Source organism: Camelus dromedarius, chromosome 18, assembly GCF_036321535.1.
Source record: "Camelus dromedarius isolate mCamDro1 chromosome 18, mCamDro1.pat, whole genome shotgun sequence".
Taxonomy (NCBI): domain Eukaryota; kingdom Metazoa; phylum Chordata; class Mammalia; order Artiodactyla; family Camelidae; genus Camelus; species Camelus dromedarius.
In genome coordinates, this window is record NC_087453.1 from 39,044,200 (window position 1) to 39,181,333 (window position 137,134).

A 137,134-nucleotide genomic window follows, 5' to 3' on the forward strand; every position below is an offset into this window, starting at 1 on the left:
AGCAGATGGTGGGCTGTGTGCATGGGGCTGTGTGCGTGGCCTGGGCTCAGCCCAGGTGGGTGCAGGGTACTTGTTCATTCACACCAGGCCAGAGGGAAGAGGGACGGGAGCTTTTAAAGCATGAAATCTAGGAAGCCAAGGCTGGAGAGCAAAGTAGGAAGGTGCACTGGCCAGGCCACAATGGATCCCGCCGCGACGATGGTCCCTTGCATCAGGGGAGACTGGCAGTTGACTGGCCAATGAGACATCCCCTTCTGTGGTATAGTTTACAGGCAATTGAAGGGATTTTCACAGGTAATTTTAATCCAATAATTGTCACTTTCTCTGAGGGAGATCAGGTCCAAAGTCATGGTGAATCTGGCAGGGATCCTGCCTGAACTCCAGCCTGGGACAGTGGAGGAACCACCCAGGAATCATCATCTTAGCTCTCACCGAAAGGCACTGTAATAGAGAAGAACAAATCTGACTCCATATTGGATCTGTTCATTTTCCTTTAACCCTCTGCTGTGTTTTCTAGGCTTAGTCTTGCTAGCTCTGCACCTTTTGTAAAACAATGTTGCCTTTAGCCTGAAATAAACAGGAGAGCCTATTCTTAAAACTCTGACCTTTAAGGATATTAACACTTTTGCACTCCTATAAAGGTAACAAGTTGCAGAATACAAAAATTTTGTTTTGTTGCAGGTTTTACAGGAACACCATGACCTGACCCACGTGGACAGCTGCAAAGGATTCCACGAACAAAGATATTCTACACCAAGAAGTCTGCAACAACCAACCACAGCCCCTCCCCTTTTTAGTAGAAAAGGAGCCTGAAGTCTGACTTGGGGAAGATGGTTCTCCAAGATATTTGTCTGCCATTATCTTGGTCTGCATCTGTCTACGTAGACCAGGTCATAGTGCCTCTGTAAAACCTCTAACAAAACAAAAGTTATTTTCTATTCTGCAACTTGTTGTCTTTATATAAGTGCAAAAGTGGTAATATCCTTAAAGATCAGAGCCTTGAAAATAGGCTGTCCTGTATATTTCAGGCTAAAGGCAACATTGTTTTACAAAAGGTGCCGAGCTAGTAAGTTTAAGCCTAGAAAAGAGGGCACAGGGCTAAAGCCAAAAGGACAGATCTTCTATGGAGTCAGTTTTTTTCTTTTCTATTATAGTATATTCTATTTTTGTTTTAAGTTTATAAGAATAAAGTTTAGCCTTTTCCCATTTTAAAGTGTGCAATTTTAAGGAGCATTAAGTGCATTCACAATGCTGTGAGACCAACACCACTGGTTTCAGACTATTTCCTTCCTCAGAGTAAAAGCTTGTATACAAAGCACACCCCACATCCTACCTCCCCCAGCCCATGACAATCCTTAATCCCCTTTCTCTCTCTATGTCTTTACCTATCCTGGAGGTCCCTTATTAGTGAAATCATAAAAAAGGTGGCTTTTTGTTTGTTTGTCTGCCCACAAATCTTAAGTAGGGACGGGTGAATTTTTTGTTTGTTTGTTTTCACGTGAATTAGCATTTTTGTATTTTGAGAGGAAAATCCAGATGGATTAAAGTTGAGACGTACCAAATGAAGCCCTTTTAGTAACTGTGCATAATCTCGTGGTAGGCACTGCTGTTCTAAGTGTGAAACCAGAGCCAGAAGGGAGATGCTTAGCTCTTCTTGTGGCAAAATAAAACCAAACAAAAGCAGGAAACAAAGGCCAAGAAAGACAGATGGAAAGACAAACCACAGCCTGGAAAAAGCTTTCCTCATGACCCAAGGTCGGAGAAAAGCTTCACACCCCTGTGTTCCAAAAACCTCTTGAAGCCCAGTGTTCTGAAAAGAAACAAAACACACACAGGCAGTTCCAAAGAGAGGCAGTGCAGGTGGCCAGTGTCTGCTAGAGATGCTCGACCTCTCAGGTGAGGACACAGGCAGACGGACAGACTGCAGAGACAGCATTGGCCACCATCACACTGGCAGGTCTTTAGCCCGGTGACAACCAGCCCTGGTGACAACGTGAGCAGACAGAGGCCCCAGGAGGTCCCCTAGAGGGAAGAGCAAACGGACGCTCCTCTCTGGCAGAACAAGCTGCAGGATACATCAAAGTGCTGCAGGTGCATCCCTTCCCTAGCAGTGCTGATCCTTAGAGCAGATCCCACCAAAATTCTTGCACAATTTTCAAAGATAACTTTTCTTCAGTAACATGAATTCAAAATAATCAATATATCATCAAGGGATTTTCAGAAGTGACCTGCCCTGGGCCCGAACAATACACACACATAAATACACACATATACACATAAATATATACACACATACATACAGGAAAAGAGACAGACAGACTGAAACACAAAGAAGCGGGGGGAGACAGAGAAACAGAGAGAGAGACAAGACAGAGAGGCACTGAGAGACAGAGACAGAGAGAAGGAACACTGGAGATGGGAAGGAGTGGAACTCACGCACATTTTCACAAGTCAGTCTACATGTCAGAACCTGGTCCCAAAGTCCATCCACCCTCCAGGGGAGGGTGTGGGGATCCCACAAGGGCGTGGGAACAGAAGGCAAAAAATAGGAAGCCATTGTGGGACAGCCCACCACAGAGGCTGAGATGGGACACTGGGCCTGTATGTCAACATGACAGAATGACCTAGGAGGTTGTATGCCAGAGCGGAAGATGTCAGAGTTGTATTTAATTTCAGTCTCACGACTGGGAGCTGGGAATCAAGCAGCATGGAAAGTGACTTTCTCCAGACCCCAGGGCAGACCCCGGCCTGTGTGGCATGTGCTCTGCGCTCCGCCAGCCCTCTGTGGTGTCCTTCCTTTGCTGAGTCTGTGCATGAGCTCCCTGTGATGCCAGCCCGTGGGGGTGACAGATGCAGTAGGTGTCTCTAGGTCTAGAGACAGGATGGCTTCTCTAGGAAGCAGGAGCCAGAATGATCCCCACTGTGCCGATGGGGGATTGGGGAGACCCTGAGAGGCACGTGGCTTGTCCAGGGTGATAGCACTGCTGAGTGGGGGGAGCCAGGTCTGAACCCAGTTGTGTCCTCAGAGCTCCGGCGCTGGCTGCATCCAGGCCTCCCCAGGGCTATGGGGGTGGCTGAGATGGTGTCACTGTGTTTGGACATAGCAAGGAGTGAGAAATGAGAGATTGGAAGCCCAGAAAGGCCCTTGGGGAGCTTTGTGTCAGGAGGAAGCTTCAGTAAGTGGACCCCAGGAATTGACCTCACTTCCCTGGCAAGAGAGCCCAACAGAATTTGGAACCGAAGTCACCAGGCACCCACTCTGTAGAGAAGTCCCTACTCAGCTCACCTAGTTGGAGACAGAGGCATGTTCTGCTGCATCCCATTATCCCGAGGCCGCAGCCCCTGGAAAGCCCGCAGCAAGGGGCTGTACCAACGCTGCCGGGGCTGCATCAGGTCTCACCCAAGGCGCCTCTGGCCTTTTGGCCAGAGAGACCCCAAGGTAACACAGGGAGGCCCAGGGCAGGCCCGCCCAGGCTGGGCCACCACTCAGATCCCACCCAGGCAGCCCCATGGCCCCTTCCTGGCTGGTGGAGTTGGAGCAGTCATGTTGGGGATGGGTTTCTGCCTCAAGCAAGAGCAGGTCAGAGGCCTGGGGGCCCGGTCACATCCACAGCCCAGGTCAAAGCTGGCTGGCTGGGATGCACAGAGAATTGGCAGGGTCCTGCTGTCCGAGGTGGAGCCCATGCTCTCTGGGTATGTCTTTCCCTCCCGGGTGTCTGAGCTGAACAAGGTCCCGGTCTGATCTGGCAGCAGAGGGTCGAGTGGACAGAATCAGGATTGTTCCCGGCTGGGCAGGGCTCTGAGACTTCCAGGCCGAGTCAGCTGCTGGTCACTGTCATTGCAGAGCCAGATACCACATATTGAACAGAAGCTAATAAACAAGAACACCCATGCCCCTCCACAAGTGAAGGGCTGGTGTGTCACTCTTCTGACGGACAGCGCAGGCTCCAGGTGGGTCTGGATATGGAGGGGTCCCAACCACCAAGCCCCAGAAATCAGTGGGGCAGGCCTCTGACCAAGACATCACACAGGGCTCTCCCCAGGGACCTGCCCGGGGCTGACGGGTAGCTCAGCACACCCGGCACTGACCTGGAGCACCATGCCCACCTCGCTGCAAGTCAGGTGGAGGACCAGGAGCCCCCGAAGCAGAGCCCGAAGGTCAGAAAGTCAGGGCTGTTGCAGGTGTGTAGGTGAGGGAGGGGCGAGGGCTGGGCCACACAGGGAGGGGTCCCCAGAGGCTACTGTTGGGGCCAGAGCAAAGAATGGCCTCAGACCACCTGTCTGGAAAAATTCAGTCACAGAACACATCCTGTGGGCACTTTCTGGGTGGGAGCTGTCTGGAAAGCTCTGGGAAGTTTTCTGTCCTTGAATAGGCACATGGAAAGGGAGGCAGGGGGGTAAATTTTTCCTCTCACACAGCATGAGCTCTTCCACAAGACTTAAAACTCTCTCCACATCCAATAGTTACAGAGGAGGCAGGGGCATGGGAAGATGTCAGAGACCAAAAAATGGACGATCTGGATCCAGCAGAAGGCTCCAAGCTCCCTCCCGCCTCTCCTGCAGCTCCTCCTGAACCTGCATCTGCACCTGGATTGCTGGGCAACAGAGAAGCAGTTCAGGTATCACCCTCCCCTGGGGCAGAGCCCCCACTGCACCCACACACACCTTCTTCTCCAAAATATTCTCCAAAATCCCACAGTCAGTCTCCTCCCTCTCCCCCCCAAACCTGCCGTCCCTTCCGCTGGAGATGTTTTTGTTTGGTTTTCTTTAGTTTCCTTTGTTTGTTTCACATCATTTATGGCATCCTTTATTTTTCTTTTTAGAGTTTCATTAATAAAATATAGACTTTTCCCCTTTTAAATGGTGCAACTCAGGAGCACTAGGGACATTCACAAAGTTGTGCGACCATCACCACCATCTAGTTTCACACTATTTCTTTCCTCAAAGTGAAACCATGGATCCAGAGCACGCACTCCCCTCCCTCCTCACCCAGCCCCTGACAACCACAAGTCCTCTTTCTCTCTGCGTGTCTTTACCTCTCCTGGGTGTTCCCTGTCAATGAAACTTTAAAAAAGTTGGTTTTTTTTTCCATGCCCACATGTTTTAAGCTGAGGCTGGTGATTTTTTTTGTTTGTTTGTTTTAACTTGAAACAGCATTTTTATTATTTTGAGGGGATATCCAGGGGGATTAAATATGTGATATACAAAGTGAAGCCCTTTTAGTAACTCTGTGCATAATCTCAGTGTAGACACTGCTGTTCCCCCTGTGACACCACAGCCAGAAGACAGAAGGGAGATGCTTCGCTCTTCCTGTGGCAAAAACAAAACCAAACAAATCAAAAAAATTAGCAAAAGCCCAGAAAAACTGCTTGAAAGGCAAACCACAACCTGGAAAAAGCATTCCTCATAACCCAAGGTTGGAGAAAGGTTTCCCATCCCTGTAGTCCAAAATCCTTTCAAAATGCAGTGTTCTAAACAGAAACAGAACAGACATGGGCAGTTCCAATGAGAGGCCATGCAGGTGGCCAGTGTGTGTTAGAGATGCTTGACCTCTCAGATGAGAACACAGGCAGATGGAAACACTGCAGAGAGTGCACCGGTCACCATCACACTGGCGGGTCTTTAGTCAGGTGACAACCAGCCCTGGTGACAATGTAAGCAGGCAGACGCTCCAGCAGATCCCCTGGAGGGAAGAGTGAAGGGACGCTCCTCTTCAGGAGAACAGGGTGCAGGATGCATCAAAGGGCCACAGACGGATCTCTTCCCCAGAAGTTCTGATCCTTACAGTTCATCCCACTAAAGTCCTTACACACCTATTCAAAGATGCCTTTTCAAGGGTGATCATCACAGCACTGGTTGAAACGGTCGGAATTAAAGCAACACTGATGTTGATGGAGAGGGGATGGGGTCCACTCGTTCTGGTTCTTGTGGATGAATGAATGCTGTGCAGTTGTAAAAGTGGGTGTCTGGTCTCAACCCAATGTCAAGGGAGGCCTCAGGGTGGAAGTATGCAGACCCACTGTCTGCACCCAGGGTCCCATCTGCATTACCACATATGTGTGAAATCAGTATAGATGTAAATTGATCTGATTGTGAGTGTGTGAGAGACAGAGATGGAGACAGACATACTGAGAGACACAGACTGAGACATAAGCACCAAATCATTCATGACAGTCACCTCTGTGGGTGGGAATTACAAATCTCTTCTCTTTTAGGCAATATTTCAATTTTTTGTACTGTGTCTGTATTACTCTACTAATTCTAAAAGGATTAAAATCCTATCTTAATGTGACCCATTCATTACTCATCCATGGAGTAATTAAAGTACATTAATCCTATTTTTAAAAGAATTTAAAGCCTTCTCAGGACTCAGTTCCATGTCAGCTCTGTGGCAGCAGAGGTTCTCTAGGAGGTCGTGTCAGTTCTGAATCAGCATCCAATAGAGGTGAGGAAAAAGTCCCAGACTTGGACACTGAAGACTACAATAGATGAGAGATTCTGTTGAGAGAAATTAAGATCTACATTCACAGAGAATAATCCCATATTCATGGAGTAGAAGGCTTCATTCTACTAAGATGACAATAGTCCATGAATAGATCTAGGGATTCAAAGAATGCCTACCGAAATTCCAGGAGGTGTTTTGCAGGAATTGACAATCAATCTAAAATTCACGTGGAAAATCCAGGGGCTCAGAATCCATGAGTGAATCTTGAAAAAGAAGAACAAAGTTCGAGGAATGGAAAGTCAGATGGAACCCATGGTTAATACAAAAGCACTTTAAGCTAAAGATACCTGAGATTCAATACATGTAGAAGAAAACCTGTCATGGAAGCCAATTCTCTCCTCTCCCTTTGCCCTAATAAATTAGGTTGATAAAAATGCCTTTAACTTTCACCATTTAACATGCTAGTTGCTTTTCTGGGTGGCTCCTGCGTGTGTATAAATGAACCGTTTCTCTCGTTCATCTCCTCTTTACTTCTGTGGGCTCTTTGGGAGAGACTCTGGATGATGGGGACCTGCTCTTTTCTCACCTTCTTTAGTGACATCTTTTGTCCATGGTGAAGTGCTTAAAAAAAAATGCTCATTGGTTTTGGGTCAGATTTGGAACATGTATACCTTTGGAGACCCCCTGGAGGAACAAGGGGGTTCAATACTGCTGGGAGAATTTACTGGTTGTCTTGTCCAAATGCCTAACAAGACGCTATTTGCAAGGATTTATTTATTTTTTTTAGATTCTTACCCTAAAACAAATACCCTATCTAAACCACTTGGATGATCAAATACAAAGTAAAAATGAGAATCATGTCTGGCCTAAGAACACTTCGTTAACAAAATGGAAGAACAGAATCAGATTCAAAGCAAAAATTAAAATCCATTTATACCATCAACCCTCCCCCTCTTTTATACACTGTCCTTAGGTAATCTGCCAGATGTCACCCTGGAGAAGGCCCTTTGCCCTGAACTTGTGCTCATTTTCAGAGCTCGGCCAAGTGGGAGGTTGGTCCCTATGGCCGGAGAGGGGCTATTTGTGAAATCTTCTCTGCTGAGACTCACCGGACTGAAGGGAACTGTGTGCTCTGAGGGAGAGACAGCACACCGAGCCTCTGTGGAGGCATCTCTGAGATCATCCCAAAGGCACACAGCTCTAACTCTGGACACGGGAAATTTTGATTGGCATCTTAGTTGGAAATCTCCTCCTGGATAGAAAGAAGCAGATTCAAGATGTTGCAATTGAATGGGCAGGTCGGCCTATCGAATTTGTCGATGAGGAGGACACGCAATTCTCTGCAGAAGTAGGAACACCCATCCCTGCTCTGCTGACTTCATCTACAGAGAAACAGAGACGCGGCTCTAGGGGGAATTAAACACCCACCAACCCTTCTTACCGACGTCAACGTCCCCACTTTTTTCTCCTGTCAGATCTCTGCACAAAAACTGTGGCTCAGCCCCAAATATCACACACCCATCACCCTGAACCACTCTGTGTCTGTGTCCAACTCGAGCATTAAGGCCTGTGACCGTTACTGTCAAATCGTGTCCCCCTTTCAGCCCATCTCCCGCCATCATCCCAGCCCAACCTCGGTGTCTCTCTCCAGGTCAGCAGCACTCTTCCCTCTGGCTTCCCTTCAGCTTACCTTGCCCTGCTTCCATTGCTTACTCCCCATATGTTACCAACAACGGTCTTATTAAACTATGAATCAGATCAAGTTGTTCCGCTTTGCAAAATACTCTTGTGATTTTCCATTGTATTCAGAAGGATATCCAGAGTCCCTACCAAGGCCCTGTGTGTTCCCGTCACTCACCCGTCTCTGCAGCCTCAGCTCTCACTGTTCTGCTCCAGCCCATCTTCACCGCCCAGATGTTCCCCACCAGGACAGCTGTGATTGTAACTCCAAGTCTCGTACTTATACCTCTCCCGGCCTGGGAGTCTTTTCTTGTCTGTTACCTACGTGGCTTATTCTTTTGCTTCATTCAGGACTTTGTTCAAATTATTTTACCCTGAGAGAGGACTTATCTGACCACATTTTTTAAAATAGCATGCACATATGTCCTATTCAATCATTTTCTCTCCTAAAATGCTTTATGTTTCTTTGTGGCAATTATTAGTACCTGGCAGTACATCATATATTTATTTTCTCACTTGTTTATTGTCTGTCTTTCTTACTAGACCTATATTCATGCAACCACAAATAACTGTTTTAAGCAGTAGCTTTCAAACCACCTTTAAATGAATTCTTTTATAAGATGAGAATTTCAGAGGCTTCCAAGTGTTGCTTAGGGGAAAAAAGAGAAAGGATTCAGGTTGAACTAGGTTATTAAGGACCTGGGAGTTGGTTATTTATTTTATACATTGTAGTGTGTATCTGTTAATCCCAAACTCCTAATCTAGCAAAGACCGAGCTGACTACTAGTTTTAAAAGCCTTTTCTTTCTTTTTAAACTTGGGTTGTTTGAGATCTCTTTTCTTCTTTGTTCTTTTTCTTTTTTTTTTTTAAAGAATTTTTCTTATTGTTTTTTTACATTGAGGTACTGGAAATTGAACCCAGCCCGTAATCTACCCCTTGAACTATACCATCCCCTCCAAAGACAATTATTTTTATACTTTGACAATACCATATTGAATTAAGATTTTTTGTTCCATTTTCCCTTCATAGAGTTTATAACTGAGGGAGAGAGGGAGAGGAAGCCCTGGGCCGTCCCTTCCTTCTCAGCTGGTCACTACACAGCAGAGGAGCTTGGCTGTCGCCAGGCCCAGCTCACCTTTCTGCTCTGAGGGCCAACTCAGGCCACTTCTCTAAACAGAGGCGTGTTAGAAGTAGCAGAAAGCCAACTAGCGGGCAACAATGACAAAACTGACCCACCTGCAGTTGGACATCATCTGCTCTGAAACGAACCTCTTAAACCTCTTCTTCCTATTAGTGGATGGTTTTCAAAAATATTCCCAAGGAGATGAATCTCACTCCATTTTTCTGGATTTCTTGGGCCTTCAATGACTTTAACTGCAGCCTTGATTTTCTGCAGAACGTCTGCAGGGAAGCCAGGCAGAACACGTGAACAGACCCTGCAGGCCACGGCTGAGGCCTCCGGTCAAAACATCCTTGTTGTGCAAAGCCTACGTTCATAGGACCATTTTCATGACTGCTGTAATTAGTTCTCATCCAAGTGTCCCGCTGAAAATGTTTCTAGATAGAAGGTGGCCTGACACAGATGAGCAGTGGGGATGTGGGATGCAGATGGCAGACAGACTGGAAGGAGAGAAGGGAAATGTTTCCTCAGGCTTCAGTTTGGAAGATTTCTGATTTTCACATGAATATTAAACTGGGTCAGGCTGAAGCGTCGTTTGCTCTAAGACGGGGTGATGTACACGTATCCCTACAACTTCTAAAAATTATGTTGAATCTAGACGTGACAGTCTAAGGGACCGACAGCTTAGAGTGACGCCTACGTTCCAGGATACCTATGATCTCGGGCTCACAAAGAGGAAAAGAATACACATATTTTTTCCTGTGTAGTTCTATGTGAAATTATTTTGACCCTTGCCGGATGGTGTAAGATAGAAATCATGTAGTCTTTCTTACATGGCAAAGACGACAATTCTTCTTGATGAGTCAGCAGACTGTTTCCGATGGCCGGGGGTCTGTGCCAGACATTAGCTGTCTAGACAAATACCACACAGCCACCCATACCTCAAGGAGGTCACAGTGTGTCGTGGAAGAGACAAATTTAAATAGGTTTTCAAAACAATGTGGTAAGAGTCACTTGGCATCATGTATACTGTATGTTCAGAGGGGCTCTTGCACTACCTGGGGCAGGGTTCTAGAAGGTAGGGAAGGTGTCAGAGAGGAAATGCTTTCTGCACTGACATCTGAAGGATTCCAGCAAATCTGTAGACCAGGAGAGTGCGTGCTGGGCACGGGATTCTCGGCAGCTTGCGTGTCTCGTGCAGAGGTCTGGTCGTGTCTAAGAGCACTTTGCACTTAGGGAAGGAAGGTCAGTGAGGCTAGAGGCTGTGGGGAACTAATGGAAGCTGAGGCTGAAAAAAAGCAACAACTAGGTGATGAGAAGGTGTAACGTTAAATCAGGGACCATGGACTTCCTCACATACGCAGCGGGGAAATCTTTGGAGTTTTAAGGAGGAGAGTGACACAGATTAGTCATTAAAAGTGAGCAAAGTGGATTGTTCACTTTAAAGAACAGCACTGGGGAGACTAGTAAGGGGTGGGAATTAATGCAGTGGGGAGTGAGGGGCGGGGACTTAGTTGGGGGACATTAAGGAATAGAACTGTAGTACTGACAGGGGATGAGGGAGGGGAAAAGTGAAGGAAAATTCCTAGATGTATGGCACGGAATACAGATGGGATAGTGATGTCATTGTTTGAAGAAGTAAACCTAGTTCTGAGCGAGTGTAAATCCAAACATACAGAGCTTGAGATTTTTATGGGCTAATCAAGTGGGAATGTCTACTTGTCAATTAGAAGTATATTTCTGGGACTGAACTGAGATGTCCATGCTGGAAAAGATTTGACTGTTAATCAGTGGACAGAGAGCAGTTGAAGCCACGGGAATAAATGCCACCCACTGACAGTTTATCAAAGAAAAGGGAAGAAGGGCACTTCTAGTTCAGAAAATATAGCAGACCGGAAAGTTGAAGACCCACTCACTGAAGACACATAAAAACGTAGGACACAATGCCGCCCATCTTTTCTTTTTTACAGGCACCTTTATTGTGGTATGATTCCTGTACAGCAAGTTACACATATTTCACATGTACTATTTGATGAATTTGATAGATGTCTACACCCAGAAAACCATCACCACAATCAAGATAGCTAACATTTCCATCACTCCCCAAGAGGGGCACTTTATGAATTCCCATATTTATCCCTTCTCATCCCCTTCTCTCCTGGTAACCATAAGTTTGTTTCCCTATGTCTGCGGGTCTGTTTCTCTTTTGTAGATAAGTTCATTTGTGGGGTTTTTTTTGTTTGTTTTTTTCTTAGATTCCACGTGTAAGTGATATTGTATGGCATTTTTCTCTTTTTCTGGCTTACTTCACTTAGAATGACTACCTCCAAGTCCATCCCTGTTGCTGAAAATTGCATTTTGTTCTTTTAATGCCTGAGTAGTATTCCAGTGTATAAATATACCACTACTTCTTTATCCAGTCACCTGTCCATGGACATTTGTGTTGTTGCCATGTCCTGGCTATTATAAATAGGGCTGCTGTGAACATTGATGTGCATGTGACTTTTCAAATTAGACTTTTCACCTGACACATGCCCAGGAGTGGGAAGGCTGGATCATAAGTTAAGTCTATTTTTAGTTTTTTAGGAACCTCCACACTTCTCTAGTGACAATGCAGCCCGCTTTATTAAAGCAGACCCATGTTCAGAAAGTAACGGGTATTTCTAGGGGCCAGACATGAAATGCAATGAGTGTGGCCTGTTCAAGAATCAGAGGGCAGTCTGGCAGGGCTGGAGGAGAGTGACCAGGGGAGTGTGGCACAGGCAGAATTCAGACCATGTGGGGACCTGCCAGGCTGGGATAAGGAGCCTGGACTTCCAGTCCCTCAGTAACCATGGGGCACTGGTTCCAGGACTCCCCCCAGATGACAACGTCCACGGATGCTGATGTCTCTTGTATAAAGTGGCAGAGGACTTGCATGGAACTTACGTGCATCCTCCCGTATCCTTCAAATCACCTCTAGATTACTCACGGTATATGATGCAAAGTGAATGCTATGTAAGTAGTTGCTGGTGTGTGGCAAATTCAAGTGTTGCTTTGTGGAACTTCCTGCTTTTTCCCAAATACTTTCAATCCACAGTTGGTTGAATCTGCTGGGTAGGGAGCCCCTAGGTATGGACAGCGGACTGTATTCTCAGTTGAATCTAAAACAGACTACACAAAGAAAAGCAAACCAAGCCCAAATCAGATGTTTTAATTAGCAGAATTTAGAGCACTGGTTCAGTGACATGAGGCTAAGAGCTGGCTGTTAAAGCTAACAGCGTTCATCTAGAGGAACACATTCTGGAGCAATCATTCCCCTCAGGTCTGAGATTCTCAGTTTCTTCATTTGCTTCCTTAAGCTGAACTGCATCGTTACCCAGAAGCTCCTGATTTTCAGCACACTGCTGTAATTTTTTCTTCAGGTGACTCATTTCATGTTTTTCTTCTAAAAGTTTTATTTTATGTAATTTTTCACCTATAAGATAAAGTAACTCAATAACCCAAAATTTTCAAAACATAGAAATAACTAAATTAAAATATTTCACATAAAAACCAATGCCTATCTAATGAAAGCATTATGAAAAAATAAGAGGCAAAAAACCCAAAACAAAACAATGGAAGTAGCAAGGTTGTGTCCAGTCTAGTGTGCTACTAAAAGAAGGCTGTGTTCACAGTCCCAATTCTCAAAGTATGTATGATTTTATTTAACACAAATAACACATGATAGGAGCAATGATTCTTATTCTATTTTACAGACAAGGAAAGTACATTTCTTACAAACAGGTTAGTGGATTTTATTTGTACGTATCTTACACGGAAGATCATAAAATCACAGAGAAAAGATACTTCCTTTGGCAAACAAGGGCTCCACCGATCGATCTTTCCGGCCCTGTGCCCTGTCCACCTGTGGCCCAGGGCAGGTGCGCTCAGTGACACGCCCATGAGACACAGCTGCGCGGCCTCCCTCCTCCCCTCCCGAGGCCCTCCACCTGCCAGGACCCAGCTCAAATGCTTCTTCTCCCTGAGACCCTTACTAGCACCCTCCTGTTTATTTCTAATTTTTTAATATTAAACTTTTCTGCATTCTTATCTAACTCCTCCTTTGTTTTCCCCAGTGGGGAATGCCATATTCACCTTCGTGTCTTCTACAAACACAGCACGGCGTTGTCTGTTCATTTGTCAAACACTTGAGAGCTTACGTTTCAGGCCCAGGCATAAAAAGGGAGACCAGGCCCTGGAAGGTCGGCATCTGGCTGGGAGGACTGCAAACAACTGTGCACACAGTGCCACGAATTCAAAATAATCTTTGAGTTTCTTCAATCTTGCAATTATTGCTACAGAAACCAATCAAACGCAAATACCTCTTAAGAACTCATTTTTAAAAGTTTCTAAAATTACAATATACTTCTAGGAATAGCATTTTGCTTTTATCATCCAATTGCTATTGCTTACACTCAAGTTCAGAACAGTTATGAGCATAAAGTAACCATCCCAGCTTGGCGTGCTCCCTGTGGTGCACGCACCTGCTCTCTGGCTTGGTCTCTGTCTTCATTTTTCCCAAGTCTGCTTCAAGAGCTTGCTTGTCTTGCTTCAGTCTTTTGAGGTCTTTCAATAAACCTGTTTTCTCTTTCTTGATATTCCTAGAAATACAAAAGCCAATTATTCCTAACCACGACAGATTGTGGTACAGGCTCCCTTTCACCCAACCCATCCTAAGATATGCTGCTGATTATCTTTCCTAAATTTCAGCTCTGATCTTACCCCGCCCCCTCCAAAGGATGACGGGCTTCCCAGAGCTTCCCAGAGCCTGCCGGATCCAGCTCTGAGCATGTACCCAACACAGCCACAGGGACCTCCCGGCCGCCGCTCTCACTGCTCCTGGATGACGACGACCCCCTAACTAGCCCGCCTCTCCCCTCCCAGCACCTGCGGTCTGTCCTCCACACAGGAAGAGGTGAATTATTTTGAAGAGTCCATTAATATCACTCTTCCACCTGAAACACTCTGGTGGCTCCCCTCTCTCTTAGGGTAAAACCTTCAGTGTCGCACAACCCAGTGTTGCCCACTCCTCTGACGCATGTTCCACAAATCTTCCCCCTCCTGCTCCACTCCGGCCGCAAAGACCCCCTGGCTGTCCTGGGAACACGCCCAGCACACTCCTACCCCAGAGTGCTTGCACTGACTGTTTCCCCTGCCTGCAGCTCTGCCCCCCAGAGCCGGGTGTCTCGCTCCCACACTGGCTCAGGACTTCTGCTCAGGCGCGGCCCCAGGAAGGCCTTCCCCGATCCCTCTTTCTAAAATGGCAACCAGGTGTGCTGCTTTATTTTCTTCCCTAAACACTCATCGGCACCTGACACAGTATATATTTACTAGAAAGCAGAACTTGACTTTGCTCACCCTTGTGTGACAAATGCAGAAAAAAAAAAATGCTTGGCCCAACATTCCACACAATTCTCAATACCCTCATTCCTCTGCTTCACAGAGTCACACTTATCCTTCAAGACTGAGTTCAAGTGCGGCTCTTCCTGATAACCCTTCCCCACATCCCCATGAACTTCCCATGTCCCTCCAGCACAGCGCTCAGGGATTTGTTTCCCATGACCCTGACCTGTGTGCAGGTCTTTTCTCTTTAACAAGCTGTAAGCTCTGTGGGGACCAACACTGACATCACCACCTGAATACCTGATGGCACTAAGCGGAGGGCAGGTGCTCAGTAAATGAACATGGGACTCAACTCAGAACTGCTGAAGGAATTCTTGGATTCATGGCAGGACACTTGGTACAGTTCAGTTTCAAAATAAAAACTGTAAGAAGTTTTGTATCACACTACCTTAAAACCCAGACATACCAAGAAAATAAATCCATCCATAAAGCCCTGTATTATCATGGGTTTTGGCTGCATCATGTCATTGTATCTTCTGTGTGACCTTCTGTGGATGTCATTTCAGGAGAGTTACTGAGGTTCTTAAAGATTTTACTGTGGATACACACTCAAGGGCCTCTGGCCGCCTCTCTGACCTTATCGTCCACCACTCTGGTCCTTATTCCCTTCAATAGAAAATATTCAGTTCTTAAAAATTAAAAACTAATGCACAGTGGAACTCTGTGTCACTGAAGATAAAAAGTTTATTTTCTCTAAAGAGTAAAATACTAAATGAGGTGTATACTTTAAGGGAAATGTTTACGTGGAATCTAAAAGAACAGAAACCCTAAGAGTATTGGTTTATTAGGAATATAAAAATACTTCCTGCCAATTCTCAGAGAAAAAAACAAATCAATGTCCCAGAAAGACTTGTTGCATTTTCCTGTGGGGTCTGTGCCCCCTGTCATGTCATTCTAGACTCCCTTCTGAGAAACACATTGCCAGTCATACACCCGGAAACTAATCAACCAACCAAATACAGTCTACTACCTGAACCTTAGAGTCAATTCTTCTGTTCTCCAGAGACATTATAAAAGGAGTTTAGGACTCCATATATGATCATCTAACCCCAATGTACTAAAGAAATCATTTATTTCATTGTGAAAATTATTTAGAGCTCCAGTTTTGGACCCTGGAATAGATCTTCTCTTTAAAAAACCAGGCAATATAAGATTTGAAATTTGAAACACTTTACTGAAGCATTTGGAGAGAAAGCAGATGAAAATCTTCATGCATCAGAACTGGGCAGATCATTAGCCTTGGCCTGGGGAAAGGAGATTTCCCCTCTCCTAATTTATACAAAACAGCCCTCACTTGCCAACCTGTGTACTTTCTAGCTTTGTCTATACAATGTTTGTCTTTTTGTTTTGCATGAAAGATCAGTGTGAGCTACCAGCAGCACTGCCTCTTATGCCCTAAGTTATCTTACAAAAAAATGGAAGAAGCATGTGAATATGTGTAACATACATGACATTCACAGCCAAAGAAGTTTCTTCTGACAGCAGTCCTATTTGAATGTCTAAAAATGATCAGTCACTTCCTAAAAGAAGACAGGACCCTAGCTTCCCATGGTTGTTGGTCCAGTTCCTTCACTTAACATGTTAAAGTTGGGTGTAGTAACATCCAGAGCCCTTACACTGTGGAACATGATTCCTAAGTAGGTTCTGGTGCTCCACCAGCCCGCCACAGTGAGTGCTGGTTCTCACCACTCACAGGCTCCCCTTCTCTGGAGAAACACCCTTGACAAATGGCAGCCCCTGGCCCTGGCCCAGATGATACCCCAACCCACTTCCTGGGGTGCACTTCAGCCAGGGACTGACTGGCTGAGGGGTGCAAATGGCTTTCCCCCACTTGCCTTAGTTGGGGACCAACTCTGGGGTGCATTCTGTTCTCCTGAGTTTCCTGGTGAGAGAAGAATGACACCAGGCTCTGGCTGGGACCATGGTCTCACTCGCCCTCCCTCCCCCTGCCCACCCCCACCTTGTTTCTCTCACTCCCCTTCTCCTGAGAGTTACCCCCCAGGAAACCACCTCCACAAGGACCCCCAGCTCAGGCTCTACTTGTTCAGAACCTGACCTAAGACTGTAAATGATACTGTATATTTATTTTACTATTATTACTAACAGTATCATTATTGAGATGCATTACATAAGTGTCCCAGGCTTAATGATTGATCAAGAGAGCTGTTCAACTTCCTAAAACTGATGTCAAGTTCAAATATGAATATGCTGAAAATACTGAAGTGTGTACTAATCATCTAACGCCAAAAGAAAATCCATTGAAAACTAAAAATATGAAAGTTACAAAACTGAAAATCAGTGTATAATTTTTTAAATTTCTAGGTATAACTAAACCTATTATTAATATAACAATAGAATGCTTAGAAAGAATCTATTTGATTTGAAGAATTTAAAAAGGACTTACTTTAAGGAAACTAATTTGCTGAATAAGCTCTGGTTTTCCGTGAACATTCACTCCTCATTTTTGTTTTGTTCTTGGAGATCTTTCACTTGATTATACAATTTTTCATTTTCCTTTTTATAAATAGAAAGTTACATTTTAGTTAAGTTACATTGTAGTTAAGTCAGCAGGACCTATATAACATTAGCATATGTGCTCATGAAAGATACATCCTTTATTTTTAGTCTTTAAATATCTTCAGTTTTTGAGAAAGCTTTAAAATTTTTCAAACTGTTTCAATTTTCTCGAAGACAATTTGCTAGCTGAAAACAATTCTTTCCAAAATGCTCAAAACACTTAGTAAACAAAAAAGTTGCAGAACTTCCCAAAGCCAACGAACCTGTCAGTATATTGTACCGCGTTTCACAGGGTAAGTGGGTGAGTGACTGCAGGAAAAACCACGTCCTGATTTTGCATACCAGGGATGGAAAGGCCAGGGGGGCTCTCTGTGTGATAGAAAAGAAAAAACCCGACTCCATATTAGATCTGTTCCTTTGGCTTTAAACCTGTGCTCTGTTTTCTAGGCTCAGTCTTGCCAACTCTGCACCTTTTGTGAAATAATGTTGACAATAGCCTGAAATGTACAGGAAAGCCTATTCTCAAGGCTCTGACTTTTAAGGATATTAATACATATCCATTCATATAAAGATAACAAGTTCCAGAATATAAAATAACATTTATTTTGCTGGAGGTTTACAGGGGCACCATGATCTGACCTACATGCACAGCTGCAAGAACACAGGATTCCAAGAACAAAGAATTCTTACCCCAAAAAGTTTGCAACAACCAAGCAAGTAGGAAAAGAGCCTGAATTCTGACTTGGGGAAGATGGTTCTCCAGGACCTTAGTCTGTTATCTTCTTGGTCTGCTGGCTTTCTGAATGGCTTTCTAAATGGCTTTCTAAATAAAGTAGCTACTCTTTGCCCCAAGAAACTGTCTCCTAATTTACTGGCCTGTTATGCAGAGAGCAGAGTGAGTTTGGACTTGGTGACATTTGCATCTTCTTTTTTTCTGTTTTTGGCCCATCTTTCTGTGGTGAGGAAACTGGATGGAGCCACAGTGGGTATCCAGGCTTGTTTCTGGAATTCCCTGTAAGCAAGGAGGTAGAGACTAGGTGTTTCTGGAAGATCAGGATGAGGCAAAGCAAAGCCTAGACCCAGCTCAACACTTGGCTTGAGCTAAAGAGGGATTCAAATAGTGAGATCAGTGACAATCTGTGCTTAGATGCTCTGGCTTATTAACCTCTTTAAAATTAAGAATCTGATGAAAACCAAGGACCTTTGAAAATCTAATGAAACTCTGAACTGTCTCACCACGCCTGGCCTAATCCCTGGCAGATAGTCTGTGCTTAATTATCTGCAGAATTCTTGAAACCCAGAAAACTATGTACATAAGTTAACATACAAGTCTTGCATTCTGTGTGTGTGTGAGGGGGGGGGCTGGCATACTTACGGGTCTGTTCCTTAAAGCGCACGCTCCGTGCAGCAAATGCAGAATGGCAGGCAGAGGGTTTGGATGGCTTTCACTAACTCTAGGGCTGCGTGTCCTGCAAAATCAGTGCCATCTCATTTGCAGTAAATGCTGTCATCTCTGATGCTGTAACACCTACTCTGGATGTCCCTGAAGTGAAAAAGCTTCTTATTGGCATGCTCAAGGCTTAGGCTACTACTGTCAAAGGAGAAAATGGTAGTGAGATGGAAAGGGGAGGGAATTAAAAAAGAGGGGGGAGTGGTGGGGAGGAAATGAAGGTGAGGTCTCTTGCTGGAGATCACCAAACCTGTCTTGCCTGCCTGTCAGGTCAGCGTCAACAAGATGTCATCACACAGAACAAATGTCTGACTTCTACAGGACACATACATGTTTTCTCCCACTTTTAAGTCAAATTGTTTTCAAACTCAGGGCACTGCTAATTGATTTCAGATTCATATTTCCGAATATAATATCAAAGCTAGCCAATATTAAGAACTGAAAAACATTACAGAAAATGAAAGAAAAATAGGATAGTTTCTAAGGAAACATGGCTATAAAATTAGTAACAGGCAACACACATTAACTGGTTACTGTGTGGAGGGCACTCAGGTTGGTCTGCACTGTCTTTTTTTTTATGATTTAAATATATATACTTCCTAATGTGGCTTTAATGTCACACAAGTGGCTTTTAAGTGTAAAGCAAGAGAAAACAGGGGTAGCCAAGAAAAGCCCGCCCAGGCCTCTGTTCTCCGAGCCTGTGGAAGGCCCAGCCAGGCCAGCTGATCCCTGACCAGTGGGTATAGCAGCAGCTGTGAAAAAAGCCCCATGACCCTCAGGGAGATCCAGGTCGTAGGCTCTGCACCCTCAGAAACCTGGTTTCCCACGGGGGAGTGGGCCCCTCTGGGCCCCTGGCTCACTACACCAGTGAAAACCCCCTTAATCTGCATTCTTTCAACTCTGACTAGGGAAGGGCGGCTCCCTTGGCAGGCAGGCCAGGGGCAGAATCAGCCCGCCTTTGCTGCAGGGCTCTGAGAGACAGGCACTGTCTTATCTTAATTTCACAACCATTCTTATGAGACAGTAACTGTCAGTCTCATTCCCATTTCAAGGAGGGGAAAACTGGCTCAGAGGGGGGATGTGATTTGACTAAGGCTGCACAGCAGGTAGTGAAGCAAAGTCTAAAGCCAGATTTTTTGAATCCAGAACCCACCCTCTTAACCACTTTAATTCTGCCCATGACAAAAGTGCAGACCAGTCAACTGATGACTTCCTCATACTGCCAGAATTCCCATGACCTGTTAAATGAACACAAGTATTTTTAAATGCCTTATTTTTAAAACCAAAGGATCTCATAGCAAACTCATTATGTGCTGAAGAACCATACGTGACATCCCTGGACAAGTGTCTCTTCCTATTTCTTTTTGGATTTACTTCAATTTTTCTTCAGTGACAGGAGCCAATGTTTCCTCAAAATGCAACCACCTTTGATTTTTGTTTGATTCTTCAAAGCTTCTTCATTGAGAAAATGCAGAAACTGTTTCATTAGGAAAAGGAAATGATGAAGTGAGCAAGAATAAAAGAAAACACAAGGTGCAGAGACCTAAACCGGTCTTACAACAGAGACAGGAAGGGGGCAGGGCACAGCCATTCAAGGAAGGCCACAGCAATTAACATCAAAATGGTGAAAGATTCAACCCCCAGTAGGCCTTGAGGCTCAGGATGATGAGATTTAAATTCTAGTAGACCTTGAGCTTCTTTATATGGCCATTGTAATAGTAACAAGGTGAATGACATGCCCACAGGCACCATGGCAGTCCCAAGGCTAGCCACAAAAGGTCAAAGGGTGGAAAATGGCCAACTTCCTAGGAATCCCAGCCCCTTCCCCTTAGACTGGTCCTTCCACTTATTAGCATATAAAGCCACAAAACCCATAAAATCCAGCAACACAGTGCCTCACAGCCACTCTCTCTCTCCCGCTTCTGAGACAACCCACATTCTGTCTATGGAATGTGTACCTACTATTAATCTGAGCACCAAACCCCCACACCTTGTGGTCTTTCTCTTGCCTTTCAGTGTATTTCTCTGAATAAATCTACCTTCACTCAACTGTGGCTTGCTCTTGATTTATTTCCTGCATGAAGCCAAGGACCCACTCCTGGCCTGGTTGGGTACATCCCAGGGGATCAACTGAAGCCTGGGACACAGCTCTGCTCATGCCCCACATCTATTTTCCTTCATCACAACCACACTGGAATTAGCTTAACACCAGTGACAGTTAATTCATTACAGGATGTTTTGTGCTGATGGTTCTGACAATGAAATTAACTCAGAAATGCTACACAGTGTCATTCTCTGAACTTAGCCCTTCTATACCAATCTTTCTGAAACTCTGTCTTCCTTGAAGGTCAACGTGAACTAAGGGATTTATTTTCAAAAAGACTGCTAACAAGAGAATGATCAAAATGAGCCAATTTAAATTCTGATTTTTCCCCCAGGGGTTTGATTGAGGCTCTTCAGTTAGGAGGCACTCTGGGGAACCAAGTTCATGTTTGCTGTGACAAATGCATCAAGCCAAAGAGCCACAGGGACAGTGAGATTTAGCGGGGTGCACAAGTTCATTTTTCATAAATAAAAGGAAAAACAGGACAATGTGTCTAGTACATTGGCTCAAAGAACATAATTGTCTTGACTCAGTTTGAAGACTTCCTTTTCCTGCTGTCTTTGTAGTTCCTCCGTCTCATCTTCCAGCTCCTTTTTCTGAGAATGTGACTTTAATCCGCTCCCCAAGGGCCTATGCCCCTCTGCTTTTTCCTTCTGCTTCCTGAACTCTTTCAAACATAGTCAGTTCTGCTTCCTTGTTCCCACCACCGTATCCTGAAGAATCCTTTAAGGAAAAGCATTACTTCAGTAAGTAGCATTATATATTAGATTTGAACCCAGGGGGTTAGGGAAGAAAACCACAAAGAATGAAAATGACATGGTTAATAATGTTCTACTACACAAGAAAAATCAATAAATGTTCAATAAAAGTGAGAGTGCAGTATCACTCAGTGCAAAAGAAATTTCACATATTTCATTATTTATAATTTAATTTCAACATATAATTATAGACCATACAACCATCATGAATATTACTGTGAAATTCAACTCGTACATTTGGAACCTGAACACAGGCATCAGTTTCTGTGGGGTCCTCAGACTTCTTGGGTAGCCATGCAGATTTCCCTGTGGGAAGATGGAGCTGCAGGCTTGGTGAGTCCTGCTCCAGATATTCCTAAATGTTATAAACAATGGATAAAAGCACCACAAATACAAACTGCATTGAATGTGTATTTGGCAATTATACAACAAGAAGCACTAATACTACAGGAGCACTAAGACAAGTAAGGATCTCACAACAGGCTGGTGCATAGCAAACGCCCTCACACAGCCGTCCCCCTGCATGCAGGACCCCGCACACAGGACCCCTGCCCTGAACTGGCATCTACTCCATCTGCCGCGGAGGCTGACTGACACAAGGCTCATGTCCAATGACACATGGAGCTAAATAAATGTGAGGAGAATGTGGATCGGGATAATTTCAAGTTCTATTACTTTAAATAAATTATTCTTTTAAATGTTCACAGCAATAACTAAAAGTATCTAAAAGAGGAATCAAAGAGCAGCTGATAACTTTATGAAGCATTTTAGTTCAGATTAAGTGGGCTTTAAAGCACATTTTTCTATATAAAGCATATCAAGGTATAGAATCACTGGAATAATATAAATTGCATTGAAACTATAACTACTAGTTTAAGTTTGATTAAAAAAAATGATAATCCTGCTCTAATACTGTGGCATCATACATTACATTAGGAAAAATGTTATACATGTATATTTTGGTCAATTTTTTGGCTTTTAAGATACCTCATATATCCCCAAACAGCAGAAATAGTTCTAAGGCCAATAATCTTTCAGTCAATAATACAAAAACAAAGTTTCAGGGAACTCCCTAGAAGAGATCCGGAGGCCCGTACTCAAACCCTGCAGGTCCTGAACTGACCACCAGCAAACGTTTCCCTGACTGCCTTCGAAGTAAGTGAAGAATTAAAATTTTATATTTTTAATATAATTTCTTTAGGATGTTAACTTTTTAAATGCAAAGTTTACTTTTATCATTAAAAGTGAAATAAATGAGTCTTAAACTTTTGGAAACTACAGAAAAGTCAAAAGAAGAAACAAGTCCCCAAAAGTACCTCACCCCAAGATTTCCTTTGAACCTTTTCCAGGTTTTCCTTATAGAGTAGTAATCATATTTAATTGGGCAGTTTGATGTAGAAGGTTTTCTGTAGAAACCTCTTAAAGCATTCATAAAGGATCTGTTTGAGTCATTGAAAAATCAGGCCATTAATTCCTCCAAGTCACTGGAGGCCCATTAACGTGGCCTGTGAAGGGGTCAGACCTGCCAGCACTGTGATTCTCCCCAGGATGGGGTACCTGGGAGTGTGGCAGTTGGTTCTTGCTCCAGCTGCAGCCAGCCAGTGTTTTTACACCACAATTCTCCCTTCCTGAGTTCTTCATTTTGACCTAAGTTGTTATTTTCAGTAATAGTACATGGACAGTATCTTTTCCTTTTATACAGGAAAGAAAAGTTGCTTAGATATAAAATTCAAACATGAAAACACTGCAGAACTTGGGACTTCTGAGCCCTTCTTAAAAAAAAAACAATGGATTCAAAAATTCAGTCAAATTATAAGGCAATCAAAATAATTCCAGAATGGTGGAGCAATGGCTAATGGACTGGTGAAAAGCATTCTGGCTCTGTAACAACCAGAACCAAGATCCATTTTCAAATGCTTAAGGGAATTATAGCTGCTGGAGAGAATATAATAAATATATTGATTATAAATAATATAGTCATATATAAATATATATAATATGGTATGTAACACATGTATTATATATAGTATATAATAAAAATTTATAAAAAATACACTTATTAAAAATAAAACCAACAAAAATGGTAGGAGTCACGCGAGTAGGGGATACAAGAGGTTTACTACGTATTTAATAGAAAGGAAAACTGATAGTGTATACAATTAGAAAATGCAGTTTAAAATAATGCAGCTTTGGCAGTCTTTCAGGGGTTTTCATAATCCATGTTCTTGAAGGGACCTTTTGGGATGTAACATTTCTCAGGATGAAGTTTCTTTTCCTTCTTAGAGATTTAAGTAAAATGAAATCTAATGTTTAATTTAAAAGAACTGACAAAGTGTGATCTGTTCTTATAAAATGCTTCATCCATTTTTATTTGTCTACGTGTCTGCCCTTCTCCTTCCTTCCAGCTCTCATCCCCACTTCCTTCCATCTGCAGAAGGACACACACATAAGAGGCATGGAATGAGGCTCACCCACTGTGACACCAGCTGTTTCTGGCTAGATTATTGCTTCCTTTTTACTTTTCTGTATTTTTGAATTTAAATAATGAGCAACTATTCCTTTTGTGACAATAAACATACTAATCTAAAAATAAAAACACAAGTGTCGAGAGTCAAAGAAAATTAATTTAGAATAAAAAGCAAAATCACCACATGGTAGACACTGCTAGCTGACAACCTCCTCTTCCTCCCCAATAAAATTTTGCCCCAGACAGCAATGTGCCAGTTAAAAACACCCCTCTTCCTGGACTCCATGCACCTGGAGTGGAGCAGGGGGCAGGGGCACAGGATCAAAGTTCTGACCAGTAAGATGAAAGCAAAAATTTCCAACACGGGGCTTCCAGGACAGTGACTACTTCTCTGATTAAGCTGCTGAGTTAACGGGTGCGCACCTTTTACCTTTCACCTCTCCTCCTCCTGACAGTGCTGGAGGTTGTGCAGCCATCTTGTGACAAGGAAGACTAAAGCCACAGACTAGGGGTTTTGCAGCAGGAAAGAAGGGGGGGATCTGGTTCCTGGAACAGGTGCACCAGCTCTGAATTAATTGGCCCAAGCTTCCTGGTTACATGAAAAAGAGAAGTCTTCGAACTGCGTCAGCCCCAGTCACAAGGGGCTGCTCCCTCGGAACCAGTGCTGACACCAAGCACAGTCTCTAGAATTTCTGTACACGTGCCTCCAGTTCAGAGGCTGCTTCTCCGACACCCAGCCTGTCACAAGTAACAACCACCCCAAGGAATTCCAGTTCTTTGGAATAAAGCTAAAATCACTCTGGGCAATTTTCCAACAAAAAGACAGAGATTGTTTAAAAAAAAAATCCTACTTAACAGAGACTCTAATGAGAAAAAGTAGATCAGTACAAAAACAAAACCATAGCATACACACACACACCCCTCCTGCCTGCCTGGTCCCAGCTCACATGCACGATCACCAACCTGGAGCAGACTTCTTGCTGCTGGGAGCCCAGCCCTCCAGGAGAGCTCCCCACACCTGCTCCCCTCCAGCACCCTGGCCCCATCCTCGCTACCGCCTCATCACAGCACCTTTTACTTCTCAGAGGAAGTGGAGGCAACCAGAGGAAATCACCCCCATCTTTCACCATTTCTGCCCCTACCAGTACCCACACCCACCTCTCCCCTCCTCCTTTCTGCTTTTCCACAGGTGAACTGTCCATGTTCCCACCTGAAGCCAACCCTCCCACTGTGCCCTGGACCCCATTACAGCCCCTCCACTCGAGGACTCTGCTCTACGACTCCCCTCATCATGCACTTCTTCCTGGCTACCGCATCTTTCCAAAAAGTGCAAACATTCTATTGTTCATTCGCACCACGATTTCTCTCATTAAATTCAAAACAAGGCAAAACAAAAGGTTTCCCCTGACTCCACCCTCCTGCCAGATACTGCCCCTCCACCTTTTACACCCTTTTCTCCAGGGGGGTCTATACCTTGAAGTAGCCAATTCCACTTCTCCTTTTCCCAGTCTACCTTTCCCAGCCACCTGCCCACGGAAACTGCTTGCCCAGTGCCTACGGCCTCCTTCCTGCTAAACTCCAAGGTCAGCTGTCAGTCCTCATTCTCTCTCTGTCTTAGCAGCAGTGGCCACAGCAGATCAACTCTTCTCTGTATACTCTCCTCACATGGCTTCAGGAGTGCACATGCTCAGGTTGCCTCAACCTTGCTCTGTCCTTGCAGGTTAGCCCTCTCCCTCCTGAACTCTTTAGGTCTGCACGCCCCAGGCTCAGGCCTTGGTTTGCCTTTTCTCTCCAGATATGCTCCCTTGATAACCTTTGTCAAGTCTAGAATATTATGTGTAATGAAGTAAGTCAGATGGAGAAAGACAAAAACTATATATCACTTACATGGGGAATCTCAAAAATAATACAAATGAACATATATGAAAACAGAAAGACTCACAGACAGAAAAGAAACTTGTGGTTAACAAGGGGAGGTGGAGGAAAGGAGAAATCAAGGGTGTGTGATTAACGGACACAAACTACTATACATAAAATAGTTCAGCGACAAGGATTTATTGTACAGCACAGGGAACTCTACCCAATGACTTGTAATAACCTGTAATAGAATATAATCTGCAAAAAAACTGATTCACTTTGCTGTACTCCTGAAACTAACACAATACTGTAAATCCATTATACTTCAATTAAAAAAAACCCCATGGCTTCAAAAATATTCATTTTTAACAAAACTTGATACCTACAGTCCACATCTCCCTCTCAACTTCAGACTCCTCCATCTAACTGCCTCCTTGCCATCTCCACTTGCACACAGAACAGGCATCTCAAAATTAGCATCTCAGCAGCTCAACTCCTGGTCCTCTCTCCACCCTCAAGCCCACTCTGCCTCCCCCTCCATCCCAGCTGGAGGGGAACTGCATTCTTCCAGCTGCTCAAGCCACAAACCCTGCCATCATCCATGATGCCTCTCTCACAACCCCAAATTTTTTAGACTTTCGGCTCTATCTCCTAAATACATCCCCATCCAACTGCTTCTCATTACCACCACTGCCACCACCCTGGATTGAGCCCCATCACTCCCAGGCTGGATTCCTCAAATCCCCTTCTAACTGATCTCTGTGCTTTTTCCTGTGCCCCTATGGTGTGGGTCTATATTTGAATGCATTCAGTCAACGGCATCAGCCCGAGGAATCTGTCTAAAGGATGCATCAGGTGAAGTCACTCCCATGCTCACAACTTCCCAGGCGCTCACCTTTCCACACTGAATGAAAGCCCAAGGCTGCTTAGTGCCCTAGAAAAGCCGACCCTGCCTGTCCCTGTGATGCCCGATCTCACCTCCCCCTCCCCTCTCTGCCCACTCTGCCCCAGCCATATGGGTTTCTATGTTGACCCCCCCAAATGCCAGGCATTCCTCCTTCTTTGGGACTTTTGCACTGTTTCATTTTCTGGAATATGCTTCCCCACACACCCACACAGCCAATTCCAATTCCTCCTACAAGTCTTTGTTCAAAGATGTCGCTCACCAAGGCCAACTCTATCTTCCTTTCCTCCCGCCAAAATGGATGACTCCACCAGGAAATAACTCAGAGAGTCACTGGGATGTACAAACACACACAAGTGATTAATAAAACATCCAGACTCCCCAACACTAGACCAAACTCATATTCAGATATTTCTCTCTGTATCCACCTTCATTTGTACATTGCCTTTTGCATTCTGCATTTATAGCTCTTTTCTGGCAAACATTTTGGATATTACAAAGCCAACCAGCTGAGGAGGGGTTTGACTCTCCTGTCTTATATTCACCTCCCAAACTTTCTGGGTCTCATTCAGGAAAACCTAGAATTAATGATGACAAACCCCCTGAACTGAAGTGAACTGAATCTGTCTTTCAGAGATGGAATGTAGCACCTTAAGATTAATTTTTTTCTATAAATAAGGAAAGTTCTTAGGAGAGAAGGAAACAGGGAAAGTAGAGAATAAGGAAAATGTACTGAATTTTATTATGAAAAGTGTGTACAATTACCTTTTTTTCCTGGCTTGATTTGAGGCAGAGATGGATCTCAAGTTTTTGCTTTTCATAATCTCTGGAGTTTTCAAGAGTAGAAAATTTCTTGAATGGCAAACTGGGTTTACCTTAGCCTGAGCTCCTAACTGATGCATATAATCCACTCTGGGGTTTTCTCTAAATAAAGGATGGGTGCTTCTGGCCTTCCTGTGTGGTAGCTGTGTACCAGCCCCAGCTCCTGCTTCTCCGGAACTCAGCTGAGATCTAAAAGTCTGTGCACAAGTACAAATTCTTCAGTACTTAAACAAACATCAGTGACAGTTGTAAATACGACTTAACAGATCGCAAAACCATAGTGCTTACTGAAGAACACAGTTTGTAGAAGGTGAGCCACGACATTCAAGTTCTCCAAGCCTAATTCATCGGAATTTTAGTATTCTGAAGCACATCTTCAAAGTCAGGAACAAAAATAGCAAAATAATAAAACAAAACAGGCTTGCCAGAAAGGAAAACATGTAATTACAAGAATGAACATGGAGGAGAGTGGGGAAGAACACAGTTGAAATGACTTAAAATCTTATCTTTTTTCCTCCAGATTTCTCAAGGTAAAAACTGCTTAGTACCCTGCCTTATTCCACAAGGAACTGGAGATAGTTTATAGCTAGTTTATGGTAAACATATAAATAAAAATCATAAAATAAAAATGGAATACTGTGGTCATGAGTCTATAAAACAGAATAAATCAAGAACACAGAAACAAGGAACAGAGATGTATAAGTTTCTCAACAGTCGCTAACACCATTTATATGAAATGCCAACTTACCTCCTTTTGCACAGCACAGACTACGGATAAGATTGAATAAAAAGCACCAGAATAAACTTAATTTTCTTATGCTACTCAAATTCTGGACTATGTTTAAAAAAATTTAAAATGTAAAAAATGGCTTCTAAAAGAAAGCTAATGTTACAGTGGCATTTTAAAATCTGGGGATGACAGGGTGTTGTAAAAGATAACTGCTCACAGATATCTAAGATCCACGTGGAGGTTACTCTGTAATCAGTCCCACTGGCTCACGAAGTACATACCTGTCAGCAGTATTTATGTAATTTCATTGATCACTGTGTCCAATCAATATAAACTATAAACACTTACCTTATGTATTTTGTCATCCTGGGGTAATAATCAAGGACCAACAGATACTGTTTTCTTCAGAATATCAAGGTATATTTTATCTATTTGTTCTTCCACAGTATTTACTCTTGGACAGTTATTTTCTGTACCTTCATTTGTTGATTTTTGTAAAACTATATGCTCATTTTTGTCCAAAAATTGGTTCACATTTTGTTTCTTGAGACATAAGATTTGGATTCATCTTAAGGGGTAAAGGGTTAACAAATTCAGTTTCTTTATTCTTAGCCAGTTTCTTATAGCTATAAAACAAAACAGGACACAGAGAATGAACCCTATATGACTCCTCAAATATTAATTTTATAAATATATATGTATACACATGATATACATGGAAACATTTATATTATTAACATATAATACTATTAAATATATTTAATACCTTTAACTCTCAAATTAGGTCATTAATGTTAAATATATTACAATTCTGGTTAACAGAGTATACTCACATGGTGTCACATAATTGTTTTGAATTTCAGATAATAATTTTAATACAGTATAATATAAGGGATTTCATGGTTTACTCAAAGAACTACTTCATAGGAAAGCCAAACCAAACAAGACTGAGATTGCTTTTGTTGAAGAAAAATAAAAAATGAATTTCTAAATGGCTCTTTTGTAATATATCCTTTGTCCATATTATAACATCAACATACATTTGAGGCAGGAAAAACATTTCATACCTTTCCAGTAGAAACTAAAGAAGCAACCATAATTTACATCAATAAAGCATAGAATATAAATATTAAAATGCATGAATTTCATCATGGTATAGGAAAGCTTAAAATCACTAGGATTTTTAAATGAAACCATTTCCGTGGCTTAAAACACTTAAATGCAATGTAACATTTCAGAACATTTCATTTTTAAAATATGAGAAATATCCTTTAAGGAGATGTTATAAATATGGGTGAACATCAGCATATTATGGGAGCTCCAAAAACATGGATATTGCCATTTTCAAATTACCTTAATCATGGTCAGTTAGTTCACTTAATTTTGTAATTTATAAAATAAGATTAAAGAAAAGTTTAAGAGGCTACCAATTCATATGAGGTAGATTGGCTTCTCAATAATTGCTAGAAATAACTATGAGAAGTAGCTGGAATCATCAGAAAACCTAAGAGCTCTTCTTCGTGGCAGCAGGACCCAGCCGACCGCTCACTAACACTGCTCCCCGTGTGTGCCGCACACCAGCTGAACCGCACTCCGCTCTGCCTCCAGACTAGATGGGACATCACCAGTTCCAGCCTTTAGAATGTCAGGCAATGGTGACCAGAAGCTAAAATACGTGTCATGGGCTTAGTGGTTCAGTTCTGGGTGACAAGGAAACTGATACTAGAGGCTGGAGAGGGAGCAAACTCACATTTTGTGAAAAGTGACAAAACATTTGCTAAGCTGTCACCTACAGTAGTTTATAAGGCTGACCACTGGCTCCTGAGCCTGGGGCCCTCAGCAGAGTCTGAGAACGGTAGGAGAGGACAGGAAGTGTTGAAATGCCAGCTACTACTGGATACTGCTGACAAGATACTATGGGAAAAAGATGAGCTCAAGACAGAATGGGCTGGTCTTTAAAGAAGGAATCCAAGGGAACAGTCTAGAAACTCAGGGCCTCTTAGGATCACTCTCTGCATCTGGACTCAAACAGTAAGATTCAGCACTGAAAACTGCTGTGAAAAAGCAAGATTTCATGAGAATTCTTTGTTGAAGAGTGACTCAGTTCCTTGGCAAACATCACATTAGAGGTGTCATCTTCAAACTTAAGATTATTGCTCCTCATAATAACCAGGCAGCTGCAATTAAACTGAGAAAAAACACAAACTGGTTTTCTTTAAATGTAATTACTAGCACATGGGACTGACTGGAACCAAACTGATCAGAAGCCTAAAAAACTTTCTGAAGCAGCTGTAATGACAAAGATGACAAAGAAATCACAACTCTACTTTAAAAAAATAAAAAAAGCTAGAGACTTGTCTGGTAGCCTTAGAACCACCTACCTGCAGGCAGAAAGGGGGTGGAGAAAGAGTGCCTTCTCAAAGATGGGCGCCCCCTCCTCCCGTTACCCACTTCAGTTGAAGCCAGTGGTGAAGAAACACAAGACCACTGGAACCAGGAGATACACGGAACAATATATTTATGAAGTAGTTCTTCCTTAAAAGCAGAATAATGGCCTAATTAAGAAAAATGCCCAACTTGAAGGTAGGGGGTCTTCAAAGGCCTTTCAGTGGATCTCAAAGCTGCACTACTGATTGCTGTAGCTTCCTCACTCCTCCTTTCTGATTAGGAGTAATCTTAGTCTCACCACCATATTGGGATGGGGAAGGAAGGACGAAACTTGTCTTTTAATTCGCTGATTAGTAGACAATGAGGAGCTACACTGAAACCTGACAAAGAGAACCATGCTTCTCCTGGAAATCCTGGCATTTCAGATGGATACGTTTCTGAATGGGACTCTGGGCTGTTTGCTTTGGGGAGGGGCTGAGTAGGTCTTCATTCAAGGAAGAGTGGAATGGATATTTGGCTGTTAGAAGGGAAGTTTCTGGTGGAGACAGGCTAGATGCCTACCAAATGCATTTACATTTCTTTCTGGCCATATGAGCAAACCACACTTCCTAGCCCTCTTGGACCTAGTTTAGTTAGATGTGCTGGTTCTTACCAACACAATGTGGGCTGAAGAGAGGTAACACTCCAGTGATTAGGCAGTTAAAAGGAAGCATGCTAACCATCTATTTCCTTTTTTTATTGACTGATGAGGCCAGGAGGACCTCAAAACCATGTGTTGACAACAGAAAGCCGCCTGGGTCCCTAAATGACTATGTGGAGCAGAGTCCCACCCCCAACTCCACTGAGACACTTGGAATTATGATGTGAGCAAGACATAAGTAATTGATGATGTTAAACTGCTAAAATTTTAAGGATTATTTGTTACAGCAGCTAGGATTACTTATCCTATGGTTTACTAAAGAGGTTTTGGATATGTATATTCAACTTTCTACTACTGACATTCCTATAATTATTGTTATGCCTTTAATGTAAGTATATTTGTTTTCAGCTTCTAAACACAAATATAAACATCTCTATTTAGAATTCACATTATTAAAATTGTGTCAGTTATGCCAACAAAGACACAAGATGTGTAGAAAAATCCCTTCAGTGACCCAAGTGTAGCCCCAAACAGCAGTGATAAGGGAGCCCAATCAGCCCCGTAAAAACACTAACTAGCACTGCAGACCAGGGGAGAACGCTAGACTTAGCAGTAAGTAGACAGGGTTTAGGGTAAGCTACAGCACATCACTTTCTCTCAACTAGCACACTCAATACAAAGAAGGCCAGGAAATCACTGCACATGGATTTCATGATGAGCCTGGGGTTCAAGGAGGGGCTCAAAAACTTGTCTGTTGAAAACACAAATGAACAAATAATACAAGAATGGATGATAGGCTTTTCACAGAAATATTTCACAGAGATCAAAGACCTGACAATCCAAGTGCATTGCTGGGTAAAGGCCATGTGATCTTGAACAATTTATTTAACCTCTTTAAGCCTAGGTTTCTCATCTATGAAATGGGAGTGATAATGGAATATATACACCTCATGGGGCTGCTGTAAGATTAAATGAAATCTAATACATAAAGAACCTAGCACAGTATCAGGCCCACAGTGAGTGGTAAAAATGTTAGGTGTCATCATCTGGTTCTTGTGAGAGCCCCACTGCTAAGTTGGTTCACCTCAGTTTCATCACTTGAATGATGGGGATAAAGATGCCTGACCCACTTATTGTGTGGATCTCATGAGATAATGGATGTGACACTTGTCTTATGACAAGGTTACTGTGACATGGTACCCTGTGCTGGTGAATGACAGCAAGGTCCCACAAGCTTCCATTAAAAGCTACTGGAGCTGGAACGTTTTCACAAAGCCTGTTTATCTTGTGACCAAAGAACTCACCCTAGGAGATGATGGCTGGTCTGTGACTAAGTGCAAAACTAACTGGTTTAAAAAGAAGCAAATGGATGACTCATATACAGAATAAAATCCATGTTCTCTCTTACCATTTGAATCAACTGTCCCTGAGCTATTAAAGCTGATGAGACTTTATTTTTCCAGTGAAAAGCTTTAAGATTACCTACCCAATGGTACTAACATTTTTAGTAGCATCTATTTAAGAGAAAATTAGCACTAGAAGAATTTTGATAAACTAGTTGATAGAGACTAATATTAAGGGAAGAGAGGAGTGTCTCACAGGTAGACTCATACTAGCTACCCATTAATCATTCACTAGGGATGGCAACACAGAACAAATGATGCCAAAAGTTTCCAGTGACAAAACAATAAAGAAATAAACACCCTGCACAATCCATTCCAAAAAACTCTTACCTGACAGGTTGTAAATCAAAACCATCAACTCCAAAGGAATCTATTCTGATAGGCTTCATCAGCTCCTCTACCATGGGCAGATCTAAGAGGGGAGAAAAGTTAAAACAGCAACCAAAAATGTTATGTAAACTGCTTAATTTAAGGTCTACTACCACCAAAATTACACTGTCTCTGATTGACACATTAATAAAATGGCACATATAATAATCCCAGTTTCCCACCGTAAACTCCTTGTACAAGAAAATCTTCTTAGGTATTTATATTTGAATTATATATCTATATATTTTCTCTCCCTCCCCCCTACACACATCAAATATATGAATATGGGTGTATATACACACACACACACACACACACACACACACAATATGTATTTAGTTGATCCCAAATACTGCTCTCTATTTAAAAAATAACTGTAGCATAAGTTCATGGAAAAGCATAAATAATGTGAAAATACTTAAGAGATTTCTTAATTTTGGGAGACATACTATAGGAGGAACTGAAATTTTACCCTATGTTCAGCTCTAACTTTATAGTTAAACCAATGATTCCTAGATTCCATTTAAACAAACCCTATAAATTCACAGATTGAGAAACACTACAGTAAATTGAATTTAAATTACACCACACTGGAAACTGTTCAGAGAGGGTCTCAAAGGAAGCAGCTTTTACCACATTCCGTGGTAGAGATGCTTTTGAGGACCCTTCATCTTCTTGAGGATGCTCTTTCACTGAGCTCTCGGTATTTCCCCCTGCATCACTCTCAGTTCCTTTCTCATCTGCATCTTCCCAAGAAACGGCTACATGACAATACATCTGATGCAGAGCTTCAATGTCACAGCTGCTCTGTCCGTAAGAAACATCAGTTGAAATACATGTAATCTCTAGCATGACCACACAAATACATGAAAACATAAAACACTGTTATCCCTTAATCTACCAGAAATGGTGAACAAGGCTGTGGGACAGTATGTGATAAAGACAGGGTGAAATATAAACTTGCTAGTATGTGGCACAGCCCATCATCATGAAATCACAGCGGGCTCAGTAACCCCTGTCAGCAAGCAGAGATGTGTCCTGATGTGGTCATTGTAAGATCTCACTCTGCTAGTTACTGTCTCTTACTACCATCAGTAACCAACATCTGCACTGGATAAAACTACTCCTAAATTTCTCAAACTGACAAAATTTTGTAAGGACCACTCTCTCCTCTGACTCTCTTTCTCTCTTTACCTCCCAATGCCACCAGGCATCTCGTCTTCTGTGTTTCTTCCTTTGAAATTCAATCCTCTAACTTTGCCATCCAATATGTGTTCCAATATCCTGTGTTAAAGCTGCTGTAACAAAAAAAGTAATTCCCTAGGGGCCAAATCCAGCCTTTAAATTTCTTCAACTGTTTTAATTTTCTTCACCCTGTGAGACATCTGAAATGGCCCTTTCCCTGGGAACTGTTTCTTCCATACAGTGCCTTCCTCTCCCCACCACTCTGATGGATACTTCTCTATCTTTTATGGTATATTGCTCATCTCAGGACTCCATCTTTAACCCTCTTTTTTAAAAGCTCTCTTTGTAGGGAGGAGGGCTGGATAATTTCATTAAGACTCTTCACTTAATTATCACCCATATGCATGTGACTTACAAATCTATGTCTTTTGTCCTTAATTCTTTTCTGAATATTAAATTTCCAAATAGACATTCAGACTGTTCTATAAGTAAATCACATCTAACACAACCTCAAATGAATTAATTATATTCCCCAACAAAACCAGTTCTACTCCCAGGATCTGCTGTTTTAGCCATGGCATGATTACTCACCCAGTCATCCACAAGAGAAAACCTGATATCACTGTTCACTCTTCCATCCCTATTAAACTCCTCCCCTTCCCACTGAGAAACAAACTCTGGAAAAAAGAACTCAAAGGACCTAATGACAATAATGATCTAAGATTTTGATGTCTTTTCTTAACTCATTTTGTACCTTTCATTAATAACAGTGGAATTCTCAAAGTCAGAGAAAAGAATAAAAGAGTCGTAGAAGAATGGGAAAAAAGAAGAGCAGGGTGACCAGTCTCCTTTTCTCCTGGTATCCATGACTAAGTAATTAATACCTAAAAATGAAACAGTATATACAGCCACCTCTTCCTCTACATAATCTGTGAGTTGCATAGTATAAAATTCTGAGGGACTATTTTCAACTCTATACTTAAGATGTAGCCAAGTCCTACATGTGACTGTGTAAGAATGCCTTACAACAGGCTATCTTTCTACCTAATGCTTGAGGTTGTAATAGAGAACAAATCTGACACCACATTGGATCTGTTCTGAGTTTTAACCACTGTGCCCTGTTTTCTAGGCTTAGTCTTCCCAGCTCTGCAACTTTTGTGAAACAATGTTGCCTTTAGCCTGAAATCTACAGGAGAGCCTATTCTTGGGGCTCTGACCTTTAAGGATGTTAGCACTTCTGCACTTATGTAGAGATGGCAAGTTGCAAAATAGAGAATAACCTTTGTTTTGTTGGAGGTTTACAGGGACACACATGGATGGCTGCAAGAACAAAGAATTCCTGCATCAAGAAGTTTGCAACAATGAACCACACCCCCTCCCCTGTGGTTTTTGTTGTTGTTGTTGTTGTTTGTATCAAAGGAGTCTGTATTCTGACTGGAGAAGGATGGCTCTCCAAGATATTAGTTGGCCATCCTCTTGGTCTGCCGCCTTTCTGAATAAAATCACTTTTCCTTGCCCCAACACGTTGTCTCCAGATTTACTGGCCTGTTTTGCAGTGAGCAGAATGAGTTTGGACTCAGTAACAAGGTCACCACTGCTATTTGAAGCATGCCCAAAAAGGAATAGAGTTGCTTAAATAAATTAAAAACAAAAAAGTAGGGTATATCATCAGAGCAGAATCACTAATTAAGTGGCAGGGATATTCAGTAGGACTTTAGGGAAAAGATCTTGCCTGCCCCCTAAACCATTGATCAGACTCACAGTAGCCTGACTGAAGGACAGAATTGATTTTATGAACAAAAGAAAAAGGCACAATGTGTTTTCTCCTCTACAGAAATACCAGGGGGTGTAAGTATCACTTAGTCTGGATAAAATAAATGATCCCAATGGTAACTAGCAGAGCAGTACTGAACACTCAACCTAATTTAACAGGTGAGAGGTATCAGAAAGAAGGGGTTCTGGCATAAAGCAACAGCAGAGCAAACACGCAGAAAAGCAAATGACCTAAAAGTCAGAAATTAGAAATGGAAGACAGAGAGACATCAGGGGCTGCAACACAGCAGGAGAAAGGTATATTTCTCTTAATTTGAGTCATTAACCCAATGGATATTAAAAATAATCCCAGGGTCATGTATGTTAACTCTATTCATGTATTTTAGAGAGAGAAAAGTAAAGGGCTGACTTCTTGCCTTTTACATTAGAAAGAGAAAATACTGTGTCATTATTTTGTGTATTATTACAGGTCAAAAGCTTCCTATTTTTTTCCCACTTACAAGTTGAGAAGTGTCAAATTCTATTGTGCAATGGCAAGGGTCCCAATGTGTAGAATACTGTCACATCCAGTGACTGTGCCAGTCACACAGCCACAGCACAAAACAGCACCTGCCCATGAGACAGATGAAAACAAGCAAAAGGCTAGATCTGGCCCTCATTTTATAGTCATCAACTTTTTAAAGACAATAAAGCACAAGGAATTTCATGAGTCATATTAATAAAAAAGATAATCTTTGACAACATATCACCTAAACCAAGCCTGCTTAATCCCAGAAGACAAATGGTAAACAAACAAACAAACAAACAAAAAAACAAACCACTGATCTTTTCAATTTTTAAACTAAGTTCATATACTGATTGAATATTTTTCAAGTGTATTTTTCAAATACTAGGTAAATTTAACAGGTTACAGCCAATAGGAATTTATATGCATGCCTTCAGGTTCTTTCACATAATCTGTACTATTAATAGAGGTTGATGCACATAATGAGAACCACACAGCTGGCACTGTTTGTTGAATCTCAGTAATATACTAGTCAATATATGTTATCGCAGCTGATCATCCCACGGTCTCATTTTAGAGAAGAGGAAACAGGCTTAGAGGCATTAATTTTCCAATGTCACCCAGCTGCTAACTGGCAAGGCTGGGAATACAAATCCAAGGCCACAAAACAATAAACTCATACTGTACACTCTTCTAGTAAGTGACTCATCAAATTATTTTGGAATCAAGAACATTTAAGAAATAAGGTTAAAAAAATTAGCATTATACAACTGCCCAGATCATCTTAATAGAATTTTTCTTTCAGTAATACATTTTTTGACTTTTTAAAAAATTGAAGTATAGCCATTTTACAATGTTGTGTCAATTTCTGGTCTACAGCTTATTTCAGTCATACACATACATACATATATTCATTTTCATATTCTCTTTCATTATAGGTTACTACAAGATACTGAATATTGTCCCCTGTGCTATACAGTAGAAACTTGTTGTTTATCTATTTTGTACATAGTAGTTAGTATCTGCAAATCTTGAACTTCCAAATTAAGTAATAGCATTTTTACTTCTGAGTTTTTCTTATAATCTATAGCAGTGGTTTTCATATTGAGTTTAACAAAATGATAGTTTTCAGAGAAAATCATGGGGTCCACAGATGTTTGATTGGAATTTCATTTTAAAACATAAAAACTGTAATAGAAATTAATCTGCACACTCAGATGTGCCTTTTATGTAATTAATATTTTGAAGACCACCAGCATGGTAACTTGGTCTCCAGCTTTGTTTTCACGCACATCACAGAATCAAGTTCCTCTGGCCATCCTGTGCGTACATGAACCTCCCATAATGGTCACTGACTAGAAAAGCTGTAGCTCTGTTGGTCTTTTACAAGAACTCATATTTGCTCACTGAGAACAGTGTAAGCAGACTGACTATCACAGCACATACGTGACATGTACTTAATCAGTGGTGAGACAGAGGAGAACTTGCCCAGCACACGTTTTCATCATGGCAGAATATTCAATTGGGTGGTAACAAGTAAATGAGTGACGTGTCTTGATGGAAAATTTCTTCTGTAATTTATTAACTTTTATATTTACATTTTAAAATGGAAGTGGATAAAACTAGATGGTGATTCTTGGAATGGCAGTGATTAGAAATAAGAGATCTGAGTGGACTTTGTGCTTTTGATCATGTTTTGTTTTTTATGATCTGGTTGCTGGTTACATGGCTGTGTTCAGTATTTAAAATTCATCATCTGCACTATGATGATACATGAATTCTTCTACAAGCATATTACAGTTTGATTAAAAAATTTAAAAAACAAAATAAAATAAAAATAAAATGCAAGCAGATGTTCAGAGTTGGCTAGTGATTTATCACTTCTATTGATCTTTTTTTCAAGAGTCTGGATTGGTTTAGTTGACCAAACTAGTCAACTGGGACTTGCAAAGAAAGCTGAAAAGTTCCCATTTGCACCTATTTAAGGGATCAACCAAGAATATTTTTATATTATGCAACAAAAACAAAATATATAAACATACTGGAAGTCTGATGATATAAGAATATAACAAATATCTGTAACTCCCAATTTTAACAGTAGTGGTCTGTTTTAATTGCTGTCACTAATTTTTAAAGTAAATGTCATGAATGTAAACATTTATATTTATACTGATAAAATATCATTTTTATCTGTAAAGAGAGTACTATCTAAGATTCCATTTGGAGATAAGGGTTCCACTGCTTTTTAAAAAAGTCTGAAAAGGCATTGTCTTAAAGACCTTTACAACCTTTGGTGAAGTCTGGATGGTCCTAGACATTTCAGAATTTGGGGATGTGAGCTTTTTCCTATACAGAGAGAACTATGGAAAAGCCCAAAAGTCTCAATTCTTCTACACATGGCAAATTTAACTGAATACTCTAGGGGCACAGAAAATTAGTTAATATTCATCTACAGTACTATACTTTGTACCAACAGCATTCATTCATTTTTTTAAAAAGTATTTATTTAAAAACACACTTCACTGAGACTGCTAGCATTAAGTGTCACCATTAGCAAGTTCAGATTATTTACACAGAAAGAGGGAGAAAATGTGAAATGTAAAGTTTTATTGTTGACAGTTATTATGTATATTATGTATTATATGTATTTCCCTAGAAATGAAGTCAACTAGTCACAGACTCTGACATACTTAGAGAACAGCTAGTTTCTCACTTTCATCCATCCCTGTCATTTCATTATCAGTCACACCCGGCGGGGCCTTTGGCTTAGCTGTTGCTTTGTCCTGCTCATCAAGGCTGACCTCTGCAACAGAGTCTAATGAGCCAAGCAGAACTACTGGAATAACACAGAAGAAAAAAATATTAGGAATATAGAGAAGTCTGTATGGTTACATTAATAAAATATTTACATCATATGTAATCTGTATGAAAGAAAGATAAATATTTACATATAAAGACTACATAACCATATATCTAAGACAAGCATGATTTTCTTCTTATGCACAAGAGTAGGCTTACCTCAACATATATCTATGCTTATATACTGTTCTAATGTACATTTATATGGGAAAGGCAAAGGGCCTGAAAAAATTAACAAAATAGAAACATTCCCTCCCTTATTGATGTGTAAGTAGCCAATGAAAAACTACGTATTTAAGATGCATAACTTGTTGTTATGCATTCTTATTGCTGTATAGTTTCTACTGTGTAAAAATACCAATGGTGAGAATAGCTTTTACAAGCTTTACCTCAAAGGGCATTTGTATAAGAAGGTCAAGTATAATAATTGCTGTTACGTTATTTGGAAAAATCTGTACTCTTGATATGCTTGACAAATTTTTATTTCACCAATTTAAAAAAATTTAAATTATAGCTGGGTCTTAATTATCATCAACAGCTTTTAGGGTTTTGGCTTTCAAATATGGTCCTAATAGCTAAACTAGTGAATGCTGGAATAATACACCATTACTAATTTTCCTAAGTGAACTGTATTGTAGCACTAAGGATTCAAATAGCAAATAAGGGAAAGCATCTCTTTATAAACTTATTTCTGTTAGTAAATGAAAAAGAAATGAGAGAATTCAAAGACTAATAACACTTTTCAACCTCCAATAAATTGATGGAGGCATCAAATATCAATAGCTGCTAACATCATAAAAAGGAGACGAGACACTAGGTGACTATGAAATAACACACCACACTCTCACAGAGGATCAAATCAAGGCTAATCATGCCTCTGGATCCAGCTGCCAGTTTGAGGAAGTAAAAAGGATGGATGAATGTGCTAAATTGTACCATGTGTATGCAATCAGTCAAATCCAGACTATGAAAAACAGATCAAACAGGTGTATTTCAAGAAAGATATAAAAAAAAAATTTGTAGACCAAAACAGACTTACAAGGAACTCTTTTTGTAAATGGTCAGAATTAAACACTAGTACGTAGGGAGACATACTTGGGTAAGAGAATCATAAACAAAAGGAAGTGATTCCTGTAACAGTAACTTAAAGGAAAAGACTTATTTAAAGGAAGGGAAGGGGCTATGATTGAGTCAGAGCACATGGATGAGCTTCTGGGAGAGCTGGCAAATTTCTGTGTATTGGGCTTTGTGGTAGTTATAAGAATGTATTATCAATCAATATAAAAAAACTGATTAAAAAATGGGCAAAAGATCTGAATAGATGTTTTTCCAAAGAAGATAAACAGATGGCTAACAGGTTCCTAAAAAGACATTCAACTTTGCTAATCATCAGAAAAATACACATCATAACCACAATGAGATATTTTGTCACACCTGTCAGAATGGCCATCATCAAAATATCTACAAATAACAAATGCTGGCAAGGATACAGAGAAAAGGAACCCTAGTACACTGTTGATGGGAATGTAAACTGGTACAGCCACTACAGAAAACAGTATGGAAGTTATTTAAAAAAACTAAAAATAGAACTATCACAGACCCAGCAATGGAGGAGGAAGCTAGTGTGTCTATCTACCTATATATGTGTCTAGCTAATGGAACAGGAGGCTAGTGTGTCTTTGTCTGTCTGTGTGTCTATCTAATGGAGGAGGAGGAGGAGGCTAGTGTGTGTCAGTCAGTCTGCCTGCCTGTCTATCTAATGGAGGAGGAGGTGGCTAGTCTGTCTGTCTGTCTATCTATCTGTATGTCTATCAATCTAACAGAGGCAGAGAAAGCTAGTGTCTATGTGTCTTTCAGTCTATCTATGCATCTGTTTAGCTATCTAATAGAGGAAGAGGCTAGTGTGTCTATTTATCTACCTAACTGAGGAGGAGGAAGAGGCTACTGTGTCTGTCTTTATATCTATCTAATACAGGAAGAGAAGGAGGCTAGTATGTCTGTCTATCTACTTGAGGAGGAGAAGGAGGCTAGTGTGTGTGTGTGTGTGTGTGTGTGTGTGTGTCTATCTGAGGAGGAGGAGGAGGCTCTTGTTTCTGTCTGTATGTGTGTCTGTCTGTCTGTCTGTCTGTCTGTATCTATCTATCTATCTATCTATCTATCTATCTATCTATCTATCTATTTATCTATCTATCCTTCTATCTATCTGTCTACCTAATTGAGTAGGAGGAGGAGGCTAGTATGTCTGTCTGTCTGTCTGTGTCTGTCTTTATAACTAACATAGGAAGAGGAAGAGGTTAGTCTGTCTGTCTAGCTATCTATCTAATGGAGAAGAAGGCTAGTGTGCTTTTCTGCCTGTCTTTCTGTGTATCTATTTATCTAATAGAGGAGGAGGTTGGTGTGACTATCTATCTATATATGTCCCTATCTAATGGAGGAGGGTAGTGTGTCTCTCTGTCTATGTGTCTATGTATCTAATCGAGGAGGAGGCTAGTGTGTCTAGCTGTCTATCTATCTACATATGTGTCTATTTCCTAAGTCACCAGTTGGAGTTAGTAGAAGAACTAAAACTAAAAATTTGTGTCTTACAACATAAATCTCTAAACAGACTATATAATGCCAAGAAAAACTTAATCACTCTCAGAATATGTAACATCAGAAGCATGATTTTGTTACACTACTAATTATGATGCATTTGTATTTAATAACATTCTACTATTTCTAAGGCTTTGTTATTTCTTGAGACATAAGATGTCATTTAGAAATCTGATAAACATCTTAAAATCCTGTTTTCCTAATTCCTCTTAAAAGAAGCTACAAAAAAGGAGAAAAAGAAGGGATATGATATATCTCTCCCTGCAAAACATTTTCTATCTCTAATATCCAACTATTTGATTCTATTTTCTAACAGTCATGAATTGGCTACAAGCATTTTATGAATGTAAAATGAATAATAACAAATTCATATTTTAATTTGGTTATGTTAATGTTTAATGTCTAAAACTTGAAATATTATATTGGGAAGAATTCCAGGTACACTATTCATTTATGTGTGCAATTTTGGAAAAGTTCATTAACTTCTATGATTTTCTGTTACTTCATCTAATGTATAAAAGATCACATTACAGTTTTTAATAAATAAGTTCATTGAGATAAATGAAAATGCATAACTCATTATAAGTGCTCAATAGTATTTTCTTCTCTCTTTCATGAGGTTGGATTGTAAATTTCCTTAGTAATTGTTAATGATGGTAGGCCAGTTTGTACTATTACATTAAAAGATTTTAATTTCACATGATGGTGACTTATTTCACAAAACACTCAGCATGATATTAGTGCCTGCAACCTTTTCTGGCATGTAAACTATGCTCAATTATCTGTAGACTTCAGTCAATGATACATGAACCTAAAGATGTTAGCACATATCCTGACTTTTCTTTTTCTTTTTTTTTTAATTGCTGAAATCATTCCCAAGGTCTGCATTAAAAAAGGTGGGATATCAGAATACTGTATTATATGCTGTGAAAGTAGAATCAAAATAGTCAACTGACCCAATCACAATAGCCTTTACTATGTTTCTGTCTTCAGTTACGCCAGGTGTTGGGCTTAGAAGATTAAAAAATATCATAGTGAGGAATAAAGGAGGCTTCATCCATGATTAACCTGTCAGGCCTACATTTCCATAAATCACTAGTAATATATAATTTTATATAACATATAATGCACATATCATTATATAATAATTTGTATAGCTATTACTTACTAAATGCCTGCTGTTAACTTAGGCTGTGTGTTAAGCACTTTATTTTCACTGTTTCATACCTCTAAACTACTCATGCATAAGTACTACCATCCCATTTACAAATGACAAAACTGATGTACACAAAATAAAATTTTTCCCCAAATTTACATGAATAGTTACTGACAAATCCTGGATGTGAAGAGAATCTATAACACTAGCTTAGAGCAGCCATCATAACAAACTAGCAGCCAATCGTCCCCATCATAGGCAGGGACAGAACTACCACCATTCACAGTGTATCATCTAACCAGAAAGTAAGTCAGAGAAGGAAACCAAACATCTTTATAAAACTTTCTTGGAAGCCAAAGAGAGATGCTCTTCATTCACCACCCACTCTATTGGGACCTATCAATAGTCTCTAATTCAGTAAAGTATGTTTAAATATCTTAAGAAAGGAGACACTTACTGAAGTCATACAGCCACTGCTTGTGCATCAAGGGGGCCTTGATGGAAAAAAATAGTGAAATCTCTGAGAGAATCACCACATATCCTGAACTGAACCCTGAACTGCTGCTGCCCAAATCATTGGTGAGGAGGGGAAACAGTGCTGAGAAGTGTCTGGCTCTTTAGAATGCCATGGTCCAACACTGGAAACAAGATCTAAGTCCTTCATACATGGAAATACAAAGTTTGGTGTGATAAATATGTTAAAAATGTGAAAAGGATGCAAGGAACTATATTCAATATCTTGTAGTAACCTATAATGACAAAGAATATGAAAGGAAATACATGAGTGTATATGTATGACTGAAACATTATGCTGTGCACCAGAGGTTGATGCAACACTGTAAACTGACTATGCACCAAAAAAAAAGACAAAAGGTGAAAAGAAATATCTTATTTTTATATCCTTAGAGGAGATTAATAAAAATTGATTCAATATTTTATAACAGCTCAATTTGCAGTGATTTATGGTTAGTAAGAAAGACTAGTTCAAAAGCAGGGTCTACTAAAATTAAACTACGTATGTGAATAAAACTTACAGAAAACAGTCATTTTTGTTAGCCTTTTGATCAAATGAAAGAATCTCCAAATCTATGAAATATGAAGTAGGAAAATATGAATTTTAGAATGCCTTCTGATTTCATATAAACAAGTCTGGCTCCTTATTTTTATTCAAATGGAGATCAATAACCTTACTACTCATGAGTAATTACCACAGTGACACCATGACCAAGTTAAAAGGGCATGCAAAAGTAGATTACATTTTCCTTTCTAAATGTCTTTTTCTTCATGACTGCATCAGAAACTTCACATTTCACAGATCAACTGATATCCTTGTGTCTAGTGTGTATAAATGTGTTTCATCTCTTTTAATTTCATTTTCCAGAGAATGAAAATTCCTGACCTCTAACCAGAAATAATAGCATATTATTTATTAGAGGCAGTGAGAAGACCCCACCAATATGCATGAATGCTATGAAACCAAATGGCTGAGAATTTGTTTTTAATCACAAAGAATTAGTAGTTATTTTTAAGCCTCATGGTAATTGAGGGCCAGGTTTAAATGCACTTACTATCATATCATTATAATAAAATAAAATTTAGAATAAATACCCTAAAGTACAGAAGGGAAAGCATATGAAGCGTTTTATAAATTCCTGCAAGTTTGTACACTTTTTGATGTACATATTCCCATTACATTTGATTTTTTAACCCCATTAACTCAAATATTGGTAGAAAAACATATACATATTTATGAATTATAATCTCATCCAGAATGTCAACACTGCTTTGCAATCACCTATCTCTACTGTCTCTCTTTCTGGTATGCAAGAGAAGACAGATCTGTACAGAATTCTTCCTTTGGGTTCAACATCATCATTTCTTTATGCTCTTTCCCTTGATTTTTTTTTTTTCAGTCTCTCTCATTGGATCTATATGCAGAGTTTTCAATGTTTATGTTTCTTAGGATTCTGGAACTGGAACTCTTTCCTATTCCATGCTCTTTGGGAGCATGCTATTCCCAAAGACCTCCAAGTGGCTTCACTTAACTTCAAAATCTATTCAGGCACACTGGTTTCTCTACTGCATTCCATTTACATTTTTAAATATCAGTCTCCATGTAGATGTCCAATAGAAACCTACATTTAGCTTTAAATCTATATACCTGTTCCTACACATGTATTTTCTAGCTCAGTTACCTCATGATTCAGTTGACCAAGTTATAAGTCTCACAGTTATCTTTGGCTCCAAAACCCCCAATAATCCAATCACAGACTTGATTTTGAATCCAAAATATCTTTGGAGTATGTCTTTATTGCTCCCAAATAGGGCAAACCTTTTCTATATGTAATCTAGTCTCTTTCTCACTGGTCCTCTTACCACTTCTCATTCACTATTTTATTCTTCTGATTTGATGATAAATTTTATTTTTGAAATTCAAATCTAAGCATGTGACTCATTAAGGATCTTAGAAATAAAGTTACATTATATATGAATTCAGTAATTTTCCAAAGAAAGAACCCTGGGACATTTGGTCTTTCCTGGAACATAGAAATGCATATTTTTAACTCTAAGTCAGGTTGCAGATTGAACTATAAACAAAGAGAAGTGACTTTAATGCATATAGATCATAAAATATATGAGGTGAGCACCTGAATGATAACATCAATCAAATTTATAATGCTGATAAGTGAGTCTAAGATAAGCTCTGGAGCTAAAGTCAGGTTTGTGATTCAGGTGAGGCTTTTCAGTGTAAGAGTTCATGCTTGTATTCATTTCCTATTGCCACTGTAACAAATTACTACAAACTTATTGGTATTAATAAATCATAAATTCATTATCTCATAGTTCTGGAGGTCTGAAGTCGGAAATCATCAGATACACGAGCTGACATCAAATTATCAGCAAGAATGCTTCCTTGTGAAGGCTGAGAGGAAAATCCAATCACCTTGCCTTTTTCAGCTTCCAATGGCCTGTATTCCTTGGCTTCTGCTCTTTCTCCATCTTTAAGACACATCTTCCAGTTTCTACTTTCCTCATCACATCACCTTTTCCCCTTTGGTAGTCAAATCTCCCTCTGCCTCCCCTTTATCAGGACACTGTGATCACAGGTAGGCTCATGAGGGTGTTCCAGGGTACCTTCTCCCATCTCAGGATCTTTAATTTAATCTCATCTGCAGAGTCCTGTTTGCTCTATAAGGTATCATTCACAGGTTCCAGGATCCAGGACCTGGATATCTTGGGAGGTCGTTCCAGCCCCCAACATAACTTTACACATACACACAGTAATTTTACATACACACACACACACACACACACACACACACACACACGTTTCAATTGTATATGGCTTTGCCAAATTCCTACTCAACCTCAAAACCAGTTTGGTTTCTAGGGTGAGTAGGAATTTGGTATGGCATTACCTCTTCTATAAGGCTTCTTCTAATATCCTTCACTGTCTTCAAGATCATCCCTCTGAACTTCGTACATATTTTTGTGAGGTGATTCACTTGGTTGCAACTCTTGTTATATTTGAGATTCTTGTATATTTTTATTTTTACAACCCTAGTGATTAGCACAATAACAACCCAAGGTATAATGATACAGTAACACATAAGAAAGCATTGCATTGTGCACTACATAAAAATGTTTACTGATTTCTAGAATTCCTTGGGTAGTCACTTGGCACATAATGTTTACTCTAATTGATAATATGTAATCAACTGAGTAATTAGTATTTATCATGTGCTTACTATGTGTAGGTATTGTGAAATTTTTTACTTCAAGTATCAGTTTATTTGAAGACAAGTGAATACAAGTGAAGACAGTAAGTTGTGAAGAAGTAAAATAACTCTCAGATAAATTAAGATAAAATACTTCTTAGTTTAAAAAAGTTTTTTTCTCTATATTATGTATACATTCTACTTTAATCAAAAGAAAAGAATAAGAGGTAGCAGAAAATTATTTCAAACAATCAGATTAAACTTTTATTTTATATGTGTTTATGTGGATCACAGTTAATTTCTATTCCCTTCATGTAAAAACTATGCACATGCTAGATACTTTTATTTAAAATATTCAAACTTTGGTGACTTAATGCTCCAGTGTTAAAATAAGTCTACAGTCAAGCTTCTGCATTAAAAATATGTAGATTACATTTTGGATAATACAGTTTGTAAAAAAAAATACAGTAAATTTGATATTAGTAGTTACAATAAGGCAGAGTTTATAATATTTTAATCTCAACGCTGCCAATAATTAGTTGTGTAACTTCAGGCAAATAACTTAATCTTTCAAAATATCCATTTCCTCATCTCTAAAATGGGTAAACACTGGCATTTATTTACCTGATAAATTAGCTTATTGTAAGAAGTAAACAATGCAGTGCCTATAAGGCATTTAGGTCAATGTCTACCTTCAATAAATTGTAGCTATGAAATTTCTTCTAAATTGTGCCACAGGGCTGTGGCTAAATCATAGCTTTTCCAATAGCTAAACAACTTAATTTTATTTTAGGCCAGAATTAGGATACACTTGACATTAATGAGATTCCAAACCTAATATATTGAAAATATGGGTCACAATAGAAAGAGCTGGGGGTTATATGTCTCCGTAGGTATCTCAATAAATGAGATGAAGTAAGAAGGATTTAAGGGTTGTCTTAGAGAGACATGAATTCTAGTTAACTTAGAGCAAGGCAGAAGGTAGTTTGTTGTCTCTGAAGGTTGCTTCCTCACATAATGAAAATAAACTTAGTTTAGATCTTAGCAACTTTTCTGAAGGAGCAAAGCATCTTCATGGTGTCACCAGTTTGCCCCCAGTTTAATTAATTGTCTCAAGTTCTTCCAACTTAAATAAAGTCTGTATAATATAAAGTCTGAGGACCTAGTGTATAATTTGGGGACTATAACTGATAACACTGTATTTAATTGAAATTTTCTAGAAGAGTAGAACTTAAAAGGTTCTCATTTTTTAAAAAGATAAGATGTGAGGTGGTGGTATTTTTAATTAACTATGGATTCCTTTCACAATATATAATAAGTATATAAAATCATCATGTTGCACATTTTAAATAATACAATTTGATTTGTCAATTGTACCTCAGTAAAGCTGGAAAAAATAAATTCTCACTGAGAAAAAAAAAGTTTGCATGTTATTTTCTCAAGACATGTTTTACAATTCTATACTATGAAGGAAAAGGAATATCAAAAGTAGTCAAAAAGTTTTACTTTCTAAAAGCCTTAATTACAAATTAGTCACTTTTTCAATTCCCATTTTACTAGTGTTTGAAGTATATTACTAAAGCATTTATAAAAACATTCTCTCTTAGGGCCACTGTAATTTTATTTACTCCATTTTTCACCATCATTCAAAAATCTGCAATGTTGCATATTGAGCCAAAAGAGTTGATGTACTAACAAGGAGGGATATTAATGAAAGAATGATTCTAACTCTATACAAAAGTCTCCCTAATCTTTGGTTTGTAGCATTACAGATTGTCTATTCACTGTATCATTTGTCAACATGCTATTATTATGAAAAGACTGAGTAATATACCATAATTTCAAATTATGTCAGAGTTTTAAAGCAAAACAAAAAACTTTGGCTGTTTTCCACCAATATTTACCATCTCTTTCCATTTATGAATATTTTCTTTATGAATAATGTTTGGATATAAAGAAGCTGTATAACCACAGAGATTTACATTTTACTTGCATATAATAATTGGTAAGAATAATGTAATGCCTTGGTGAAGTACATAAAAACTGCACTTACTTGTTCACTAGCCATGTTGAACACTGCCAGGAGCCCTATTTCTAACACATCTGTGTAACTAATAAACTGCCTTCAGGCTAAAGCAGCTAGTACACAATGTCTTTGTCACTGAGAAGTGGCAAAACTCTCTTGACTTAATGATTAAAAATGCTTTCTCACTTCTTCCTTGTAGGAAAACTCTAGATCCTCTTGAAATGTTTGGTCACTTCATTTGGAAAGCAGATGAAATGAACACCTAGATGCTACTGTTTCATTGCTGTTGTTTAAGTTGCTGTATAAACTGTTAGGGAATAAAAGCTGTTAGGGAATAATAATCCAAAACAATAACAACAAAACCTAAGATATAGTCCGTAGATTTCTATTTTAAAATACACTCTATCAACACTTAAAAGGGAACCAACACAGATTACACAGTGAAAAAAATAAATTAATGGGAGAAAATATTTTTTCAAATATTAATTGCTTCTAACTTTTATCTCAGTTGGAAAGAATGAAGTATTAATGAGCTTTTAATCTCCATAAGGGTAAATTAAATTTACACAGAGTAATCTCTGATCCCTAGTCACAGCTTACACTTTGTAATCTCAGCTGGTTGTCCAGCAGTCTTGGTGTGGGAGGTTGGATGCTTATTGTAAATTCATTACTAATAATGTAAAAATAACTTGAAGCTTTTCTACTCATAGTGGGTAAATCATACCATTTTCATATACAAAAGAATAGGTTAAAAAAATGTTTGGCAAAATACAGCAATCAAGGTAACTGAAACTTTGCTTCTTGGTAAGCACAATAAAAGCAGTTACAACTTCAGATTAGTAGCCTGTTCAAAGCTATTTTACCCATAAAAGTAAATTTATTTTAACTTTGAAAAAAGATCAAATTAGTTGCAGTATAAATACTGAGTGACTATTATGAACCTAACTGGGCAGTTTATAGCTCTGCATGTGCAAACAAAATAGTTACTTTTTAAATGCCATTTACAACATTGATACATAATGATCCATGCTGATAACATGGACTTTCTTCATTGAATATAAGTAAAATTTCAAATGTATGTGGAAAAAAAGTGAAAAGCAAGCAGATAATATGGGACAAATTAATGAACATCTTACTAATTTCAATATTCTCTTCTAACCTTAAAATAAGCAGATACCTTGGGTTATCTATTGGCATTGCACTAAATTTTCATTTTAAATTATGAGTCTTATTTTTCATATAATAATCTATGTTCTTTTTCAGCATATAAAGGTTTTCATCTCAACTGAACAGCTTCTTTTATTTACTCTGTAAGAATGTACTCACAAACTAAATTAGGAAGCTTTATGGCTTCTAACTTTTACCCATACTGGATAAAGTCAAAGTCGTGATAAGCAAATATGGGACTGTAATTTGGTCCTTTGATATTCACACTTAGAAACATACTGAAAGTTACACTGCTTACCCCAGAATATTCAGCTATGTGGAGGCAAAATTCAATCCAACATCTGATCACAGTGAAAACTTGCCCTCTTTCCCAGAAACCTCTCTGCCTCTTGTGTTTTTAATAGGATATCCCTGTCCCTGTAACTCCAGGAGTGTAGCAGTTGTCAGTGTTCTTTCTGAGATAAAAAGACCTCAATAGGATCCCAGCTGTACCATTTATCTGCTGCATTACTCTACAGAACTTATTTCCCTCAGTTTCCTCATTAGTAAAACAGTAATAATGACTGCCTCTCAGATTGTTGGGAAGATTAAAATTACATAGTGCCTGTATTCAGCACAATGGCTATCACATGTTATAAACACAATAATGCTAGAGTAACTATCATCATTTATGTGTCTTTGGCAAATCATTTTACCTCACTCTAGACTTTGATGTCCTCATTAATAAACTAAATTAGTGAAATGTTCTCTTCCATAAGTCTTTTATTTTTCTATAAAAATAATGGCAATAATGCTACTATAATCAAGTAAATTAAAATTTGTTAAGTTTTTATTAAACTGTATTCAGTGCAAAACAATCTGTCTTATATATAGGACAGAATCTTACATTACAAACTGAACTTGGACTTTGAACAGAACACTGGAACAGAAATTGGCTTAGCTATTTTTGTAAGTATTATATAATACATTCCATAAGAGAAATAATCAGACCCTAATATGTAATTTTGTTATCTGAAGTTAATGTGTAGTTAATAGAGATGACAGGTATCAGAGACATGGAGGCCCTATTCAAAACCTAAAGACATAAAACATTTGATGGAAAAAAAAACACAACATAGAATACTATAACTATCATTAGATGGTGTACTAATTACTTGGCATAAAAAGGCTCTGTCTTGTGATCCTTGCTCCAGCCAGATTGTAAAGATGCTTTTCTGGAAGGTACTGGACAAGCTCCTACCTTAAAATCTTTGCACATGCAGTTCTCTGCCTAAACATATCTTGCTCCCTCATTTCCTTTATGTCTTTGATGAAAATAAAGCTCTGAAGGTCCTTCTCTGCTCATTTTATTTATAATGTAAACTCCTTCCCCAGCTGAGGCAATCTTTATTCCCTTTCCTCTTTCAACACCTTCACCTCATTTAAAACCCTTTTAAAAACTGATAGCATTTATCACTACTTAATACAGCACATGTTTTTATTATTTATTTTGTTTATTCTCTATTTCCTTCCATTAGAATGTAATTTTTAAAGAAAATTTTAATTGCTTTTTATTTCCACTTTTGTAAAGTAGTACTTAAAACAATGCCTAGCATATAATAGACATTCAATAAACATGTTGAAAGAGTAAATTAAGTACCTCCAAAATTTTACAAAACAAGAAAATTGATAGAAATACAATCTCTAAGCAGTAGTACTAGCAGCTATCATTCAGCCAGGGAAGAGAAATATACTTTCCACTTTATATATTCTTTTTATAACTTTTGAATGAACACATTAATTGTATGCATTCACATTTAAATATAAATATTCTAGATAGAAAGGATGTTTCTTAGAGACTCTAAATATTGAATATGATGGAGAGAAGTGAGTTGGCTGACCACAGATTACACAGACTACAATCTCCCATCTGCTTCTTTAAATGACCACTAGATTTTTCTGAATGTTTACTATAAGATAAATTTATTTCATTTATTTTTATGATTTCTATCTTTGGTAAGTGGCTGTTACTCAAACAGTAAGCATAAAGAAAACTATTTACTCTTTTGGGTCATTAAAAAAATCACTTTCTGTGCAATTTCATCTACATGGTTTCGCAGATTTTTTTTTTGATATAAACAAGTTCAGTTGTTATTCCACAAGTGAGTTGGGAAAATGTGCTTCTGCTCACAACTAAATTTTTTAACCTAAAGTAAGTTCTCACTCATACTAAGAAAACATCTCTTTCAATTAGATCCAGGCCACCAGATACAAGAAATATCAAGTTCATGTCAAATGTATCAAAAGTATTGCAGTGGGAACTCAGTCTTTTCCTGAATCCCTCTGAAGTGTCTCTTCAGTACAGTTGCTACTAGTCACATGTAGATTTTTAAATTAAAATAAAATATTCAAGTCTTAGTTGCACTAGCCACATTCCAAGTTCTCAGCAGCCACATGTAGCTAATGACCTCCATTGGGGACAGCACAGATAAAGAATATTTTAATATTTTCACCACTTATGGCACTGCAAAAATGGATTTGTCCTGCCCTACCTAAGGCTTAGGCAAAAAAGGACTGCATAAATCTAGAGATTATAAGTACATCAAACATATATGATAATGGATTTTTCATGCTAAGATATATTCCTTTAAGCATCCCTTGACCATTTTTTGGTCAAATAGAGGACAACAGCATCCAGGAATGTGTTTGTACATATTATACTTACTAGGTTTTCAATAAGCATACATTGAAAAAGTAGCTAATCATTACTTCATGGCTGCTTATCATGTGCAAAACACTATTTGAGACCTTTGCAAGAATATTATTACATATATCATTATACATAGTCTACTATTATATATATGTGCATAAGTAAATTCTACCAGAAATTGATATTATATAGCAGTCATTTCTGTTCTCTGTTTTTAAGCCATCACTTGAGAAAACTATTGAATCAGAATTATATGGCTCAATATTATTGCATAACTATTTAAAATGAAAGAATTCTGTATGTAGATTATAATTCAGTGCACACAAATGTTAGTAAACTAGAAGTTTTCTGGTCATACCAGATCCTTTGACTTCTTCATATGTAAGAGCCTTCTTTAAAGGCTCCAGTACTACTCCCTCTCAGATTTTTCACTCCTATTCCTCCTTTAGAGTTTATATCAACTGTCATCCTCTCATAAAGCAAACACTTCCCCTCCTTGTAGGCTCAACAAGGCCCCATGTAACATTCTTTTATAGTACTGTTGACGCAGCCTCATATTTAAGTTTGTACTCAAATATTTAATTTCCTTACTTGATTAAAAGCTGATCCTTTCCACTAGAGAATGAGCTTTATCAAAGCTGGGACTATTTTATTCACCTGTATCTCTGACACTTGTACATGGTGTATGACCAGTTAATTTAAAAAATAAATTAATGCTACCCATGCTTCTTCATGAGTCATCTCCTTCCAAACTTCTGGCTTACTGAAATTCACTTAAATGTGATAATAGTTTAAGTGGGTGGGAGGGAAAAGAGACCACTTCTTTTGGATCACTGCCTTAAATGCTTCTCTTCCTCACAGATTTCAATCTCCTTCTGTTTAAAGATTAACACCACAGTGTCAACATGGTATACTGGAAAGTATAAAAACATAGGCGTGAGAAAACTTCTGTTCTCCCTTATGTTACTTACCCACTGCATGACCCCAGGAACTGAGCTTGTTTCCTAATCTGTGAAATGGGAATAGAACCACCTGTCTCAGTTTACTCAGGTGTATCCAGTTTTGTGAGGGTCATATGATACAATATGTGTAAGGACATTTTTTGAAATCCAAATTATTATGCAAAACTTGGGAAGGCACTTAAGCTTTTGAGTGGTATGGTTCTTGTTTTCCTCACTGCCAAATTTAATTTTTTCCACTTTAACTAGATTTCTTTTCTTCTGTCTGCAAACACTGAGAGTGTTTCCCTCTCCTTTCCTGCTGTATTTGATTCTCCATCTGTCTTCCATCCCATTTTTGTTTTCCCTTTTACTGCCAATCCACCACATTTTTTTTTCTTATCAGATAACTTACTTGTAAAGCCCTGCAGTCTGGCCTCTTTCTCTACCACTTTACAAAACTGTTCTCAAATGGATGCCTCCATGCCATAGCCTATGGCCATTTCACCATGTTGGTTCTACCTAAACCCTAACTTATGCTTTCAGCAGTTTCTTCCAATAGCTACACACTCAAAAATGGTGGTTATATACAGTTAGTCTACATTCCTATTTCAGTATTACTTTGGAAGAGTTTCTAAGTTCCTATTTAAAATCCACATAAAAATAACTGGACAGTTCTCTCCTGTATAAAATGAAATATACATTTGTTTGACAACAAATTATCAAGTAAATAACCAGTTCAGTTAAGATATCTTTTGAGTCACAAGAATGATGTAAGTAAATCGCTGGTTTTGTTTGCTAGGAAAAAGGTCACTATCATCACCACTAGCAACAACAAAAACTGACCAAGTTGTAATTCTTAAAAATCAAGATAAAATCAGCATCAATTAGTCCTTCCCAGAGCAAACTTCCTCTCCTATAGATGTGGTTCAAATGTAAAGTGATGCATACTCAACTGAGAAATGGGTACATGCAAAATATATAAATACTTTTCCCCTAGAAGTGGAATGTGTGCAGGTGTGTGTGCATGAGGGTGTAACTGTACCTCTATCTTGTGGTCTTTAAGTAGGTCAGTCACTGGTTAAAAAAATACTTACTGGCCTTCTACTCCACATCAGTCACTATTCAAAATGTTTATATCTGCTACTGAACTAAAATGTATGAAGTCACCTCTGTAGAGCTTATGTGTTTGGATAGACAATAAATAAATAAATATATAGAATTTAAACCCAAATATTTACATAAAAATTATCATAATTGCTATGAGCAGATGTAATGATAGAAAACATCATGGGATAGGGACTTAAGAGTCACATGAGCAGGAAACCAATGATGAGGCTGTTTGAGTAGACCAGCTGCAAGGTGGTGATGGTATGGCATAGCATGATGGCAGAAAAGATGGAGACTGACTGACCTATTTGCAATATAGTTTGGAAGCAGAAACAATGGATATCCAGAAGGACTAAAATATGGGGTAGAGGAAAAATAAGAATTAAGGATGATTTGTGGTTTCTGATTTGAATTTCTGTGTGGCAGGGGCCCCAAATATTAAGATGAACAGGCACAGATATGGATTGGAGATGAATAAAATTTATCTTTTAAATATTTTAAGATGACTAAAATAATCAATTGAAAAATCTCACAGATTAGTTAAATGCATGACTTTAGAGCAGGGGTTGGCAAACTTTTTCTATAAAGGGATAGCTAGTAGATAATTCTGGCTCTCTACTGAAACTGCTCAACACTGATCTTGCAGCAAAAAAAGGAGCCATAGAAAATACCTAAGCAAATGAACATGTCTGGATTCCAATAAAATTTTATCTTTGGACACTTGTCGACTTAAAGAAAAATGTACAACCTGAGAGGAATGAGTTTAAGTTTTATTCAGGGATCTTATTAAGTAAGGACTATAGCTCAGGAGACAGCTGCTCAGTAGCTCTGAGGAAACTGCTCTAAAGAGGTGGGGAGAAGCCAATTTATATATGATTTTTGGCTAGGAAATACAGTCAAGCATACATTCTTGGTAAAAGATTACTGCTACTCACAAAGAACAGGTATCTCAGGTTAATGACTTTAGCACTTTTCTATGTATGAGGAGATGCAAGAATGTGGGGTCATTAAAATTCTTTCTGAAATATACATCTATCTAAGGGACCTGCTGATTCAAAGCACAGGTTCCTCACCCTGTTTTTCATCCTGAATTCCTCTCAGGTTGGGTGGGCAACTAGAGTGGCTGATGACTTAATCTTTGTAGAACTGGGTGGTGAGAAACACTGCTTCTTTTTTGTTTATGTACTGTAACTTGAATTTTATATAATTTTATGTCATGAAATATTACTCATATTTAGATTTTTTCTAACCATTTAAACCTATAAAACCACCTCACATCTGGGCAAAAACAGACTTTGAGTTGTATTTGACCTATGGGTTATAGTTTTACAACCCATCTTTTAGGCAGAGAATAGTTCCAGTCTGAAGAAAGCAGATAGTAATTAAAATCATAAAAATAAATGAAACTACATAAGTGTAGGATAATATAAAATATGATTCAGATATAAGGCCTGGGAAACTCTAAGAGTTAAAGATTATATAGAAGAAGACAGTGTGAGGAAGAATGCAAAGAAGCAAGTTAAGCAGCAGAAAGAAACCAAACAGAATATGATGCCATGATCTTGAGAAAAAGGCAATGCTGACAGCCATCAGATGGAAGCTAGCCTGGCACAGAGCTAGGCCATGGTGTTTTCCAGTTGAATGTGAACAATTTCAACACCAGCTTGGGACAAGGTCACTATGTAACCACAATGCCATGAAACAAAAAACAAGAGGACTCTTTGACTGCAGACAAATACAAGAACACCATGAAAACTACAAATATTTCCAACTAATAAAGAGTAACATCTGCTTCTTCACAATTAAAGCTTTAGTCTCATCCTGTTCTTTCTACCTATAAAATAAAAATTAAGATGCACAGCCATGTATCCAGTTGCTTCCTCAAAGCACTCAGTCTAGAACAGATTTCATTCCTTGAACCTTCCTCCAAATCATATAATACAAGCCCAAAACCTATAACAAGAATTTCTTGGCACACTCTAATTAAGATGCCTCACAGTTTCCTATGGAATATAGTCTCCCTCCTGCACCAGGTATCCAGAAGTCCAATTTGTTCAACTACAAGTGGTCTTTGACTGGTGGATCTCAGCAAAGAGAATGTCTCAAAAAAGGACTTTTAACTATATCAAATGCTAATGAGAAGTCAAATAAGATGGGAACTGAAAAGTGATTTGCGGATTTGTTTACATGAAAATAGCTAGTGTGTTTAACAACAACAAAAACAGTCCATTTGAGTGATTGAAGCAAATGTCAGACTGTAAAGGGACCTTGTATAAATGCTGCATACAAAAATAAAAACAGCATTCACAGACAAGTCTGCAAGTATGTGAATTTGATGTGAAGAGCAAAAATGGATTCACTTCACCAGTGACTATTCTTGTATGTTCTAATTATAGTCTCTTAGTTAATTTCTATTCCTAAAATTCTTTATAGGTGCTGCTTAGCATGCACTGAATTAAAGATCTGTAGTAAAATCTCTTTTGATGATAAGATTTCAAGTATTTCTATCCTAAGAATGGCACAAAGTAACTAGAATGATTTTAGGTGGGAAATAATTCAGCAATTATACATTTCACAGGGAAATATTTCTGCAACATCAAAAGATTTTCATGGGGAAAAATAAATATAGATAATTATTTTTCAATTAGTCTAAAATATTTTCATGGGAAAAACAATACATGGGTAAAATAATTCATTTATCTGGAAGTCCTGGATAACAATCACAACAGTGTAATATATATTATTCACATAATCAAAATATCAACATAGTTGTTTTTCATGTAAAAAGTAAATTCTAGTCTTAGGAATCTGAATTTATTAAAAATAATTTTGTTTCTTTTGGTTTTTCTTTGATGTTCAATACTAGAGAATGCGATTCTGCCTTGCAATCTCTTTTCCAGTAACCAGGGTAGAATATCATGGCTTATTTAAAAAAAAAAAAAAAAAAAGGAGTAAATCGTTTTAAGATTCAAACTGAGCTCTCACTTTCTCTAGTATATATTTACAATTCTTTCTGTTATAATTCAGCCTACTTCTTTTTTGTCTAACATAGATAAAATACCATTGCCAGTCATCACACCTATGGCTACAGGCTTAGGCAGGAATGCTTCTGCTGTATTTCACATCTTCAAAGCAGGGCCTCGGTCTCTTTTGAGATGCATATTAATTAGATAGGATCAACTGAAGTACTTTAAAGAGCTCTAAGAATTTTTATCCTCAATATTAGACTTCTTCACCACCTCTTCCATGCTGCTTCTATTCCAAAGAATAAAACTTATGACCTATTCCACCATAAAATGAAGCATAGGATTGACGCACTCCACAGAAGGGACTTCTAGAATGCAGCAGCTCCACCTCTGTTGGTGAGCCCTCCTCACAAGTCAGCTGCTCTGGAACAGATGAGACCTGGAAATGCTTCTCAACCACACCTAACGGTGGTGTCAATCCTTCTGTTCTACAAAATGAAGGAAATCTATTCCTTAGCATCTTGGTAGACTCTACATTTATTTCTTTTTTTTTTTTTTTTTTTTTACTGTTTCTTATTCTTTCTCATATTTTCCTGTATTCTCCTTTAAGTTTCATATCCAGACTATAACATGCCCAGTTAAGTCAGAATCTCTAGGGGTGAAATGTAAACATTAGCATTTAAGAATCCTTTTTGGAAGTTCCCTAAGTTATTCAAATATGCAGCAAAGACTGGGAACCTCTGGTTAAGGTCATTGCTGATTACTGTAATCTCCTTAAATACTATTTATTGAATCCCTACTCCTATGTACCATTTACAAAGTGTATCTTCACAACATCCCTGGAAGACAATGTTTTATTAAACACATTTTATTGGTAAAGAAATGAAACTCCAAAGTTAAGTACTTGCAAAGACCATCAAGAGTGGCTGGACAGAGCCAGGATACAATCCAGTGCTCTCTCCACCTACCCAGCTGCTTTATGGAAGGAATATAAAACTTTTTGTATGTTCTCTTATCTTTTTGCTTTGCTTTTGTTTTAGTAAGATATAACTGACATGTAACATATTAGTTTCAGGTGAACAACAAAATGATTTGATATTCACATACACTGCGAAATGATCACAGTGTCTAGTTACCATCTGTCACCATATAAAGTTACAAAATTTTTTTCTAGTGATGAGAACTTTGAAGATTTACTCTCTTAGCAACTTTTAAATATGCAACACAATTTTATTGACATCAGTGGTCATGATGTATATTACATTCCCAGGACTTCTTTATTTTGTAACTGGAAGTTTGTAACTCTTAACTCCCATCTCCAAATCCATCTACCTCTCAACACCCTTGCCCTCTGGCAACTACCAATCTAGCCTCTGTATCTGTTAGTTTGGTTTTGTTTGTTCATGTTTTGTTTTATAGATTACACATTTAAGTTAAATCATATCTTTCTCTATCTGACTTATTTAACTTAGCATAATACCCTGAAGATCTATTCATGCTGTCACAAATGGCAAGGTTTTATTCTTCTTTATGATCTAGTAGTATCCCATCATAAATATAGCTTGGCTACTGTAAATAATGCTGCAGTGAACATAAGGGCACATACACCTTTCTGAGTTAAAATTTTCCTATTTTTCAAATAAATGTCCAGTAGTGGAATTGCTGGATCTTTTGGTAGTTCTACTTTTAGTTTTTTGAGGAATTTCCATACTGCATTCCATAGACACTGTAACAATTTACATGCCCACCAACAACGTACAAGGGTTTCCTTTTTTTCCATGTTTTCTCCAACACTTGTTATTTCTTGTCCTTTTGATAATAACCGTTCTGCCATGTGTGAAATGACATCTCATTGTGGTTTTGATTTGCATTTCCCTGATGATTAACGATAATATCTTTTCATGTTCTTGTTAGCCATCTGCATTGTCTTCTTTGGAAAAATGTCTATTCAGATCCTCTGCCAATTTTTAAATTGGACTGTTTGTTCTTTTTGTTATCAAGCTGTATGCATTCTTTATATATTTTGGATATTAACTTCTTATCAGTTATATGATTTGCAAATATCTTCTCCCATTCAGTAGATTGCCTTTTCATTTTATTGATGACTTCCTTTGCTGTGCAGAAGCTTTTTAATTTGATGTGATCTCAATTGCTTATTTCTGCCTCTGTTGCCCTACCTTTGGAATCAGAACCAAAAAGTAAGTCACCAAAACCAATGTCAATGAGTTTACCTGCTATGTTGTTTTCTTCTAGGAGTTGTATGGTTTCTGGTCTTACATTCAAGTCTTTAATCTATTTTGAGTAAATTTTTGTTCATGGTGAAAGAGAACACAGTCTGATTTCATTCTGTTCCATGTGGCTGTCTATTTTTCCCAAAACCATGTATTGAAGAGACTGTCATTTTTCCATTGTATATTATTGCCTTGTTTGCACCCTTTAATTAGTCATATATATGTGGCTTTCTTTTTGGGCTTTCTATTCTATTCCATTGATCTATGTGTCTGTTTTTATGCCACTACCATACTGTTTAGACTACTACATCTTTGAAATATAGTGTGAAATCAGGGACTGTGATACCGCCAGCTTTGCTATTCTTTCTCAAGATGGCTTTGGCTATTCCAGATCTTTAGTGGTTCCATAAAAATTTTAGGATTGTTTGTCCTGTATCTGTGAAAAATGACATTGGAATTTTTACAGGGATTACACTGAATGTGTAGATTGTTTTGGGTAAAACAGACTTTTTAACCATATTAATCACTCCAATTCTTGAGCACAGTATCTTTCCATTTATTTGTGTAATCTTCAATTTACTTCAACAACATCTTACAGTTTTCAGTGCACAGGACTTCACCTCCTTGGTTAAATTTATTCATAGGTATTATTCTTTTTGATATAATTGTGAATAGGGTTGTTTTCTTAGTTATTTTTCCCAATAGTTTGTTGTTATATAAAAACACAACAGATAGTTATATATTGATTTTGTACCCTGCAACTTTACTGAATTTGTTTATTAGCTTTGACAGTTCTTTTGGTGAGGTTTTTAGGGTTTTCTATATACAAAATCCTGTTGTCTGCAAATAGTGATGGTTTTACTTTGTCATTTCCAACTTAGCTGCCTTTTCTTTTTCTTGCCTAACTGTTCTGGACAGCATTTCCAATACTACATTGAGTAAATGTGGCAAGAGCAGGAATCCTTGTCCTGTTCCTGATCTTAGAGGGAAAGCTTTCAACTTCCCACTGTTGAGTATGATGGTAGCTATGGGCTTGTCACATATGATCTTTATTATGTTGATGCATGTTCTGTCTATGACCACTTTATTGAGAGGTTTTTTTTTTTTTTTTTATCATGAATAGGTGCTGAATTTTGTCAATTGCTTTTCCACATCTATTCAGGTGATAATATGACTTAACCTTCATTTGTTTTTCTTTTTTGTTTTTTTTTTAACTTTTTTTTATTGAGTTATAATCATTTTACAATGTTGTGTCAAATTCCAGTGCAGAGCACAATTTTTCAGTTATACATGAACATATATATATATTCTTTGTCACATTTTTTCCTCTGTGAGCTACCATAAGATCTTGTATATATTTCCCTGTGCTATACAGTATAATCTTGTTTATCTATTCTACATTTTGAAATCCCAGTCCGTCCCTTCCCAACCCCCTTAACCTTCATTGGTTAATGTGGTGTATCACACTTAATTACTTGCAAATGTTGAACCATCCTTGTGTCCCTGAGTACATCCCACTTGATCATGGTGTATGATCCATTTAATGTACTGTTGAATTTGGTTTGTTAATATTCTGTTGCAGATTTCTGCACTTATGCTTATTAGAGATATGGGCCTATAATTATTTTGTGTGAAGTGTAATTGTCTCATTTTGGTATCAGGGAAATGCTGGTCTTTTAAAATTAATTGGAAGCATTCTTTTCTCTTCAGTTTTCTGGAAGATTTTGAGAAGGATAACACTAAATCACCCTTGAATCTTTCACAGGATTTACCAGTAAAGCTGTCTGGTCCTGGATTTTTTATTGTTAGGAGGTTTCTGACTACTAATTTAATCTACTTAGTAGTAAATTGGTCTACTCAAAGTTTCTATATATTCATGGTTCAGTTTTGAAAGACTGTGTTTTCTAGAAATTTATCTATTTCTTAAAGATTGTCCAATTTATTGGTGTATAATTGTTCACAGTAGTATCTTATAATCTTTTGTATTTCTTTGGTATCAGTTGTAAATTCTCCTCTTTCAATTCCGAGTTTTACTAATTTGAAGTGAGTCTATCTAAAGGTTTGCCAATCTTGTTTATCTTTCAAAGAATCAGTTCTTAGTTTCATTGGTCTTTTCTATTGTTTTACTGGCATCTTGTTTTATTTATTTCCACTCTGGTCTTTTTTAATTTCCTCTTTCTACTAACTTTGGGCTTTGTTCTTTTTCTCCCCCAGTCTTTAGGTGTGAAGTTAGATTCTTTATCTGAGATTTTCCTTGTTTTTTAATGTATGCATCCATCACTGTGAACTTTCCCCTTAGAACTGCTTTTGTTGCATCTCATATATTTTGTTATGTTGTATTTCCATTTTCACTTTTCTCAAGGTTTTTTTTTTATTTTTCCATTGATTTCTTTGTTCATCCATTGGTTGTTTAGTAGCTTGTTGTTTAATCTCCACATATTTGTGAGTTTTCCTGTTTTCTTCTTGTAGCTGATTTCTAGTTTCATACTACTGTAGTCAGTAAAGATGTCAGATATAATTTGAATCTTCTTAAAATTACTGAGACTTGTTTTGTAACCTAACATATGATCTGTTCTAGAGTTCCATGTCCTCTTATCTTTAAGGTTCAGGTTTTCTTATATTTCCATGTCTTGTTCACCTTACATCCCCACATTCCATCAAAGCCTTCCACTCATTTACTCTTCAGAATGCAACTCCACATCACCAAGCTCAAAATCTTCCTTTTACTTCTTAGAGAAAAGTGCACTTGTGTAACAACTCATACTTAATTTATACTTATCATTTTAAGCTATGAAAATCTGACTGATTTCTCTGTCTACCTCAACTACCTATGTGTTTTTAAGGCTGTAAATGGGTAGCAGTTGTCTCTGAATCTCCAAAGACTAACAATCAATAAATATTTGTCAAATATACATCAGTTTGGCAAAACCACTATATCATATTTAAAGGTAGAAACATTCTAAAAGCTTTGATTTCTTAAGCATTATTCTGCTATGAATCCACATATTTTTCAATTATCTAACTATATGAGAGTTAAAAATGTGAGTATTTGTATATATACATATAAACAATTGCAAGTGTGTGTAGTTATTTATTGTTTAGCATTTTCTTAACTTCCAAAAACATGTTTGAATCACTAGATTTTGTTAGATTTTTAAGTGGAAAACAGTCTTGACTCTATGAGTTAGATTCCTGCTATAAAGGACTGCAGAACTGGGCCACTGAGAGAGATTTGTAAACTATTTTGAAGTAGGCAGCAAATTCAGGGTCCCTCCAATCTAATAACAGTCATTCTTCCAGTGTAGGTATCTACTCACCACACTTGGTAATTCTATAGAGCTTTGTTTATGATTATGTCACTAAGTACATTTCCCTAAAGATTTGCTCCTAATGCATCAGGCAATTGCATACAAGCAGGCTCCATGAATGTTTGGCTAATGTACATCAACTTATAAACATTCCTTCTTCTGTCCACTTTTGTCTTAGCCTTTTGTGAGGCTGATACTAGCAACCTACTTCAAATAGCGTCAGCTTGCATGGTGACTCTGCAATGCACAAATAAGTTTGCACACTGAGACCCACACATCTCTTTTCCCTTCTAGTTTCATGTTCTACTATTGGAACCCAAGTCTCTAGAGATGAGGTATATTCTATTTTCCCTTCTCTTTTGATTAGGGTGATAGGCAATATGTAAGATTCAGATCCTCACTTGCCATTGCAGCTTCTAAAATGCTTCCCACATTAAATTACTAAGTAAAACAAATAGCTTTCTACCCTCAATAAGTAAATATATGAGCCTTAACTTGTAGTTTGCAGGCCACTCCAAGTCATTACATAGTGGATTTTACTCGAACAAAATTGCTTCCAAACTCAAGCTGCTAGTTAGAAGATACAATACTTAGCATCCCTCAAGAATATGCTTTAAACAAACAATCTTAAAAGTGAGCAAAGTAAATAAAGATACATTTTATCACAGGGTGGCTTCAAAATGAATGGAGCCATTTTCACGGTGCAGTTCATGAAACTGATGCCTTAAATACTGATTTCCTAATCACTGTCATTGGAAAGCATTCTGGCTTTTTTTTCTGTTATAAATTCAACTTACAGCAGATTAAGAAGGTTTTAGCAAGAAAATTTTACACCTGTTTATGTCTGAAATTAAAACCACAAGAATTGAAAGGAAGAAATCATAACCAAGGGGGTTTTCAAAAATTTAAAACTCCATCATGCATAAATGGAGCTCATCAAAGAAAGTAATTTCCCTGCAGAAATCACTCCATCTTTTGTCTTATGTAAATTATCAACATGAATATTTTATTCTCAATGAAACTGCCTTTTCCCATTTGTGTTTCATAGTTTTCATTTGGTGTCTCAAGTAAATAAACTTCCTTCCTTCCATCCCACTCCATTATTCAGGCCAGTTGCAATTAAATGTACCTTTTGCCTGGTGTAAATGGTAATTATAGATCAAGCTTTACTAGTTCTATGTTATTCATTCTTAGCTCATTTGTATTTTGAAATCTAGAAACACTAACCTCTGGAATTAATCCACAATAAACACAAAATCATATTTTTCAAGGTGGAGTATAATATCTTAGGTATCTATGACATTAGAATATTTATCTCAGCTTAGATTCAGTCTTGATCCAAATGATGGAATAAAGTTTCCATGGAATGACAACTTTAGTAAGTTCAATTTACTATACCCAGTCCACTCAGAATAACTGGTTGTAGTATATTAGACACTTTCTATCCACATTAATCCCAAAGGTTATAATCATTGGATCTGTTTATACTAATTTTTCACCTGTTTGCACTGCCTCTGTACCTAATAGTTTAAATAATCAAGTCACTTACTAAATCTTTTTGCTCTTCCTATACCTTGAATAATTATTCTGTGATGTATGGAATATCAAAGAAGTATAATTTGTAGATATATAAAAATAATGCATTATTGTTTTTTACAAATTACTGATGAATACTTGTTTGAAAACTAAAAGAAATACAGTTATTACTCTTACTTTTCATGATTCTAAGAAACTGAACTCAGAATTTTTAATGTAGACTACAAATATATTCATACTCTTAAGCTTTTGAACAGTAACATATAATCTCACTTACTATGTTTCCAGATGCTTGGTAAAATAAGAAGTTGTCAATTAGACTTTGCTTCCTTTGGTTCAATTGAGAAATAATTTAGTAAAAGTTTCAATCTCTCAAGTCCTTAAAATTTATAAGCAGGAATGTTTTTCACATTGGTGATAATTACCTTATATACTAGACCAGAGCATTCAAATCCTCACACAACTATTTAACATCTCACTTGCATAGCTGAAGAGAGTGTTCATAATTCATTTGATATTTTAAAAATTACTCTGATTATAGTGGGTGCTGATAGGACCCAAGCTGAATATTTAGAAAATAATTCTCTTCAAATGAACATATTGAAAATGAAAAGTACTATGCATTCTTTAACTTCATATTTCTTGATTCTTATAACCATCTTAAAATCAAAAGATGAAACATTAGAAAATAAATGGGAAAACATCAATCATATTTGATCTTGCTAGATTAGCTTACTTTTAAATACAGTCCTATAAATAGGACAAGTAGTCACTGATCATAAACCATGTCAAGGCTCAGTTTTTGACAAATATGATTTTTAGCTTCCTTCAGTCTCTGGTTTCAGCATAGCATTGCCCTTTAAAAATGTAACAATAAATCAGCAAAATTTCCTGCACTGTAATGCAAAAAATGACAAAAACTACAGCATAACTCACATAAAAAGAATGTTATATTAACATTCAAATCCTTCACTCAAAGCAATAGAATTTAATTTTGAAGCAAGGCAGTTATTCATCCTTTCCATTAAGCACATTTCAAAAAATAAATAAAGTGATTAAACTGCATTGTCCCTATTTTATCCTGATGACCTGCTATTATAAATATTTCTCACCACCTCTTAGCTGAATCATTCAAAATATAAACATAGGAGAAGCTAATGTGAAGAAGTAATTTTCATATGTAACTGAATTCTTCCTGTTATTTATAGACCAATTCAATAAATTATGACTATGAAACCCACCTTTATTCAATCTTCAAATGATAGTTGTACACTGGAGACACTTCAATTTTTTTCTCAGCAACATCTCATATCATGTGGTTTCCTTCAAGGATAAGAACAGTAATTTATTAAAATGTTTAAAGTAGAATAATAAGTCATTTAAAAACTTTATAAAATTTTTTGGATCACCAAAGTCACTTCAAATTAACTATAAAATTTATCATGTATAACAAGTTTTACTAAAACAAAATGGTTTTGAATACTAAGATGTTCTCACCAAAAAATTTAAACATCTTAAAACCTATGAGATTAATGGTATTTCTTAAGACTCGTATTTCACTAGGATAATTTAAATTTCATTTTCAAATTTCAAGTACATTTTCAGTGATACCATTTGATCAGACATAAAGGATTATAAAATCATCTAACACAATTAGCTTGATTCTTAGTTGGCCTACTAATAAGATATTTATGCAAACCTTTCTACTAATAAGGTACTCAAATATAATTAGTCAATCTAACTACATGTAGGTAAAATATTTTTATTTGAAATGTTTCATAGCTGTCTTTAGACATTTATGTTCACTAGGTTCCAAATCTATTCTATGCATGCCTCATAAAAGAAAACAAACAAAAAACCTATACATAAATATTTGTTTTATCCCATTATCAAGTGTTTCTCAATAGATTTTAGTTTGGGAAATTTAAAATTATATTCAGATGCAGAAATGAACTTACTCTCATTATTTGCTATATAGATATAGCTGTTCACTCTGATATGTATATAGTTTTAAATTTATCATCCTTCATACATGAATATTATTATATTAATGTAGTCACACATATTTAATGGTTTTTTTTTCCGATGTATGCTATTTCACAAAATATAAATACTTATCTTAGGGAAGTTCAAGTGCACTCTCAAATTCTGAACTATATTTGTTCACACACAACAGTATAACAAATGAAGATTTAAAGCAACTGCTAAAATAATTAAGTCCAAAACACACACTCACATACACAATTTCATCAAAACTATTTAGATAAAAGCAGCATAAGATTTGAAATTTTTGAAAAACTGGTTATATATTTATAAATTTACATATTTAGTTGTATATTTTGTAAAGTTCTATGTGGAAAGCACAAAAATTACTCTGAAGTAACTAAAATAATGTCACAAGCACTCATAAAAACATAGCAAATAAAATTCGTAAGTCCAATACACAATGGATAGTTATAATTGATAACATACAATAGGGTAAACTTACTATATTATTTATTACAAATAAAAGGTTTTTGTCCTCCTATTAAAAATGTACATTCTATGAGAAAGTAGTATCACAAAAAGTAAGTCCAAGAATAAATGATGAGCCAAATAAGTGATGACCCAACTAAGTATATATACCACTTTACTTTGAGGAAACTATTCAGAAATATTCCTCATATCTCTCAATACTAGTCACCAAATCTTCCTTTTCAACTGGAACAAAATTCATAATTGTTGTAATTGCAAGTATCCCTTTGACAGAGCCAAAAAACTAGATGTCATTTGATCATCTGCACAGTCAGCATAAAAAAGCAAATGCCATTTATCTCATGGGAGAAATAAAGTAGATGATTTGGTACCTCCTGACCATCTAATGGGTTATCAGATTACTGTTACTTCTGAAACATGTAAAGCAAACCAGAATAGAAAGCAGATAAGGAAAAAGATGGTTCCAAGAGGATATGAGGGCACAGATCAGAAAAAGGAGGGTCTTTCACAGCAAAAAACTCTTTAATCCTTAAAATGGTGTCAAGTCTAAGGGAGGGTATTGTCCTTTTAATGATGGTAACAAGGGCTAATGTTTTAACACAGTTTTTTAAACAATTGTCTCAGGGACTGCTGCCATCACATGCATAGACACTGTTGTCAAATAAACTAATTTTTACATGTATGTAACCAAGATTTGAACAGATATATACTTCAGTAATTAACCATATATTGAGCCAAGAAAACTAAGTCAAAATACAGTATTTCATAGTAGGATTCTTATATGACTTCAGTTCTCAAATATGATTTATAACCAAGAATATCTGGAGCAATTCTTGATGATAAAATTATTTCAAGAAAAATTCCCAAATATTTGCTCTTTTTGACCTTCCTTCTATGAAAACAGGAAGAGGGCATGTAAGATTCTCTGCAGCTTGAGACTCTAGTGCTACACAACTACAGGGAGGAAAAAAAGGGAATCAGTGCAGGAAAGAAAGATAAAGTCAGGGAAAGGCATCAAAAAAGAAGCGAAGTTCTGGGGGCATAACCACTAAGGGAAAAGGTCAAGGCCAGTTTCATGAGTTCATAACATGTTTGGTGCACAGGGCTGCATGCTTAGAAGGGCTCCACACACTTGGCTTAATTTTCTACTGCCACCTTTGTGAAATTATTAATAATTTCTAATAAAGGGCTTATATTTGATTTTCCACGGGTCCCATTCCCAGAAGAGGCTGACAAAAAATGCATTTCCTTTGGAAGAGGAACAGGTAAGTTGGAAAAGGGGAGTCTGAAGACCACCCTAGTAAGAGGTCTGGAAGCAAAAGCAGGAAGCTTTCTGGAAAAGGGAGGAGGCTGCTTAGATACTAGGAAACAAAAGTAATGAGGGTGGATTGACTAGTAGGATTTTCTGAAAACAACTATTATAAAAATTATAATTAGATAAGTACTAGGGTTATGAATGGGTGATCAGATAGTTACTGATTTCCCCCCCAAAATGAAAGAGAGTCATATAAAATATGTCATTTCAAAAAAAAAAAGACAGATCTAATACTTTGCAGAAGCTACAAAGTAGTACTTATTATTAGAAACACCATCAAAATCAGCAAGTAATATTTTGTCAAGTGTAAAATATATATATAGTTAGTTGATCAGTTTTTGGCACTTAAAATCCTGAGTAAAGCTCCAAAAAGGTAAAGTCTAATTCAAAATTTTAATGGAGTCATGAGGCAGAGCCTTTAGTTTTGTTTTGACTTTACGTAAACAAAACATGACTGTAAAATTTCACTCAATTCTTTGCACAAAGAATTCCTATATACACTCTACATTTATATTTGCTTTTTGTTCCTACTAAGCTCCCATGCAATCCTATAAAGCATCATCCCATAAAACAACAGCAGTTGCATTATCTACCATGTCCATAAAATTATTTCTACATAAATCTTAAAATCATCTACTTTGAGTACTACTCCTATTAACTTGGATTTATGGAGAACAAAAAGTAGATTAATACAGAGCAAAATTATGTATATGAACCATGTTTTTTCTTAAAATGACTCACTGCTTTAGTTTAAAAGAACCCTTTGCAACCTTAACAATTTTAAGAAGATAGAAATTATCTCAAGCATCTTTACTGACCACAATGCCATGAAACTAGAAATCAACAACAGGGAAACAAAGGAGAAAAAAAGGAAAGCATGGAGATTAAACAATATACTATTAAAAAACCAATGGGACAATGAGGAAATCAAAGTTGAAATTAAAAAATACCTTGAGACAAATGAAAATAAAAGCACAACCACAAAAAATTTATAGGACACAGCAAAGGCAGTGCTAAGAGGCAAGTTTATAGTGATACTGAGCTTCCTCAAAACAGAACAATCTCAAATAAACAATCTAACCCACTAGCTAAATGAATTAGAAAAAGAAGAACAAAAAACCCCAAAGGGCAGCAGAAGGAAGGAAATTATAAAGATCAGGTAGGAGATAAACAATATAGAGATTAAAAAAAAACCATAGGAAAAAATCAATCAAACCAAAAGATGGTTTTTTGAAAAAGAAAATAAAATTGAGAAACCTCTGGCCAAGCTCACAAAGAAGAAAAAAGAGAGAGCACAAATAACCAAAATAAGGAAGGAAAATGGAGAAATTACAACAAATAAAATAGAAATACAGAATATCATACGAGAATATTATGAACAACTATATGGAACCAAACTGGATAACCCAGAGGAGATGGACAAGTTTCTGGAAACATACTGTCCACCAAGACTGAGTCAAGAAGAAACTCACTACTTGAACAAACATCACTAGAAATGAAATTGATATACCAATAAAAAACCTCCCTACAAATAAAAGTCCAGGACTGTACAGCTTCACCCTGGAATTCTACCAAACATACAAAGAAGAACTGATACCAGTCCTTCTCAAATTCTTCCAGAAGATTGAAAAGGAGGGAATACTTCCAAACTCATTCTATGAAGCCACCATCACCCTGATACCAAAACCAGGCAAAGACACTACTAAAAAAGAGAATTATAGGCCAATATCACTGATGAACATAGATGCAAAAATCCTCAACAAAATATTAGCAAATACAATCCAGCAACACATAAAAAAGATTATACATCATGACCAATTGGGGTTCACCCCAGGGACACAAGTGTGTTTCAACATATGCAAATCAATCAATGTAATACATCACATCAACAAGAGAAAGGACAAAAACCACATGATCATCTCAATCGATGCAGAAAAAGCATTTGATAAAATTCAACACCCATTTATGATAAAAACTCTCACCAAAGTGGGTAGAGAGGGAACATATCTCCACATACTAAAAGCTATATATGACAAACCTACAGCCAACATAGTACTCAATGGTGAAAAACTCAAAAGCTTCCCACTAAAATCTGGGACAAGACAAGGATGAACACTCTCACCATTCCTATTCAACATAGTCTTGGAAGTCCTACCCACAGCAATCAGGCAAGAGAGAGAAATAAAAGGGATCCAAATTAGAAAAGAGGTAAAAGTGTCACTATATGCCAATGGCATGTTACTTTATATAGAAAACCCTAAAGGTCCACAAAGAAACTACTAGAGCTGATTGAAGAATTCAGCAAGGTAGCAGGTTACAAGATTAACATTCAAAAATCAGTTGCATTTCTTTACACTAACGATGAATCAACAGAAAAAGAAAGTAAAGAAACAATCCCCTTTAAAATAGCACCCAAAGTAATAAAATATCTGGGAATAAATCTAACCAAGGAGGTGAAAGAATTACACACAGAAAACTATAAACCATTGATGAAGGAAATTAAAGAAGACTTTAAAAAATGGAAAGATATCCCATGCTCTTGGATTGCAAGAAACAATATTTTTAAAATGGTCACACTGCCCAAGGCAATCTACAGATTTCATGCAATCCCTATCCAATTACCCAGGACATAGTTCACAGAACTAGAACAAATCATAATAAAATTTATATGGAACCATCAAAGACCTAGAATTGCCAAAGCATTAATGAAGAGAAAGAGGCTGGAGGAATAACTCTCCCAGAGTTCAGACAATTCTGTAGAGCTACAGTCATCAAGACAGTATGGTATTCGTACAAAAACATTTAAACCAATGGAACAGAGTAGAGAGCCCAGAAATGAACCCAAAGACTTTTGGTCAACTAATCTTTGACAAAGGAGACAAGAATATACATTGGAATAAAGACAGTCTCTTCAGCAAATGGTGTTGGGAAAACTGGACAGCAGCATGTAAAACAATGAAGCTAGAACATTCCCTTACACCATACACAAAAATAAACTCAAAATGGATCAAAGACTTAAACATAAGACAAGATACAATAAACCTCCTAGAGGAAAATATAGGCAAAACATTATCTGTCATACAACTCAAAGATTTTCTCCTAGAAGAAATAAAAGCAAGAATAAACAAATGGGACCTAATGAAAATTACAAACTTCTGCACAGCAAAGGAAACCATAAGTAAAACTAAAAGACAGCCTACGGAATGCAAAAAAATTTTTGCAAATGAAACCAACAAAGGCTTGATCTCCAGAATATATAAGCCACTCATACAACTCAATAAGAAAAAAATAAACCCAACCCAAAAGTGGTCAGAAGACCTAAACAAGCAATTCTCTAAGGAAGACATACAAATGATCTATAGACACATGAAAAAATGCTCAATATCACTAATTATCAGAGAAATGCAAATCAAAGCTACAATGAGGTATCACACCTCACACCAGTCAGAATGGCCATCATTCAAAAATCCACAAATGACAAATGCTGGAGAGGCTGTGGAGAAAAGGGAACCAACCCTCCTTCTCTGCTGGTGGGAATGCAGTTTGGTGCAGCCACTATGGAAAACAGTGTGGAGATTCCTCAAAAGACTAGGAATAGACTTACTGTATGACCCAGGAATCCCACTCCTGGGCATATATCCAGAAGGAACCCTATTTCAGGATGACACCTGCACCCCAATGTTCATAGCAGCACTATTTACAATAGCCAAAACATGGAAACAGCCTAAATGTCCATCAACAGATGACTGAATAAAGAAGATGTGGTATATTTATACAATGGAATACTACTCAGACTTAAAAACTGACAACATAACACCATTTGCAGCAACATGGATGCTCCTAGAGAATGTCATTCTAAGTGAAGTAAGCCAGAAAGAGAAAGAAAAATACCATATGAGATCACTCATATATGGAATCTAAAACAAACAAACAAAACAAAGCACAAATACAAAACAGAAATAGATTCATAGACATAGAATACAAACTTGTAGTTGCCAAGGGAGCAGGGGGGTGGGAAGAGATAGACTGGGATTTCAAAATTGTAGAATAGATAAACAAGATTATACTGTATAGCACATGGAAATATATACAAGATCTTATCGTAGCTCACAATGAAAAAAGTGTGATAATGAATATATATATGTTCATGTATAATTGAAAAATTGTGCTCTACACTGGAATTTGACACATTGTAAAATTATTATAAATGAATAAAAAAAGTTAAAAATAAATAAATAAAAGGGAAAAATAAATAAAAATGTAAATGAAGCCACCTACCCTAAAGTAGAATGCAAAAAATTTTTAAGCTGCAATATTGTTATAATACTAAATTGATCTCGTTTCAACCATTGAGAATGAAGCCACACAAGAAAACACAGCTGGGATAGGTTTATAATCCAAATAAAAAATCAAAATTGCAATTATAAGCACAGATGGAAACATATGTCTCTGGGAAGTGTCACTGTGTATAAATCCAGGAGCAATTTTAAAGCAAAGGTTACTGATTGAGTAACATAGATCTCCTCAACTGAACAATCTAGAATGCCCACCCATAATCCCTTGATTTTTCCCATGCCTTGCCTTCCAGCATTACATTTGTCATATTGCAGTCAGTTCACTGACACCCTGTAGCTCAGCTGGATAAATGAATCAGTAAAAAATGAAAAATATTTTGAGGCATGCTGTCACTTAAGGAATAAATGTTAAGCTGGCTAGAATTATAGAGGAGGAAAGAGGCTATGGAAATAGAAGAAGAAGGAATGTGTGAGTGATTAAATATGAGGTCATGTATGAGGGATCACAGGACAAGTCAAGGAAGGATTGTTACAATGGAGACATTCAGAGTAAGATGGATGAGATTTATGTTCAAAGTACAAACACATGTAAAATTTTAATAAGTCAAGTGTTGTTTCAAGCAATTCATTAGGTTCCTTAAAGGTGATGACCAAACCAAACTCTAAAACAGAAGCAACTAGAAATACATGTATATGAGGCACTGAGGTTCAGCCATTTGTTTGCTGCACTGTGAACTGGCATTATTCCTTGGGTAATTGGATTGCATTGCCTGCTGCTTTTATACCTCATCTCACTTGAGCATGTATTTGATATTCAGAGAAAATGCAGGGTAATTAATGAATGCTGCAAGCACAAATGAATATTATTTCTATGCAGACTTTTTGGCAACTGAGAGTTGCCAAAACATCTGGAGAGAGTAACCCAGCATCAGAAATATGGATGGAGAATGGAGGCTTTGCATTCTAATCATATGCCTGCCTCTAGCTCCACACTTAATCTACTTGGGCCTTCCCTCTGTCTCCTGGCTGCACCATCTGGCTAACCGAACTGAGAGTTCTCCTGGTATATGTCATCTGACAACAGAACAGGGATCATTGAAAATTCCAATAAAGAACTGGCAAAGAATTGACTCATAAATCAAAGCCCGTTTTTGTCTTTAAAACAGTCTGAACTTCTAAGTGGCTGCTGGGCATCCCATTTACATTCTAGGTCTTTTTAGGAAGCAGCAAGATATAGATAAGATGCACAGAGAATAAAGCCAGAAAGTATTAGTCTTTATTCTCACACTTGTTACCAAGACCTGACAGGATCACTTCATGCTTCTTAATGAATGTTAGTTACATCAAATTTTAAAAGAGTATAAAAGTTTACTCTGAGCTGTCTGCAGGATTATATGGGCAATTCATGTAAACATTTTTATACACTCTACAGCAATACAAACACATAAGAAGTTATAAAACTTTAGCACAATGTTTCTAAGAAATAGTTCTAAGAAATCACAGAAGTGCTGGAATATAATAAGATTTTTTGATATTTCCAAGTCAATGGAAATCTTACATCTATCCAGGATATAGATGCATGGTCACTGCATAGCAAATGCTTTGACAAATATACTGAGGGTCATGTCCACTAAGGCAGGCAGATTTTGATGCCAGAACAGTTAGAAATCAGCAGTGCAAGTGTGCTTTCTTGTATATATTTTAAAGTTAACTTCTTACTGAAAAATATGAATGATCTGTGAAATAATTTAGACAGCAACTCTAAAACTCTGCCACTCTGGTTTTTTATCTTACTACCTAATGTTTACACCCTCTTTTTTGATGTATTTAATTTCCCAATGAGAATATTCAGTTTCATATTTCACTTGAGAGATAGTTTGTGTTAATAGGAAAATAGGACAAATTATAACAATTTGTTTCAATTATGAAAGCAACCACAGAGATAATCTAGTCTTTATGTAAGATCTGCCATAAAAACACTATAGTTAACACTTACTGAGTACTTACTATGCTCCATGAACAGGGTTAAGACTGTGTGTGTGTGTGTGTGTGTGTGTGTGTGTGTGTGTGTGTGTGTCTGTGTCTGTGTGTGTGTGTGTCTGTGTGTGTGTTGTGTCCATTTAATCTTCACACAGCTCTCTAATTAGATAAACAGAGACTTGTTTAAGGTCATTCAACCCAGATCTGTCTCCAGAACTTGGGTTGACTAAGAAATTCTCTTTGTGTATCACACATATTTTTTGGTGGCTAGCCAACAGAACATTGGCATATGACAGTGATTTAAAGAAAATAAAAAGAGAGAATGATCTTCCATGTGTGGGTGTGCTGCAAATAAACCACAACAAATTGCCACATGGAAGGTGAACATTCATTTTGTGGAATAGTTTTTATACAAAGGACAAAGGGACTCAATTCATATTCACAGCAAAGCACATTATTTTAGGAATAGTTAAATGCCAGTCACTCTTCTGTAATTCTGTTTTAATTAAATACTACCATTAAAGACCGTACTAAATAATGTGCTAACATTTCAGTTTGTGGATAAGATATTAATCTGAGGTTCTCTATCATCAAAGTGTTAAAGTGTTAGCACTAAGCGACCTGATCTGAGAACCCTGTTTTTTTTTTTTTTTATATTTTACGAAGTGTGTGTGTGTGTGTGTGTGTCCTCCTACTGTGTGTGATTATAAGAGGCTCACAGGACACAAAATATGTGATGTATTATTTGATTCCCTCATCAGTGTCTCAACAGATCTTTGGTTGTGTGAACTTAATATGCTTAAGATATATCATTTCTTCAGAAGACAGCTATTTTCAGTCATAATATAAAACTTAATAGAGATATTAAGTCAGTGTTAATGCATATTTACCATGGAAGTCAATCCATTCTATTTTCTTGGCTTGGAATAAGTAGTTTTCAGACTTTTAGGATACAGCATACTTAAGGGAGAGTGAAAGTCTTCAAGTGCTTAAGAGTCACATGGGTACCAAGCAGGGATAAATGTGATTATAAATTCTGGGTTGTTCTGTAATATTAGAATGTTAACCTTCTATTAACTAGTTATATATATATACACATTATATATATATATGTATATATATATATAAATTATTAAATCTCTGAAATAATCAGTTTCTTTGTCTGCAAAATTGGAATAATAATAAAACTCTGTCAGGGTTTGTTGTGAAGATAAAAGGAAATAGTATATAAAAAGTACTTAGGATAATGCTTTCCACATGGTAAAACAATAAATTTAAATATTATTACTACTTTTATTAATAACTATATACTGAAACATGACATTATCAGTTTGTTTCATTATAATTTGAGTGAAACATAAGATGTGGATAAGTGATTTGTTCTCTTAATCTATTTCATATTAGTACAATCAAAATTCCTAATAGTAATATAGATGTTAAAAAAACAGTAATAGTGAACAAAAATTTTATCCCAGAAAAAAAGTCACAATCAAAATGTATTTATACCTTTATCAGGCAAATGATAGTTTTGAAAGAAGAGTAGAGTCAAAAACACAAAAATAAAGAAGGTAAAGATATCATTTTATTTGCTGTCTTCTGTTTTCTACAAAGATAAGTGAGAATTGTTTTGCTCTAGAAATGTTGTTCCCCCAAATTCCTCTCATTTATCTTCTAAATTCAATACCATCATAGTGTGCAATGACAGACTAGTTCTCAAAAGTCTGTATTACTATTGTTATTGACAATGTCTTGCTCTCAATTTCTAAAGGAAGGGAAAACAAAATAAGCTATAGCTCTACAAGGACAGCCTTTGTGTATGTGCTCAAAAATGAGCCAACAAAAATGACAGTCTTACTAAAACAAAAAACAAACAAAAAACCACAAAGCAACTAAGGGTAGAAGAAAAAGGCAATCATATCCCAAAATGGAATATAAAGAGCTTTTTTTTTTAAGATTCAAAATTTAATATTGTAAAAAGGTTGTTAATAGATTCACTTCATAAAAAAAAAAAAGAAATGTTTCAATATTGTCTTTTCAATTCTATTCAGGTGAATATAAACAAATGAAAACTCTGTTACTTCAATGCATGTGTAAATTGCGTGTTGGAAAAGAGCCTGAAACAGAATTTCAAGAATTGAGTAATTTGCATTCTTATATTCAGGGAAAGTTGGTAAAAGCAAAATATTACTTTGACAAGTAACCATGAGCTTCAAAGTAGAGGAGCATATTAATGGGCTGATCTGATTTCACTGAAGGAATACGACACTTATGGACAGCTCAAGAGATTGGCTACAATATACAGAAATAAAGGTGATTACTGGAGCCACCCTGTGCTGTTCTGTGATTCTCAAGTCACAGCAGACATTAATAATTCACTAGCTATTTTCACATGCTTGTCATAACCTTTGTGTCACAATTTTAGGGCAGAGAGAATATAAGACAAAGAACATCATGGAGAGAAAGTTAAAGCAAGTCTGTCAAAGATTGGCAAGCCCAAATTTGATCTGCCTTCTGTTTTTCTCACTGTTTCCTGAAAAGGTTGTGTCATTCTCACTTGGCCAAGTTTTCAAACACAGCAACTAATTTGGGAAATATCTGAACACAATCAAGTTGTCATCAGCCTATCTTGTGGGCATTCAGGCTTCCTGGTAATGATACTTATTTGGAAAGCCAAATTTAGATCACTGTGCTTACACCAGACACTATAAAATCAGAATTTAAATTCTGCCTTTTAAAGTTGTAAACATAAGGAATCTCAGCAAGGGTCCCAAGTTAGCAAGCCCCTAAATGTAACATCTATTTCTGTATATGACATTCTGATGCTCTAGGAATGACTAATGAGTGGCTTGCCCAGGGACTCTTAAGTTACATATTAATAATCAATAGCAGAATTAAAAGGGAGGAAGCCCAACATGCTATATAACATTTTGGGATAAAGACAATTTAACTGAGTAACTATTACTATGAATGTCACTGATGTTAGTTCTATGCAAAAGTTTACATACACCAACTACAAATTTTTTTTTCAAAAATATAAAGAGAAAGAAACTTAAGTCATTATAATGGTTAATATTTCTTATTCATGCTTATTTGGAGATCTAAAGTTAGAGCTAAAATTCAAGTTAATGTTATTAAGCCATTCTTAGATGTGTATATCATCTTCATGCTTTTAAATAAAATACTATTTGGAATCTAAGAGGCAATTAACTATAACTTCAAGCCTAGACATTTAGAGAAAGGCATCATTTTTCTATCTGAGGGCTACATAACACTACACAAAAAGAGAACAGTCAACAAACTTTTAGAGTTAGTAATTTTTAATCTATTTATGTTTCCTACAACAGAGGGGTCTATACTGAAGCATTTTCCATTAAAAAAAGGAAACAGGCCAGGGTCTATCTCTCTCCCTCTTTGGAGATGGACCATACTCTGTCTATGGTGTACCTACTTTTATTCTGAACACCCAACCACACCTTGTGGCCTTTCTCTTGACTTTCAATGTAACTCTCTGAATAAATCAACCTTTACTCAAAAAAAAAAAAAAAAAAAAGAAAGAAAAGAAAAGAAAAAGAAGAAAAAGAAGAAGAAAAGAAAGAAAAACTAATTAGTTTGAAAAGAATCAAGTCTACCTTCCTTGATAATCCCTTGCCTAACTGTATCATCTTTTTACAAATACAAGAATTTCTTCTACCCTTAACTTAACACAGAACCCATTATCTAAGCTATGAGCCAGCATATTTTTATATATACACAGGTATGCATATGTACATATCCATATGCATTTGTTTTAATTTTATTATTTAGTAAATCAAAAAGATTATGAAAAAGATATATAATATAGGTTTCCCTCCAAATAGTATTTCTCTGCATGTTTCAGTCCCAATTTATGTGGATCATCTTGTCCATAGATGTTCTAAGGACCCAGGTTTCTTCTGACTTTTTACTTTGCCATCCTATTGTCCCGTCTACAAGTTTGAAGCTATCTTACTCTATCAACCTCAAGAAAGAAGATAAGAAACAGAGAAAGCAGTGTTGCCTTATGAAACTGGCATGAGACTTGTCTTTATGACTGCTGCTTATTTTGCATTAGTGAGAATTCGGTCTTGTAGAAACAGACAAGAAAGCTGAGAAGTGTACCCTCCACCTGGACTTCCACAGACCCTAAAAAACAAGTGTGGAAAGAGAGTAGTGTGAGAATGGATACTGGGGAAAGTTATTAAGCTCTGTCATGCTGATTCATTTCTATTTTGAAAATTTAATAATTTAAAAATATTCATCATCTAAGAAAACCCATTAGTATTTTGAAATTGAGCGTTCCCTAGTCACTGTCACTCTTTTAAATTAGCATGGTATAAACATGAATTTGGTGAAGAATTTCCCTCTCCCAGGGCCACCAGCTTTGTCAGAATCAGAGTGGTTGTGAGTTACAATTCACTGTGTGTGCTCTGCAGTTTATGATGCAATGGCACACTCATTTTTGAAAGGAAATGGTCAATGGCACGCTCCTTTCTGAACATTATGTGGCAAGTAAAGGTCTCAAGATGATTCATAATTAGTAGATTTTTAAAATGTAACTTTATGACAGAATGAAGATTAGAATTCAGGGTATACTTGATAAAATCACAGAAAATAACACAACATAGTTTCACAATATGAAAATGTACATTTTTATTTAATTCACACAAGATGAAAAACTCCAAGGAATGCAAGTAACAAATGTAATAATTTCTGACTTGTTCTGGATATAAAAGTCTTACTTATATATCTACTGTCATTTATTTTTAAAAAAGTTAAAAACACTAAGTGGAATCAGTGTGGGCTATGTAGATGTGATCTCAATTTATGAGGTTTAAAATTTGTGATTTGATTTCTGAAATCTCTAGATTTTAGATATACATTTTCTGTCCAAGTTAATTTCATGAATTTTAATAATATTCAGCAAATAATTTTTAACATCTAAGCTTGCTACCAAGGAAATAAAATTTTCTTTTTAGAAGAGTCCCAATTCTTCAAAGTCAAATTTATCACTAACTGAATGGCAGGATCAAAAGAAAGCTCCTAACTGACCCAAGGTAAAGGAAAGTTTTTGGCCTTGGCTAGATTCTATATTGCACTAGGACTTGAATATAAATGTGTAAAAAATATATTTGCCCACAAAGTAGATGGCATGATGGTTTCAGAAATGAACAGCACTGTAGGCAAATAATCAAGACTCAAAATGATATTCATTTCCTCAATAAATACTCATATGCTCATTGCATTCAGTCTTTGTCAGTCAGTGTCCTATGATAGATATAAGAATTCAGCAGAGGAAATAAAATGTCCTATGCCCTAATGAAGTTTAAATTCTAAAGGGAAAGATAGGCAATAAACATGTGATTACAATTTTGATGAGTGTCATAAAAGGAGATGCAGAGAGATCATTTACTGAGGCACCTAATCAGCTCTGAGGAGATTAGCAAAGAAGTGACATGTTAGTTAATACATAAAGGATGATGTAAACTTATGTATGTGAAGATGTAGTGGTGAAGAAGAGGAGCTTCTGGAAGAAGCAATTTCCTGTTGTAATGCCTGGATGTGAAAAAAGCAAGCATGTGTAGAACCAACTGATGTCCCAGTGATCTGAAGCATTCACAGATGTAGAAGTAGAGGGGGATGAGAGATGAACTTCAAGAGGAAGGCAGAGAAAATATCTTAACAATACTTGTTATCTGTATGAAGCATTTGTAACTTATTGTAAATGGCAATAGAAATTAGGAAGGATGGTCAAAATGCTCTATCTCTAGTCTCAGGAATAAAAGGCAGTGGTTCTCTGGTCTACAGCAATAGCAGTGGTGGTAAAAATGTGACAGATTGAAGAAGGGGTTAGATCAATAATATTTGGTGATAGAGCTGAAGGAGGAGTGAGAAAGAGAGAGGAGTGAAGACTGATTCTGAAATTATTGCCTTCAGAAACTGGATACATCATTTTATCACTGAATGAGATAGAAAACAAATAAGGAGGGGCTAGTTTGAGAGTTTAGAGAAGGGTCATGAGTCTCTTAGTCTAAATCATCTTTCAGATATCTAAGTAAAGAGATTAGCAGGGAACTGGCTATATAATCTGCAGATCAGACAGTTTCTAGGTTGGAGATGGAAATTCAACAGTTCTCAGCTTTTTCTGGTAGAGGAATCCTTGGGAGTGGATGAGATTATTTAGAGAGGATATTAAAAGACAACAAGTACATGTTATGACAGGTTAAATCACAACGCAGAATTGAAATGAATGATATTCTTTCACTTTACTAAATGATCTAAATGGAGTGATTCACAAAATTATCAAATACCTAGGAACAAAAAGAGCAACATTCTTAAAAAAAAAAAAACAACAATTTTTAACAATAGGTGCTGAACAGAAATGATCAATTTAAAACAGTCTAAAGAATTACAGAATATAAAAATTGAATAATTTTAAATTACTAAGTAATATAAGCAACTAACTCCAATAGAAATGACCTAAGTAAGACACTGACTATAACAGCCTAGGACGAGGACAGTGATGTTATTTGTCCCAGTAACAGACTGTCAGCAGATGAAACTGTGTCTTTTATCAGATTACAAATAAAAGACTCTTTGTCTAAAACAACATTTTCTTCAATATAATCTCTAGTTGTGCTCAAGAAAAGGTAAGGTGAAAAGTTAAAATAAAGTTTCATTTCTACCATAATGTTTTATTTGGAACAATGGCTCTTATAACAAGAAAAAATAACAACGCACATGTGCACATTTTGTAGGAATTAACTTTCTCTCTTGAGGACTTATCCTTATTACTCTTATTGATACTTAGAGATACTTTAGTTATTAAGTTCATGATCCTAAGAAAAGTTGGTGACTATGTCTTTAAAGTAATTTCAGCTAACTTTGTGAGGCAGAAAAGCCCACTAGAGTTACAAGACCTATGTTAATATCCTAATTTTACCATTTACTTAAATTTTCTGAACCTCAGGGTTTTCACCTGGAAAACAGATTTGAAAACACTTTGATCACCTTAAAAACCAATTTGTGAAGAACAAAATGAGACAAGGTAAGTGATAGATTTTATTACAATGTCTAAAGCAGCTTAAGTGCTGTTTGGAATTTGGTCATGTAAATAAAGAACATTACTATCACACAAATCAAGGAGAAAATTAAAAGAAAGACTTCTGTATCATAACATATTTTGCAGAGCACATAGGGCAGAGGAGAAAGATCACATCTATGAATCCACTGATGATATTTCTTGAAGAAAGCCACAATGACATCAAAGAATACTATTCACCTCCATTTATGACACCTCCATGAAGGAGGAACACATGAAGACAGGAATAACAATGTGAACATAATGGATCTGCATACTCCGAAACTAAAGATTAAAAAGCTACATGAATGTCCTTGAAATGCTGAAATTCTTTGAAAACCTGGGAAGGGAAGTTCATAGGCAAATAAGGCCTTTGGAAATCTCACATCCTATATAAAAATGGAAGAACAAAGTGAGTTTCCTTAAGTAAAAGTTGTACATTGAATTAGCCTTTTCTTTTCATTAAGTTTATAAATGTAGTAAATAAAGCTGACTTGCTTTCCTAGGAAGATGACTTAACATAATCAGTACTTTTAAAGTGACTTTCCCCCATTTGACTTATTTTCTCACACTGGTCTTTATTTTACATTTGTATCTTAGGCTTTCTAATACTGGCAGTCACAGAAGTTGAACGTTTAAGTAACTAGCTTTCCTGAAACTTTTGCTATAGTTTCACATCAATATCTATTCAGCATTACAGACAAGTAGCCTTACAAGAGCTATAAGCAATGTGTGAGAAGTGTCTGCAGTACATGCAAACACAAGTGAAATTAGCTCTCATTTCTCCAAAGTCATTAAACAGTAGATGTGAACAATGTAAATTACTTCTTTTCATATTTTTCCATTTGATCAGTAAAAGGATCCCTTTGTAAAATGTGGGGAAGAGAAAAGCACTGGCAATATGACACCCCTTTATGCTCAGTTTGGAAGTTTGTTCAATTTTATATTCACACTACTCTACTCTCTGTTGGTCTCTTTTCAAAATGGGATTCATTTGATAGTCAGGCATCTTATAACTTATTCCTCCAACTAAGATCTCCATTTTTGCTGCTTCCTTGGAAAATCAGAATTTCTGTCTTCCACAATGTTAAGTAGATGCTTTTTAAAAGTGTTTATGACTTGGCAAAAAATGCATTAGCTGTGAACACTGATGAGAATTTGTGCTTGTGGAGACTGCAAGGAGGAGCAAAGTCTCTTATTAACATATTGCTTTTTATTATAAAATATGACTCCCATTAGTTTTGGGCTACAGCCAAGTCTCTTCTCATGGTTTAAAAAGGAGAAACCTTGATAAGATTAAACTTAAATCACATCTTGATCTATATTATGTACACAAAAGAACACTTTCTGCATTAATGTAACAATAAGAGTCTGATTTATAATCCTAAAGCAAAGAAATTCAGAGTTAAATAAATCAAATGACTTAGCACTTGTCCCTAGATTTTTTGCAAGGATGTGAAATCTATGAGGAAAAAGGAATAAATAATGTAGCAAGTATTTCATCTGTAAACTCAAAGTATTATATGGGTGTATTAAGCATGCATTTTCACTTTGGTGAATTTCAAAAAGATAATAGAAATAAGACAACTGTCTCCTCAGAACTGCAATGCATCTGAGGTATTTCTGGACTCAATAATTGTGAGGGTTTTTTTTTTTCTATTTTTTTTTAATAGGAGCATGATACAGGTTTACAATTAGCTCATGTATTTCATAATCTTAAACACCGCCAGGAAAATTTATTTCTGGTCAGCTCTGAAAGTTAAACTACCTAGTATTTGTCTAAAGCCTCCAAGCCTAAAAATTCTATAGTATATAAAAGAAAATATCTCCACAGAGAACAGAGCACAGCCTCAAGGAAAAGAGACAAACACTTGCTCATTTAAAAAATTCAATCAGTATCAAGCACTATTCTGAATGATGGCAAATTTAACAAAATCCATACCCCCATGGAGCTTAACTATAAGGATGACACCAACACAAATATAATAATTATCTAATAGTTATCTCCTGGGATGGAGGTTAGGCAAGGAAACAGAAGGGACAGGTGGGCTCAGGATACTGGAGGAAAACTTTCAAAAGAAAATAACATTAAATTGTTTTAAATGTGACTAGAGGGGAGGAATATGCTCTGAGCAGAAGGCACACCATGAAAGAAAGCATGCGCTTGAAGAAGCATACGCTTGAGGGATCCTGAAAAGAGCAGCTGAAGGGAGATGAAGAAGAGACATCAGAGTCTTAAGTCGTGTATTCGGAATCTCTGGGGTAAGAGTCTCTCACACATGGCTTTGAAAACATAATTTGAGATTTAGGATGAGATTTCTCCATAAAGAAAACCAACAAAATGAGAAATGATGAGCATAGGCAGCTAGGACAGTTCTACCCTCTTCAGAGAGGATGTTCCATAGGCTAAAGGAGAAATAAAACTCCATTCACTTTCCTTTTTGATTTGAAATGCTTCCCAATCTCTATCATATCTACATGGATAACAACTCTCTAAAGAGTGACCCAGTTAGAAATAATTACAAATAATCCTACAAACTAAATGAAATACTTTTGATATTTACATGCAACTAAATTTTACCTATTAATAAAATCAGTATTTTTTGAAAATGTTTTAACACTAAGATGTATTAGATACTAAGAAGAAGTGTTAAGAGGATGACTTCTGGTCAGCGCTCTACTGGAAATCCAGTTCAATTTAAAAGTGCTTCGTTTCAGAAGCAATATACTTTTTAAATTATTAATGCTGTTTCTGTGCCTTTGTAAAACTAACACAGTATAGGTTAGTACTTGAATTAATCTTTCAACATTACTTGCTTTTTGATTAACTGAAACCTAATATAATATATTTATTCTAGATTACCAAGATATAGAGAAACTTGCATATATTTACTTACACACCCAAGTTGAAATATTAGGCCTTTACTTTGCCACTGTATAGTTACTCTTGCAAGGAAATATGTTAAAGTTAGTGAACAAAATGAAAAGAAATCAAATTAGCAGTCTTTTATACTACTGCTACCAATGACAGTGTACACTTTAATTAACACAAAACAAAGGAACTAATTACTATCAGACCCAAATTCACATTGTGGATTGGAACTAATGTTTGTTTTACTTGTTTTTAAACAACATACAGGAAGCACTTGCCATGTTTACCCTAATTCAATATTTTATACTCAAGTAAGCAATTCTAAAATGAAAGAACAGTTGAGGTGGAAAATGATCTTTCGACCATAAAATTCCACTCCATATTTTTCAAAAACTGTGCTTTATAGATTGAGAAGCTAACACTTTCTCACAACTTGCTATATCAAAGTTCAGACTGGATCCAGCTCTTACTTGTAACCAAATAATCTGTTCACCAGGTCACGTTGAGTCATCACACTGTGGGACTGCAGAACACTTGTGATGATGACTACAAATTGTAGCCTTAACCAAGAAAAGCCCAAAATGGTAAACCATCTCTGCCATCAAACTTTTAATGCAGCCCAGTGAAGGATCCTGCCTTACTTCACACAGACCACTTAGGTATTATGAAGAACTGAACAAATAAACAAATATACAGTTAAATAATTCCCTCAAAATGTAACCATAACTATAATGACTAAGTTAGACCATATTTCAGAAATAAATTCTCTAGTATTATACAAGAAGATGAAGGAGATTCTTTTGGATACCAGACTGCTTTTGTCTTTTAGTTTAACACTATTAAAATTGAGTCTATAAGCCATAAGCTTAATTTATTAATAGTCAATTATGTTCAAATAGTTTAACCAAAATGGTTACTTGACTTCATGTACCACTCAGTTGACTGACTGAGGGCAGATGCTTAAGGATGTCAAAAAAAAAAAAAAATCATTTACTGTTCTATGGGAATAAAATAAATACTCTGAAATATTTTTAATAATTGGAACCTAATAAAAGTAAGATACTAGGCTTAATCCAAGTTCTAACACTTCCTACCTATATGTTTTTTGCTAGTCCATTTAATCATTTGTAACAGAAGATCAGTATTATCTTCTTTCTATTCCACAGGAAGTTTAAGGGATTAATACAATAATATATTCTAAATTGTCTCATAAATCAAGACATGTTTTATTTGCATTGGAGGCTATGAGAGTTGGTTTAAAACTATAGAAATAATTTTAAACAGTCCATCAAAAATTACTGTGTATAGACTTTCTTCAATGTTTTCCCATGCCTCTCTACTTTCCTAACCTTCCAAACCCTGCTTGTTTAACAAACTTCCTTGTTGTCTGGCTAATAGTTGGATCCAGCCAAGAACGCCAGCAGAAGCTTAGAGAGAGGAAGAAAATTGTGGAACCCATCCCCACAGCTTTTTCACCACCCGATTATGTACTTCAATTGAAGATGATCACAGATCTTGTCAAGGTGCTCTCTCTCCTGATTCCTGTAACTTCATTTTTCCCTTACTTTTCTAGTTTAAGGGTAGTAACAGTGCCCCCTTTACTACATCATCCCCTTAAATTTTGCTGTAACTTGCTATCCCTTTGTAATTACTTTTACTAAACTCTCTCCAAATTCCCAACTTGCCAATGCAATCTGTTCCCTACTGGGAACGTGACTCATACAAAACTTTAGCATTTGATAAGAATCCAGAACTGCAGTGTATGACATCCTGGTGGTGGTGTTTGTTTATTTCCCCCCTTAGTAATACCTACTGATTTGCTCAATTCTATCTCTGCTTTCTTACACAATACACTTTAAAATTAATAATTTGTGTTTTCAAGTAAGGGCTCTCTCTTACATTTTACTACTAAAGATAAATGTCATATACCTTAAAATCAATCCCCATGACTTACAAATGTTAAGAAGATGAATGATAGTGTTCAATAAAGCAATCCACAATACCTCTTGACAAGCTGTCACCACCAATTTTTCAGCAGTCTTTGATGCAGATTTTGTAAGTGATCAAGAAACCAGTATATAGGATAATGGAACAATTATGAAAGCCTTCCTTCTAGCATGTAGAACACAGTGAAGCCAAATGGCATCTAGGAGCAATATCCTGGGGAAACTAAGCTGCCTGAAATTTCTGTTTCTCCACTGAATTACAATTTTGACTGCAGAGGTCAGTATTTTGAGAAAGTAAACAGCAACATGAATTCCAGTGCTGAGTCCATGGCCACCTGTACTTCTGTGAAAAATACTGTAATTCATTTTTTTGGTTAAGCTTGATTTTTTATTTTATATTTTTTTACTCATTTGATATAGAAAATAGATGATCATATCAAGTAATGACTCTGAGAAAGTAATGTTATCAGCACCTAAACTACTCCCTGATCTTAGAAAGTTGTGTGGCATTTCCATACTGCTAGAATACAGTGAGTCAAATTACTTAGAAACAGAATATAGGTTTTGGAGTGTTTGTATATACAAGTTGGCATTCATGTGGATAGTTCCCCATCATAGGTCAGTGTCTGATGTTACTCTGTACTTAAAATTATCCTAAATCTCAAATGAAAATCCAACAAATGCCTTTCTTAGGAAAGGAGCCAGAATTGGGTCCTGATCTCTATTTACCAAAAATTTACTCCATTGCTGGTGGGAAGTAAACTTGTTATTTTAATATGGCTCTAAAACAAAGAGTTAAAATAAATTCTCAAAGCAAATAACTGAATTCTAAGGAATAGCTTCTAAACTAAGCCAACTTAAATTATTAAAAATAATAATTTCATCTGCTGAGCTATTAAAAAGATGGTACGGTGTTATACAGAGTAGAAACTTAAAATCTTCACATATAGAAGGCAATTCTGGGAACAGAAGAGTTCTATCTACACAAAATCTTTTCATATGAACTACATTAGGGATTTTTAAAGTTTTTCAAAGGAATAAGTTATATTTATTACTTTTAAGTTAATGGTTTATAATTATGGCTTTAATATAATGACTCATCAACTTTCTTTCCATGTAAATATATCACCTAACAATTCATAAAATGACAAGTATTGAAATAGGCACTAGGCAAATTTTAAACTCCTTAAATTACATATATAAATTAGAAAAAAAGTCTCAAGATTGGATTACTGAGCCACAAATGTAACTGATGAAATATAACTGATGAAATAAATTATGGAGGAAAGTGTTGCTGTTTTGATATAAATATTTCATTCCATGATATTTTGGAGATGAGAGCCAAGAAAATGCATTATAATTGCAATATTATAGCTAATTACCCTTTTCTTTGTATATATGTACATTTTTATCACTTTATATTAAACTTTAAAAGGAGAAAATATCCTAAAGTTTAATTAAGAGTTTTAAATCAAGGGATTTACTAATTTATATCTATGAACAGTGATAAAAATTTGGTAGAAAAAAATACATAGAATTCTTTTAGATCAATGTGCAAGGGACATTACTAACAAAAATGATTTTAATGGTGTTTAATTTTTAATGTAATTTTTATGTGTTTACATAAGTATAAATTGGTTCATCTTATTTACATTTCTTGGCCATAAAACTGTGTTTTTAATACATTTACAAGATCATTAAAAAGAATTTGTCAAAACTATGTAGTTTCTGCGTGATTGGCATTAAAGCTTTTCCTGCTGGTATTTAATGAGAGCTTTGGAACAAGTGTGTCAGAAGTACCTTCTAATTAAACAAAAAATAAGAGTTTGTAGCAGAATGAACTTTGTTAAAACGTAAGATTTTGCTTTCCAAATAGTTATCTGAAAACGTATATAATTTAATAAGGGTAGATCTAGTACAAAGTAGACAGGAACCCAGAACAGAAAAGCACCTTCTCACCTTAGCAGGCTCAGCGCATCCTCCCCTACGGGCCATCTGAGTTTCGGCTCCTTTGAAACGTCCGCGCCTTCTCCGCACTCCTCCTGCATGGTTTCTTCATGGAAAGCAAGTACATTTTTCCCCCAGTCCTTCACTACATTTCATTAAAGTCATATTGGAATCACAGTACTCTGCGGAGACATTTTTAAAAGGGAAGAGGTCCCTGTCTGCTCCAGCCCTCCACATTGTTGGAGCGGGCTTTCCTCAATTCCGCAGGTAACAGGAGTTTTCAGAAGCTGTGGCGGCGCGCCTGCGCAGGCGGGACGGGGTTGGGGGCGGGAGGGAGTCCTCGCGCATGCGCTCAGGCCGCCACTGCGGCCGCCGCCGCCGCCGCCGCCACCGCCACTACCTCCCCGCCCACGAAGCCGCCGCTTCCCCCCACCTCCCACCCCCACCCACCGCTTGCGGCGCTAAATTCGGCGGGAAAAGGGAGAGCAAATGTAGCATAGACAAGGAAGAAAGTATTTCCTTGTGGGTCTATTTATTCTCAAATTCTTAGGGCAGTTTAGAAAAAATGACAGACTACTTCTCTAGTCTTTATCTATTTCCAGTAGTAGACTCAGACGGTCTTCTATTTATTTATTCATTCATTTAACAAGTTTAATTTAGTGAGGACCTATTTCAAAGTATGCATTTTACAAGGTACTTATGATTTGGGAAATGGAAGTGCTTCCTTATTTCTATTCTGGTTCCCTAAATAGATGTGGTAACATTAACCAAAAAAAGGGAATATAAGAAGGAGATTAAGATTATAAAGGAATATATTATTTTTCTTTGATTTCATATCAGATTTATAACAAGTTGCTCGATATCTGAGGAAGTATAATGAATTAAACTTCAGTTGATTTAGAAGACCTAATTATGTATTTTTCTTCACTTTGTTTCATAAATTTTTAATTATCAAAAGAATTATGTATTTTCCTCATTCTGTACTTGTAAATTCCTGTGGTTTGGAATGAATCTGAAACCTCAAAATTAAAACCCACATATTACAGGTTAATATTTTGCCTGACCCTGTTCCAAATAAACTGAAGAATCTACCAAGAAAGATATTTTTCCCCACAGGTACTTTTGATTTGCTCTCTCACCTTACTTTATTTCAATTGGCATTATCAGATTCTAGACCTCAGAAAAAGTTTTATTTATTCTATTCAGGCTTGGAATTTCTTTTAAATTTAACAAGATAATACTTGGTGAAATCATTTAAATGTTGTAGGTAATGTCTATAATATACAGTAGATTCACATTGAACTAAGTTTCTTTTTCCTTCATTCGGCTGTTAAAATCATTAAAGAAGACAACTTGATGATATAAACAAACTTTATTTAACACTTCATGAAGTGGACTGTCTTATTTCAGAGAACTGCAAAGTGGGCAGAAGGCAAGAAATTTTTATAGGATAAAGAATAAAGAGCAAGGAAGAGGAAAATAGAAAATATCTGATGGGCTGAGGCCACATAGTCAACTTTTAGGGTGAGAAGACCCAGAGGTGACTTGGCCTGTGGGGACTGGCTGACGGGGTAGTCTGTGCTTCTGGTTAAAAGAAGCATTTACAGGAACACAAAAGCTACCTAAGTTTTGATTTGCTGACTTGGTACTTGAGGCTCTGTCTGGGACCTAGAAATCTATTTCCATAGGACCCTCTTTTGATCAGACCGTTCAAGAGATGTGATAAAGTATATTGATCTTAGCATGAGTCTTGGTTACCAGTGCCTCTTCAGGTCTCAGTGTGGTAGTCACAGAGATCTGGGAGAACTGACTCTGGTAAGAAATGTCACCTGCCAGTTATCCCAGGATCTGATCTGTAGGATCCCAAGAGAAAGGGGTTCAGAGTATGGAGCACAGTCCTGGTAGATACCAGAATTTGTCAAGGTTTTCTATTAATTTTTATTTCAATTTTAGTTTCCCTTGGCTGTTTAAGGGAATAATGGATAGCAGGTTACTGGAGAATCCCTCAGGGTCCTGTCAGCCCTGGGAGGGACCTCTATGGGGACCCTCCTTTGAGGTGAATCGGTAAAGCCACTAACTTGGCAGGCTTTTGTTTACAGTCTGGTAGTCTCTTCATAGAAGAAAGGCAATTCAGATAAAGGATTAGTAGACTGAGTACTCAAGCAAAGGAGGATAGAATGAAGTAATCATCAGTCTTCTAGTTCTGTTTTAGGTACCTCTTGTGTCTTTGATTTTTCATTAGCCTTTTGCAATGAATCATTCAGTGAAGTGTTTTTTGTTTGTTTCTTTGTTTGTTTTGAATTTTGAAGCCTTTTGGAGGCTTCTGCATTCTAATTAAAATAGCTATCCTATTCTGTTTATTTGATTTAGAAGCCCCTTCATTTAAGTGCACTTCTTATGTGAACCATTTTGTTTACTTGGAACTTTTTCCATGATGTTCATTGTCATTCTGGGTGTCTTACTAAAGATTTTGCCATTTTTGCAGATATCTACAACTTCCGGGACCACAGTTCATAGACATAAAATAAGTAGGTGTGCCACAAGGTAACACCCTCAATTCTTAGAAGGCTGTGGATCCCATTTCTTTAGCTAAGCCTTGGGTCTCTCAGAGCCAAATTATTACCTCAGAGGGAGGTGCCCCTGGGTTGGGGATTTTGTGGTGTTTTATAGTGTACCTCATTGCATGGAAATTCTCTTGAGGTTGGTGGGTGATCCAGTGTCAATCTAACTCATTCTGTGACCAATTTATCATAGGTTAAGGGTTTGAAAGTCAGGTGGTGAGTGTTCTAACAGCTTTTAAGTGCTTGATCCAGACCCACCAATTTTTTATCTTTGGCTTTCAAGATTCCCAATAGCAACAGATCTATTATTCTTTTCATGAGCCTATTTCTTTATAGTGTTGGGCACCCAAATGGCTTTTAATAGTATAACTTGTGTTTACTTAGATTTTTGACTGTGGTAGTCCAAATAGACCAAATTCCTTGTCTTCATTTATTTTCCCAAGTCCCCCAGTGGTTTATGTTGTGGACTTACCTCAAGGCTTTGTGAGTTCCGTGGTGGCTGCTACGCACTGCAGACTCCCAATATAACTATCCTGGAATCCTTCTGGGGCTCCAGAAGCTTTCTGGGGAGTTTGTTTTGATCAAAGAACAGCATGATAAAGAACAGAGCTAAAGTCCAAGACTGACTTACCCCTGGCCCTTCCTTAGTAACAATGAGAAAAACAGTGAACTCAAAGGGGTCAGCAGGTGCCATGCCTGTGCACCTCCTGATCCCATCAGCCATTAGCATTCAGCTTTGGGTATCACTCCTGTTTAAAAAGGATGAAAAAGCAACATAAGTGATACAAACTTTAAATAAAACTTCATGAAGTGAACCTTCTTTTGGAGAACTTCAGATTGGGGCAGAAGGCAAGAAACTTTTATAAAATAAAGAATAAAGAACAAGAAAGAGAAAAAAAAATAAAATACCTGATTGACTGAGGCCACACAGTCAACCTGGTTTTGGGTGAGAAGACTCAAGAGTTGACTTGTCATCTGGGTGGGCAAGGAGAGCAAACAGGGGAGAGTCCAGCTGGAGTCCAAGCTGTAAGTTCCTTGGCTTGAGGATGGGGAGGGATTCATGTTACGTGTTCATTGGTCAGGAGATAACTCTTAGTCTTCTGTAAATCAGGAATTTATGTGAAATCAGTCTCTCAATTCTTAAAGCCCATTTTTCTGAGGATATGTGCCTGAGATTTTGTTTCAAATCCTCTGGTTCCAGTTTAGATTGAAAGCCTTTCACTCTGATCATGAGGAACATTTGCACAGACACAAACTTATCTAAGTTTCGGTTTGCTGACGTGGATCCCCAGCAGAAGCAGTACCATGTTGTGCCTAGAAAGTTATTTCAACACTGGGAATGTAAGTAAAAGACATACTTGAGCCTGGAAAAACTTGATTTGACAGTAGCATAAGATGCTCTCCCACAGTGTGTTCTGCATATAAAACTACAAAAATTATTTCTCTCTCCCAGTTAGTGATACACTTCAACACTAGAAGGTACTAAATGCCCCTGACCCTCCCATCACTCCAAGAATAATAATGATAATGATATAGATCAAGGGCACTATGAGTCCACAGTACTGTGGGGTAGATGCTTCAGGTGCAAGTGAAAGATTAATTCCCTCTGAATTCATATAACGGGCTCAATTGGATTCTCCCCATTCTTTTCTTTTGACTGCCACCCCTGCAAGCAAGAGAAGTGAGCCTTACTCCCGTATTGCCCAGGAAGTGGACATGACACGGATTCCCTCTTATAAAGTGTTCTTGAACACTCTATCCTTTATAGGTTAAAAAATAATAATAAAGTGAGCATTTTAAATTTCTAAGTTATTTATATGCATCATTTTATTTAATCTTCATTAGAAAATGATAGTATTATTATCTTTGCATTTTAAATAATAATGATTACTAACCAATACTGAATATTTACTATAGGCTAGGCACTTCTATGAACTTTACATGAGTTAACTGAATGTATCTTTGAAATAATTCTAGGAGTAAGCACTATTGTTATTCTCAATACTAGTTATCATAAAGCAGTGTTTCATAGTGGTCACGAAAAATGTGGACTCTGGACCCAGACTACGTTTCAAAACAGGCTTTAAGTCACTTACAAGTTATGTGACCTAGGCAAGTTACTTAAGCTGCCTTTTCTTTTGTTTTTTTATCTGTAAAATGAGGACAAAAATAATGTCCTTTTTATTCCATTGCTTTATGCATTAAATGAATGAATATCTATAGAATGTTCTAAACAATGACTGCTATATAGTAAGTGCTTAATAAGTATTACTGATTAGCTATAAAAGAAGAAACTGAAGAGCAGGAGGGTAAGCAACTTTTTCAAGGTCAAACTTGCAGAATTGGCCTGAGAATCCAGATCTCTCCATTTTTAAAGTGATAACGGCAACCACTAAGCTGTGCTATGTTGTGGTTCTAAGGATTTTCCTGCTCTGGGAAGGCCTGGGGTTGAATGAATGTATCAACTTTGTTCTGATCTCAGGGAAAAACACTTCTTTTTCCATGAGTTCAGAATTAGGGTATGGGCTTGGGGGAAAGAGACCAAAGACTCAAGATAGAGTGTTAAAAAGAATCATCATAGCCCACTTACTGTCCATCCCAGACTGGTTCAATCGGGATAAGAGCTTTACATTGGAGTTCAGGGTGAAAAAAATTATGTAATTTGAGATAGCAGCTCCAGATACCCTTCTGCATGTCACTCTTTGAAACCCAGCGTGGCAGTTTGTGGTTAGTTGGTTACTTAAGAATTTAGAATCCTGTTAAATCTCCTCTTTCTGATAATACTACACACACACACACACACACACACACATATATATTATGTATCATATATCATAATGGTTATAATACTAATATAATGAGCCCATTAGAGTATATAAATTCTGTGAGTTGGGAATCAATGTGAGTTTATTAAAAAAAGAACAAAAGGAAGGAAGAAAAAGACAGACAAAGATAGACAGGTGTTGAATGTTTTTCTATACAAGGCAGAGAAACTTGGATTAGGCATTATCTTATTATTCAATGAAACCTATACTCCATCAAACTGAACTATACTTCATTTCTTAAATAATTCACACACTTCCACACTTCATTACTACAACCCATTTGTCCAGCGTGGAATTGCCTCCCCTCATGCAGGTGTCCTCGTCACTATTCATGACCACCACTCTAAGCTCCTTGAGGGTGACAACTGTGTTACCTTCCAGGTATTCATTATACCTAATAAGTGGCTGGCAAATAGAAGACGCATAATGCTCATTTATTGAATGAATGCTTAGCTCAAGTACCATTTCATCTGTGAATTGTATTCTAGAACTCCGAATTGAAATGATCTTAATTAGGTTCCACTGCACTTTTCCCCCCAAATTTTTATTTAGGTACATTATAAATATAGTGTTTTAAGTGACTAATTTTAAGTTGCAGCTCAAGTAGAAGTTTGAACATACACATCCCCACTTAACCACCCAGACCAAGATATAGAATATTTCCATTACCCCAGGAATTTCCCTTGGGTCCCTTCCTAGTCTATGTGTCTTCAAGGGCAGTCACTATTCTAAATTTTATCACAATTGATAACTTTTGCCTAGTCTTGAAGTTTAAATAACTGAAATCATATAGTAGATTCCTTTTTGTTTTGGCTTTTTTCCTTTTTCAGTCACTATAACATCTGTGAGATTTATCCATGTATATCTAGGGTTAGCAGATATTGCCAGTGTTCCAAAGTGATTGTACTTGTACACTCCATCCAGAGTATGGTAATGTTCCAGTTTCTCCACCAGCTTGGCAAAACTTGGTATTATCTGTCTTTTTAATTTCCACAGTTTGGGTGAGTGTACTGCTATCTCATTGTGGCTTAATTTGCATGACCTTGATGATTAATATTTTGAGGCCCTTTTTCATTCGTTTATTTATTTATTTATTTTGGCTACCTTTTCTTGTGAAATGAATTCAACTGTGTGTGTGTGTGTTTTTAATATGATGATTTATCTTTCTTATTGATTTCTGGTAGTTCCTTAAATATTCTAGATATATTTGTCAAACTTTTGTAGACTTTTCTTTTTCTATTCTGTATTTTACAATTACCTCTATTGTGTCATTTTATAAAAAGAAACTAGGTGGTTTTTTTTAAGTCCAAGTTATCCTTTGTCTTTCTTATATGGTTAGTACATTTTTTATGTTACTTAAGAAATCTGTCTATAGAAAACTAAGAAAGACAATCTTCTGTGTTTTCTTCTTAAGGCTTTGTTGATTTACTTTTTTCACTTAGGACCATGATTCATCTTGAATTGATTTTTGTGTATGATGTGAGGTAGAGGTCAAAGTCCATTTTTCCATATGGATATTCAGTTGTTCCAGCACCATTTCCCCAGCTGAATTGGAGTATCTCACCACATTTTTTCTTCCGCTGTTGCCATAGCAACTTTTTCCCCTTTACTTTTTTTCTCTTTTACTTTTTATTTTTTTTGTTTACAAGAGGTGATAATAGCATGAAGAGTTGAATTCACTCCTTTTATCATTCACTTACTGGCTGCATAATTTTAAACAAAATAATTTACTTCCTTGGCAGTTTCTTTTGCTAAAAACAAGGGCTCAAAATTGAAGTTTGTAACTTCTAACTACCTTCCATCTTTAATATTTTGTTTTTCTCTATGACCTTCAATAACAAATTGATGATGTACAAATACATTAAGATAAGCAACTTCAGACAGAAGGATTTAAAATCTCACCTTGGTTTAAATAGCACAAATTCCAGTTATTCATCTAAGACCCTTGGGGCTACATGTGCTTCATAATTTAGAATTTATCAAGTTTTGTAAGGTTAATTTGATGCAAATATTGTGTATTGTGTAATTGTTACAGAGCGGTTGGCACTCTGCACAGTAATCAAAACTTAATGTCTATGCAGTGAAATGTATGAAGAGAGATAAACACTATAAATAGTGATATTTATTTGGGAAACATTCTACAAAAAAATTAGTTCCAAAATATTTTTAGTTTTCATACTTCTGCATTGCAGCATTGTAGGTAATGGATCGTGGACCTGCAGTATTGTAGATTCAAGATACAGTCAATGAAACATTAATGACACTAGTTCTGGGCAAAATCTTAGCTAATTTTCTTCAAGTTTTACAGTGAAATTTTATTACAGTTGGTAGAATGTTTTCTCTTTGCCTATATAAAATATGCATTAGCAAATGCAGAATGAAAGCTATAAAAAATCTAATAATATATGTACAATGACCTTTAAAATGAATAATGTAAATTTAAACAGTAATAATGAAATCATAATGCAAATATTAGGTGTGGAATGCATATATAAATCAGATATGAATATCAATAATGTTATGGTATTTATATTCATACATATATTTAAAAATCTATGACCATTTCAGACATAAAGCAGTAAATAATTTCCAAAACCATGTTTTCCTCTCTTACTTAAAATGTTCCTTTCCAGCACTTCCTTGTTTACCACGCCACTGCTGCTTCCCTGTGTGCACTATGCATCAGTTAGTTTCTCCAAGACAAACACCTGTACATGAGGACATTTCCTGCTCAACCTTGGAAAGGATACAATTGTGCTTAATTACTCCTAAGCTTTCAACATAATAGGAATCTAGCAATTCCTACTAATCTCCAATTGTTATTTTAGATAGAAAAGAAATTGAACAGTTTCTAAAAACTGCTTAAAGCCCTTCCCTGCAGAGCACTGTGGGTATTATAACAAACTCAGGAGCCAACATGATGGGCTCTAAGTAATCCCCACAATGGAGTTCACAGCACATAAAAATACTAATAAGTTTTTAGTTTGATCAATCTAATTTCTCTTCTATTTTGTTATGGATGGTATGAAAGTAAATTAGGTAGCTGTAAATAATTATTTCACTATTCATAGCATGTTGATGACATATGAAACCAAGTTGGCCTCCCTAAGATCAGAACATAAAATCTAGTTGAAGATGTTACAGAAAAATTGGGTACTTACCAGAGTAAGAATAATTATTAAATATCTGAAATCTCATATAACCATTATGCATTTAAAAGTTCTAGTTGTGAATTATGTGTGTCCAACCTTTACTAAATGAAAAATATTTTGCTCCCTAAAATCTCTTAATTTAGAGAATTTAAAAATATCTAAGCACTAGAGTACACTTAGTTTACTAAAAAAAAAAAATTAAATATGGATACAAGCATTAACAAGCACTAAGTTTATTCCTTTTAGAAAAGAACTCTTTAAGTCAAAAAAAGGGAAAATTTAAAAAATTATATTACTTCCCTAGAAATGCACTATACCTACCTGGTGATTAGAATTCAAGAAATTATTTCAAAATTGAGATATGTCTTGAAAAATAAATTAAGCATACTTATCTTCCAATGACTAAAATAATGGAACTAAAAGAATTTGCCTAGTCAAATAGGAAACTCACAAGCTGAGGGCTATAATCCAATAACTCTCAGACTATGTCAAAAATGCTTTCAAAAAATTCTACTCCATGTAACACATTATAAGTGAAAAACAGTTTCTTGTGTAATAAGTTCAACTATATGAACAATTTCCTTAGACTCAAGGTTGCTACACACTAGGATGGATTGTTATTCTTGAAAATAGTCTTGGAAGTACTCTCACATACCTGAGATAATGTACTTATAACTGAAGGAAGAAACCAGCTAAATTTCTTAGGATCCTTCCAACTCTATAGGACTGCAATTCCAGTTAGCCTTCAAATTGAAAACTCAGCATGGCATCAAAACTACATCTAAAAATCTGAGTATGTAAATCAGAGTATATTGATGAATGAAGAAGTTCTTATTTTCAATAGTAGAACCTGACACAGACTTAATTTAGCACTTATACCTGGTTCAATTCTTAGAACACAAATTTCACAAATGAAGTTTGATTGCATGTTAAAAGTATACTTGGTATAAGTCAAACCAGTTTACATATGTCAATCTCCTAGAAGTAATGTTTCATAATCAATTCATCATGGAATTTTCCAGAAGAAATAAGAATAGCAAATTTGCTGTACACTTCTCCTCAAACAAAGGAGGTAATATATATTTAATGCAACTTGAATAACTTCCTTTAAACTTAGAGATTTTTATAAAATGGCATCTCTTCTGAAGACAGATTGATAATAACTTATGACTCTGAGGTCTGAGGCCAGTCTCTGATATTATTGCCAGTCCAAGGAAAACTTACTTTTGAATGACATCCAATCTAACCTTCAGCACCTAATCATTTAGAAGGCTCAGAAAGCCTACAGTGTAGATATTAAAATAACTCAGATTATATATGCTATTCTTTCAACCCCTCTCTTCTTAAAAAATCAAATCTTGGCTTTAAGATCAATTTCCAAACTATATTAAGGAACTGAAGGTGAGTCAATGGGCTTTAATTTATGTTTCTATATACAATTTTGTAACAAAAACATAGAAAGAATAGTAAAACTTAGAAAAGCACTATGGATGTGTTATGGTTGTTATTCTAAGTGCATTTAGTATAATAAGAAAGGTCATCTATGTTTTTAAAAGGTGGAAATAATGCCATTTATAGACGGCAAATACAATTTTGTATTTTAATTGGTCTTTAAGAAAATCTTGCAAAATTGAAACTATATAACCTTCTATCCAGACACAATTTAAAAATAATTATTAAAGTATCACTTCACAGAACAGGTTTTCTCACTCACATGTGTATGTGATGATAGCAGATGGAGAAATGTCTAATGAAACTATTGATTAAAGAACAACTTCAAGGGTATTTCAAGGAATGATACTTTAAAATATATAGACTCACCATTAATTATTATTTTAACGTAACTATTTCCATGGGAAAGTCAAAAGTCTTTGTATTCTCATTTTTTCTGTGAAAAGAAAATGCTATTTTAATAGGATATATTTACAAATCGTTTTTAATGATAAATATAATTTCTTTCACAAATGGAATGATAGAATTCTGACTAGTATTTCATCAGTTTTACACTTCTTCTTTAGCCATAAATGTTGCCAAAGAAAGCTATTTTTATTGCCTAAAACACTACATCATGGATTTTTTAAAATGGAAACTCATCTAAAGGATTTGCTTCCTTACTTTACAAAGTATTAAAATTCCCCTGAAGGCTTTCCTCTTTATGTCTTGCTTGATTGCTTTATTTGAAACAAGTGGCATGCTATAAGGTATACAATTATCTTCAATGAATAACGAAAGATCATGAAGCTAAATTGCAACTATATCAATAGGACTTGGTAACTAGTATGTGAATTTGATTCTTGCCCAGCGTAGTGGTTAAAGTTGAATTGAGTTGGTGGGAAGAAAATCCAAAGCAAGAAAATAAAATCTGAATTCTGGTTAAATAATGTCGGGGACATACAATTAAAAACAAAATCTTCTCACAACCCAGAAATTCTCTCTACAAAGTTTATAGAGAAAGAAAACCCTTCTATTACTGAATAAGCATTATGCCAGAAAGCAGTGAGCATCTCAGGTGTGAACGAAAATACTGCAGTGTGAGTGAAAATACTGCAAACATATCAGTAAACAAAGAATGCTGAAGCCAAGTCCTCAGCAACTGCCTCCATCCCCCAGTGAGGACAGGCCTGCAGCCCAGCCTCTGCAGCCACTCACAATGGTGCCCTCTGAGCGGACTCAGAATAAGAAAGGACAGGATACTGGCCCTAGATAGCTAGGTGTTGTCAAAAGGAATGAATTCAGTGAGCCTAAATGTTTGCTTCCTCCCATACATAGAAAAGCACTAAATTTTTTAACTTGAGATGCCGGGTATTCTTTAGATAACAAGTAATATTTTATTGTTCCAACTACCTGTTCTTTGTTGTAAAGTTCCTATATATCCTAGCTCCTCCCCTACCTCTTGGGAGCAGTCCCTCAGAGCAATCTGAGAGGCTGTCATCCTGGCTTGAGTCCTCCTGCCAAATAAAACATAACTCTTAACTTTTAGGCTGCACATTTATTTCAGTCAACACAGGCAATCAGCTAAGAGATTGCAAAGGCAAAAAGAAATGTCACTGTTTTATATAGCCAAGCAGATACAACACATTATATCAAAAAATTTAAGGTAAACAATAACTAATTTTCAAGCCAGAGGAATTGGCAACACCATTTGTCACACATTATTCATATTAACTTTACCTGGTAACTGTACTTACCATCTACTTTAACTAATTAGTTTTATCTGAAAGAATAACAAACTGTTCATTATTACAAAAAGAGATAGTTTTGCATCTTGGAGCAAAGTGGCCACCAATAAATTAGACTCCTACTCTTCCACAAAAACTGAGAGATTAGGAGTCCTATCTCCCTTTATGCTAGCACTTCCAGGAGATGGCTCACAAGTTCTTGAGAAAAACTATCCTTGGGCATAAAGCTGACAAAAAATCAACTAACAAAAGTCATTAGAAACTGCAGATCAGAAACTGCTACAATTACAAGCTTCCTAAGATAAATGCTCTCAGAAAAAGAATTGGAAGGAAACCTCTTCCCCCATTTTTAACAGGGAGAATTAAGCCTCTAATTTTTAATTTATGTTTGTCATTACAATTCAAACCTCTAAGGTTTATCAAAAATAAATCATGCAAAGGAACTACTGATTTTATTCAAATTATAAAATTGAAAATTCAAAGCAAATATATTGTCTCCTTTAATTCTTTAACATATGTAAATATTTAATCTTACATTTCTATAAAGGATGCTATTGAATGTGAGCAGAATTTGCCTCACCAAAACATGCCTCTTTGACATAAGGATTTTTTTAGGCTGATTATTTTTAAGAAACAGTAGGCATAGGAAAAGCTCTGAAAATTGAGTAGAAGTTACTTGTTTGTGACAGGTATTTACATTTATAAGGGAAATCTCTGTTTATAAGAATGTCTCCCTCTCTGTACCAGGAAGAGAAGGTACAGTAAACCTCTACACCACTGCAATGGAGAAGGCAACAAACTAAATCTGCATAACAAACTTACTGTTATTTACTGTGCTTTTCCTAATAGCCTGCCACTTAACAGCTTTTGTCTTTAGCTGAACATTTTACTTAAACATGATGGCTTGTGCCATTTCAAGGAGTTAGTTTTCCCAGGTGTCTCCCAGATACAGAGCAGGTACACATATTATTAAACTTCTCTTTGCCTTTCTCCTGTTAATCTATCTTTTATTATAGGAGGGGTATCTCAGCCAAGAACCTAGAAGGGTATGTGAACAAAGAACAAAACATCATTTCTCACCACCCAGTTCTTCAAGGGTTAAGTCATAACAGCCTGTAGTGGTCCACCCCCAGTGCAACCTGAGAGGGATTCAGGATGAAAAACAGGATGAGGCACTCTGTGCTTTGAATAAACAGGCCCTTAGATACTTAGGTGTATATCTCAGGAAGAATTTCAATGACCCCAGATTCTTGCATCTTCCCATACTTGGAAAAGCACTATATCATTAACTTGAGATATTTCTTTTTTGTAATTAGCAGCAAAATTTTACCAAGACTTTTACATAGAGTTCCCAGCTTTTGACTGAAATAAACGTTTGAAGGAAAAACCGGGCTGGTCTAACAAGATAACTCACAAGTCTAGGAATGTGAAGGAGAGGCTGGGCTGGGCTAACAAGATAACTCACAAATCTAGGTATTGAAATACTGATCTGAGTTCTGCTAGACTAACTTATAAATCTAGGTTAATTAGTGTTGGTTTTCTGTTCAAGTTTTTTTTCTAGCCAGCTGGGTTTTCAAAGATACATATCTGGCTTTGGAATGTTGGTTTGCTGCCTCCCCACCTCCACTTTTGTGATGATAATGCTGCTAAAGCTGTTCCATTCCTATTGGCTGAATAACCCAAGCTTGTACTTTACCCTATAAAACCTCATGCGCACGTCTTGGAGGTGCTCAGAGCTTCAGAGCAGGAGCCCCTCTGAGCCCACCGGCATAATACATCTGAGTACTCCAGCCCTCCGAGTGGTGCTTGTTTCTTGACTGGCCTGTCATTTCTGTAACAAATGCACAGCCTAAAAGTTGAGAGTTGTGTTTTATTTGGCAGGAGGCCTCAAATGATAGCCTCTCAGATCACTCTGAGGGACTGCTCTGAAGAGGCAGGGGTGGAGCTAGAATATATAGGAGCTTTACAACAAAGACCAGGTAGTTGGAACAATAAAAGATTACTTGTTATCTAAAGAAAACCAGGCATCTTAAGTTAAAAGAATTTAGTGCTTTTCTATGCATGGGAGGAAGCAAATATTTGGGCTCATTGAATTCATTCCTTGGACAAGCATCTAGCTATCCAGGGCCAGTATCTTGTCCTTTGTTATTCTGAGTCCACTCAGAGGGCACCATTGTGAGAGGCTGCAGAGGCTAGGCTGCAGGCTTGTCTTCACTGGAGGGTGGCAGCAGCAGCTGATGACTTGATGGTTTCAGTATTCTTTGTTTATTGATATGGTTTGCAATAATTTTTGTTCATACAGCCAAAAAATTCATATGTAAACTGGTCTCTCCCCTACCTCTCCAGAGCACTTCCTGAAAGCAAACTGAATACCTGTCTCACAGGCTGCAGACCTCAGTAAGACCCTGGGTAAAACTTAAACTCACAACTCTTATGTTCTGTATTTTTCTTTAGGTCAACAGGTAGAAGAAAAATTATTTTTTATCCTCCACACTATCCTTACTTTTAATCACTGGCAATATTCTTAAATTTTATATCTAAATACAGTTCAAGGATCATTTGTTGTTTATGGATTTTCCATTGTCACATTCAGGAAAACCTATTTTAAGGAGTCATGAAAAGAAGGAAGCCAGGCTTTAAAAATTCTAATTTTCAAGACACAAACTGATCGGTTCTAGTTCCTTTGGGGTGGACACCAATTAGGACTCAGAGATCCTGGACTGAATAGGATTCCCAGGATCGGATGTTTCCCATTTTAGCATACCTTGCTAATCAAAGTGGGATAAAAGGGTAAACATTCTATCACTAATCAGATCTGAAGAAATATTAGACATTGACAAGTTATTTCCATTTACGTTATTGATAAAATAGTAACTTGGGCTATTCAATTGATTTTCCCACAGGTTAGATCATGACTAGTAACTGTATTTATTTATTTATTTTTGTAACTGTCTTTTTAGCTGACCAATGATTCCCTATTATGGTGTATGGCACAATCATAAAGTCCCACTCCTAATAATACATCTTTATCTTTACCCCTTATATACCCTAAAATGGAATCACAAGTTTAAGGCTCAATATGATTAAAGTGATTTTATAGAGCTGAATATTGTCTTTGTATCTTCTGATAGAATTGTCTAAGAATTTCAACATATTTTTTCTTTTCCTAGATTTCCACATTAACCAAAACTCAATTCCAAGAATTTCCCTCAAAAATATATTATTCTTTTGGGTTTTTTTTTTTTTTATAATTTATAATGAAGTCAGAAACCATGACCTCTTAATGTATATGCAGACTGTCTAGCTAGCACTCTTTGATTTTAGGAATATTTAAAATCATTTTATTATATATGCATATATGTAATATATAGGCATGTAAGTATTTATATAAAGTATCACTGGAAATAAAAGAATAATAGTGGTGATTTATGTAGATAAGAAGAGAGCTGAAAGGATAAAAAAAAGTTAGAAAAAAATTAAATGTTAAATGCAACATTATTCCTCAGAGTCTTGCAATAAATATTGCACCAGTGGGCCATAGCCGGTCATAGTGCCTAAGTGAGGACATAATATGGATTTGCTAAAAGTGCTTTACTTTGAAATGGAGGCTCTGCATTCCCTGGTTATTGATAGTATAGCTTGTAACATTATTTTTATTCAACCATGACCAATGGAAAATTAAAACATCTTTGATCACTTTGGAAGTTCTCAGATTGGCTTTTCATTTGTAACTATCTATTATTTAAAGAATAGTTTAAAATGGCTCTCAAAGCCCTTTAGGGGGAAATTACAGTAATTTAGGTAGCAAATGTGAATGATCTAAGTTTTTAGTTTCATATGGAATAAAAATGCCTTATAAAAGAGTCACATTGCCATCTACTGACAGCTTTTTGTAAAAGAACCAGCATTTTCTCATTAGCCTAACTGGCTGTACACTTCAATGATCTATTACCTGACATGTGGCTGTATGAAAAAAAGGGGTAACAAAGTGTATCCATTGCTCAGTGCATCTACTTGAAATAATCTCACCATTCACAGAGGCCATTTCAAGCTATTCAATGTTTCACTTTTATATACTGCAATTTAGATATACTTATTTTTTTAGCTACATTTATTAATGGCATTACTGTATAGTATTTCATAGCTGATAAAACTATTTTCAGGAAAGTGACTGCAGAGTGTATGTTAATAAATCTGCCCTGCATGTATAGTACATAGAGACTTGCTAGTAGGATTTTCATAACAGCATTTATCTCCCAGCACATTTTATAATACCAACCACTATGTAACAGCAGTGCTGTTATTACATTATGAGAAAAATAGGATTTGTTCTAAGGACATGTATTATAATCTGAAACACAGAAGTACAATGGTAGTTGAAGCACCTGTGCATTAAACCATTTTCATTCATATCCTTTTCTACCTTTGCCAGAGTATCTGATATTATGAAGGAAAAGCCAGGCTGGGCTAACAAGATGACTCACAAGTCTAAGAATGTGAAAGAAAAGTTGGGCTGGGCTAACAAGATAACTCACAAATCTAAGTATCAGAATACTGATCTGAGTTCTGTGGACTAACTTGTAAATCTAAGTTAATTAGTGTTGGTTTGCTGTTCATGTTTTTTTGCTAGCCAGCTGGATTTTCAAAGAGATATATCTGGCTTTGGAATGTTGGCTTGCTGCCTCCCTGCCTCCACTTTTGTGATAATGATGCTGCTAAAGCTGTTCCATGCCAATTGACCGAATACCTCAAGCTTATACTTTACCCTATAAAACCTCATGCGCACATCTTGGAGGTGCTCAGAGCTTCAGAGCAGAAGCCCCTCTGAGCCCACAGGCATAATACATCTGAGTACTCCAACCCTCTTAAGTGGTGCTTGATTCTTGGCTGGCCTTTTATTTCCATAACAATATAAGAAAAACATCCAGTGCTATTGTAAATAGATCAAAGAGTCATATCAGTATTTCCCATGAACTAGTAGCTCAGGAGTGTAGCATCCTGCTGTACAGTGACTATGATGCTACAGATAGCAAGAATCAATTCCTCCCACTTAGTAGCTATCATCATCAAATGGTATTTATTCCTCAAATGATTTCCATGGAATCATGTTACTGATTTCTCTTTCTGCCATGTTCCAAGATGTGGAATTTCTCTCCAAGTTAAAGTTTAAATTTAAAGTATTATTTTTCACAAGGGAAAATTTATGGGTACTTTTATCAGTTTCAGATAACCACATGCTGGGCATATTTTAAAACAAACACAAAAGAAAGAAAAACATGAAAACTTCTTGGACAAACTCATAACCCCTTACAAAATAATTCATAGACAAAACCTGAGCTCTGAGCCCCATGTAACAATAGCCAAATACCTCAGTTCTTCATAATCCTCACAAACAAAAGGAAACAATTTTCAACATAAAACTGCTTAGAATAGCTTAAATATATGTAAAGTCAATCAGAGGACATATCGTTAGCCTACTGTTTTACATATTTTTTTGCCTGAAGTCAATGAATGGAGAATACACGATACTGCAGAACTGAAAGCCATGCACTATTCAAGTAGGGCACATGACTGCATATTTTGTCATAACTGGCTCTCCTACGATTTATTATGAAACACAGTGAATTAAAGTCTCTCTTGAATGGAGACTCAAGAAAGCATAACATTCTGCTCTCAGAACTCCAGCTCAGTTTGAATAAGAAATCATTCAAGAAGAGATGAAAGGCCTAGATTTTCATGCCACCTTTTAACTAGGTCTAAATAAATGTTAAAGATTCTTGCTACATTTCTTCGCCTTGCAAAATAGAGCATTTCCAAATGATAATCCAGTTATAGCCCCTATAAAGAGCATCATGACTGAAAGATATCTAGGCTTTCTTTTCCCTCCACAAAACACATTTAAAAGACTGCAGAAAAATGCATATAGAATATGGAACATTTCCATTAATAGCACTGTTATTTTATAGAAACTTGACAATGAAATATTTATAGTTGAACTGTTTTTCACTTTATTTTGCTTGCTTCATATTATAAACTTGTGGGTTATGAATAAAAAAGTATTATTTCAAATTATATATGACTTTAATAGTAAAAGTAAAAACAAATCAAACTATAAATGTAATGTAAGAAAATTTTGTGGTGACAGAAGTTGGAACTGTAATGTGTGAGGGGGTGCTTCTGACTGGGCAAGAGGCAGCCTGTGAGAACAAACAATGGGAGGGATCTGTGGAAGTTCTGCTTCAGTTTCTCCCCAAAACTATCTTGGGACTAAGAGTGTCGGCTCCAATGACCAGTCAGAACTCCAACACACATGGTCAAGAATAAAATCAGAACTGTACAGAAGCCCTGACAAAAGAGAGCTGACAGAAAGAGATGGAGAACAAATTTGCACAGTCACTTGCCCATCCCGTCTGCAAACGCCCTGGGTGTTGGAGACACTCTATTGTAGGGATTGTCTGTCCTAATGCTGATTCTCCTTGGAAGGTAAAAGGTGAAGCCATTTAGCTAAGGCTTTGTTTAATGGGGTTGGCCATTGGAAATAGTTTACTGGTCACTGGGATTTTCCACTCTGGGACTGATCTATTCCCCTCACCCCAAATCCCTTAAGCACATTGGAGTTGACACTTACAAGTCTGACTTTCCTCCATAAGCACTGACAGACAGAGTAGCTTCTATTCCTAAGGGGAAATGAACTCACAGGTATAAACAACAAGACACTTGAGAAGCACAACTACTAACTCTATTAGAAGGAAAAGTATTAGAATATATGTATCACAATTTGAAATTAGTGAAATGATAAACTAAAAGATAAAAGGGAAGATATTATTAAGATGAAACAGGAATAACAATATATAAAATAAACAGAAAAAAATATATATAATATTAAAATAAATATAGATAGAATTTAGGACCATATGGATACAGATGAGGAATATATTAGCAAGAAGATCAGATCAAGAAAGTTTCTTGGAGAAAAAATAACAAAGAAACACAAAAGACTAAAAGATAAACTAGAGGTAGGCATGCTGGAAGAAAAATTGCCGATATCTGGAAAAAAGATTGATTTATTTCAAAAACAGAAGAAATAAAAATGAAAAGTAATAATGATTTGAGGTAAAAAATGGGTATCAATTTCACAGGTTTTTTTTTTTTTAAAGAAACATCAGATTAAAACGGCTTAGGAAGGATGATTAACAAAACACCCACTCATACTTTACAGGCAAATTATAGAATATCGGGGGGTGGAGAGAGGAGGGCTTAAATGGAAAGACTGAGGGATAACGGAGCTTCAGAGTGTGAATGAAGTCAGAACTACAAGTAAGGTGTCAGGAATTAGGGTTGATAATTGTGTAAAGAAAAATTGTGGAAAACATAGTAATAAGGCGAAAAGAGTCTAGGAACATAATTTATCAAGTTCATTCAACTATTATTTCATCATCTAGGGGAATGTACTTTTGTTTATCTTTAGACTCTGGAAATTATGCATTAACTTGTTATTGCCTGGTAAAGATGTCCATTACAAAAGATAGCCTCCAATGTGTGCTTTTTACCCCTCTGTTGATCATTCACCAGCTTTATCTTTTAAATGCCTATACTTGCCTGGTTCCTCAAAATGCTCTTTGAAACAGCTTTACTCTTTAACTATTTCAATCATTAATGAGCTAATAAATCTTTGAAAAGCATGCACTTGATATTTGGATGTAGCAAATATTTTAACTTGAGAAAACTATGATTTGATATCTAGAACCTGGAAGTAATATTTAATAAGAAAATTTATTTAGATGAGTTTTTATGTCCACACTTTATACCCCTAAATACTTTTCTTGAAAAGTATTTTGTGACTCTGCAATAAGAACGATGTCTTTCTTATCTTATAAAAATAAATGTTAGCTATTGTAACTTTCACTTGAAAAATATCAAAGGAAATATATATATTAGCCTAAAAATCATTTACATAACATCATGGTCTTATTAGAAGGCACATCTTTGGGAGTCAGAGAGAAAGAGGATAGTTATGGAAATCTCTGTGGCATATTAATATGGCCTGTATTACATCTAGTAAAAATATCTAGTAAAAATAAAATTGACTGTGAATTATTTATTTATATTTGAACTTTTGGAAATCACTTGGTTAATTATCTGCCATCCATCAAAAAGAACATGATGTCTGTTACTCTGTTACTTTCTGTTGGAGTTTAAATGAATTAATTGACATCTTCTAGCTGTCCCAGAACAGAGTTTTCATTCCTTGGGTTTTCAAATTAGAAAGTTGGGAAGTTTAAATTTTATTCTTTACAATAAAGAGGAATCAAGTTTTCAGGAAATAAAAATGGCAGTTGTAGCCAGAAAAAGAAAGAGTTAAAAGACAGCATTCACTTTATCACATACATTTTAATGTGAAGAGGATAAACTATCAGATGGGCCTCAGGAAAAATTCACTCTGTATGTTTTTATTTTCTAAAGAATATTTGAACCCTTCATTTCTCAGGCATTACAGATGTTGCGTGTCTCTTCAAATGGATTTAAGATGTTCAGTTTAAACTTTATGTCACTTAATTAATTAAAAAGCTGTTACATAATTTCACTCCTAATACTTCAACAACTACTTCAATACTGAGGACACAGTGCAGAAAGCACAGTATAGACCAGTGACTAGGATATGAAGTTACTATGCAAAAACCACGTCTGGTTTTCACTTCAGGATGGACCAGTATAATATCCTAGTGGTTAAAAATTAAACCACTAGTAAAACCAAAAATGAACTCAGAGCATGAGAAATGGGATGCAATCACCTTTATAGATGTATATTGAATATTTGCTTCTATTTGATCATGAGTAGATACAAGTTAGGCACCATTAGACAGTCAACTAAGGTTCCTAGTCTTTTTAAGTATGTTCTGTGCATTTATCCTCATAATGCCAGAGGCTCCTTAGATTTTGATAAAATATTAAATAAAAGTCAGAGAAGAAGTAATTCCCCCTTTGCTGTAATGAATTTGTTGGCATACTAGTAGAAAACGTTGGTCAGCAAAATGGGCTATGTTTCAGAATCAGCAACAAGACAAAAGTAAAATATCTCTTTAGCAAAGTATCAGTGTCAATATCAGGAAAATCCCTCTCCAGTATTGCCACTGCCTGTAAGTGGTGACCAGATTTGGCTCATTAACTAAAGGACCACATGGCAATTGTTGAAGTGATAGGGAGGGTAAACTGTTTCCAACCACAGTCAATCCTAGAAGACCATTTTTTGAAGGTCATAAGTTTGCTCTATATTATATTTCAGTAACTTATATTTACAGTATTATATTTGAATTGTAATTAATTTGTATGCCCTCTTTTGTCAAAATGAATATCAGATTCTAGATAGGAAAAACAAAATTGCTTGCTGTGAAAAAAACAAATCTTTGGTATTTAATTGGATATATAATGATAATATCTATAAAACTAATAGCAAAATCCAAATATGCTTTATTGAAAAGTTCTTTAGCACTTTCTCTTATCATCTTTCATTTTCTCTGATGTACTAGACCTAAATTGCCACTTATAATGTGTGATGAACATACAAAAACTACTTGTTGCCTTTTGTTTTATCTGGGAGCAAGTAGATTGTACAAATAAGCTTGATTGCTCTGTGAAAGAAAATGTGACAATCTGGAACAATTCATATTGTGAACTTATTACGTAGATACTTATTATGATTAGTGTTACAATTCAGCAATCAGAAGACTGTACAGGATCCAAAGGAACACAGCAGGATAATACTCCATCTAAATGGGCTCAGGAAAAATGGAATGTATTTGACACACTCCGCAAGAAAGGCAGAATCAATTGGACATAGAGCGTAATCATTTTTCTCTCCCTCTGTAGCTTGGCACAGAAGCAGCATCATGCATAGAAGGGAGCTTCCTATACAGAACTGTGGTTATTGTATTTGCATAAGAATAGATCCACCCTTGGGTACATTGATGATATTACTGGAGTTCCCTTTATCCCAACAGGACAGATTTCTCTAAAGACATACTGCTTACATTACATAGGACTCAGGAAACTAAACCTTCCCATCTCTCTAACTCTAAATGGGTTCAAGTGCAGCCATTACATTTAGATTGGACTTTGTATTTTACAAGAAAAAAACCACTCCCCCTCCTTAAAGCTCTTTGTAGCTGTCAATATGAAGTATTCTTTGAAAAATCAGGGAATCTTAATGTGAGAAATATAAACTTATTTAAATGTTTTCTAGCACCCAATGGTTTTCTGAGTTGGAAAGATAAAACTTTTTTATTACTATGCTGATAAAATCAGTAATTGTTCAATTTTTAAAAAGCTGTTGTGTATCTCTAGTTAATCCACATCTGCTACATTAAGTAAGATATGAGAGAAGAGAACTTTGTGGGAGGTGGAGAGGGAGAAGGCAAAGGAGTCCTACAGACATGCAGGTGGAAAGTTGTTCTCCTAAACATCTGGACCTATTTACTAGGTATTTGCTATTCTGGGATAGATCCATGTTATATTTACAAACTCCTGTGGTGGAATACAAATAATGTAAAAAATGGAATGCCTTTATTGCATAAAATATCAAAACTTGAAAATGATAATTTTCAGAATAATCAATTATGAAATCACTAAGATGGAGCATCATTTGTTTCTATTGAATAGAAAATTTAAAAAGTAGGTAAGTGTCCAGTAAAAGGTTTTGAAGAGATACTGATTTCAAGATACAGTCTCAACTTTTAAACTCTATATTTCGTAATGGAATACCATAAGATGGAAGGTGATAAGTTCATTATATGACATTTTCTTCAAGGTATCCCAGAGATACTTATGGTCTATTTTGTGCCTGTATTTCAGGCAAGATATCATTAAAACTGTGTATATATTTGGAGAGGCATGATTATATAATACCATAGTCTTTGTTTTTTTTCCCCTTTATATAACATATGATTAATTTTTGAAGAGATTATACATGCACATGGCATGTATACCTATTTATAGGTATAAAATAATTGACAAATTAAAAAAAAAAACTGTTCAATGGCCACTCATTTCCTTTCTTCACTAGGGGCTATTTTGTTTTCAGGAGTATTCTACCTATTGTTTCTTTGATTCTCATTTTTAGCAAAATTATACCACTTATTGTTGAAAGAGTTTGATAGTTCAATGAATCTTGCACCAAAACAAGTCTTTTGTTCTACTCTTCCATACTTCAGATTGTAAACCCCAGATACCGTACTCCACTTAACATTTTAGCTGTTCCTTCTGTTATTTACCTCTATTTTCCAAATCACATGTGTATCCTGTTGTTTCCTGATTATTCAGTCATGAGCAGTATCTATGGACCTGCCAAAATGGAAAACAGGAGAATGATTGAGCCTTCTTATGCTGCCCTCTCTCTGCAAAAGCACATATTTATAGCCACATGTATAAGCATATTCCTATGTACACACACACACACACACACACACACATTTCTTCCAAAAAAATTACATAAATCTGATTCTTAGTGTTTAGTAGTTAACTCAATAGTCAATATTTGCATTAAGTAACTATGTAAATAGCTAAGCCACGTAGAATATGCCACGTAGTATATTAACATTATAGTTCATATTCTGCCCAATTCATTGTTGCCTTAGATTTAATTTTTTCATTTGGTCACCTTTCAGTGTGACCATCACAAGCTCATCCTCAAACAATCTTTAAATGTCTCCTCAAAGGACCTAAACACATTCCTATTTAGTTTTACTTTTTCTTGGAGGTCTTCCTCCTGAAGTCCTTTGTCCTCCAGCTCCAGTCTGAATCATTTGCTGTCTAGACTTCCTGCTTGGCGGTCATCTTCGGACTTCCTTCTCTTACCTATCAACTTTCACTCCTCTTCTGTCTGAAAACTCTTTCCAGTGTATCCATTCTTCCACTTTCTTGTTTTTCTCATTCAACTGTGCAGAGCACAGATCCCAGTTAGCTTCTTGAAGATGAATATGTGCATCAAGACTTTGAACATCTGAAAATCCTTTAGACAACTTTCACACATGATTGGTGGTTTGGCTGGATTTACACCATCTTGTCTCAGAATTTTGAAAACATCATTCCACATTCTCCTAGCTTCCAATGAGAAGGCTAAGGACGTTCTGTATCATGATCCTCTGGAGGGGCCTGTTTTCTTTTTTCTCCTTCTGTAAGAATTTAGAATCTTCACTTTATATCCACTGTTGTGAAATTTTAGGGTGACTGGCTTTGGTATAGGTGTGGGGTTTTTTTGGTCATTGCTATGGGCACTTTTTTTGATTCTTCTGGAAACTATTATTTATTCAGTTATGGGCCATTTGCATAATAGTTAAATATAAATGTTCACTTCCATATTTTCTGGGTTTTTTTCGGAACTCTTATTATTAGCTATTGATACTTCTGGATTGGTTCCCTAACTTTGATATATTTTTTCTTATATATTCCCATGTCTTTTGTTTTTAAAACTGGACATTTTTATCAACTCTATCTTTATATATATAGTTATACATACACACTTTACACACACAGAGTTAACTCTGTTCTTTAAATATTATTTATTATAGGATTCTATTTTTTTATACATATAATCATTTTAAATTTTCTCTCTGAAATTTCTGTTTACAAAATGTTCTCTATTTCCTCCAAATTCCTTTTTTCTCCCTTTCTTTGTTAAGACTTTTTTCATGTTAGAGGCTTTCTTCAAATGTCTGATAATTTTTTTTCATGTGTTTTTATGTGATCTTGAAATGCTAAAATTCTGAGTATATAAATTGAGATTTTCAACTACTCTTACTTGAAAATTCTGAAATTAAATGAAATGAACATATTTTGACCACCTGATGAACACCTTGCCTTCTGAAAGTTTTTTGGAAAGTAGGTAACTCAGTGTTTTTTCTGGCATGAAGAGTGTACCCTTATGGAGAAAACAGAAGCATGCATAATTAACAACTACATGAGGTCGGATGAAATGAATAAAATTTTTATTTATTTATTTGTTCCTTATCAATTGAAAGCTACTTATGTGTTAATCTGGAGTGCAGGATTTCCTCTGGCTTCTGAGTATTTTTTAAAAAAGCATCTCAGAAGCCTGTATTTTCATGTTAAGGTTTATGCATACATATGATGACTCTTTATACGCGAATAACGGAAGAGTGTGTGATTAAGGTGATTTTTGTGGTTGACTTTCCAACATCCTTTCCACTCTAAATGAATTACCTTGGTCAATATGGCAATCCTATGCCCCTTGGCAGTGATTTACATATAAACCTATCCTGGCAAATGTGTTGTGAGCAAAAGTTTTACAGTGAGTTTCAGTTCTCCTTAGAGAACATGGAAAGAGATAGTCCTTTACTTCACCTGGATATTTTCATATCTTAATATTTCATCTGAATCAATTACAGTCTTGCAGCCATGAACATAAAGTCAAACTGAACATGGTGGAAAAGAAAGGTAAAAAGGACCTCCTGTCTTTGAGACCAATGCAGCATTGGACCAATGTGTCTAACAGTCCTGGGCTAACTCTATACTGTTGTTACATTAGATAATAAATATTCTTATTCAGTCAGGTTGAGTCATGTATTCAGTTACAGGCATCTCAACTGATACCATAAATTGCTTTATATTTAATACACAGACTATAGTTCTTGTAGGACAATGTACTGTATGAGCGTACTTACTTTCAAAGTAAATGTAAAAAAAATCGGTTCACACTTTGTGGTACAATAAAATTAGCTAACTGAAAGGAAGAGAGATTTCAGGCTGTGGTAGTATTTCAGATTATACATAAATTTGAAAATGCACAATTGAATGAGCTTTCTTTAAGAGGATTTGAAAGTGCAATCCTACATGGGAAGTCTGGGAGGGAGGATTTCTTGCTGGCAGGATTATTATAAATTTACTACATTATACTAATGATTTAAAAATAGAGCCATTTTCTTTGGCATTTGCTATGTCAAAAATGCTCTTTCGAATACCATTGAGACATGGATTACTTTTGTCAAATGTTTAGGTGATCGCATTGTTGCAATTTGAAGTTAATACAAAAATAATAGTTATTAAAATGTATTGTTTATTTTGAAAATAGTGCTTATGGATATTATGTATTTAATCTGAACAACAGCTCTGCAATGAAGCTAAGGAAATAATATTGTGACTGATATTACATAGATTTGAAAAACTAACGCAGAAGTAAATTAAGATACTGGTACTAATATGTGGACCTCCCATGTCTCAAGCCAGCTTATCTGGTAATGATCTATTCTAAAGCTTGATAGACTTCAATGATACGCTCAGCACTTTTTAATGATTCTCACTAAAACATTCTTTATACACAATAGTATGCCCTCTATTTGCTTCCCCATCCCATTTTCCGACTTAGATTAATTTTGAGAGGGAAGCTGAAGGTGGATTAGATAGTAATCCAGTGAAAAACATTTAGAAGGACACTAGCTTTGATTGCAGCAAATAAACTGTCTTTAAAAATCTACATTAATGTTAGCAACAAAATCACATATACATAGAAGACTAGAAAGGATGATTCTATATTCAGGAATAAGTCATTTTGAGGGATTAAACCATGATGAACTTTAATGCCAACAAATTTGGGGTTTTATTTAATATCTTCTTATTCTGGAGGGCAGAATAGTTTTGTGAGGAAATGGCCCGGAGCATGCCTTTGTGTATCTCAATATACAGTCTATCAGTTCAGTATTACTTCTGTTTGTTTGAACTACACAGAATTGTCAGTGTCTGACCACTTGGGACCTACAAAATAGCAATTTCATCTGGTTCAACCTAGCACATTTGGATCTTTATTTTTGCTAAAAAACATCTGAGAAGAAGAAAGAGAATAAATTAGATTATCAGCTTAATTTGTGCTCACAACACTTTAAAAATAATTCTTGTATATATAAAGCTTTAATTTAGCATAGTTAGTTTATACACTTTTTGTTACTAAGAGACTCATAACATAGAATCATAGCTTTGAGTAACAAACACTTGCTCAAGCATTTTTGTCTGTGTAGATGACAAGGTCCCTATGAGAATGTCACAGCAGCAATTTTTTTTTGAATTTCAGGGTATACTGTTAGCATCCAAATTTAAGAATACAGATATTTACTTTATGCTATAATGTCAGAAAATCCATAAATAGCATCTTTTCTAATTCAATGGCTTATTGTGAAAAGAACCCAAGAAAATAACAAAAATTAATTCAGGAAAAAATATTCCAATTAAAATCCAGGTATTAAAATTTTCTTTGATTTTGAAGGCAGAGACCTTGGCTTAGTCATCAGCATGTTCCTAGCCTTCTCCTAGCGTGTGTACTTTGTGTTTAATATGCACTTCATGGAGTCCTTGTATTATGTTTTGTATAAAAATGTGATTATGCTCTTAGTGATTCATGATAAATGGAACTTAGGGAGGGAAAAAGCCTAGATGATAGACAAATATTTTAACAGTATATTTGACATTTTATAAATCATAAACTTATACCTGTTTACTTACTGTAGCAATGAGATCCTTTTTGATAATGCTTATGTTTTCCTAAGGCTTTGATTTACATTATTTCATTTAGATTTATTTTAAGGTTTTACTTGCACTTAATTCAGAACTATACCAAAATCAGTTTTAAGTAAGCATTCCAAAATTCTGCATAGAAAAAGTAACTACTAAAAAATTTTCCTTTACTGTTGTTAAATTTAAGCAGTAAAGTTGAAAATTATGTATATTAGGTATAATACATACTTCTTATTTATACATGCAACATTAAAGATGCTTCAAATTTTAAATAGTTTAAATTATAACTTTGTTAAGATTAGTTCACCTGCCTTAAAATTCACCCTTTTATTATTTACAAATTAGTGGTGTTTAGTATATTCACAGAGATGTGTGGCTATTACTACTATCTAATTTCAGAACATTTTCATCATCCCCAAAGAAATCCCACACCCATTAGCTGTCTAAGATTATAATTATTTTTCAAAGAATAAAACAATCTACGTACTTTTTCCTGAACAAAATACTAACATAAAAACTAAGATAATTTTCATTTCCTAATAGAAAGCATTTATTAGTGAAAGTGGCAGTTTTCCATTAGGTATGCTTCTACACAAACTGTTCTTAGTAGTTTTGACTTCATGCTTGGGAGAAGACTTCCAAGGGATAATATTGTAATAATAATATTTTCTGAAAATTTTTAGACAATTTGGACTTGTAATTTCTGTTTCCTTAAATGTCTTGCTTCCATGTGTACAAAGAATATGATAACTGAATGCATCAATGACCTTCACCCTTCCCCTACCCAGGGACTTTGCCATGTAACTTTGTAGCGCCTGCCGTCTCAGCTCTTGAATGCCATATTGTTTGCTTTGGCCAACATGACTTTTAGCTGATACAATACAAGCAGAGACATGAAGTAAGCTTGAACTTTTGGGATATTTTCTCTTGCCATCCTCAGCCTCAAAGAGGCACAAAAAGGACTGAAAATTGCATGGCTTTTGTTCACAAAACTCTGAGTATTTGATATATGCTGGTTTAAAGCTGCAGTCACTGCTGTTTCTTCAAGTGACATTCCAGTCTCATTAATTTTCACCTGTGCTATAAATATGACCATTTTGAAGGCCATAATTCTCACTTCTAGACTGGTCTTATACATATTTTAGAACCATCCTGGCCTGAAGAAATGAAAAATAAAGGTAAGAAATATTACTCTGAATATGGGCATATTTCTGGAAACTATTTGCCACAGGAATCTGAAGAATATTAGACTGACTTACCAATTTATGTTAAAATACTGTGGAATTTGTAGCACTTGTGGTCAGAATATCTTAAAAATAGGCTGGAGTGGAAAGAGTGCTGGTTGAGAGAGGAGGCAGTATACAGGAGACCAGGAATGGCTGAAGTAAGATGACAGTAGGTAGCAAGAGATGGACCATCTGAAAAGAGGGATGGAAGGAAACTTGAGAATAACCTAAAAACTACTCTTTGAAACAAACAAACAACCAAAGATTAAAAGAAACCAGATGTAGGATATGTGTATAAAGGACAAAGAAAATAAATCCAAACTAGAAATAAGCTAGACATGACCTGGTCAGTTAGGACAAAAGCTATATTCAGATTTACTCTAGATGAAAACCTTCTTCTCCCAAAGAAAAGAACGTATGGTTTTCTAGGTCAAAATGCCTGACATTAGTTCAGTCACATTTATTCTAATTTTGGTTAAATATGATAGACTAAGCATATATTTCTGCTTATAAAGAGCCACTGAAATAATAGATAACTTGAGAAAGAGAAACAGCAAAAGAGAGGACAAACCTGCCAAAGGGCTGGAAGCTGGGAAAGGGCAACCATCAGACATTCCAAGGACCTGGAACACGAGGCAGAACGGATGGGATAGCTGGGAAATGAGCTGGAGAAATCAAAACACTAGTTGTAGGAGTCATCCCAGGGAAGCCTCAGAAAAGCAAAACATCTAAATCAGCAGCACCTCAGAGATTCTTTATTTTCTCAGGTTTCCAATGGATCATATATTGCCCTGATTATTTACTATAAAATGAAAATTCCTTAACTTGAATTAAAACAAAATGTCTTACACTTCCTACCTTGAAAATTCTTCTCTGGGAGTTCTAGCTTGGACTCCAGGTCTGTGTATATTAAAATCCCTCAGGAAGTTGAAGGACATTCTTGGTTTCAAGCTGCTGCCTTCCTAAGCGGCTGCAGATGCTGACCGCTGGGCTCCTCGAATTAAACCAATTAGTGATTTGCTGAGTAATATGTGAGTTTAGGTCACAGGCTAAATATTTTTATTTAACAAGTTGCTTTATGTTGTTTGTTGTTCTAAAAAAAATTTAATTATGTAGTGTAAAATAGTTTGTATTTAAAGATTTTTATAAGAAGACACATTACAGTTTTGTAGGGTTAGCTATAAGCATTCCAATTTTCATTCTAACTTGATTGCATATATATAAAATTGTATATGTAAACTTTGTAAATATGCAATATTACATAATATATAAATATACAGTCTAATTAGATAATATATCTATAACACAATGTAGTTAGTTATATAACGTGCACTATATAGATGTATATTTATATATAAATATAAAGACAGAAATACTGCAGTTGGAGATCACCGTGCCAGACATTCTGGAGAACACTTTGGTGATATAGAGCTTTACAGGCTTTATAGTGTTTTTTTTTTTTAAATTGTGCTTCACAGATGTTGCACTTTTGGCAAATTCGAGGTTTGTGGCAAACCTGCATTTAACAAGTCATTCGGCACTATTTTTCCAACAGCATTTTCTCATTTCATGTCTCTGCATCACATTTTGGTAATTCTCAGAATATTTCAAACTTTCTTTTATTATTGTATTTGTTATGGTGATCCAAACCAGTGACTATGACTAGCTAAAGGCTCAGGTGCTGCTTGGCATTTTTTAGCAAAAAGAATTTTTTAACTAAGGGATATACATTTTTTAATACATAATGCTATTGCACACTTAATAGACTACAGCATAGAATAAACATAATATTTATATGCACTGGGGAACCAAAAGATTTGTTTGACTTGCTGTATTGCCATATCTGCTTTATTGCAATGACCTGGAACAGAACCCTCAGTATCTATGAGGTATGATTATATCTATCTGTATCTACAACTATTTCATGTGAGAATCAAACATTTTCTCAATAATCAAATAATTTACCAAAAACAAAATATTAAATCTGTAAAGATAGTGACTTAGTATCAAAAGTACACAAATAAACTTACTTTGACATTTGTCAAATAAAAATTAAAACAAGAAACAGCTGAAAAATCTATATTTGAAAAAGTTCTAAAAATAAGCTTCCATATAAGTGAATTATTATAATACATATAGTATCATAATACAAATATTGATGGAATTGGGTATTCATGGGATAATAAGTTGATAACAGTTTTAGTCTGCTTCATACAGGGCAAAGAGAGGAATGAGTTTAAACTCCTTCTTCTCTGCCCCCCAAAACACACACACACACACACACACACACAATATATATATATCAACAAGAAAAAATAAAGACAGATCCAAGGTGAGTAATCCATTTTAAACCAGAAAGGAGAAATTGGAGGTTATGGCTAGGAAACAAAAGTTCTATGCGTTGTTACTTTCTATTCACTATCAGTAGGAGTTGGAGTCCTCAAAATGAACAGAACTTCAGGTTGCATTTAGACATTAGGAGTTCCTTACCTTCTAACTGTAGTTCACAGGATTCAAGCAAGGAAAGCTGTTTATAGTGGTGTTACTGATATATATTTCATAGTTAGGTGGGAAGTTCTAAAATAGCCAATGCTTCATTTTGCTTTAGAATCGGAAGCTAATAGGTCATGTCTACATCTACATATGAACAATTCAAAGAACTAATCAACAGAACTTATTGAGAGCAAATCATATCATTCCTGGTTTTTCCAGTTCCCTAAAGTGTCCCCCTATAACTGGCTTTTTATGCCTGAGTTACAAAATTTAAGATTTGGGTTTAATTCACTAAGCCAAGAAACAAAAGCTGTTTAAGTCTTTGCTTTCAAAGTCTTACAGGATTTAAGTTTTATTGATAAATTCCTCAACATCTAAGATTTGAGAATTATGAGGATGCCCCCTTTAACAGTGGATCACTCTCAGCGATGGTGGTTTATTAGGATCCTGTTTCTCTATCACAAGCATTAACCTGAGTCAGTAGAAGGGCTGGTTAAAGCCCAGATTGCTCATCCAGATCCTGTGACTTTGTAATTCAGTAGATCTGGGTGGGGCTTGTAAAATTTGCCTGTGTAACAAATTTCAGGTGCTGTTACACAATTAAGTACAAGGACAAAACTCTAAGAACCACTGGCTTACAACATGTGTCCATTAATTTCTCAGCTGAAATCACATATATTTGACACATGAAAAATAACTTGTGCTGATATTATCTATGTTTAGGTCTCCAAAGTGTCTCCAAAGAGACATATGGTCCCACATATCTTTACACAATAGATAAAGACATTTTACCTCCAGTAGAAAGTTTAAGTTGTTAATGCCTCTTGTGTAAAATGAAGGGAACCTGTGACAATTATGACTGCTATTGTACTCCAACTAGGTCAATATTTTAGATTAGTAAATTGCTAGTTTTTAGCTTTTTACGCATTTAAAACTTCAAACAAAAACCTTACCTAAAATGGTCTCCTGGGGCTTTCCATTGATGTCTTTTAAAGTGATTCATTCACTGAAGGAGTGCAGAGGTTAATCATTTTGATTAATTTCTAATTAGCGCTACCTGTATTACAGAGGAAATAATCAATATTACCATTTGAAAAGCCAGGCTAAGATCCAGCATCACTTCTACAACATGCACAGTTAATTTCTGACAATGCATTTTATGGGCCTCACTGGAAAAAGCTAAATCTCTCTTATTCAGTCACAACTCATTAGAAAGTTGTTTCTTTTTTTTTTAATAGACACTGTAAATCTTTCATCATTTACCTTTATCTTCTTTTAATTTTTTGAAAAAGAATATTTAAAGTCACTCACGTTAGTAATTATTGTTAAAATTATTACTGAATACAATGAAAGACAATCCCTACCATGTGTGGAATTTTAAGAAAATCAAGAGTTTCACTTGCAGATTAGTTGATTTACAAATTTGGGATAGTTAAAGTAGAGTTGGGATAATTTTGAAATCTGAAGTTAGTTTACCTTTAAACAACTTTTGATTCTCCTGCCAATTCAGAATATATATTTTGAGATGTTGTTATATTAAGTATTATCTCAGAGACTGAGGGGAAATGCCGGAAAACAACAGGATCCCTTTTTTTGGAGAAAGGATGTGTTTCTCCAAAATCAACTTAGGGCACTTTTTTTTTTTCTGCAGCTCTTCAGCATGGAGAATGAAATCCTGTGAATAAAATCTTGTGAGTCATTCCACTTAAATATTTTAGTGTTAGGATGATTTTAATTTTTTTAAACATAACATTTAAATATATATAACATATAACAGTACACAGTGTTTTCCAGTTTTATATAGAACTCCAAAGAAAAAAAATCAGAAAATAACTATTTCTGTAAAATTTTTAAACATGCTGCAGTGAATGCTAACAAATTCAGAATTAATTTCACCTTCCATAATTAGGCAATAAGCTAACCACGATGATAATCTTGCTCATTTCTACAAGAAAGAACGCTAAAGATACAACTGGAATAACTTCTAAAACTTCCAAATATTCACCCCATACTGAAAACTCTCATTTAAATCTGTGGTTCCTACACATTGACAACTCTACCCTCCTATAATTTCCTTTAATCCAGCCACTGATACTGTAATTTTCAGTTCTTGCTAATAATGCATATTAACTCTAGCTCAGAAAATACTACAAAATTCTTCAAAAACTTAGAATGTAGAACAAAACTGGCCACCTTTATACAATGACACTTCTACCATGTTGACTAAAATAGTTTCTCCATACACTTGACAAGTCTAGAACTGATAGATCATCTCTGTGGTTTTCAGTTTCCCAGTAGAAAAGTGCAGTGTATAGAAGGGTTGGTTATACATTTGTTCTATGTAAAATTCCTCTCCCAGTGTTTCTGAGCCAGCTGATGGGTCTTGTTAAATGTCGAAGTTGAGAGAGCCATTGCTTTACTGATCAGGTATGTTGTGGATCAGAATTACAATGCTCTCCATACAGCACCTCATCAGAAGCAGTGTAAGTTTTTTCTTATACCCTTTACATTGCTGGGGTTGGGACTTTGTTTTCTGTTTTAATGAATCTGTCTGTTCCTTTCTCAAGACTGTAGTTGATACCCAGTTAATTGATACCATCTTACAGGCTAGAAATCAGGGCCTCATCCTCTACCCACTAATCATAATTATCTTCCCTTCCATCCAAATGTATCCTCAAGAGATAATGCCTAATTCAAATTACTGTGACTATCCTTATTAAGTGTAGCTTCATAAAATTTACCCCTTTTAATAATATTCCCATGTGATATCTGTGATTTGGAACTTCTGTTTTAAAATAGTTTTAATGGTTCTATGATGGTTCTGCATTCTCTAAATTGTTCAAAATATTAAAAAGGAATTTTTGTGTAACTTCTGAGTCAAATGAATTCAATGATGTTAATATCACAGAAGCTAAGAGAGAAAATAGAGGGGTAGGGTGCACAGTAACAAAGCCAATCAGGCTATTGATCCCAATCATAAGGAATCACTAGACAGTACCTTTCCAATGCTTGCAATGCATACTGTAGAAAGATTTAATGAGTTTATATTTTCCAGTATCATTCATTATTTCAACCATTCCCCATTTCTTCTACTTTAGCAAATCAGTATATAAACATGTTCTATTTTTTATAATCTTAAATGCTTTAAATCAATGGCCTATATCTCAAGGTCAAGCAAATTGATGATTTAACGGACCATACATGTGGTTCCAGTTTTATCTTCACTTTATTTTTGTATGCGTGTGCATCTTTCTTCAATCACACTTTTCACCACTGCTACTCATGTTCAAATAAATGCCTTGTCAATCACTTCTACTCTCATTCAAAGATTGAGAGTCCTGTATACTTTCTGAAACTCTTTTTGAAAAATCAGGCATCAGCATTTAGCACTATTACATTATTCCACTAAAACATCTTGCCAATTTGTATACTTATGTTAAATAGTTGTAGGATAGACAAAATGGCCCTCTACCACCAGCACATCAACCAATGTGATGAACATCAAAACCACATATATTATATCAGAAGTCCAGGCTTCAATTGATTTCCAATGGTTTATATCTAAATAGGATATTAACATTTACAAATATCATATTTACAAAAGTCTAGAAGAGTAGGTAGGTAGGCAGAAGTCTACATGGGGGATTCTTACACTTTCTGAGCTATTTCCCCAGTGGGTCTTGTAGGCACATGCTTACAGCCAGTAAGAAGTTCCATAAAGCTACTGCTAAAGATGTAATCTCATCAAAACTTCCAAGGCTACCGACGCTACTTTAGTCTTCACTTGATTTTGCACTGTGGCATGATACTGTGCATATGCTGCTAGCTTAGCGACTAAGTCTGTTTCTGAGGAGCTCTTGCTTTCTCTGTTTATTTGATGAATGCTTACCTGTTATCTGGAAACTGGCCAAACCTCTTGGAGTTTGATGAATATGTTCCCAAACATGAAAGACTGCAAGAATACTTTATTTTAGAGTAAAAACATCTTACACACACTATGCCAGTAGATTTGACAGATTTTCATCTGGATGGGTATATGCTTGTCAATTAATGTCTTATAATTGAGAAACTAATAGATAAAGAGGCAACTTCTTCACTCTCATCAGAGCTTGAATACCTACTTGGGTCCTCACCACAGCTATGAGACAAATTTCAAACATCCTAAGTGAATCTTGCCTTTTTCTTTCAGATCCTATCAGCCACTTACCAAAAGACTGCAGAGGAGATGATTGCTTTGGGTGAACTTAGGTAACTTAACATCTCTTCTGACTCCACTCCTTCATGTTTTCCAAAGGAGTCTCATGGGGTGAGACTGTCCACACTCCCATGGCCACCAAGCTCTCTCCACTCAGGGAGCAGACTTCTCTCTCCAGGGACTGCATGACTCCAGCAGATCTCTGCTGGACACTACTCCATTCCTTAATTTTTGAAGACAATTTAATCACACTAATATACTATTTATACTAGAAAGAAATTGTATTAGTTGTCTATTGGTACATAACAATTTATCCTGAACTCTACCTTGAGGAAAGTCATTGTATTAGTTATCTTTTGATACATAACAATTTATCCTGAAACTTAGCTTCAACATTCAGTATCTCACATAGTTTCCACAGGTCTTGAATTTGGAAGAGGCTTAGCTACATGTCTCTGATGGTGGGTCTCTTATAAGCCACTCATTTGACTGCAGACAGTAGACCTCAGTTCCTCAGTGGCTTTTTAACTGTGGTCTTAGGTCCTTGCTACATGGACCTCTTTATAGTGCTCCTATGACATGGTGAATGTGAGCCAAGAGAAAAGTGCAAAAGAGAAGGCATCGCCAAGATGGAAACTGTTGTCTCTTTTATAACAAAATCTCAGAAGTGATCGTTATTTCTGCTGAATTCTAATTGCCACTCAGAGTTAGCCTCTAATTTGTGGGGACAAATTACACAAGGACATGGCCATTAGGAGATGGAAATCACTCAGGAGCATCTTGGAGGCTGGCTATCACATCATTTAAACATAAATTTGTGATATTAATATGTCAAAGTTGTTAGATATAATTCACCAGATATTCTGGGAGAAGGATAGAAATTTCAAATACATTATAAACAAAACAGGGGAATCGATAATTTATTGAATTTGATGAGGAAAAACAAGAAATAAACACCTAGAAGATACAGAGACTTTGCATCTATGGATAGAATTATGGTGATATGAAAACATCAAGAAAGTTGATATGGAAGGAAATTAATGAATTTTGTTCTGAGAATAAGCATCAGGTGACAATAAAATACTCAAGTAATGTTTGGTTGATATTTGGAGATTTGAGCCTGTCCCTCAAGAGAGAATTCACAGATAAGGATAAAGGCCAGGGCATTATAGACTCTCCAGTAGAGGGAATATAATCTAGAAACAAAGGTGAGAACCAAATAATTATGGAATAGAAAGAAAAGTTATGAGCAGAAAAGGAAAGAAAAGAAAAGAAAAATTGTTTATGTATGAAAGGAAAAATGAAAAATCATTACATTTTAGTTCATGAAATCATAGGAAGAAGGAAAGTTCCAAGAACAGGTTCCCAAACATCAAGGACACACACCCCCAAATAAGAAAACTGTTTCTTCTCAAGCTAAGATGTCAGAATCTAAGCACTACTCCCCTCTGGCATCCTGGGTCCCCACATTACCATTAACTGGGATTAATCTTTATGAGTCTTTTACTCCCAGTTTTCAAAGAAAATAATTTCCCCAAACTTTTAGAGAAGCAAGTAGCAAATTAAATTGGAAACCAGATCGTGTAGCACTCACCTTCTGTTAGCATGTCACTGCCTTCAGCTATAAAACGGATTGATGCAATTCCAAATGTAAAAAGGTATGGGAGGCTGAATATAAAGGGAAACACTTGATTGTGGATTCAAAATGTATGAGGGGGAAATATCTGAATAAATATATTTCTACTTAGCATTTATTGAAACAAGGTAAGATACTAACAACACTTTGATTTAAATGTCTTGTGTCTTTTTACATTACAATACAAAGGGCTGCTATTTATTTTATCATTATTGTCTTACACAGTCATCTTACAGAGGTGGGTTATCTCTGTATTATCTCTCCTTTTGGCCATGATACCAATTAGTAGTGGATGTCTTTAAGCATCCCTTTTTTCTAACTCAGACCCTAAGGAGACTTACACCTCCCAGGGGGAATTGAGGGGTTACACTTTAAATAAGGGACAAGGAGCCTGAGCAGTCCCCTCCTTGTTGGCTGGGGAAGGGACAATTGAGCATTTAAGTCATTCAATATCAAGCTGATATCATTCAATATCAAACTAAGCAGATATCTCAAAAGTCCCAGATTTCCTTATCTGAAACATAGCCTTTTATGAATGTGAGTGAAAGAAGGAAGGAGAGTAAATACCAGAGACAGCATGGTGGGGGGTAGAGGATTTCTACAGTAGCTATGTTGGTGGCAGAGTCAGGGCAGTATGTGACACTGTAGCCTGGGACCCACAGACCCTAGAGAAAATGGCAAGAAGATGACAATTGTGAAAACCCTGGGCATTTTCACTCCCCATATCCCCCAACAGCACCAGCTCCCACAGGCCAGGATGCAAAAGGGGTATAACTCCAGCCCTCCATTTACCATTATTTTTTCTTCTGTAAGGGAGGAAAAAACATCTTCCTCTACCCTTCTGTATTCTTAGCTGATCTTAGAATTAAATTGATGTGAGATAGAATAACAGGCGATTTTTTTTTCAAGTTAAATGACTTGTATATATGGTGGTAATCTAAGAAAACTGAGTAACTTGCTAAGATGGCCCAAACCCTCACCTTAAATGCTATTTTCAGCAAAAGACAAAAGAAGATGGTGGTCTTAGTGGTTTGAGACTTCAAAGGAGAGGAAGGCAACTCACATGGAAATAGAAAAGCAAGTGTTTGCTAAACAAATGTTTGCTTGGCCAGGCAGAGACAGGGCTCTCTAGGCTTCTCTGAGTTTCCCCTGTCACACCCAGACCATGTTCTCTGCAAATATCTCTGGTAACATCTCTATTCTAAAAGCAGGTCCTTTATCTAAATTCTTTAGGCAGTTATATGGGAGGTAACAAGAAAAGCTTGCTGAATCTTCTGTTTCTTAAAAATAATCATTCTAAATTAATCCTCATGTTAAAGAGACATTTTGGGTAGCCATATTTTGCTCCCCTACATTTGAAATTGATGTGGCTATAGCTATGGCTGGTCATAAAATCAGCCATGGTATACTATACCAATTATGAACAAAGCCTTTGAGGTCAGAAAATAGAAGCTGAAATCCCGATTCAGCATCTTATTCACAGCATGGCTGGGATAGCTTCTTGACTCTCTAAATAGTTTCTTCAACTGTAGTAGTATGTAAGGTTAAACTTACATATAACTGTATTGTGGAATTGTTGTGAAGTTTAAAAATTGCCATTTAATGAAAAATTTCTGAGTGCTTTGTAATCTGTACAACAAACCCATGAGTGAAGGGACTGATGGAGAAGACGGGTAACATTTCCAGTATTGAGAAACTAGTGAATTATAGAGCTTGTTTCAAACTCAGGTTTGCTTAATTCTGCAGTCTATGCATTTGGCCCTAGCCTGACAAGGGATATATATTTAAATATTCGCTGCTATCAAATTATTAAAGTTAAAGAGTGAAAACTGAAAAACTACAAAATCACTAATGGCAAAAATAATAATTGTGTACTATTATTATTGCTCTAATAACAACAAATATATACTGAGTGCCAGTGTATGATCAGGGCCTTTGCATAACATATCTTGTTCAAGAGTCAAACATCCTTATGAGGATAGAATTACCTCATAGGGTAATAATTAATAACATTTACTAATAGAATAACTTCTTAGAATTAACAATATATACTTTCTCAGAATTACAGAAGAGCAGACCTAGGTACATGTGGACATGGAAAAATTAAGATCTCTAAGACTAAGAGCATTTCTCACCAGACAGTTCTATAAGGATTAAGTTGGAACCCACTGCAGGTGCCCACGGACAGTGCAGTCTGAAAGGAATTCAGGGTGAAAAACAAGATGAAGTCACTCTGTGCTTTGGCCTTTGAATAGTTAGATGCAAACCTCAGGAAGAATTTCAGTGACCCCAGATTCTTGTATTTCCCCATACATAGAAAAGCACTAAAATCATGAACCTGAGATATCTGTTCTTTGTGTTAGCAATAATCTTTTACCAAGAATGCATGCTTGACTGCATATATTTCCTAGCCAAAAATCATATAAAAACTGACTTCTCCTCTCCCTCTTCAGAGCTGTTTCCCCAGAGCTACTCAGCAGCTATCTCCTGGCTATGGCCATCACTAAGACCTGGAATAAAACTTAAACTCACAACTCATATGTTGTGTGGTTTTCTTTAAGTTCATATACATAATGAAGTAATTTAATCATGGTCCCTAGTAAGTGGAGGAGTCAAAATTCAAACCAATGCCTGTGTGACTGCAGAACCTACATATTCTAGCATTAATCTGTAGTACATACTGCCTGCCACCACTTGAACTCAACTGTTCTCTTTCTCAACTAGGGTCTTGTATTTTGTTTGTTTGTTTCTGTGCATGCACACATACGTGTGTGTATGTATTCAAATAGTTGCATTCATATTTCGATATTCAAAGTTGTATTCATAATGTACTTAACATTTCATGCTGCATTTTCTTCTAGCATTCTCTCATAAGTTTTTCCCATATTCTCCTTCAATTGCCATAAATATATTTTATTTTATTCATGCATAACAGTCTATACAATAATGTTCTAAAACTGAAAAAGGCATTCTTCTATGATTTAACATTTCATTTAGCTTGCATTCAATTTTTGCCTGACATAAACAACTCTAAAATAAATTTATACATATATAGCTTCTTTAGTTATAAAATTATTTTCCAAGGTAAATTTTCAGAAGATTCTTTTTTTTTTTTTTTTTGCTGGTTCTTCTTACTTTTCAAAAAAAAATTTTAAAGTGGCAGTTTCTTTTTATTTTTATTTATTTGGCAGGTGTAATTAGGCTTATTCATTTATTTTTTAATGGCATTCCTGGGGATTGAATCCAGGACCTCATGCATGCTAATCAGGCACTCTACCATTGAGCTATACCCTTCCACCCAGAAGATTCTTAAAGTACATGAACATTTGCATGACTTATATATAAAACCAAAATGCTTTATTGAAATCATGCCACAACATACTCCAATACTAACTTCAAAGGAAAATATAAATAAGACAAATGTTAAGAGAGGTGCTTTTGTTTTTGTTCATGATTATACATATCCTGACATTGCTGTGATAGCTAGTAGAAAGCACATGGCTTGAGAGTATGCATTCAGTCTGAGGGTTGGGTGTATAGAGCTGCCATTATTGCGCTGTACCCTGAGCTCAAGCAGCACATGTAAACTTCTTGCCAAGCCTTTCTTATAATTAAAGGCCACTGAAGAGCACACCTAACAGACCCTGAAGTCAACAGAGACCACTCAACCTTGGGCTCATTAGCATCATGCCATAATCAACAGAGCTAATTTTCCAACTAATGCATCACAGCAGGTACTTAATAAGTTCCTGTTTATCATCTAAGATCTTTTGCTCAATCCTATATGCCAACATTCTCCCCTGCTCCTCAGGGTCCCCAATAACCTTAAACTACAAATCTTACAAACACATATTCAATTTTCCCTAAGAGCTTCACAAGACCTAACTCTTAAAGGTCTTTTCATTTTGGAGAGCATATAAATGGATTTTATTTTATCAGCACTCACTAAGCCATTATTTCTATGGTTCTATGAACTTTTTCATACCATTCTACCTAATTTCTCTCAAATTTCTGACTTTAGAACTGATCTTGAGTACTATAAACTTGAAAATCCTTTAAATTAGTGATCATATACAACAAACTGAAAGTATTTCATATATTTTGAAAACTTAGCTTTGATGTCAGTCTTACAATAGATATTTTCTTAGGGAGCAGTAGTTAACATTTCCTTCATTGAGGCTTTGTAGCTTTGGGAGCTAGCCACTGACCTCTGGAGGGTGCTGATGATCAGTGTCAGAAGGATACTGCCTTCAGCCAGTTATTCAGAGAACAACCAGTGAGAGAAGGGCTTGAGCAGGAGAACATGAAGAGACTGCACATGCCTTTGAGACAGCATGGAAAATCCCAGAAAAAAAAAAACTGAAGCATTTTTGCAGAAGGCTGAGTTCCTACATTATGTGGATGAATTCAGGAGACAGGTAAATTGTGCTGATCACTGCTAAAATGGCTATAGACTCATGATGCTGCAGGAAATTCTACTGAGATACAGATCTAGATGTAATATAAATGTGGATGTCAATATGTAGGCATAGGTGCAAAATATGTCAGTATCAATGTAGTTATAGACGTAAGTGTACACCTGGCAGTAAGCTGACATCTCCTCTCTCCTAAATTTGTATGCACTTATTTATGAAATGGAAATTATAATTGCTTTTTTTCTCATTGGAAATCAAATATTTTTGTTGTTTTCGATACACATTAACTGAATATAAGCAGCATTTATGATGAACTGATATTTAAATACATACCTGACAAGATACCTATGATCTAGGATTTGAAATGATATTCTCCAGACCAAACAATCTGGTTTCAGACTGGTTTATATTCTATTCCTACAAGAATGAAAGCAAGGGAACAATTTCAATGAGGAAACTTCCACACCATTGAGGTTCTATAATGTCAACTCTCAGTTATTCACAGAATTGAAAGGTCACAAATAAGTTATGACTATTTGGGGCTTAATTCTTTTATCACTGAGTTCTAGTCTTGTTTGGGTTTTCACTTCCAGGGGACATCTCATGAGACAATATTCTGTGAAATATCAAATTTCTAAACCTTATTAAAAGTCTATAGAATATTTTTCAAATCATATATATGTATAATATATTTGGCTTATTTGCTGCTATAATCTTTCTTATTAAATATTGATACTGTCATGAATACATAACAGATTTTTACACATCTAGTCTAAGAATTCACTTTGGGCCATGTGAAATACCAATAATTCAGTTATTTTGTTTATTTATAAAAATGTAAAAAATAGAATTCATTTCATATTAGGAATTTCTATTTTATTTAGAGGTTTGTGTAATTCACTTAAGCTAATGTAAATGATTAATTTCAATTTATGAATTTTTTATATTGGTGAAATGACTACATTTTTAAAGGAATGACTAATTTCAATTTATGAATTTTTTAGCATTAGTGAAACAACTGTATTTTTTAAGGAAACTAAAAGTTTCAATTTAAAAGTTGAAGTGAGTTTTATGTCTTTAATGTGATAGTGTCATTTTGAGTTGTTTTTATACTCTAAGGTAAAATATATGCAATTATTTAAGTGGATGGAAAAATACCCCAGAGTAAATGTTATTTGAACAGTCCCTTCATAAAACCTTTTAGGTTTTACATACGACACAATTAATTACCAGGTAAAGTTCTCATGACTCATTTACTCAAAAACACTCTGTTATCAAAAGGACTTTTTTTCTTTCTTTTCTCCCCCAGTTCTTTTTAACACTTACTAAGGAGCTATTGTGAGGCAGATATTTGCTGTAGGTGCTAATGAAACAAGGATAAAAAAGATATTGTCTCTTCCTTTAAGAGGTTTATGACACAGTAAATAAAACAAAATATAAGCATATTATCATAGTTCAGTGTGATAAGAGCTAAGACAGAGGTATGGACAAAGGTTTTACAAGGGTTTCTTTTCCATTGTATACATTTAATTATTTTTTATAGCACAAGAATTTGCTTCTGTTTTCTTCAGGACATGAAACAATACTTTTCTGTTTTTTACAAGTCCTTCTTAGTCTTCATGGTAAGCAGATGAGAGGGCCAATGTCAAATTTTCCTTCCCGGTAATGATGTTGAGGAGATAGCACTTATTAACTTGCTTTGAACTACAGCAAAAAATAAGAGTTTTTTTTAAAAGCATTGCTTGTTTTGATCTAGGACCTTGCACTTCAATCTGTCCCTAATTTGAAGATGATTCTAAAAGGAAATTTCTGATATACTGAGTTAACAATATTTGCATAGAAACCCGGAACTCTCAACTGACGGGGATATCTTTACTCAACTGCGGCTCACACTTGAATTCTTTCCTGCATGAAGCCAAGGACCCACATTTGGCAGGGCATGTCCCAGGGGCTCAAATGAAGCCTGGGACACAGCCCTTCTCATGCCCCACATCTGTTTTCCTGCATCATTAGAAGTAAAACTCAAGAAAGTATGAGGCACCCCCTTAGACCACCATCCCCCATGTTTTTAACTCACAACTTAGTCCACACTAAGCCTCCATCAACTCATCAATTACAGTGAAATTGTTCCCACCCCTACTGGAGCCTGCTCTTGGTGCGCTATATTCTCTGTCCTTCTACCTGTCTCTTTAGACTGGGGGACAGCAGTTAACCTATGACCTCGATGCTCCCATGTATCTAGGAAGACTTGTTGATTTCAGTTTGTTCAGCTTTTTTATTGTTGTGTGATGGGAATCCTGACTGGCTAGCTTTTTAAATGTCAAACCAAAAATTATTTGCCTTTACATTCATAAGTGATATAAGCTTTTATTTTCATGTATACTATTTTAGTGGTATTTTGGAATTAAATATTTCCAAGACTCAAATAATGAGCTGAATAATGCACCTTATTCTTTGTGTTGTATGGGAGTTTGGCTAACACTGAAATTATTGTTATTGAATGTAAAAATCACAGTTGAAATGGCCAAGCTATGAGCTATCTTAAAAGAATTCTCACTGACTAAATTTCTTTAATAGTTATTATGACTTTCTGTTTTGTATTTTGCCCTTGAATCAGTTGTGGTAATTTATATTTTAAGGAATTTGTTTATCCAACTTTTAAGTTATTTACATAAAATTGGTCATTAATAACTTAGTATTTAATATTTGTAGGATTTTAACAGCAAATAGACATTTTGATAGATTCTCATTTCTGACAGGATATCTGCTTTCTCTTCTACTTATTTTTGCTCACAATTTTACCAGTTCAGGTGTTTTTATTCCTTTGAGTAGATCTAAATTTATCCCTGCTATCATTTCTCTTCTGCTTGAGGAACTTTCTTTAGCATTTTTTCTCTCTTTCTTTCTTTCTTTCTTTCTTTCTTTCTTTCTTTCTTTCTTTCTTTCTTTCTTTCTTTCTTTCTTTCTTTCTTTTTCTTTCTTTTTTTGCATTCTCTGTACTTTTCAATAACATTCCGTAATTAGGCTGAAAAATCTATGGCATAATTACGGTACTTACAAAGAATAAACTGCTTGAAGCATGCTTGCTATCTGGCTGTATAATTGTTAATGTGAGGATAAACCTCTCACCTGGTAAGGCAGGGTTTAGACCCTTACCCTCTGTCATGTGTTCTTCATGTATAACAATCCTGACCTGGTCATCAGTTAGAAGCACTGGTTAGAACATGAGTGGTAAACAGCTTCTGATGCTACGCTCAAGGTCTGCCCATATCCGCACAGCTCCATCCTGAAGACGGGGAAAACAGATAAAACCATACTGTCCAAGCTTCCCACAGAAAGGATGGGGAAAGTAAGGCTCTGGAGACACGAGGGGCACACCGAGCGTGGCACAGTAACCTCCCAGGAAGCAGAGGAATTAAAACACTGCTAACCCTGTTCCTGTTCCAGGACACATAACACTGACCATGGCTGAAAAGTATAATTTGGTTTTATTTTGGTTTTGTTTTCAACCCATACATCTTACATAGACCTATCATCAAAGAAAAAATATTCCATTTTCTTCTGAGCCCCTCATAACTTAGAAGACATTTTATGTGGGAGGGTATATCTCAAGTGGTACAGCACATTCTTAGCATGCATGAGGTCCTGGGTTCAATCCCCAGCACCTCCTCCAAGTATAAATAAATTTTAAAAATCTAATTACTGCCCCCTCATAAAACTAAAAAAAAAGACATTTTATAATCATCTGCATTCAGAAACTAGAACTTCACTGTAACACTAGTATAACTAAGGGATAAGAAAAAATTTTAAATGCTTCACATTACAATGTATCCTGGATGGGATCCTGGGACAGAAAATGGACGTTAGGTAAAACTAAAGAAATGTGAACACATTTAGTTAATGAAAAATGTGTCAAGATTGGCTCATTAATTCTGACTAATGCCCCACACTAATGTCCGATGTGAACAACAGGGAACTGAACATGAGGTGCGTGAGAACTCTCTGTGCTACCTTCACAGCCTTTCTGTAAATCTAAGACTGTTTGCAAATTAAAAATTTATTCTTTCTAAGTACTGCACATACTTTTTAATCTAACACTAATTCTTGTATTAGTGCTGGGATATAATAAAATTTTTGAATCACAAGTACTAAATATACTAATAAATGTCTATTTCCTAGAGTAGTGTTTCTTCAGCCATGTCATGTGAAACCATCCTGCCCCAGATGTGACTGTCTCTTGGGAAACGGGAACCTAGCCAGTGGGGTCTCCACCACAGCCCTGCCTCCAACCATGAACCATCTAAGAGTCTGAAACAAGGTTTCTACTGGGAAGGGAAGTATGAAGGCCACTCTCAAGCCTAAAAGGGAGTAAGATTCCTGATTTCAGGATTTTTCCATAAATCATATTACCACATGAGGGAAAAAGCACAAGATTGAGTTAAAAAACAAAACAAAACAAAACTTTGATTCTGATCTTGACTCTGTTACTAACCAACTACATAAAATCTTATATTTCCTCAGGCCTCAGTTTTTTCATCTGCAAAACAAGAGGACCGGGTGGTAGGGCAGAGTGTGTTTCAGCTCAGAAGTCTCAGTTTAATTAGAATCCCCCCTCCTCAGTTTTTCTTCCAGTAAAAGGGGTAAAAGCATGTGACTTAGATAATGCACATTAAAAAAATGTTTTAATAAAGATCAAAAAATATTTGCCAGGTGTTTTTGCTTTTTGGCTTAACAAACAACTATATTTATCAAGATTAAAATACAAAACATGTACAGTATGTCTATCTAGCTCACCTAATTTTAAATTTCACAACTACACAGATACTCTTTCCTTCCCATGCTACCAAGAAGCAAACAATACAAAAGTATAGCTAATAGAAAGTATAATTTTAAAATAGTTTTAAAACATAGTCCAAAACTGCTTCTGCACTTTTCCCTTCCCCAGTTGGAGAATACTGTCAATGATGTAAAGTACAGAAAAGGAACAAATGGAATATGAAATTGACCAGAGCAATTTTTAGCAACAGTTTCAAAACAAAGTTCAGTGGTTTAAGAAAACATCAATAACTGCCTAAAATATATTATTTTTAACTGTGCTAAGGTATAAAATTTCATAAAGCTAAAATCAGTGTAAATATAACAGGTGAAATATAAACCAGAAAATGCAGGCTTCCAATGTACAATAAATATACTAATAATCAGTAACTTTTTATAGTTTATATTCAACTTCCAAAACTGACTAAATGTAAAGTATCTGCCATTAACATAATCTAATCTCAAAACATATCCACACTCTCTTATGTACCATATTAGGGGGAAAAAATCATGTTTAAATAAAAAATGAAATCCACAAAATGAAAACTATCAAATTAAAATACACTACTTCATTACTACATTTTCAAGAGCCTATAGGTAGGTACTAAGCACAATTCTAAAAGATATGGCCCCCTTCACAAGCACATTCGATTGCAAATAGCAAGGACAGTAATTAAAATTTTAATACTAAAATGTCACTCTTTAAATCATCCATGCTTTACTAGTTAGTTCTGACCTCAAGTATATCGAAATACTTCCCCCAACACTAAAACCATTAAAGATCTTACCCTGACATCTGCACATAACAAAAAAGAAATTTAAAAGACACAATTTTTCACTAAAATGAATGTAAACTGGTATTACCTTTAAAGTATCAAACACAATATACCCTGAAGCCTTCCAGTTTAGAGCCTATAGAATTGAAACTTCGTTTTATTATGCAACGATGGCATGAAATATAAGACACTATTCTACAATCTGGTTTCAACAATGATTAAGAAAATGAAAGATCATATGTACTAATATTTTTAAGTAACAAAACAGCCTTTTAAACTTCACAACCTTTTAACGGTCAAATTCCTAAAACCTCAGTGTTAATACTTAAAGTCTGTACTCATAGGAAACCAAAATTGTATCCAGTATGAGATGGCAGTTGAACAGCTAATCTAAGATGTCACTTTTTCTTCAATTAGATTCCACCTTGCTCTGCGCTTTTATTTTGCACCGCAGTTTTTCACTCAAATAGAGAAAGACAAGACGCACTCGGGTAAGAGTGGTCTGGTCCTCCTCCGCCCACGTCAAGGCGAGTCGGGGGAATGGGATCTGCTCCATCCAGGACCCCTCGCGAGCCCTTGCACACCCAGGTGGACGCGGCCTTCCCCAGATTCCTCTCCTCCGGCCCGCGGGACCCCGCACCGCCAGCCGCCCGTAGCCCAGCCCGGCCCGGCCCCCGAAAGGGGGCGGCCGACGAGCGGGCACGGCTGCCGGACCCTCCCTGCTCCCTGCTGCGCTCCGCGGGGTCGGGGGGTAGGGGTAGACCAGCGGCCGACAGGCGGAGGCGCAGCGCGGGTCGGGGCGGGAAAGCAGGTGGCTGGGCCAGGGACCGGCTGTGGAGTGGCCACCTTTTCCCGCAGCCCAACGCACCCACCTTCAGCAGTTCTTAAATTGAAAGCCTGATGGCAGTAAATCCTGTCAGCTTTTTTTTTTTTTTACTTTTTAAAATGCATTTAATATTCTCGTAAGTGGCTAGTCCTTAAAGTTTTGGCAATACCTGACCCCCTCCCAGCCCTTGCCTCTATGTTTTCCTTTTTTGAAAAATTACTATGCTGTACAGCATAGTACAGCATAGTAATTCATCATTTTTACAGACTATATTCAAAGCTATTATAAAATAATGGCTATACTTCCCTGTGCTGTGCAATGTCTCCTTGTTAGATGTCTGTTTTATACATTGTAGTGTGTGTCTTTTAATGGTGTACCCCTAATTTGCCCCCCCGTCCTTCCCTCTCCCCACTGATAACCACTAGTTTTCTACATCTGTGAGTCTGTTTCTGTTTTGTATCATTTTTCACATTCCACAGATAAATGATATCACACAGTATTTGTCTTTCTCGGTCTCACTTATTTCACTAAGCATACTATTCTCTAGGCTGACCCACATTGCTGCAAATGGCAGAGTTTCATTCTTTTATAGGACTAAATAATATTACTTTATATATATATATATATTTACATATACATACACCACATCTTCTCTATCAGTTCAGGTGTTGATACGGACTTGTGTTGCTTCCATATCTTGGCTATTGTAAGTAGTGTTGCTATAAACATTGGGAGGCAAATGTCTTTTCAAATTA

The 137,134-nt window shown here is 36.3% G+C and overlaps 1 pseudogene; it reads right to left on the minus strand.

The window, feature by feature from the left end:
• Nucleotides 1-12,712: 12,712 nt before the first annotated feature.
• LOC105088264 (centrosomal protein of 162 kDa-like) lies at nt 12,713-89,063 on the minus strand (annotated as a pseudogene).
• Between the last annotated feature and the right edge of the window lie 48,071 nt (nt 89,064-137,134).